The 144,179-nt window shown below is 41.9% G+C and overlaps 1 protein-coding gene and 1 pseudogene across 1 annotated transcript; one reads left to right on the forward strand and one right to left on the reverse strand.

Moving 5' to 3' along the window:
• Window positions 1-10,506: 10,506 nt before the first annotated feature.
• LOC138088624 (small nuclear ribonucleoprotein Sm D2 pseudogene) lies at window positions 10,507-10,812 on the forward strand (annotated as a pseudogene).
• A 14,367-nt stretch (window positions 10,813-25,179) lies between these two features.
• On the reverse strand, window positions 25,180-65,261 carry ATP6V1C1 (ATPase H+ transporting V1 subunit C1). Its single transcript, XM_068983497.1, has 13 exons — window positions 65,139-65,261; window positions 51,513-51,679; window positions 50,227-50,294; window positions 42,995-43,080; window positions 40,183-40,277; window positions 38,562-38,653; window positions 37,216-37,314; window positions 35,054-35,122; window positions 31,199-31,291; window positions 31,014-31,107; window positions 29,019-29,116; window positions 27,466-27,592; window positions 25,180-26,050 (listed from the first exon to the last, which is right to left on the reverse strand). The coding sequence occupies exons 2-13, from the start codon at window positions 51,642-51,644 to the stop codon at window positions 25,955-25,957; spliced, it is 1,149 nt and encodes a 382-aa protein (XP_068839598.1). The 5' UTR covers window positions 51,645-51,679; window positions 65,139-65,261; the 3' UTR covers window positions 25,180-25,954.
• Between the last annotated feature and the right edge of the window lie 78,918 nt (window positions 65,262-144,179).

A 144,179-nucleotide genomic window follows, 5' to 3' on the forward strand; every position in this document is an offset into this window, starting at 1 on the left:
GTTTCAGATTTCAAAGCAAATGAGACCATTTCCTATTTTTCTTTCTACCCCAGACTATGAATATTCTCTCCCTGTCCCTCCAAGTCCAGAACAAGAGACTTCCTATAAAGACTTGGCTGGTTTCCAGGATACTTGTGACTATTCACAAGGAAAAGAAGGATTTCCCAGCAGTAAGTTCTAGTGGTTCTCAGAGAGCAAACCTGGGGAGCAACCCTGTGTGACTTCGGGCTGCTGACTGTGACTCCGTCTATAGTAACTCACAGTTATGATTATCCCCTTCCCTGGTGACTCAGATGGTAAAGAATCTACCTGCAATGGAGGGGACTCAGCTTTGGTCCCTGGGTTGGGAAGATCCCCTGGGTAAGGGAATGACTATCCACTCCAGTATTCTTTATTTTTTTTGACTAACACTTTTTTACTAATTAATTTTTTAATTGAAGGATAATTGCTTTACAGAATTTTGTTGTTTTCTGTCAAACCTCAACATGAATCAGCCATAGGTATATATATATCCCCTCCGTGTATAATAGGTTCTAGATTCATCCACCTCATTAGTACTGACTCAAATCTGTTCCATTTTATAGCTGAGTAATATGCCATTGTGTATATGTACCACAACTTCTTTATCCAGTCATCCGTTGATGGGCATCTAGGTGGCTTCCATATTCTAGCTATTGTAAATAGTACTGCAGTGAACAATGGGATACATGTGTCTTTTTCAATTTTGGTTTCTAGGGTATATGCCTAGGAGTAGGATTGCTGGGTCAAATGGTGGTTTTATTCCTAGTTTTTAAAGGAATCTCCATACTGTCTTCCATAGCGGCTGTATCAATTTACATTCCCACCAACAGTGCAAGAACTTTCCCTTTTCTCCACACCTTCTCCAGCATTTATTTTTTGTAGACATTTTGATGATGGCCATTCTGACTGGTGTGAGGTGATATCTCATTGTAGTTTTGATTTGCACTTCTCTAATAATGAGCAACGTTGAGCATCTTTTTATGTTTGTTAGCCATCTGTATGTCTTCTTTGGAGAAATGTCTGTTTAGGTCTTTTCCCACTTTTTGATTGGGTTGTTTGTTTTTCTGGTATTGAGTTGTATGAGCTGCTTGTATATTTGGAAATTAATCCTTTGTCAGTTGTTTAATTTGCTATTATTTTCTCCTATTCTGAAGGTTGTCTTTTCACCTTGCTTATGATATTTGCTGTGTAAAAGTTTTTAAGTTAAAAGCTTTTAAGTTTAATCAGGTCCCACTTGTTCACTTTTGTTTTTATTTCCGTTACTCTAGGAGATGGGTCATGTATCTTGCTTTGATTTATGTCATCGAGTGTTTTGCCTATGTTTTCCTCTAAGAGATTTATAGTTTCTGGTCTTACATTTAGGTCTTTAATCCATTTTGAGTTTATCTTTGTGTATGGTGTTAGGAAGTGTTCTAATTTCATTCTTCTACATGTAGCTGTCCAGTTTTCCCAGCACCATTTATTGAAGAGGCTTTCTTTGCCCCATTATATATTCTTGCCTCCTTTGTCAAAAATCAGGTACCCATAGGTACATGGGTTTATTTATGGGCTTTCTATCTTGTTCCATTGGTCTATATTTCTGTTTTTGTGCCAGTGCCATACTGTTTTGATGACTGCAGCTTTGTAGTATAATCTGAAGTCTGGAAGCTTGATTCCTCCAGCTCCATTCTTCTTTCTCAAGACTGCTTTGGCTATTCAGAGTCTTTTGTGTTTGCATATGAATTATGAATTTTTTTGTTCTAGTTCTGTGAAAAATGCTATTGGTAATTTGATAGGGATCACATTGAATCTGTAGATTGCATTTGGTAGTACAGTCATTTTCACAATATTGATTCTTCCTGCCCAGGAACATGGAATATCTCTCCATCTGTTTATATTGTCTTTGATTTCTTTCATCAGTGTCTTATAATTTTCTGTGTACAGTTCTTTTGTCTCCTTAGGTAAGTTTATTCCTGGATATTTTATTCTTTTTGCTGCAATGGTGAATGGGATTGATTCCTTAATTCCTCTTTCTGATTTTTCATTGTTTACATATAGAAATGCAAGTGTATTGTATATTGATTTTGAATCCTGCAACTTTGATAAATTCACTGATTAGCTCTAGTAATTTCCTGATACTATCTTTAGGGTTTTCTGTGTACAGTATCATGTCATCTGCAAACAGTGAGAGCTTTACTTCTTCTTTTCTGATTTGGATTCCTTTTATTTCTTTTTCTTCTCTGATTGCTGTAGCTAGGACTTTCAGAACTATGTTGAATAATAGTGGTGAAAGTGGACACCCTTGTCTTGTTCCTGATCTTAGGGGGAATGCTTTCAGTTTTTCATCATTGAGAATGTTTGCCATAAGTTTACCATATATGGCCTTCACTAGGTTAAGGTAAGTTCCTTCTATGCCCATTATTTGAAGAGCTTTCATCATAAATTGGTGTTGAATTTTGTCAAACCCTTTTTCTGCATCTATTGAGATTATTATATGGTTTTTATCTTTCAATTTGTTAATATGGTGTATCACATTGATTGATTTGCATATATTGAAGAATCCTTGCATTCCTGGAATAAACCCAACTTGATCATGGTGTATGAACTTTTTGATATGTTGCTGAATTCTGTTTGCTAAAATTTTGTTCAGGATTTTTGCATCTATGTTCATCAGTGATATTGGCCTATAGTTTTCTTTTTTTCTGTGGTCTTTGTCTGGTTTTGGTATCAGGGTGATGGTGGCCTTGTAGAATGAGTTTGGAAGTATTCCTTCCCCTGCAATTTTTTGAAAGAGTTTTAGAAGGATAGGCATTAGCTATTCTCTAAATGTTTGATAGAATTCTCCTGTGAAGCCATCTGATCCTGGGTTTTTGTTTTTTGGGGAGATTTTTGATCACAGCTTCAATTTCAGTGCTTGTAACTGGGTTGTTCATAATTTCTATTGCTTGCTGGTTCAGTCTTGGAAGATTGAACTTTTCTAGGAATCTATCCATTTCTTCCAGGTTATCCATTTCATTGACATATAGTGTTCATAATAGTCTCTTATAATCCTTTGTGTTTCTGCATTGTCTGTTGTATTCTCTCCTTTTTCATTTCTAATTTTGTTGATTTGATTCTTCTGTCTTTTTTTCTCGATGAGTCTGGCTAAAAGTTTGTCAATTTTGTTTATCTTCTCAAAGAACCAGCTATTAGTTTTGTTAATCTTTACTATTGTTTCTTTCATTTCTTTTTCATTTATTTCTGCTCAGATCTTTATGATTTTTTCCTTCTACTAATTTTTTTTGTCGTTGTTCTTCTTTTTCCAGTTGTTTTAGGTGTAAAGTTAGGTTGTCTATTTGATGTTTGTCTTGTTTCTTGAGGTAGGAGTGTATTGCTATAAACTTCCCTCTTAGAACTGCTTTTGCCGCATCCCATAGGTTTTGAGTTGTTGTATTTTCATTTTTTTCTACAAATTTTTTATTTCCTTTTTGGTTTCTTAGTAACCTGTTGGTTATTTAGAAACGTGTTGTTTAATCTCCATGTGTTTGTGTTTCTTACCGTTTTTTTCTTGTAATTGATATCTAGTCTCATAGCATTGTGGTCAGAAAAGATGCTTGATATGATTTCAATTTTCTTAAAGTTACTGAGGTTTGATTTGTGACCCAAGATGTGCTCTATCCTGTAGAATGTTCCATGTGCACTTGAGAAGATGGTGTATTCTTCTGCATTTGGATGGAATGTCTTGAAGCTATCAATGAGATCTATCTCATCTTATGTATCATTTAAGACTTGTGTTTCCTTATTAATTTTCTGTTTTGATGATCTGTCCATTGGTGTGAGTGGGGTGTTAAAGTCTCCTACTATGATTGTATTACTGTCAGTTTCTCCTTTTATGTCTATTACTGTTTGTCTTATGTATTGAGGTGCTCCTATATTGGGTGTATAGATATTTACAATTGTTATATCTTCCTCTTGGATTGACCCCTTGATCATTACGTAGTGTCCTTCCTTATCCCTTGTAATCTTCTTTATTTTAAGGTCTATTCCCTGGTGGCTCAGAGGATAAAGTGTCTGCCTGCAATGCAAGAGACCCGGGTTTGATCCCTGGGCTGGGAAGATCCCCTGGAGAAGGAAATGGCAACCCACTCCAGTATTCTTGCCTGGAGAATTCCATGGACAGAAGAGCCTGGTGGGCTACAGTCCACGGGGTCGCAAAGAGTCGGACACAGCTGAGCTACTTTACTCACTCACTTTGTCTGATATGAGGATTGCTACTCCAGCTTTCTTTTGATTCCCATTTGCATGGAATATATTTTTCCATCCTCTCACTTCCAGTCTATATGTGTCTTTAAGTCTGAAGTGGGTTTTGTAGACAGCATATATATGGGTCTTATTTTTGTATCCATTCAGCCAGACTATATCTTTTGGTTGGAGCATTTAATCCATTTACATTTAAAGTAATTATTGAGATATATATATATATATGTTGCCATTTTCTTAATTGTTTGGGGTTGATTTTGTAGATTTTTTATCTTCTCTTTTATTTCTTGACTATATAAATCCCTTTAACATTTGTTGTAAAGCTGGTTTGGTGGTACTGAATTCTCTTAACTTTTGCTTGTCTGAAAAACTTTTTATTTCTCCATCAAATTTGAATGAGATCCCTGCTGGATACAGTAATCTTGGTTGGAGATTTTTCTCTTTCAGTACTTTAAATATATCCTGCCATTCCCTTCTGGCCTGCAGAGTTTCTGCTGAAAGATCAGCTATTAAGCATATGGGATTGCCCTTGTATGTTACTTGTTTCTTTTCCCTTGCTGCTTTTAACATTCTTTCTTTGCGTTTAGTCTTTGTTAGTTTGATTAGTATGTGTCTTGGTGTGTTTCTCCTTGGGTTTATCCTGTATGGGACTCTTTGTGCCTTTTGGACTTGACTGAATATTCCTTTTCCACATTGGGGAAATTTTCAACTATACACTTTCATTTTCTCTTCTTCTTCTGGGACCCTTATAATTCAAATGTTGGTATGTTTGATGTTGTTCCAGAGGTCTCTGAGACTATCCTCAGTTCTTTTCATTCTTTTCACTTTATTCTGCTCTTCAGAAGTTATTTCCACCATTTTATCTTTCAGCTCACTGATTCATTCTTCTGCTTCAGATATTCTGCTATTGATTCCTTCTAGAGTATTTTTAATTTCAGTAATTGTGCTGTTTGTCTCTGTATGTTTATTCTTTAATTCTTCTATGTCTTTGTTAATCGATTCTTGCATTTTCTCCACTCTGTTTTCAAGGTTTTTGATCATCTTTACTATCATTATTCTGAATTCTTTTTCAGGTAGTTTGGCTGATTCCTCTTCATTCATTTGGACTTCAGTGTTTCTAGTTTGTTCCTTCCTTGGTGTATTATTTCTCTGCCTTTTCATTACTGTTTTAAAAAATTTATTGTGTTTGAGGTCTCCTTTTCCCAGGCTTCAAGGTTGAATTCTTTCTTCCTTTTGGTTTCTGTCCTCCTAAGTTTGGTCCAGTTGTTTGTGTAAGCTTCGTATAAGATGAGAGTTGTACTGAGTTTTTTTGTTGTTTTTTGTTTGTTTTTCCTCTGATGGGCAAGGTTGAGTGAGGTGGTAATCCTGTCTGCTGATGATTGGGTTTGTATTTTGTTTGTTTGTTTGTTGTTTAGATGAGGCATCCTGCACAGGTGATACTGGTGTTGGGTGATGCCAGGTCTTGTTTCAAGTGATTTCCTTTGTGTGAGTTCTCACTATTTGATACTTCCTAGGGTTAGTTCTCTGGTAGTCTAGGGTCTTGGAGTCAGTGCTCCCACTCCAAAGGCTCAGGGCTTGACTTCTGGTCAGGAACAAAGATTCCACAAATGGTTTGCTATGCATTCAGCTCAGTCATGTCTGACTCGTTGCAACCCCATGAATTGCAGCACGCCAGGCCTCCCTGTCCATCACCCACTCCCGGAGTTCACTCAGACTCATGTCCATCGAGTCGGTGATGCCATCTAGCCATCTCATCCTCTGTCGTCCCCTTCTCCTGCCCCCAGTCCCTCCCAGCATCAGAGTCTTTTCCAATGAGTCAACTCTTCGCATGAGGTGGCCAAAGGATTGGAGTTTCATCTTTAGCATCAGTCCTTCCAATGAACACCAAGGACCTATCTCCTTTAGGATGGACTGGTTTGATCTCCTTGTAGTCCAAGGGACTCTCAAGAGTCTTCTCCAACACCACAGTTCAAAGCATCAATTCTTTGGCACTCAGCCTTCTTCACAGTCCAACTCCCACATCCATACATGACCACAGGAAAAACCATAGCCTTGACTAGACGGACCTTAGTAGGCAAAGTAATCTCTCTGCTTTTGAATATGCTGTCTAGGTTGCTTATAACTTTCCTTCCAAGGAGTGTCTTTTAATTTCATGGCTGCAATCACCATCTGCAGTGATTTTAGAGCCCAAAAAAATAAAGTCTGACACTGTTTCTACTATTTCCCCATCTATTTCCCATGAAGTGATGGGACCGGATGCCATGATCTTCGTTTTCTGAATGTTGAGCTTTAAGCCAACTTTTTCACTCTCCTCTTTTACTTTCATCAAGAGGCTTTTTTGTTCCTCTTCACTTTCTGCCATAAGGGTGGTGTCATCTGCATATCTGAGGTTATTGACATTTGTCCCAGCAATCTTGAATCCAGCTTGTGCTTCCTCCAGCCCAGCATTTCTCATGATGTACTCTGCATAGAAGTTAAACAAGCAGGGTGATAATATACAGCCTTAATGTACTCCTTTTCCTATTTGGAACCAGTCTGTTGTTCCATGTCCAGTGCTAACTGTTGCTTCCTGACCTGCATATAGGTTTCTCAAGAGGCAGGTCAGGTGGTCTGGTATTCCCATCTCTTTCAGAATTTTCCACAGTTTATTGTGATCCACACAGTCAAAGGCTTTGGCATTAAGTGAGATTAAAACAAATACTCCAAAACGAGAAACCAAAGAGGAACCCCAGACAAATGGCAGTTACAAAATCAGAAAAATGATAATTAAAATAATGGAATATACACATATACATATACACCTATAAGCAAAGTCAGAACAGTCCAACAAAAATAAAGTACAATAGTTTGACCCAGCAAACAAAGGAAATCAAAAATTATATTTACCAGTTAAGAACAAAACTAACTAAAGCACAAGCTGGAAAACAAAACCAAAGCAGAGTGCCAAGTGGGGAATAAAGCAATGAAAACAAAACTAACAAATATGTTGAGAGGAAAGGAAAGAAAAAATAGATATGCAAAGTTAAACAGAGATAGATAAAGAAGATTTATATACATTAAAGATTAACTGCAAGGGGAAGAGAACAGTAGGAAAAGCAAAAACAAAGGAATAAATGTAGAAAAAAATAATAATAGGTTTTAAAAAAATTTTTTAGGAAAAGAAAAAAAAAAAGAAAGAAAACTCCACAGAACTGCAAAAGTCCAACAGAGAGGCAGAGGTTTATAACAATGATAAAAAATGTGACTGAGAAAAAAAAAAAGCTCAGAAGCTGAATCAGACTTCATAGTGCCAATAAAATCGACAACTACAACAGAGGCAGGGAAAGAAAAAAGAAAGTCCAGAAGAATCTACAGAACAAGTCAAAACATAATAATAAGCGGTTTTCTTGAGTCACTGCTGTCCAAGTCCTTTCCCTCACTGGGAGTCTCAGTCCACCTCACCTCCCTAGGATGCCCTCCAACACTGTGCTGATCTCTGGACCTGCTGTGGGGGCCACTCAGATTCTAGTCTGGGCCTGCTCCTGTGTGTTCTTGCCTCCAATGTCCACAGCTATCAGAACTAGTGCATTTTCTTTTGTGGGAGCTCTCAGTGTCCTTTTATATATTCCATAGACACAGAGTCTGCCTAGTTGATCATGTGAATTTAATCTGCAGCTTGTACAGCTGGTGGGAAGGTTTTGGGTCCTCCTCCTTAGCCATGCTGCCCCTGGGTTTCAATTGTGATTTTATTTCCACCTCTGTAGGTGGTTTGTCCACTAGGGTTTGCTCCTGAGGCTGCCCTGGAGGGCTTGGGTTTGCCCCTGTGAGGGCCAGGTGTTGAGGTGGTACAGCTGCTTGGATCGCAGGGGTTCTGGCAGCACCAGGTACTCAGGGGGGTTGGCGGCTAGGGCAGCAGGAAATATAGTGCTCTAGAAGGGAATGGCAACCAGTATTGGCCAATACACTCCAGTATTCTTGCCTGAAGAACCCCCCCAATAGAAGAGCCTGGCAGGCTACAGTCTACAGGGTTGCAAAAGTCGGACACGACCGAAGTGACCCTGTGTACATAGACACAAGACTTTTCTTGCCTGTGTCAGCTCTGCCCCAGTGAGAATTGAGTGTGAAGGTGGTGCAGCTGCTTGGCTCATGGGGACCCTGGCGGTGCCAATTGTGTAGGGACACGGACTGCCTCCGCTGCAGGAGTTATGGCCCTATCAGAGTCTTTTTTGAGCCTCTTGTAGCTGGTAATCAGAAGGCCTCTTTGGCCAGTCTTTCTCTATCTCCGCCTGTTTAGGCACTTAAGAGGGCTCCCTTGCCTGGGGTCCTTTTCTGTTTGGCACATCAGGCACATAGAGGGGCCCCCTGGCTGGGGTCCTACTCTGTATATTGGTGCGTCAGGCACTTAAAGGGGCGCCATGGGTGGGGCCCTACTCTGGTTCAGTGCATCACGTGTTTGATGGGCCAGCCTCTCTATTGTTCAGCTGCCAATGTAGGCTCGTGGGGAGAGAGCGGCTATGGTGATGGCTCCACCCACTATGCATGACTCAGCAGTATCACCTTGCTTCCATGGCTGCCTGGCTTTCCTCCACAGGCATTTCCCACCACAATCTCCTCCCTCACATCCCCTGGATCTGACTCTCCGCAGTCAACAGCAGCCTCGCACTGGGATTCCACAGTCCCTAAACTCCAGCTCCCAGCTGCTGCACCTTTCAGGGGACCTACGTCCCTGTTCGGGGTGTCTATGGCAAGGACTGTCTGATTCCCATTCCATTTAGGCTGCCACAGGTCAGTTGTTTCACTCTCAACCTTAAATGTTTCTCCTCTGACTCACACAATGGCACCCATGTGGGGATCAGACCCCTGCTTCAGTCCCCGGCGCCCCCTCCACCCCCATCCCCCACCCCTCACCCCTTGGAGGGCCCGTCCAGTGCTACTAACACTCCTGTTTTTCCCCCTAGTTCCTTCATCCTGCTGAGATTTGTGTGGCTGTATATATTCTTTTCTGCTGATCAGGTACTCCTGTCCCTCCCAGGTGGTGTCCTGCATGCACTTCTGAGTCTGACGGTATATTCCTAATGTATCCACGGAGAGAGATGTACCCCACGTCCGCCTGCTCCTCTGCCATCTTGTTCTGCATGCCAATATTCTTGCCTGGAGAATCCCATGGACAGGGGAGCCTGGAGGGTTATAGAACATGGGGTCACAAAGAGTTGGACAGGACTGAGCAACTAACACACACATGATTATCCCAGCATTGTTATGAGGATTAAATGAGATAATGAGTGGAAACCACTTAGTGCAAACACTTATTAGGCCTTCCATAAATGTTGATAACGATACAGGAAATTTTCAATAATTATCTCATGCTACATATCTGCGAGTAACGACTCTTGTCTTACCTTTTCTAAGCACCTCTTATAATGACAGTCCTTAAAGATATCCTTTGTAAAAGATATTTAAGCATGTATCTTAAACTCTAATCCAATAAAGCTACCAAAACAAATCTCCTACAATGAAAACATTGATTTTATTTTTGACATATGGATAGCTGGAGCCCCCCACTGTCAGGGGAGCCCTAACTATCTGATTTTTTTTTCCATCCAATTCTCAAAACTCCTAGGAGCCTTCTAGGAGTCCTGAGAAGACTCAGGACAATTGGTTAACCCAAGACAACAGAGAGCTTCCCCTGTGGCTCAGACAATAAAGAATCAGCCTGCAATGCAGGAAACCCAGATTCCATTCCTGGGTTGGGAGGATGCCCTGGAGAAGGGAATGGCTACCCATCCCAGTACTCTTGCCTGGAAAATCCCATGTACAGAGGAGCCTGGTAGGCTACAGTCCATGGGGTCACAAATAGTCATGACTGAGGGACAAACACATGACAACAGGTCCCACCCATGTGGCAAAGAACCTGAGCAGACCAGCCCTCTCCATAATAACAGGAGATGCTCCCCAAGAGTGGGATAAGTTGAGATTTCTTGATGTTTCCAGAGTATTCTCCAGTCTCTTCCCCAGATAGAAGCCTCCATCCTCCTCACCACCTCCCAAAGAGCTGAGCCCCCTCTCACTGTCCTTCTGCACCCTGGGAACTCTGGTGCATGGAGACTAGCCAGACCCCCATGGCAGACACCTCATTGTCCCCACTCTGCTCTGCTCTGAGGAAAGGATGGAGCCTGGGAGCCACCCAGCCTCCTCCTCTTTAGAAATCAAAGTCTGAAACAGGCAGTGAAGAGGCTGAGGAAACGGAGGAGGCAGAAGTGACCCGAGAGCGTAGCCGCCACCACCACCATGGGCCTTCTCAAGAAACGCAGGGGCGAGACGATCCCAGAGCAGCTGCAGACGCGGGAGGAGGAGAAGGTTAACCCGAGACCACTCTCCGTGCTTGCGCAGCCAGTCAAGAACAACACCCAGGTGCCCATCAGCTGCCACAACAACAGGAAGCTCCTGGACGCTGTGAAGGCCTCCGATGGGCACTGCAACATGGTGCTGGAGAACGCGAAGGAGAGGTGGGCCGAGGTTTCCAAGGGTGGCAAGGGCAAGAAGTCCAAGCCAGTCAACAAGGACCGCTGCATCGCAAAGATGTTCCTGTGTTGAGTCATCGTGGTCCTGTGAGACCCGCTCATCCCTGACAAGGAGAGGCCTCCTCCCCACCGTCAGATCCTGCCCCTCATTCTTGTTTATTAAACAAAAACAAAAATACTAAGGAGCACTGATATTCCGTTTAAAACTGCAACCTCTCCCCCACATCTCCAGCTTTATTCCTCTCCATTGTGTTTATCATCTTCTTACATTCTGTTTTTCTTGATTTCTTGGTTGTCTGTTTTCCCCTTCTAGAAAATAAAATCCTCAAGGGCAGGGATTTCTTTCTTCTTTGCACACTGCTATATCCTAGCACCTAGACCCTGAAACACAGTAGGCTCTGAAAATATTTCTTAAATGGCTGAAGCAAATGAAGAGTATTTATTGGATTTGAAAGTGGCTCTGTCTTGGAGAAGGAAATGGCAACCCACTCCAGTACTCTTGCCTGGAAAATTCCATGGACTGAGGAGCCTGGTGGGCTACAGTCCATGGGATCGCAAAGAGTCAGACACAACTGAGCAAATTCACCTTCACTTTACCTTCTTTTTGACAGATCATAACAGGTCAAAGCTTAAAATTTTCAAATATTGTGAGCTTTACCCATGTCCTCCTTGAAATATTATGAAAGTTTATCACAAGGATCTCTAAAAAGGCTGAAGTTTTTAAATGGATGCAAGGCTTAAAATAGTAAATGATACTGTTTTCTTTTTTTTCTTCTATCTGCTTCGTCCCCTCCACCAACACCGCCGCCTTCCCCCACCCACCCCTGCCCTCCATTGCAACATACACATATACATCCTCTTGGATTTTGCCCCACTTAGGCATCTAGACTGTTTTATAAATTAAAAAATACCATGATGGAAGGAGGGAGGAAAAAGAGTCTGTTTTTAGTTTTAAAAGCCTAGGCCCTTGAGAAAATTCAGAGCATAGGAAAATCATGAGTATGGGTCAGATATTTATACCCTCAGACCAGGAAAAGATTTCCCAGGCTGTTGGTGGCAACCACTTGTTTTCTGTATCTATGACTCTGTTTCTATTTTGTTAATGGTTTTCTTTCTTTTTTTTTCTATTTTTAAAAAATTTGTTTTATTTTTGGTTGCTGTGTGCAGGGCTCTCTCTAGTTGTGGTGAGCAGGGGCTACTCTTTGTTGCAATGCAAGCACTTCTCCTCGCGGTGGCTTCTCTGGGTGTGGAACACAAGCCCTAGGACACCTGGGCTCCAGTAGCTGAGGCACGTGGGCTCCGTAGTTGTGGCACAGGAGCTTAGTTGCTCTGTGACACATGGAATCTTCCCAGATCAGGGGTCAAACCTGTGTTCCCTGCACTGGCAGGTGGATTCTTGTCCACTGTACCACGAGGGAAGTCCCTTTTTATTTTTACTATTTTAAAAATGTGTATTTATTTATTTGGCTGTGTTGGTTGCAGCATCAGGATCTTGGTTGCAGCTCGTGGGGTTTCCATTGCCGCTCTCAGGCTTCGCTCCAGTTGCAGTGAGCAGGCTGTGGAGTGCGCAAGCTCAGTAATTGCAGCATATAGGCCTAGTTGCTCTGGGGCATGTGGGATCTTAGTTCCCCAGCAGGGGATCTAACCCATGTGCCCTGCATTGGAAGGCAGATTCTTAACCACTGGACCACCAGGGAAGTCCCTGTTTTGTTTTTTAGATTCCACATGTTAGTGAGACCATACAGTATCTGTCTTTCTCTAACTTACTTCTGTCAGCATAATACCTTCTAGGTCCATCCACTTTATCACAAATGGCAAGATTTCATTCTTTTTATGGCTGGATAATATTCCATTGTGTGCATATGTGTATGTATATACACAGTGTGATATTCTTCATCCATTTGTCTGTTGATGGCCACTGAGGTGGTAATGTGATGTTTTACAAAAACAACACAGATATGTGGGATTATGGATTATTTTGTGTGTTCTGTTTTGTGAAAAAAAAAAAAAAGAGAGAGAGATGACAAATTTAAATTAATTTGGCTCCAGGCATACTGGAACAAGATTTTGTTAGTGCCTCATTCTCCCCCTTACACTGAGGCTCTTCCCGGACCCAGTTACAAGTCTTACACGGCAGTAGATGTAGCCACAACTAACATAGCTTCCAAAGAGGACAAGTAAAGTGAGCCGCCTGGGATCAGGAAAAGCAGCAGGAGGAGCGGCAGTGAAGTCTCCTTGTTTAAATGTATGTCATGTGTATTCAGCTCAGATATTTCTATTAAGCTCATATTCTATGTGATTAATACAATTTATAAGGTTTCATAGATACATATAACTATAGTGTTAAACAACAAATTGTGCGGCTACCTTAGACACAACTTCAGAAAATTCACCTTCTGAATTATTCCTTCTATATGACTTCCTGATCCTTTATTGACAGATCTAAAATCCTCATGATTTTAAGTGTCTCTTGCTGATATTTTGCAATAGGAAATCTAGGCTTAAAGAAATTTCTGCCAGGCCATTTACTATTAGTGGTGACTATTTCCCTCATTAAGTTACAAAGGAATGAGGTACTTTAGAACCCAGAAGAAGCCTCCTGAACCTCACTTGGCGAGATTCTGTTATATGTAGGCTATTCATAGGCTAAGGACTTGAGGTTTACTGTATGTGTGATGGAGACACATGAAGATGCCCAAGGAGAAAGTGATCTCTGTGTTTTAAACCCTGCCTCTTAGAAGCTACTTTTATAGCAGTATGAGCAAGGGTTGGAGCACCAAGACTGTGTGAGCAGGAAGTGGGCAGCTGCAGTGATATGAGGTAGAGATTATCAGCCCATAGAGAGAGCTATTAATTGCTGAGTGCCCCACCTGTGTCAGAGAAAAGAGCTCAGTGTTTCTCACTGCTAATCTTCACAATAACTTTGTGAAGGAGTTCTTTTCACAGTTGAGACAGATGGAGACTCAGAGAGGTTCGTTAACGTTGCCTAAGTTCACACAGCTACAAAATGTTTGCTGTGGTTGTTCCAGTGGCTAGGTGCTACTAAGCATTCTTCAAGGAAGAGGACAGCCCCACTCAACAGAGAACCACTACATCCCAAATGCCAAAAGTGCCTCTTTCAAGAAATACTGGAGACAATCTTAAAGTACATCTCCCTGCCAGACTGGAGAGAAGTGGGAACGAGAGATGGAATTTCAGAAATAGATGATCCAGAATCTATGAGATGTATTTTGTTATTCAGTTGCCAAGTTGTGTCCAGCTCTTTGCGACCCTGTGGATTGCAGCACACCAGGCTTCCCTATTCCTCACCATCTCCCAGAGTTTGCCAAAGTTCATGTCCATTGAATCAGTGATGCCATCCAACCATCTCAAATGAATGACACTAAGAAGAGCTCACAAAGAGAGAACATTCTGAAAAACCAGCAAACTCAGCATCTAAGTGTGGTTCCTGGAGCACCTGGAATCCATCAGCATCACCTGGAATTCATTAGATGCCAAACCTTTGACCCCATCCTAGACCTGAGGAGTCAGAAGCTCTGGGTTGGGGCCAACAACCTGTGACTTAACAAGCTCTCCGGGTGATTCTGATGCACAACCAATTGAGAGAACCATCGAGGGAAGGGTTGGGCAGAAAATGAGGAAAACAGTGCAAGAAAAGAGAAGAAATGAGAGTTTCTGGAAGAAGTGGTCAATGGGGACAAAGGCCGTGGACTCAAGCAGAGCGGCCACTATGTCTGATGAAACAGGATGTTCTCGATGACTTTGCCAGGAATAGTTTTCCACGGATGGGCAGACTGAGGGCTTATCTGGAATAATAATAATAATAATAAAATGGAGAGTAAAAGAAAAGGGAGAGATTGCTAAGTAGCTTTAGAAGGACATAGGGTTAAAGGAGAGTTTTTTGTAAAGAGGACAGAATTATGCTTATATAAGACAAAGGTGAAAAATAAAAAAGAAAGAAAAAAAAATTAGAAGCTCAAAGTGACTTACTGTCACAAGATTGAGCCAAGTGTTGCAGGTAGCAGGAGCAGAGAAATACTGGTTGAAACAGGACATACCTTTCCAGAAATGGGAATGACAAAGGCAGGGAGAAGTCCAGCGGTGTTGAAAAAGCAAGGACATTTAACACTTAGCATGATGCCTCCCACCCAGCAGGCTCTTGGGACTAAGGAGCCCACTAGTTCCAAACTAAACTTCAGTTTGACTGTTCAGTGGCCATGTGGCCTTAGGCAGAGCAATGGACCTGAGTCTCGGTTTTGCCCATCTGTGAGAGGCCAGATCTTAAGCAGAGCTCAAAGGGGCAGGAGCTGGGAAGGAACCTTGGAGAATGGGAAGTTCTGGAACAATTCCTGTGAGGATTGGGAGACAGAGACCCATAAAAAGAGCATGTTCACAACCTGGTAAAGGGTACATAAGGAGCTTGTGAAACCAGAATGGTATAAAACTTAAAAATAACGTTCCAGCTCTGGACTGACATTCCAGTCCTTCTTATTTTGGTTCAACTTCTGTATACATCCAACAAAAAATAACTCTAAACCCAGGATTGTGTGGTTACTGAGAAAGGAAGAGCTGCTTATATGGGATTAATTTTATATATCATTCTTGACTGGATCACTGGGTACCCAGACAATAGTCAAACTTTACTCTGAGAGTTTCTGTGTGGGTGTATTTGGATGAGATTAATATTTAAATGGGTGGACCCAAGTAAAGCAGACTGCCCTCCCTAACGTGAGTGGGCCTCATCCAATCAGTTGAAGACCTGAATAAAACGAAAGGCTGACCTCCCACTAGTCAGAGAGAGTTCTCCTGCCTGATGGCCTTCGAGCTTGGACATTAGTTCTTCCTCATTCTACTGCAGAGTCTGGCCTTCGGACTCAAACTACGACATCAGCTCTGGAGGTCTGGGACTTTCCAGCCTCCATAACTGTGTGAGCCAATTCATTATAATAAATCTCTTCTCAGAGTTTCCTATTGGTTCTGTTTCTCTGGAGAATCCCCCCAACTACTCGACTGGCTCCCTGCATGATTTCACCATTCATCCCCCTCAGTTTCAGAGAGGATTTGAAAGGGCCGCTTAGCATCATGAAATTTCAGGCAAGCCTTTCAACATGCAAACTGTTCCTTACAGGAGCAAAAGCAGGTTCATTGGAAAGTGGTTCTGAAATGAAGCAAGAATAAGGGAAAACAGAATAAACAGAATTACCAAGGGAAAACAATTAAAAGAGAACCAGAATGGTAAAAGATTGTGACCAAACAAAATAAGGCATGAAAGATATGCAAAGTTATCAAAGAGGGAGTAAAAAGAAGGAAAAATGGAGAAGTCTTGATAAATGTTATTGGGGCCTCACAATTTCAATGTGGGATTTGATGAGTTTGGGGAGACTAAACTGGAGAGTTAACTTTTCCAGGGAGGAGGAACTGAAGCTGTGTGTCTGAGTTTGAAGATAAGAGCCTTCCAAATCATTTATTTTAGAAAAGGAATTCTGAAGCAAGGGCAAACAGCCAATTAAAATCTGTAGCACTTTGGGAAAAGCTCACACTTCCCTTCAACTGAAGTACCTAATTAGACGGCCCCATTCCAGAACTAACACTAGCAATTCTCAAGCAATCAATTCCTTTTCCCCAATGGTCACACCTCTCTGAAGTTGCAGTACTTCCTGAAAGAGTTAGCCATGCGATAATAGCTGAGCCAGATGAATACCTTGAATGACTTAAGAGGCAGAGGCAAGAGAGAGGTTAGAGTAGCAACCATTTATATGACAGACGCATTTTTAAAAATATTTATTCTCTTGGCTGTGCTGGCTCTTAGTTGCAGCATGTGGGATTTTAGGTCTTCGACTAGGGATTGAACCCCGGGCCCCCTGCATTGGGAGAGTGGAGTCTTAGCCACTGGACCACCAGAGAAGTCGCTCTGATAGATTTCTATGTTAAGTTAAAGAATAGAGAGCATAGCTTCTTGTTTCCCAGCAGAAGAGCAGAATGGATTGAAGCAAAAAGACAACTTGCCCCTGTTATGAATGTGGAAGTGAGACACAGACATATTGGGAAAATGAGATGGAAACCACAGAGTCCTTCACCCCCACGACCCCTGTTGTCATATGTTGGCTATTGCCAAAGAGCTGCGGAGTTAGCTGGGTATGTATCCAATAGGATCTAAACGGCCAAGTAATTTTATAAACACATGATGACTAGGAGTTTGAAGAAACTGGTGCAGAAATTCATAGTAAAGTTCACAAATTACTAAACTCTGCCTGGATCTCCATGGACATTTGCAGGATAGCAGTGAGTCTGTTCGCAAAGCACTCTTAAAAAGTGACGGGGTGGACAGCTTTGGGGTGCAAAGTCCAACATACTTCCTGGCATAGAAAGCTCTCAATAAATCCATGTGCTGGATGAACCCAGCACTGGCCATAAAGGTGACAAACACGATGTAAGAAACAGAGTGACAAACACATGAGTAAGAGCCCTGCTGGGGATTCTTGAAACACGTCAATCAGACCCTACGGTGGGTTCCCTTTGCTATGAGAACTCAACCTAGGTTCTCTGCCGTGGTCTGTAAAACCCTACCTGGCTTAAAACTGTTGACACCCCCTCTCTGCTTAAGCTCTTGGTCAGAAGCTGTGCTGGCCTTGCTATTCAAACCCTCTGGGAGCCTTCCCTGCAGGGACCTTTGCATCTGCTGTCCCTCCAGCCAGGGATGGCCTTCCCCTAGTTCTATGCAGGCCCAGTGTCTTCTAGGGCAAGTCACCACCCTATTTAAAGCAGCTCTCCTCACCCCTTCTCAGCCCAGGTCACTCTCTCATCACCTCACAAGGTCAGAGGTGAAAGGCTGCACTTGATGTGTTTGTTGCCGCTCCACCACCAACAGGTCAGCTTCAGGTGGGCAGGGTCCTTCTCCAGACTGCTTTGTCACAGCCGGGTTTTCACAACTAGTCAACATTTGCTGAAGGAAATGGATTCTGCCCTCAGGGAACTCGTAATGTGTACCTTCAGGGAAGGGTTGTCTTGTCCAATGAAAGAATGTGAAGTTGCTCAGTCGTGTCCTGACTTTGTGACCCCATGGACTGTAGCCTGCCAGGCTCCTCTGTCCAAGGGATTTTTCAGGCAAGAACACTGGGGGGCGGGGGTGGGGGGGTTGCCATTTATTTCTCCGGGATATCTTCCCAACCCAGGGATCAAACCCAGGTCTCTGTTACTGTAGGCAGACTCTTCACTGTCTGAGCCACCAGGGAATCCCCTGGTGAATGAATGAACTAGAGATATTCTCTGTAGAGTGTATTTATATTCTCTATAGAGAGTGTAGAGGAGTGTGTGACACATACTAAAGCAGCAGAGAGACCATCAGACCAGTTAATCCTCACATAGCTTACTTTCTCAGACACTGCTGGGAAGGAGTGCTGACTGTTGTCATGACAACTGGCAATAGTAGAGTTCCCTGAAACAGACGTGTGATGACCCGGTAGTGGGGGAGGGGTCCGCAGCCTGCTGCAGCCAAGTCCAACTGCAAGGATGAGTGGAACAAAGGAAAACACGAAAATAAAGACACTGACAGGAAAGGCCATTAAACCTTAGAATAAATAGCAAGAGTACTGAAAGGAGTAAAACCTTCAAGTGTAAAACTCCACATCTTTCATAAAGGGGAATTCAAATTAATTTTTTAGCTACATTGATATATGAGAAACGAATTGAGGGAATTTGTATGTAATGTGAAAATTTAAAAACCTGGCAGCCTTTTAAAATTTAGAAATAATATATAGATCATAAAATTTGTCCTTTCAAAATGTCCAGTTCAGAGTGCTGTGCTGTGCTTAGTCCCTCAGTCATGTCTGACTCTTTGCAACTTCATGGACTGCCTGCCAGGCTCCTTTACCCATGGAATTCTCCAGGTCAGAATACTGGAGTGGGTTGCCATTCCCTTCTCCAGGGGATCTTCCCAACCCAGGGATTGAACCCAGGTCTCCCACATTGCAGGCAGGTCCTTTACTGTCTGAGCCACCACTTCAGTGGGTTTTGACATATTCACAAAGCTATGCAATTATCACCATTATCTAATCTCAGACTATTTTTCAGTTCAGTTCAGTCGCTCAGTCGTGTCCAACCTTGCGACCCCATGAATCGCAGCACGCCAGGCCTCTCTGTCCATCACCGTCTCCTGGAGTGAAAGAATTGGGTACAATTAGCAGTCACTCCCCAGAGAAGGCAATGGCATCCCACTCCAGTACTCTTGCCTGGAAAATCCCATGGGCGGAGGAGCCTGGTAGGCTGCAGTCCATGGGGTCGCGAAGAGTCGGACACGACTGAGCGACTTCATTTTCACTTTTCACTTTCATGCACTGGAGAAGGAAATGGCAACCCACTCCAGTGTTCTTGCCTGGAGAATATCAGGGACGGGGGAGACTGGTGGGCTGCTGTCTAAGGGGTTGCAGAGAGTCGGACACGACTGAAGCGACTTAGCAGCAGCAGCAGCAGTCACTCCCAAATCCCTCCCTTTTCCCGGTCTCTACCAACCATCAGTCTTTCTGGATCTTGGGCTTTGCCTATTCCTGACACTTCATATAAATGGGATCATACAAATATATGACCTTTTATGTCTGGCTTCCTTCACTTGGCATAATGTTTTCAAGAGTCATCCATGTTGTAGATTGGAACTCCATTCCTTTTTCTGGCTGATATTCCATTGTGTGGCTGTACCACAGTTTATTCACTCATCCATCATAAGTTGATGGGCACATGTGTTGTGTCCACTTCTTGACTATTATAAATAATGCTGCTATGAACTTTCATGTACAGGTTTTGTAAGGATATATGTTTACAGTTCTCTGGGGATTATGCCTTGGAATAGAATTTCCAGTCACAAGATCCTGGTGAGTTTTTAATGGGGGAATTTCCCTTCAAACTATATGTAGCTAGAGAAAAACTGATTTTAATTCACATGAGATGCAGAAGAGACAAGAAAGAAACAATCATCAGGTAACATAAAAAAGAATAATACTAACAATAAAAAGCAGCTAACAAGTTAAACCCCTCCTCTGTGCCACGTGTCTTACTAGGAAGTTGGTACACACCATGAGGTTTAATTCTCACAACAGTCCTAGAGTGTTGTTATGATTATCCCTCTTCTGCAGGTAAATAAATGGGTTCAGACCCCAGGATGTCAGGCTGCCCAAGACCACACAAGAAGAGAGCACAGAGATCTGAACGTGGCAGGTACGTCCAGCTCCAAGGGGCCAGCAGAGACCGCAGACCGCTGGGGCATTCCTCGCCAGCACCCATGGCCTAAATTCTCCATCAGAGAGAGTCTGGTCAAGTTGAAAACAAAAATAAAACCATAATAAAATAATATTCTGCTTTCAGAACCCACACAGAGAAGCTAAATTAAAAAGAAGGAAAGCATCCATTTTGCACAAAGGGACATTGTTCCGTGGGAAAGTGAGCCCTTCAGATCTGTGAGCAGACATTCCTCTAGCAGCAGTGCTCGGGTGCACTGAGGCTGAGCAAGGTTGGGGACAAGGCTGGTTAGGAGGCTGTCAAGAGAGCAGGACCGGGGGTGGAGAGGGGGAGGAGGAACCCCGAACGCTGGAGTGCCTGGATGCAAAGGGCGAGACAAGGAGCAGAGAACAGAGGTGGGTGTGAGAGGCTGGAGTGAGGTGTGGAGGTTTGAGTTTGGATGTCACTCTTTCCTTCCTTGGCCAGTTATCCTGCCACTGGGTTCAAGGAGGCAAAACCTGTGACAACACATCACTGGTGAAAACCACCCGCACACAAGGGAGATGTCTGTGTACACAACTTGCCTCTTTCCAAGGCCACCCTGTAAACTGCTAGACTTCTTGCTGAAAACCTGAGCTGTTCGCTATTTTATGAACCTCTTAAATCCCTCCAAGAGTCAACAGAGACCAATAATGTCCTTCAAGAACATGTACTGAACGTCCCCTCAAAGTCTCCCTCCAGAGCCTGGCATGGCAGCCGCTCTGCCCACAATGAGTGCCAAGTGAGCGCTGACTGACAGGAGAAATTACACTCCCTTTAGAGCCACCCAGCTGTGTTTTCAATCCCGCTGGTTCAGTATTTCCCATCAGAAACAGCTTTTGGTCTTTCAATACTGCAACGGGTTTACCCTCGTGCGCAGAAAGGCACAAAGTACGCGTAGCTGTCTTTTGTGATCAAAGAGAAAGCTGTCTCATGTAGCAGTCTGAGGCCCATCAACAATGACCCAGAAAACAAGCCTTTGCTCTCCTGGGAAATCAAGTCTTGCAATCAAAGTGAAAAGAAGCTGGGCTGGCTCTGCCAGTTAAGAGACAAAGAGAGCCACCAGATATGCAGCATGTTAGAACATCAAGAGCAGAACAGCTCCTTGCTCCAGTGTGTCCAACCTGACACAGTGTGCTAGCCACTAGTCACCTGTAGCTGTCCACGTTAACTAAATTCAAATAAGATCACAAGGGCAGTCCCTTAGTCACCCCAGCCACACTTTAAGTGACCTGTGGCCACCTGTGATAAAGGCCACCACACTGGGGAGCAGAAACACAGAATGTCCATCACGATAGGAAAATCTCTTGGACAGTGCTGAACCAGACTAACCATGTGGTCAGATCTGAAAAAAAAAGAAAAAAGAAAAAAATTAGACACAGATGTATAGAACAGTCTTTTGGATTCTGTGGGATAGGGCGAGGGTGGGATGGTTTGGGAGAATGGCATTGAAACATGTATATTATCATATGTGAGATGAATCACCAGTCCAGGTTCGATGTATGACGCAGGATGCTTGGGGCTGGTGCACTGGGATGACCCAGAAGGATGTACGGGGAGGGAGGAGGGAGGGGGGTTCAGGATGGGGAACATGGTTATACCTGTGGTGGATTCATGTCAATGTGTGGCAAAACCAATATAATATTGTAATTAGCCTCCAATTAAAATAAATAAATTTATATTAAAAAAAATAACCCCCCCCAAAAGACTATTCTGTACCCACTGACAGAAATGACAGGTTGACTTTTTTGGACCGATATCCTTAACTGTTTTCAGACTTTGGATTTCACAGATCAGTAAAATACCTTTTTCTTATTTGGGGTTGCCAAGTTTATACTTTGTCAAGTAAAGCTGCCACCAAATGACTTTGTTTTAAGGCCCACCAAGGCAGGCACTCTGCCTTTTTACTGCCCAGCATCATTTAGGCATATGGCCTGAACCTAAAACAATGCCTGGTGCCTAGTTTGTGCTTAATAACTGTCTGCTAAGTAAGTGATTATACAGGCACACACAGACATCCTTATTTTTTTCATTTTATTGTTCGTGAAAACTCTGTCACTAGCGGGCACCTGAAAGGTGTCTGGGTTCCACACACACACACACACACACACACACACACACACAGCTGGATTAAATCACAAAATGAATGAGTCATCTAACATTTTCTGAGAACTCTACATGAATAAATACTTGTAACAAAATATTAACAAATCAGAATGGGCTTCTCTAAACTGTATTTCACAACTACCCTGAGGGGCAGTGAAAGGGGACGGGGAGAGACTGTTAGCTTTTCAGCGGCACCAGAGTGCCCTCTTGTGGGAAAATAAAGTGCTTGTGTGGTCTCAACTTTTAAAAAACAAATGATGTTTCTAGTAACACATTAAAACCTGTACTGACAAGTAATTATTCTGAGAATCAGCCCATATATGTATACCGGTCACTATAAAATCTGGCCAGTTGTGTTGGTGAAAAAGATAATTAAGAATGGTTTGTCACAGAATTATTCAACGAGGTCATCTACATACCTAGGAAATAGTGAGACCCATGAGAACTGCTTTTTAGGTCTGACATTCTGGTTTATCCTCTAGTTAAAAAAAGACTACTACTACTGTCAGGTTTAAGGCAGTGTTGCACATACTGTTTACTCCACTTTTGGGCAAACATCAACAAAAACTTTTGCTGTATCCAACTGATTTTTCACTTTTGATATCTTTTTTTGTTGTTTATAGAAACCATTCTTTGAAACTCTGTTATGGCTGTACTTTTACACTTTATAAGTAGTGATAAATCATACCCACAGTGGATCTTCCATTAAAAGACTAAAGATGGGACTTTGATCATTTTAGATGGTTTTTGCAAATTTCAACCTGATACTCTGTGGCCTTGCAAGGGCAATGGACACCGACACTGGTCAGTTTTGGCCAAGGCAGAGCTTTCTGCTTCTCCTGATCCATGCAGATGTAGAATGCTGGTCTGGCTGACAGGTAGGAAAAGCTGACTTATCCATGATGATCCTATTAAGTGTGGTCTGTGTGAAATAGAGAAGAATCACTATCTGAATGAGACCTCAAGAAGCTCACAAATTTTTAAGTCAACAACCCCATGTGGGTGGAGGGGTTCAGAAGATGAATCTTTAAAAACCAGTCTCAGATTGCAATTGGCTGACACTAGCATCTGAGCCTCGTGTGTGTTTGTAGGTAATTCCTCAGATGTACTCCTTAAGACTGTTAACCACAACTCTAGAGAATTTAGCAATGATTTTGCATTTTTATTAAATTCTGCAGGTAAAGAACCACTGTAGACGTAAGCTCAATTCTGAACAACTGTTAGGAAATGTGTGAGCTGCCTGCCTTTTGCTTCGTTGTAAACTTTTTTCTTCTTGCGTTATTTTGACCGTTCTTACATGAAGGGTGTTGTCCTGTTTCCCCTCAGTTTCATTTTTTTAATCTAGCTAAACAATCCCAGGGGTATTCTCTACTGCTAATCACTTCCACGGTTTTATTCTGTTTCCTTTTTCCTCTCTCAAGTCACTGGACTTGGATCTAAGAATATTCTATGGGTTAATCTTCCAGTAAATAAAATAGTTCTGATGTGTCTTGTTATTCTTTTTTAAAAAGACCAGAATTACATTCATATATTAAAATAAAGCTATCCATGCTAGCAAAATAAAGACCATAAGAAAACTTTACAGTACTGAAATGGGTAAACTTCCATTTAGAGACAAGAACTAAATTAGGGAAGTTTTCAACACATTTCCTCTACAATACTGTTACAGACTTTCTAGAACAAACCATCCTTTACTAAAGTAAAGGAAACAATAACCATATTTCTTCTAAAGGCCAGCAAGGTTTTCATTATAAGCTGTTCCATAATATTTGTGTATACCATTTTTAACCTCATGTGTGCGTGCTGAGTCATTTCAGTTGTGTCCAACCCTTTGCGATGCTATGGACTGTAGCCCGCCAGGCTCCTCTGTCCATGGGATTCTCCACGCATGAATACTGGAGTGGGCTGCCATGCCCTCCTCCAGATCTTCCTGACCCAGAGAGAATCTGAGTCAGTTTCTCCTGCATTGGCAGAGGGGCTCCTTACCACTTGCGCCACCCGGGAAGCCATTTTAACCCTGTGTACATAATTTCCAACATTTGGGGCTATTTAAAGTGAGAGCAGAGAACAGTTCACATCTGCTGAGTATCTGTTCCATACACGATATTACTTTAAACATACTGCTTGATATATGCTCACTCAGAAAGCTCCACCCAGAACAAACAGCGTCTGCTTAACGGCGACTCCATCAAGTAGGAAAATCTTCCAGGCTGAATAACGTAGGCTATAAAACCCAGCACGGAACACCTGGCCACATCGTCCAAATGTTCTGGGCCAAAGAGTGACATGGTTCATTATCTGATGACCCACACTCCATGCCTTTTCCACATCACTGTCTATCTTGAAAAGAGATTATGGAATGTGCTTGCCTCAGTCATTCAGCGCCTACTAGAGACTGGGGGCATGGGAGGAAGACAAAGAGCCAGGCGGTCAGAAATCTTAGGCTCTGAAGAGTCGGACACGGCTGAGTGACCAGACAACGACGAACACTAGGTAAGCAAAACAGTGAGGGACAGAGCGTGTGAGGGATGATCCTATTTTTATTTAAAAATAAGCTGTGTGTGGTTATGTATGTTACAGAGATATAGGAGAAAACCTGAAAAACTATGTAAAAACTTCCTTGTAAAGAAGGAATTGAGAGGGCTGGAGGGGTGGCCTCAGGTTTTACTTTATAGAAGTCTGGATTTGCTTGAAGTTAAGCATTACTTCTGACTTAACAATATACAACTTTGAAACCAAACAGATTTAGGAGGCTAATTTTCTAGGTGGAATATGATAGTTTAGAAATGCCCTTAACAAGTAAAAACCTCTTTCATTTACAAGCCTGTGAGGGCACAATAAAGGGAGCACTGCCACAAAATCTGATTCCAAAAGCTCACTCAGGACATTAACCTAAGTCTTATTCCAGAGATCTATCAGGCTAGCCATGCCTCTTTTCAAACCGTATCAAACATAACACAGATGTCAAGATGAGGGCAAAATTAACAATCTTAAAAAACAAACATAAAATAAGGACTTAAGACAAAACAAACGACTAAAGCAGCAGAGTTCTACTAAACTTTATTCAAAACTGGCCCTACTTCCTAATTGAGATACCCCAAAGTCTAGTGTGCAAATATAAATACCCATCACATGTTCAAAAATAATCTTCCAATTGGTGCTCTGACCCAGATTTGGCACACCTGAATCATCACGCAAGTCAGCCACGGTGGTCACCTCTTGGTATATACAGCACAATCCTGAAAGCGACACAGGGCATCAGCCACGACACCATTCATTAAGCTCTCAAACTGAACTGTACTCTTGGAAGTTACGCACACCACAACCCACCTTTGCACAGGTAATTTTATTCTCTCCTGTGGGTGTCAACAGTGCTCAGAGATTATAATTTAAAACATTCAGAAAGCACATACCTGAATATTGTCACATTTTCTTTACATCACGATTCAGTAACTATTAAACAATTATGTCTACTAAATACAGTGAACAAGATGGCATAACTGTTTACACCATTCCCTTGTAAACAAGGCTTTTGTCACAATAGTAACAAATGGAATTAATGCATACCACAATATGGATAAGGAAAGACCTTCTTTTTAAATAAACTATTCAATTCATAAATAAACTCTGATTTTTTTTCAGTACACATTTACAGACCTGATCAATAAAAAGAAACAAGACATATAGTTTCCTTTTAAAAAGAAAATGTTGCGAAATGGACCTGCACCAGAGAAGGCGCCTAGGAGAGAAGGTGAGAAGCAAGCAAGGGGTAAAAGAGAGTTAAAAGTGCAGCCCTACTGCAGCCTATGTCTGTTAGCAAACACCGACACGACACGAGGACAGGGCTGTGTGGAGGGCTCATTTTACTTGAATTCCAGCAAGTTGCAATCGATCTTATAGTACACATAGGGGTAGTATTCCTGTTGACTCAGGTTTAAGCCTGGAATATCCATAGGAGCCTACGGAAAAGTCAGATGATTATTCAACTAAGTACTTAGAGAAATGAAAAAAGGAAAAGAAAAAAAATACTACCATTCACAGGCATACCTTGGAGATAGCAGATTCTGATCCAGACCACCGCAATTAAGCAAGTGTTACCATAAGCCAAGTCACATGAATTTTTTGGTTTCCCACTGCATATTAATGATATGCACTTATTATACACTTACTATAGTCTACTAAGTGTACAATGGCCTTTGTCTTAATAAACAATGTACCTATGTTAATTTAAAAATACTTGATTGCTAAAAAATGAGAACCATCATCTGACAATGCACAGTTGCCACAAACCTTCAATTTGTAAAAAAATGCAGTATCTGCAAAGTTCAATAAAATGAAGCACAATGAAATGAGGTATGCTTGCACCTTCTTAATGAACTGGGCTAAGTTTACACATTTTTCCTAATTTAATCTGAGTTCGACATTGTTAACTCCAGTTTGCAAATAAGGAAACAATCTCAGGCTGACCTGCCCTGGGAAACAGAGTGAGTGAGTAGTAATGCCAGATTCAAGTACTCTGCCCTCAAAGCCTGTGTGGGTTTAACCATGACTCCACCATCCTTTTCTATGCATACTGTATAAAATTACTTTTTTAGTCTCAGGCTTGTGGTATTGAGTTTATGAGACACAAGGCTTATAAAATGATGATAAAAATAAACCAACTGTGATTTTTACTGATACTGCTTAGTATGCATGCATGTTATAAGAATTTACTGGTATGAAATTATGCATGGGAGTTAGACTTTACATATTATCAACAATTCCATGAAAATTTAGAGTCATTTCCTGCATTTTGTTCCATTAAGAAACCTTGATTTTTCTCCCATGGGTTCTAACTAATGCACATGTGAAATACTGCTATTCTAAACTAGAGAGAAAATATCAGCAAGCTATTTGAAACAAAAAATATAAAAGCCTGCTACAATTTTAAACAACAGCAGCAACAAAAAGCACACATTTTTGTATGCTTTTGTATGCATAAATGATCATACATTTGTTTTAAAAAAGATATAAACATACACCATTTTAGAGAAATGATAATTCTCTTTAAAAATGCTCATCTATTGACTGCTACTTCTACCAAATAAAGTTACAGTAATGACTTATTTTCTTCCTGTCTGCAATTTGTAATTCTTGTAAACAACTAGTATCACTGCTTGTGTGGGTATTTCTGCAGCTATAAACATCAGATCTACAGCAAGATAATGACTGGCTTTTAGAAATACCAAGAAGCAACTACTATAAAATGGAGTAAGCAAGGTAAATTATTTACTAACAAACTGAGAATCTTAAAGCAATTAAATAACATCTTCTTCCAATAATTTTTTTCTGAAATTCATCCAGTTCCTATTCTACCAGGCTAATAAATACTTACATCAATAATAGCTGCTGCGCTGCTGTCTAGATGTTTATACAATTCATGTAACACTTCTCTTAGTTTCTTCATTGTTTTCTTATTGGGTTGAAGGAGCATTGCTTGGAAGTTCACTGGCAAGCCATACCTTATAAGGAAGCAGAAATACAGGATGTAACACAAGCAAACATATGCAGAGATTTTCTGCTTAAAAGCAAGTATTCTCATACTCTTCTTTAATCACAGTTAATGGGGAGAGGGTGCCTCATTTTAATAACCACCTTTACAAGTTCAGAAACTCAACACCTTCTCTGGTCCTCACCATCCATTAGAAATCTTTAAAATGAGAGCCAACTGTCTACTAGGAATTACTTTTAATTAGTCTTTAATTTTTAAGGTAATTTAGTACTTGCCTGGAAAATCCCATGGACGGAGGAGCCTGGTAGGCTGCAGTCCATGGGGTCGCGAAGAGTCAGACATGACTGAGCGACTTCACTTTCACTTTTCACCTTCATGCATTGGAGAAGGAAATGGGAACCCACTCCAGTGTTCTTGCCTGGAGAATCCCAGGGACGGGGGAGCCTGGTGGGCTGCTGTCTATGGGGTCTCACAGAGTCGGACATGACTGAAGTGACTTAGCAGCAGCAGCATGCCCACCCTCAGCAGACAGTGATAATATGTAAACAGTACAGTGTCTCTAGGTATACGCAGGGAATTGGCTCCAGGAGCTCTGTGAACACCAAATCCAAGGATGTTCACCAATCCAAGGATGGTGTTAAGATTTGCATATAATCTACATATATCCTCCCATATACTTTAAATAATTTCTAGGTTACTTATAATACAATGTAAATACTATGTAATTAGTTGTAAGTAAAATGCAAATGCTATGTAAATCATAGCTAGTGCCCAGTAAATTGAAGTTTTGTTTTTTGGAACTTTCTGGAATTTCTTGTTCAAATATTTTCAATCCACAGTTGGTTGAGTCCATGGATTTGGAACCCAAGAATATGGAGAGTCAACTATTGATTCCTTTATAATAATAAAGAATATAGGGGGAAAAAAAGCATGAGATTACCCATCTACTATGGAAATTCAAAGAAATTTACAAATAGCATGATGGCAGATAAGTATTTTGAACTATTTCTAATATGAGCAACATGTACAAAGCATCACAAGATGGTTGAGATTTTAAGTATCTCAAAGTAATAAAATATTTTAGGCTACTATGAAACGAGGACTTCAAATAAGGCATACTGTGGATCAAACTACATGTAAAATATATGATAGGTCTTTTAAACAAACACTGACTTATATAACCTACGTTTAACTTAAGCACAGAATATGGAAAGAACCAGAGCACAGCAGCATGATCTTTTTCTAAACTCGGTATTAAGGGCAAGACCAACATACACGTCATAAGCAGTATGATACTGACAATCTCTCCCTCACAAGTAGCCCTTCAGTTTCCCCAAATCAATTTCCTATTAGCAGACTGTGTTTCAATGAAGAGGTGCAATGCCAAGGGATCTACACATTCTTTAGTTCCAAGTTTCTCAATGAGCTTTCTTTACCTCAAAACAGACTCAACAAAAACCCTCAGAGCTTTCACATGTATCCACGCAATAAACGCCTCACTGAAATTCACTTTCAGCCACCGTACTAGTGGTCCCTATAGAAAGAAAGAAAGAAAAGAATCACCACAAAACAGAAAAGAATCACCACAAATTTGGTCTTGAAAATGGCAGTTAGAAATCAGATAAACCAAGTATTTTTAAAGGAGTGACTATCCAGTGAGAATCTTAAGTAGAATTCAATCATTTTATGTGTCTGTGTGCTTAGTCACTCAGTCATGTCCAGCTCTTTGGGACCCCATAGACTGTAGCCCGCCAGGGTCCTTTGTCCATGGGGATTCTCTAGGCAAGAATACTGAAGTGGGTAGCTATTCCCTTCTCCAGGGAATCTTCCCAACCCTGGGATCAAACCCAGGTCTCCTGCAGTGCAGGCAGATTCTCTACCATCTGTGCTACGAGGGAAGCCCCAATCACATTGTAATTCACTTTAAAAATGTTTCATTATTTTCATATCTTGCATACTTTACCTTACATTAGATGAAAAGTTTAGCTACTACTGTGTAACCTCAGTAGATACAAATATCCATTGACTCCATTCACTACACAGAAAAGGGCATGTATGTGTGTGTATTTTTCTTTTTGGGGGCCATGTTGTGCAGCTTGCAAATCTTAGTTCCCTGATCAGGGATCAAACTTATGATCCCTGTAGTAAAAGTACTAACCACCAGGACTGCCAAGGAATTCTCAAAAAGGCATATACTATAGTGAAAGTCACTTAAAATGATACAGAATATAGAAGTGTCCTATAGATTTGAAAACCAAAGTATAAAAATCTAAATTTACTATCCAATACTGTTAAGCATTTAATACATTCAAAATAGAATTTAATTACAAACAACTTCTCAGAACAGGAAAAATAGTTATGTAGTAAGTCATTTAATATTTCTAAGTATTACTTTTCTCATCTATAAAATCAGGGGGTTGACTCAGATCCCTAAAACCTGCTTATTATGTTCTAATTTCTTAATGATTCTATTATGTATTGACAGCATAAACTCTTTACGAACTTATTAAACTATTCAGTATGATTCCTAGTACTAAATAAAAACACTTCTTTAAAGAAACAAACTTCAAACAACTTGTTACCATTTCTCCATACTCAAAAGACACACACGATCAGTTCAGCTAACAGTTATTTGGGTAATATTACTAGGCTCATTTGGATATAGCAATCCATTTACGCAAAAAGGATAACAACACAACAAAGTGAAAGTCTCTGGTTAAAATATCTGTTCTTTTAGGGTATTGGATCTCCCCCACAACCAGCTGGTTTTATTTGACATTACTTCATTAGGGTTAGTTTTCCCCAACTGAGATGTTACGGTTTATACAGTACTTGGAAATAGCTGTAAATGGAATCTGCTTTTGTTTCCTCTTGCATTGTAAGAGAAACACATTTTCACTCATCACGTTTCCCCTTCCATACACTCTTTAATCTTCACAAAAATCCTTTACTTGAGGATGGCAAGAAAGTCAACACTATCTTTCACTCACAATTCCATCCCTGTTCTCCACTGTGCCTAGAACATACTAACTCACCAATGGTTTAAATACAAATTCCTTCAGTAAAGACTACAGCATTAAAAAAAAAAAATCTGCCTCAAGAAAATGAAATTTCCTACTGAAAAGAGAGAACAATTACCCTACTGAAAAGAGAGAACAATTACTTAACTAAAATGACCCCTCACTACAGGGGCATTAATCAAAACACTGTATTTAAAATTAACTTTTGATACAGACTTGCATTAATTTTAAAATATACATTTTAAGATAACAATTCACAGATCTCAGCTTGCTTAGAGAAAACTCATTTTGACTATTTAATAGAAAAAAATAACTGAAATCAAAATCAGAAAAGTTTTTTCTTTTAAAGAAAAGCAGTACCAGTTTTTCTTCTGCTTAACACTGATAATATTAAATACTAAAAACACATACAAATTGCTTTTTCTTGTCAGTAGAAAGCCTGTTCATTTCTTCTTTGTCTGCTTTCATCTCCTCTTCATTATACTGGAAGTCACGGACGATGAATCTAAATTAGGAAAAAAAAAGAAAGCCAAAATTGTCCACAGGAAGTATAGGTAATCTAACAAATTAAACATTTTTTTTAATAATCCTCTTACTTGTTTTCCCTGGCTTTGTGTCTGAAGTCATCAACTGCCTTCCTAAACAAGGTGACATTACATAGGTAACTGTCTTGGTCCTCTGAGAGAACACTGGAGAGAGAAAGACAAAGTCCATTTAAAGCTTTATATTTATTGCTCACATTCATATTGAGGGCAGAATTCAGAAACAGGGGGAGGAGAACAAACGGAAAGGAATGGCAGCCCTTCCTGAACCCCTCAGTGCCTTTCAGCTGTACTGCCTCAAACACTGAGGACACGCAGTCTTTATGTTTTTACTTACAGTGTCTTAATAGGCCCCTTGTACATTTCTTCCTAACCAACAAAATTAAGCATTAACTCGAGAAGAGCTTCCAAACTCTAAGAACCATGATTTTCAATCTGTATCAGCAGCAGGCCAGCCAAGGACAAACTGTCCAGCAGCTGGTTGGTTTCCAGACTCTTCCCTGCTTCCTGGCTAAACACCCTCTTCTCTTTTGGAATCTGAATTCTCTCCTCTTCTCTCCCGCCCTGCCCCCAGAGACCTGGCCCACCCCTTTTAATCTGTGCCCTCTCAAGACTATTACACTTAGTTCTTGCACCCAGTGCCCATCAAATCCAAAGCAAGGCAGCTACCAAGTGGGCAGAACTTCATTTAAAAACCAAGGCAGAAATCAAGCGGGGATAACAGTCTGTGAGCTGCAGGTCTGAGTCTCCAAACTCGCTGCATTCAATTCTGCTGTTGTGTACAAGCAGTAACAGTATATTCTCACCTGTGTAACCAAGCCAAGACGAAACTAAGAGTCAGTGCTTTCAGCTGTCTCATGGCATTTTCAGTCACCCACGTGTGTGGCAGTGCTTCTGGAGCTTACAAGCTCTTCCTGTTCCCTTCTTACCTCTCTCCCAAGGCTCAGTTCTGCCATCTGCTCTGCTCCAATCAACTGACCCATTTCACTGCCGAAGCATCTTTTCTGCTTTTCTTCATAAATTATCTGTGCAAACCTGGCTCCAAAGCACAGGTGAAACTTTTCTCTGCACAATGGCTAGTGTCATCTTTTTCTAGGTCCTCCCTGCTAGCATCCTCTGCTTCATCTAGAACTCTAGCTCCCTGAACAAAAAAGCTTCTGTGAAGCACCACCAAGTCTGTGGTGCTGTTTCCCACAACAGAGAAAAGGCCAGAATCAACCAATGATCTGACCCAACTAGTTTATCTGAACAGGCAAAAGTAGAGACAAACAGCTAAGCGGTAATTGTGAAAGTATAAGTGAAAAGCACCTCTTTTTGAACAGTTTTTCCAACAAAAAGCAGAACAATAGTCTAGCTCCCACTTCTTTGGCTGTGTGAACTCTGATGTGGCACTTAGCCACCCAATGACGGCAGTATTTCACATGGTCCAGTCTTTCAAGATTTATGGAGAACATTTTGCAAATAGCTAGATTTTCTGTGTTTAATTTAAATTATGTCTTTAGGTTTGAAGATGGTCTTTTTCAATCTATTCTTCTTCCCCAAAGTCCACTTTCATCTTCACTGCTTCCAAGAGTAATCACTCAAGTATTGTGCCAAAAGGCAACAAGTGACAATGTTGCTACTTACAATTCCCTTTAAAATAAGGCACTTAGAACAATAACTAGCACATAGTAATTACTCAAAAATGTTAGTTATTAGAAGCAAAAAATCCAGCATTAGCTCATAGAGCTCTTTCCTAAACAGTGTATAGGATTTCAGATTGACTCACTAAAACTTGTTTGCCTCACATAAACTAACCATCCTCTTCAGGGCTGGCTGAGCTACTGCCCTGTTCTTAATGACTCAAATACATTTTCAAGGAGGTGATCTGAAATCAGTCTTTAGAACTGCTAAACAGATGAACAGATGTTTTCACTGAGTGAGGAAGAGTTGGAGGTGCTCAGGCGGTCAGTGGACACTTGGGGGTCATTCAGAAGATAGGTATCGCCTATACTCAACTGGCAGCATCTGAAATTTTTTCCTTTAAACTACTAAAGTGATTTTCAAAAGATGTAAATGTCTGAATATTTCTAAAGTCCTTCTTCCTGAGTAAACCTGGGCTCACATGCCACTCCCCTGGGCTCGGGCTCAGCTCACCACAGCGCCGGAGGGCATGCCATGTGCACTGTGAGCTCACTCTCCTCCTCCCCCACCCCCAAATGTCAAGCCAATCTCTGTGCTTTAATGCACTCCAAAGAACAAGGTTTAAGAATGTGTCATCAGTCCGGATAAACAGCTTCAGAGGAAAACCAGTATCAAGACACAATCTCAATCTTCAGTTTACTATGTGAAGGGCCACTGCGAATGGAAAGCACTCCCCGAAAATGGGAAAAAAATTCACAATGAGCACAAGTTTGTGGTTTTGTTCTCAAAAAAAAAAGTTAGCATTTATGAAACTGCAAGATTCATATTACCTTCTACTTTACATATCTTTTCAAAATTATTTATCTGGTTTTTTTGGCTGTGCTAGGTCTTTGCTGCTGTGAGGCTTTTCTCTAGTTGCGGCAAGCAGGGGCTACTCCTCACTGCGGTGCACGGGCTTCTCACTAAGATGGCTTCTCTTGTTGCAGAGCACCAGCTCTAGGAATGTAGGCTTCACTAGTTGCAAAGTGTGAGCTTGTAGTTGTGGCGACAGGCTCAGCTGCTCCAAGGCATGTGGGATCTTCCCAGACCAGGGACTCAACCCATGTCTCCCACACTGGCAGGCGGATTCTTTATCACTGCGCCAACAGGGAACTCCTACTTCATATATCACATCGAGTCTTAAAAGGATCTCATAATGTGTACAGCAAAGGCGTGATGCTCATTTTACAAAGAAAATGAGGCCCAGAGAAGTTAAAAGACTTACCCTAGGTCACACAGCAAGTTGGTAGCAGAACCAGCAAAAGAACTCAAGATTCCTGGGTCCAGGACTCTTTCCATTATACTAAGCTACCTCCCATATGACACAATGAAACTGGAAAAGAAAATATTTCATGGGCCTGGCCTTACTAACACCACTTCTCTACTGCCTCCCAGACTTTCATCATGCTGACACCTCTTGAGGGATACACACACACAAGAATTCTTTGGGGGAGCATACACACTGTACTTACATTTTCTTAGCAAGCATCTCATGTGGAAAGGCAGAATACAGGAAAAGATGATATGCTACAGTGTCATGAGTGCACAACTTGCAGTGGAAAGACCTGAATTTTTAGTCCTGACTTTGCCGTTTGACACTTTTATGGCCATACGCTTTACTTCATCTATGACAAAAAGTATAAAAACTGCCCAAACTACTTCACAGAACTGTTGTAAATATCAAATTAGACAATGAATATTAATCCGTAAGTTCAAAAATGCTTAGCAATTTTTTTTTCCAAAGGAAAGTATAGATTAGGTAGAATCTATGCTCACTGGAAAGTGATAGTAAATATCTGCAGACCAACACAGTACCCTAGTAGCCATTTTAGTATACTTCCTTAACAAGATGAATGGGGAATTATAGACACACAGTAGGTATGAGATGAGTACTGAAAGAAGGATCTTGAGAAGGTGGTACAGCAGAAAAAGTACCACACAGGAGACCTGAGTTCTGGTTACATCTATGCCACGTATGAGATATGCGACTCTGGGCAAAGCACTTCAGCTCTGTGGCCTCAAACTTCCACATCTATCAACATGAGTGGGTTGGTGAGACTGTGCAAAGGCCCTTCCAAGTCTAAAATTATAATAACTAGAGCTAATATAATTCATTTATTAGGTGAAAAAGATGGTTCCAAAACTATAAAATTTACCACAAAGAAAAGATAAAGATATTTTCTAATCCAACACCCAAACTATCAAAGGAATTCTAGGCAAGAGCAGGCTTTTAAGTCTACTACTTACTTGCTAGACCTTGGAACTACCATTTCAGCTAGTGTTTCATACTGCTTAATCCAGTCATTGTGGTTTAACCTGCAGAAAAGGTACAATTAAGTTACTAGAAGAGAAAAACAAGTCCTACTTCCTGCCAAACCCAGAAAGAGGAAAAAATTATGAGACAAATAGGAAATTCAACTATAGTAAGTATATCTCAAATCTATCTAACAAAAGAAAAATCAAGTTTCCTACAGAGAATGAATTCAAATACACTCAGTGGTGAAGGAGGAAACATAACTCACCATCTCTTACATCCAATAACTACTACAAAAGAGGCACACCCTACAACTCAGTTTGGGAGAGAAGCAAAGCAAATTGGAGATTTGAAATCATTCTTAAACTTCAGGGTTAATTTATATTACCTCACTAAAAAAAAAAACAAACGAAGAAAGCAAAGCAGGGAGACAGAGAGAGAGAGAGAGAGACAGACAGACAGAGAGAGACAGAGAGAGAGAGAGAGACAGAGAGAGAGACAGAGAGAGAGAGAGAGACAGAGAGAGAGACAGAGAGAGAGAGAGACAGAGAGAGAGAGAGACAGAGAGAGAGAGAGACAGAGAGAGAGAGAGACAAAGAGAGACAGAGAGACAGAGAGAGAGAGAGAGACAGAGAGAGAGAGAGACAGAGAGAGAGACAGAGAGAGAGAGAGACAGAGAGAGACAGAGAGAGAGAGAGACAGAGACAGAGACAGAGAGAGGGGCCATGCTGAAATCACTAACATTTTTATTCAGTAGCCATTCTGAAGCGCCAGGTGAAAGCACATGTACTGAAAGCACAGGGCACCAGGAAGCACTGAGTCAACAGAGCGACAGTGAGCCAAGCGGCCATGGGTCACTGTGCAGCAGCCTTCTCTAGAGACCGCTGGCTTTTGTGGGTGTGGCAACACAAAATAAAGAACTGGATTGATAGCACTGTAGCCAGGATAATAAATAAGCCATTATACAAGGTACCCTAGGTCTGACCCTAGGTTTCAAGTACAGTGTACAGAAAACTATGAAAATTTCTTGTCTTAAACACAAATTTTAAACAAAGGTTGCATAAGACAAATCTTTTATCTGGGCAAAGGTTATTTCCATGCATAGTATAAAAACACAAATACACAGAAATTTTTCAGAAATAATCAGTGTTTTCTTATTCTGCAGTAAGCGGGGAAAGGCAAAAATCAGATGATACTGTCGCCACTGTAAATTAAACAGAGGTGCTTTCCCATCCCTTTCCAGGAGGCATCATTTTCCTATATTCCCAGTTTCCTAGCCAGATAAAAATGGAGAGCACATCAAAAGACGACTTTATGAATAATGCTGAGAAGAGTCCCCAAATCTCCCACGCCAGTTTGGATCCCTCAATGATTTCCTGATGCTAAGATTTCAGTGCAGGTCAGAAATGAAACCATTAACAGTGTTTTCTGCCACCCACCCACACATACAGAATTCTAACCTTCAAAAGATTTCATTTTATCAAGATTAACTAGGCCCAAATGTTAATTAATACAGAAGGCCTAATCTAGAGGAGAGTTCAAAGAATTATCCAACCCAAGCTATGCCCATAACCTGTACCTGTTTTTGTAAATAAAGTTTTACTGACACCAGCCACATCACTTCACGCACACACTGGGGATGGCTGCTTTCAGCTACAACCACAAAACTGACGTGGCAGAGTTGACTAGCTGTATCACAAACCATATGGCTTGCAAAGGGTAAAATATTATTTGGCCTTTTATATAAAAGATATGCTAACCTTTGATCTAATCCAATCCTTTACTTCTTAGAGGGTTTAATTCATCCTAATCAATCATAAAGATTTTTCAGAAAAAGAACTTATTTTGAAATATCTGAAAACAGTATTTTTTAAAAAATCCAATAGTTTAGCATTAGTTAATTTTTTAATGGGTCAACTCTACTAAGTTGAACTTGATTTAGAATCTCAATTTATAACCGACATCTCTATTACCAGGTTACGAACTAAATTCCACTGTATGTGCCATATGAGTATATGTTGGTTGACAGAACAAATGACAAGGTGATATTCCATTTACACTCGGGTTTTGTGGAAAACTTCAAATTACAGTGTCAGACACTAACATTTTTCTTGTATTTTAATAAGTAAAAACCTTCTGTAATGAAAAGACATACTTGGGAACTACGACCAGTAACGTGACAAGATACTCTGAGTCAAGAACAAAGTCATCCTTCTTCACAATTTCTGCTAGACTTCGAGTTAGCAAACTCCCTCTGAGGAATAAGAAAAAGATCATCAGACTGATAATTATGTGGGTCCATAACACAAGTAAAGATACAGCAGGCTAAGTATAGTTACATATACTACACATACATCTCGAGAGGGATTAGCCCGAGTTAACATTTTTATTTGATATAGCAAGAAGCCAAAATTTAGCTGAATATTTCCCATATCTAAACCCAAAGAAATGTCAAAATTTTATGAGAATTTGCCTCTAGTGTTTCTCTTTACATTTGTTTTAATTATTATAACTCAGCTCTTCTCTTGATTATATATATATAATGTCTTGACTGGGAAAGTGTTACTCATTCAGCATCAATTAAAGTCTACCTCACCATAATTATGAAATCGTATCATCTAAGCACAACCTTTGATTTTCCTCCCTCTCCTTGGGTATCAATTTTGGTTAGTTAACCTAACAATCAACTCTTTGAATACAAGTCTTCATTTGGTCTCCCAGTAGATTTCACACTGAAAATGACTTGCCCTGTATGTACCCCTGACAGGACAAGTCAATTCTGCCTCTGGGATACAAATGTATACCTTGAAGAGTTAAGTGCTTAAAGCTACACTTGTAGTAGTCATACTATAGTGAGATCAACCAAAAGAAGAGTGTTCTATTTTAAGAAAACCTAGCATAAAAAATTGAAACATAAAAACAAGATAAATTAAAGAATGATAATTACATAAAAAAGCATTTTTCTATAGAATCCTCTTAAGCAGCAGATAATTGCTATGTAATTAAATTATGATTTAATTTAAAACAATTAACTTTAGATAATTTTTACAGTGAAAAATCAGATGGATAAAGGATAAACCAGGACCCAGCTCAGAAGTATTATGTATGAAACGAGCATAATAAATCAGCCTCACATCTGTTTTGACTAGCCTGAATTAATGAGCAAGTGAAAAAACACCATCTGAGTATAGAAATGGCACAAACTGGAACTTACTAAAACTCCAAACAACCGTTTATCTGCAACGTACAATACACAGTGGTCCCTGACATTTTCGGCACTGGGGACCAGTTTCATGGAAGACAATTTTCCCATGACCAGGGAGGCGGGGCCAGGTGGTTCAGGATGATTCAAGCCCATTACATTTATTGTGCACTTTATTTCTAGTATTATTACATCAGCTCCAGCTCATATTATCAGGCACTAGATTTCAGAGGTTGGGGACCCCTGTGCCACAGTGCTTCTCCAATTCTAAATTATTCACATTTAGTTGACATGCTTACGCGTTCTTTCGTTCCAAATTCTGAAGATTCCCTTTCAGGTTGTTGTATGCGGATGCTCGAGATTTCAAGTCATTGTCAATCTGAGTGACACCCTTTATAGAAGAAAGAAGAGAAATAGGGAGAATCTTCCTAAATCTGCCTCTACTAATACAATTAAAGTAGTTGTGCTTAAACTTTAAAAAACAAACCCACCACTAGATCCTGATGTAAGAATATTCTATTATTTTAAAGGCATTATTTTTAAAGGTCATTAAAAAAATAACCTACTTCATTTTAATAACTATGGGAATATTCATATAATCTTTTCTACTAAAGATAATATTTTAGTCGACATGTATTTTCATTATTGTTACTATATTCTTAAACCATGTAAATGAAATCTAGGACACTATTTAAAGACATGACTAATGTAAGGTTTTAATACACAAGTCTGAAGAGTTAATTTCCAAAGGAATGAAATCATACAGAGTTTTGTTGTTTATAACACCACCATTCTTACACAAAACATTTTTGCGATGAAATTAAAATTTTGCTTCAACTTATTTATAAATGTTACATGAGCTGATTTTTCAAAAATATGATTAAAACTACTAACAATTTAAGGAGAAAACACAAAGCAGTAGATTTAACATTTGAAGAACTAATTTCAACTGAGCTCTACCATTATCAGCCATGTGGCACTCTGGGGTAAATCACTTCACTTCTCTGAGCCTGTTTCCTCATCTATAATAGTATCAGGAAGAAGATGACTAAATCCTTGATAAGGATTAAAAGAAAATAATGCTTAGTCACAGGAAGAACACCATTTTATATTATCTGACTACTCATTTTCATTAAATTATTTGACCCTGAGTTAAGTCCTTGATAGACCATTTATTTACATTTAACCCTAGAGCACAATGTACAAATAAAGTCCGTGGACGCTAAGGAAGTCTGTCCAAATGATTTAAACTGTACTGTTCATCCAGCCAGGTCACAGATATGTTGTCAAACAGTGAATAGGTCTTTGTCTATTGCCTCATTACAGTTTCAGTTTTACATTTTTCTCTCAAGCTCAAGGACTTTGCAACAGAAAAGGAACTCTTAGTTTAGTGAGTTCATGGATGGACTTTCAACACCTGTGGACTCCCTGAAACTGTTCACAGAATCACGCAGTATGAGAATACGGGCAATTTTTCTGGGTAGGGAATCAATACTGAACCTCAGAAGGCGTCATAAAACCCAAAAAGTTTAATCTGAATCAGTACTGTACATACACACACTCAAGTGACCATTATCATATATCTGAATGATTTGTAAATCTCTAATCAATTCCAATTTCTCATTTTATGTTATCTCAGTTATGCTTAAAATTTATAACTTTAAAGTGACTTTTCTTAGTCAAACATTGTTGATGCAACCTTTAACCACTTAAAAAAACAAACTACACACATGGATAATGTGCATGTGAGTGTTATCCTTTTCTGACAACTTTCTTTTTTAAGTAAAGTTGCAAAATGTCACATATAATTAAGTTGCCTTGTCAAAACCTAAATTAGAGAACTTAACAGCTAAATACTTAGAAAATAAATAGAATCACTATAAATCAATGTATCCTACCTGTGTCATTTTTTTATCTTACCTTGGCAATTATTTCAGAAATATTTTTCAGGGACTGCTTGATTGGATATTTAGCCATGTCCCACTGAAACCTTGTTATATAAGTAACCAAGTCAACTGAAATAAGGGAAGAAATTAATTACTGAGGAGAAGCAATAGAATTTTTTATAGTTTGCTATACAGTAATGCCAAAATGGGCATTAAGAAAATCAGTAAAGATATCATCATTTGTGAAGGTTAAATAAATGTGGGACTGTATTAGGTAACATGGATTAATCAAAATTTTTACCTGTAATCTGACTGAATTCTCTTCTCCTTAGTCAAAATTTAATATATATATTAAAATGCTCCTTCTAACTTGATGACTTAATAAATGGAATATGCACATACCCATGATACATGGGAAGGTGAGAGACACACAGAGATTGAGAAACTACTGCAAAGTGTCTCCTCAATAAGAAGAATTTGACAAAAGTATGTTATTTCTTTGCAACTTACCCAAACAAATTGAAAATGAACTTGTCTGTTAAAAATGAACTTGTCTGATGACTGTTTCTAGGAGTCTGTATTTCAGTAATATTCAAAACACGGACCTTTTCACTTTCAAATGAAAAGAATAAAAAATGCAAAGCCAAAGAGAAACTCAGCAACTAATTCCCTGGAAGTCTAGTAGTCAAGATGACTTTTTATCCCTCAAGCCTGATGGGATCAAGGTCAGGGAAATCAAATGTCAATTATAGTTAATTGGCGAAAGTAATTCATATCAAAATATCTTCTCTCCTCAACTTCTCCTGACAGAATACCAGCAAGTCAGCAACATATCTGGTATTTTCAAAAGCAGTTTTGGATGCAATATCCCCTAGATTGATTGTCACCTCCCCATTCTGCCAAGTAGACTGACTGCCCTACTTCATCAAGTACCTAGAGATCAGCGAAGGCACCTAAGTTAACACATCTAACTCCTGTCCTTTTGCCCCAACCACACATTAACAGAAACAGTAAGCAAGTCAGGGTTGCTATTTTAACAGAGAGCAAAAATAAATTACTAATTTTTTTAAACTGATTAAGTACTTACTGAACATCTATGATTTGCAAAGGAAACAAATGAAATTAGAGAAACACTGAATTTAAAATACAGTGACCACTGAGAGTTTAGCCAAACCTCCATACTGCTGCTTCCACATCCATTTTACATGGCCAAGTAGCCAGCAGGTGCCTAGAAATCACACCAGGTAACAGCCTTCCTGGCTAACAGCCCTAGATAACAAGTCTGCGATCACAAGTAAATGTAAGCTCAGTTCCTGGTTCGATTTCCGATACCAACCTGTGATAAGCACTCTCCCCTGCTGCCCAGGGCTTCCCCTGTTAGTGGACCCTTTAGATAAGACCCCCTGGGGCAGGAAATGGCAGCTCACTCCAGTATTCTTGCCTGGAGAATCTCATGGACAGAGGAGCCTAGCAGGCTGTAGTCCATGGGGTTGCAAAGAGTCGGACACAACTGAGCATGCACACGTCTCTTCAAGTTAATCAAAATTCCCCTTTTCAGTTTGAATTAACCAATCAGGACTTGGCTTGGGAATCCCGAATCACTCCACCCATGGACTCTTAATAAAGGTATGTGCCCCAGGTCCTACTGTTCCTCCTGTCTGCACCCCGCCCTAACTTCCCTGTATTGCTCCCCTCCCTCCAGGACCTGTGAGTAATAAACAACTCTACTTCTCTTTCCCCTGTGGTCATTCGTTGCTGTGGCTCAACATCCTATGATAACCGAGGGCTCTACCTAACAAATGTTAATTTATCATAGTGACCTACCACAGTAGGCTATACAGGACAGAGAGGAAATGATTTTTTCTTATTTTAATGACATATCACTAAAGATCCAACCAGTCAATCTTAAAGGAAATCAATACTGAATATTCACTGAAAGGACTGATGCTGAAGCTGAAACTCCAATACTTTGGCCATCTGATGCAAAGAACTGACTCACTGAAAAAGACCCTGATGCTGGGAAAGACTGAAGGCAGGAGAAGGAGATGACAGAGGATGAGATGGCTGGACGGCATCACTGCCTTAATGGACATGAGTCTGAGTAAACTCTGGAAGTTGGTGATGGACAGGGAGTCCTGGCGTGCTCCAAGTCCACGGGGTCACAAAGAGTTGGATACAACTGAGCGACTGAACTGAACTGAACTGAAAATGAAACACATCCTAAACTGATATTTCAGGAGGAAACAACAAATGCAAGGACAAACGACAATGATGCAGTTGAAACCATCTTTATGCAGCTATTATTACACAGAAAAAACTTTATGTAAATATTAGCTTCTAGCTACAGACAGGTCAGTAGTAGACTATTCTATGGGTACTAAAGAAATGCCATATGAAATTTGAGGGGAAGAGGCATTACTTTGCAATAAGATTAATAATTTTTATTCCAAAGCTTCTGTAGTTGGACGCAATTACATACAAAAAGCTAGAGAAAACTGCAAGTATTCACCTGCAACAATGCTGAAACACGTAACTCAGAAACACACTTTTAAGTGGAACTGACAGGTAGATCCTGGAAAGAACTAAGGTAAATCTTTATGATACTGCTTTTGGAAGGATCCATATTAAAAAAAAAAACAAAAAAAAAACTATACTATATATTATGTTGGACTGTCTTATCAGAGGTTGTGTTTCAGAGGACAGAATGTAACTGGCAATATAACCAAACTGTTAATAATCATCCTACTTTAATGGCTTTCTACTGGATTTGATACCCTTATCTATAGATCTTTTTTATGTTGTCCACTTTATTGAAGTCAATATCAAATCATGAAACATTAGCTTACCTCCATTGGCCAACAGGTTCTCCTGAACTTTATCTTTACTGTCCTCCAATACGTCAGCCATATATTGAGCCACTTTCTTAACCACCCTTAGGAGAAAAAAAAATCAGTGGTCACTTTCAGGAAAACAACCTAAATTCCATGCTACACAATGAACACGTAACATGAACACATGAATTTGACTCTGTTTCCATTACACTACCTATATAATAGTATTAAACAACGGGTCCTAACTTCTAAAATAATGTTAAGGACAAATGAACCAATATTTTATTATATGTAAAACTCAACTCAATAACTGTAGTTTTAAGGAGACCACCTGCAATATGTTTATCAAGTCTAGAAAGAAAGTAGTGGAAAGTTGGCAAGGGTAAGCTGAGTGTGCAACAGACCTCGCCGCCCTGCAAGAACAAAGTGGGAAGCAGGAGCCTGCATTCATCAGAAGCATACTTCCCCTCAGGACAAAAGGGATCCCGCAGGCAACAGAATACAACCAACAGTGCAGTCCTACATTCTTCATTCATTACCTATTTACTGAGGATCCACTATTTGAGATTTGTTTTGCTGTTGTTTAGTTGCTAAACCATGTCCAACTCTTTTGTGACCCCCAAGGACTATAGGCTGCTAAGGCTCCTCTGTCCACAGGATCTCCTGCTCAGCTAAAGAGGAAACAAATGGTGCCAAACTACTGAAAGCAACTGGGCATCACCTTGCCAACCCCTTTACTTCACGAACACACCCAAGTATAAGGACACTGCATGATTTAGTTCCAAAAGTCACGAAACCAGTTCCTGGCAGACAGGTGGGAGAAACCTGTCATCCTGATTCTTGCGTTCTGTGTTCTTCCCCCCTCACCCCATTCCTTGTCCACCTATGGGCCATTGAGTGGGATATATAAGTTCAGTTCAGTCGCTCAGTCGTGTCCAACTCTTTGCAACCCCATGAACCGCAGCATGCCAGGCCTCCCTGTCCATCACCGACTCCCAGAGTCCACCCAAACCCACGTCCATCAAGTCAGTGATGCCATCCAGCCATCTCATCCTCTGTCATCCTCCTGCCCCTAGTCCCTCCCAGCATCAGGGTCTTTTCCATTGAGTCAACTCTTTGCATGAGGTGGTCCAAGTACTGGAGTTTCAGCTTCAACATCAGTCCTTCCAATGAACACCCAGGACTGATCTCCTTTGGGATGGACTGGTTGGATCTCCTTGCAGTCCAAGGGACTCTCCAACATCACAGTTCAAAAGCATCAATTCTTCGGTGCTCAGCTTTCTTTACAGTCCAACTCTCACATCAATACATGACCACTGGAAAAACCACAGCCTTGACTAGATGGACGTTTGTTGACAAAGTAATGTCTCTGCTTTTGAATATGCTGTCTAGGTTGGTCGTAACTTTCCTTCCAAGGAGTAAGCGTCTTTTAATTTTATGGCTGCAATCACCAGCCATGAAATTAAGAGACACCTAAATATATGACAAAACCGTCTAGCTTCCCAATGCTTAAAACGGAAATGAAGAAACATTAATACCAAAAAAGACAAGATGACTAAATTCAAAGCAAATCTGTGGTGAGTGTCAACTGAGATGATCAGGTTACAGACAGAGATGCATAAAGGAAAAAGATTTCACTTCCAGCGACTGTAATCAAAAAAGCATAATGGATCAAGAGCAGGGCAGTGAAGGACAGGAATGGTTTTGAAAGGCTGATTCGGCATGAAGAATGTATATTCTTGCCACAGGGCATCGTATGAGTCAAGATCTGGAGAGAGAGAAAAGCAATGAATGAGGAGGGGTCCAGACAGTCTGGAGTGTCATGCTGGTGAGAAAGGGAGGTTGGGCTAGGAAGGCAGGCTGGGGTCAGACTGCATGTGGATTGCCTCTGATGGCAGTCAGCAGGAAGAAGGGTAACGTGGTCAGGACTTGGGACAATTTCTCTTAGGACTTTTGTGTTTAATGGCAGGGAGTGTAAACTGGAAGACAAATTAAGAAACTCCTGCAAGAGGAACCAAGAAGGGCCAGGAAAAGGTGACAGAAGGACAAAATGTGAATGACAAACCTAGGATCAGTTCAGTTCAGTTCAGTTGCTCAGTCGTGTCCGACTCTTTGCGACCCCATGAACTGCAGCACGCCAGGCCTCCCTGTCCATCACCATCTCTGGAGTTCACTCAGACTCACGTCCATCGAGTCTGTGATGCCATCCAGCCATCTCATCCTCGGTCGTCCCCTTCTCCTCCTGCCCCCAATCCGTCCCAGCATCAGAGTCTTTTCCAATGAGTCAACTCTTCGCATGAGGTGGCCAAAGTACTGGAGTTTCAGCTTTAGCATCATTCCTTCCAAAGAAATCCCAGGGTTGATCTCCTTCAGAATCGACTGATTGGATCTCCTTGCAGTCCAAGGGACTCTCAAGAGTCTTCTCCAACACCACAATTCAAAAGCATCAATTCTTCGGCGCTCAGCCTTCCTCACAGTCCAACTCTCACATCCATACATGACCACAGGAAAAACCATAGCCTTGACTAGACGGACCTTAGTCGGCAAAGTAATGTCTCTGCTTTTGAATATACTATCTAGGTTGGTCACAACTGACCTCAATTCTAAGAAAGTCCAACAAATTCAGAAAAAAATGACATAAACTGTAAGTCTTCAATATGCTTAAACCTGGGATCTGTACATATACTTGGCTGTATCTCCAAAATTCACCCATTCCTTCAAAGATGAACCATTATTCCCATATAACTTGAGGAGCATCTTGTAAACAGAACCATGTGCTATGAACATTCAAAAATGGGCACGATCACAACACTGCAAATCAACTATACTTCAATTTAAAAAAAAAGTGCAGGTTTACCACAGAAAATTGTTCAGAGTGTAAAACTGCCTGATATCAAATTTATCAACTTAATATTACATAACTCAGAAATTCAAAATCTCCCTCTGCATCTCTACAGGAGTATCTGTGGCATATAGTCACCTTAAAAAAAAAAAAAAAAAAAAAAACACAGTTCTAACGGTTAGGCCACTGAAAAAGTACAAACTATAATTTACTCCACCACAATGTTCAAACTTAAAAAACTGTAACACTGTAAGCTGCTGCTGCTAAATCGATTCAGTCGTGTTCAACTCTTTGCGACCCCACAGACGGCAGCCCAACAGGCTCCCCATCCCTGGGATTCTCCAGGCAAGAACACTGGAATGGGTTGCCATTTCATTCTCCAATGCATGAAAGTGAAAAGTGAAAGTGAAGTCACTCAGCCGTATCTGACTCTTAGTGACCCCACGGACTGCAGCCTACCAGGCTCCTCCGTCCATGGGATTTTCCAGGCAAGAGTACTGGAGTCGGGTGCCACTGCCTTCTCCGAACACTATAAGCTAGTATCTATCAATTCTACCAAAGTCTAAGAACCATATGGTTTTTTAAATTCCTCACATCTTTCAGGGAGACTGACAAGGACATGATTGCATAACAGTGCATAAGAACTGCATCTGTGTGACACTTACTTTCCTAAAAAATGTGCACCAACCTTATACTATATTCAGGACATCCTGCTGATTTAAAGAAAAATCTAGAAAGCTATCGAGCTGATGAATAAGGCTCCAAATAAGTGTTGATAATTATATTTTCAGGAGCCTCCCTTCCCAATGTCTCTTTCCTTGTCATGACTTAACATTGTAATGAGGTAGGTGGGACAACAGGAAAGACAATCACCTCAAGGTGGCAGCCACAGAAAGTTTCCTCAAACTCTTTTCTTAATTAAAAACTTACATTAAGAAACCAAGAGACAGTTCTTACCATCAGTCAGTTTTTTCAGAGTATCATCAATAATTACTTTCACATTTGCTCTATACGGATGCAAGGAATTATTAACCCTTTAAAAGCAAATCTGTTACTCTTGCTTTCATCCTCTTTTTTCCATTTTTATTGCCTAATGCCTCCTCTTACTTGAAGTTTCCATTATTTCTTGCCTAATTCGACTGTAAAACTGGTTCTTAACTGGCCTTTCACTCAGGAATACGACTTCGCGTGTATACGTGCTGTTACCGCAGTCGTGTCCAACTCTGTGCGACTCTATTGACCAGAGCCTGCCAGGTTCCTCTGTCCATAGAGATTCTCCAGGTAAGAATACTGGAGTGGGTTGCCACACCCTCCTCCAGGGGATCTTTCCCACCCAGGGATCAAATTCACATCTCTTACATCTCTTGCACTCACAGGTGTGTTCTTTACCACTAGCCCTACTTAGGAAGCCTAGTACATCGTTAGGTCTATTTATTTCCTTAGCACATGCTGTTATGTGGAAAGATTTCTCTGAAACACCTCAGCCTCTATTACCAGAGCCAGTGCATTTGAGGTTCTATCAATTCAGAAAAGTCTAACAACACAGAAGGGAAGACCCTTCTGCATAGATTTGGAGAAGAAGTTCCCCTCTATTCAACCCTGTTCCTTAAGAGTGTCAATCAGATATACACTTCTTAAGATTCCCCCAAATTCTTTTTTTTTTTAACTAATTATACCTATTTACCTAAGCCCTAAGTATTAAAAGCTCTGTATCTCAAGACTCAAATGATTTGACTGTAGACTGATTCTGTCCATTAATCAAGATACAGAAAGTTATTAAGGATCCCATACCCACCTTCAGCCAAAATACACAGAAACTGAATTTCCTAAGTAACTAAACCTGTAATCTAGAAAAATCTTTTAATGTAACTGAATTTTGGACATAAGAGCATCACTAAATAGATCTTCCAATAAATGGCAGAACATCCCCTGTTCACCAACCAAAGACTTAATATGCTAGGGTGGCAACACTCCTGAAATTATCTACGGAGTCTACACAATCCCCACTGAAATTCCAGCTGACTTTTTGCAGAAATTTGAGTGTTCCTATAATTCAAATGGAAATGAAAGGAACCAGAATAACCAAAACAATCTTGAAAAGACTAAGTAAACTTGGAGAACTCCCAGTTTCTGATTTTAAAACTAACTACAAAGCTACAGTAAAGAGGGCAATGTGGTACTGGCATAAGGACAGGAATATGGAACACAAAAGAGAGTTCAGAAATGTTAATAACTCTTACATTTATGTTCAACTGATTTTTGCAAGGGTGTCAGGACAATTCACTGCAGAGAGAGAATAGTCTTTTTAACAAATGGCATTAGGACAACTGGATATTCACAGTCAAAAGAATGAAGATGGACTTCTACCTCACACCATATACAATAAGTAACAAAATGAATTCAGTTCAGTTCAGTTCAGTTGCTCAGTCGTGTCCGACTCTTTGCAACCCCATGAACTGCAGCACACCAGGACACCCTGTCCATCACCAACTCCCGGAGTTCACTCAAACTCACGTCCATCGAGTCGGTGATGCTATCCAGCCATCTCATCCTCGGTCGTCCTCTTCTCCTCCTGGCCCCAATCCCTCCCAGCATCAGAGTCTTTTCCAATGAGTCAACTCTTCACATGAGGTGGCCAAAGTACTGGAGTTTCAGCTTTAACATCAGTCCTTCCAAAGAAATCCCAGGGCTGATCTCCTTCAGAATGGACTGGTTGGATCTCCTTGCAGTCCAAGGGACTCTCAAGAGTCTTCTCCAACACCACAGTTCAAAAGCATCAATTCTTTGGCACTCAGCCTTCTTCACAGTCCAACTCTCACATCCATACATGACCACTGGAAAAACCATAACCTTGACTAGACAGACCTTTGTTGACAAAATAATGTCTCTGCTTTTTAATATGCTATCTAGGTTGGTCATAACTTTTCTTCCAAGGAGTAAGCGTCTTTTAATTTCATGGCTGCAATCACCATCCGCGGTGATTTTGGAGCCCAAAAAAATAAAGTCTGACACTGTTTTCACTGTTTCTCCATCTATTTCCCATTAAAAAGACCTAAATATAACAGCTAAAATTAGAAAACTCTTAGAAGAAAATATAGACACAAAACTGTGACCTTGGATTAGGCAATGGTTTCTTAGATACAAGGACAAGAACATAAGCCACAAAAAACGATAAACTGGACAGCAAAACCATCTAGGAAGTGAAGAAAAAACAGAGAATGGGAGAAAATATCTGCAAGTCCTACCTGATAAGAGAGTTGTATCCAGACTATATAAAAAACTCTTACAAGTCAATAATCAAAAGAATAATAAGTCAATCAAAAAACAGGCAAAGGATCCAAACAGACATTTCTCCAAAGAGAAACACAACTGGCCAACAAACAAATGGAAAAATGCTTAACACATTATTAGCCATTAGGGAAATGCAAATCAAAAACACAGTGAAATACTCTTTAATATCCATTAGGACTGCTATAATCAAAAAGATGGATCGTAATGAGTGTCTCATCAAGAATGTGGGGAAATCACAACCTTCATACACCGCTGGTGAGACTGTAAAATAGTGCAGCCAACTCTGAAAAACAACTAGACAAGCTCCTCAAAATGTTGAAAATACAGTTACCGTATGCCCCAGCAATTCCACTCCTAGGTACATACGCAAAAGAAATGAAAACATATGAACATATAAATACACACAAATATTCATAGCAGCATTTATTCATATTAGCCAAAATGTGGAAACAACCTTAATGTCCATCAACTGATGAATGGATTAATAAAATACAGTGTATCTGCACAATGTAATATTATTTGGTAATAAAAAGAAATTAAATGTTGATACATGCTACAACATGGATGAACTTTTGAAAACATTACGCTAAGGCAAAGAAGGGCTTCCCTGGAAGGTCAGATGCTAAAGAATACACCTGCAATGCAGGAGACCAGGGTTTGATCCCTGGGTTCGGAAGATCCCCTGGAGAAGGGAATGGCAACCTGCTCCAGTATTCTTGTCTGGGAAATCCCATGGACAGTGAAGCCTGGCAGGCTATAGTCCATGGGGTTGCAGAAAATAAGACACAACTGAGCAACTAACACTATAAGGCAAAGAAGCCAGTCACAAGAGACCACGTGTTTTCCGATTCCATTTATATGAAATGTCCACAAAAAGCAAATCTACAGTGTCAGAACACAGATTAGTGGGTAGTGGGGGGAGGGGATAACTGCTAATGGGAATAGGATGTAATGATAACAGAAGGGGGATGAAAAGGCACTAAAGTTGACTGATCTCGAAATTCATTTCAATAAGCAGAGTATGTATATATATAATAATAAACCCAATCCCAGGGAGCCTGATAATAGCCACTCTCATTCTGCTCTAGCCTGTGCATATAGATAAATACATTACCCTTCTACAAATGCATCGAGTTTAGCCAGTTCATCTGACAAACCAACCAAGACATCAAGTGTGCCGACCTAGAAGGGAAATACAACATTTTATTTCTTAGATTTCATCCTTTTTTAAAAAAACAAGGTAATACAGCACCTTGATTTGAAAGGCCTGCAGATCTTAAGTTCTCCATATTTTATTTCACAATATGCAAATATGGTTAAAAAATGCAAGACATTTCAAAGCTATTGTACAAGAAAATCTTCTAATTTATGAGGACCACCGTTTAGATGTGAAGATTCCACAAGAGCAGGCAAGTGCCTCTACTTGTCCTGCCCAATGGGAGGGTTCACTTGAAGTTGTGGTTTACATTAGCAGCTTTTAAAAGTGGATCCAGGGCTGTGCATCAGAGGGTCTTTAGTTCCATTTAGGTTTTTTGGTCTTTTTTTTAAAGGAATCTTTATTATTACTAGCCATGCCACAGGGCATGTGGGAATTTATTTCCCAGACCCCAGATCGATCTGCGTCCCCTGCAGTGGAAGCGCGGAGTTCTAACCACTGGACCACCAGAGAATTCCCTGTAATTTAATTTGTACACAAAACCAAGTATGTATAAATGAACACATTTTAGAAGAAATGCCCACAGTCTATAGGAGTGTATCAAAGGGCTTTAAGTATTTCTTAAATGAGTGCTGTGTATAACTGTCTCATTTGGTTAACCAGCAAAATATGAATCTCATGATCTTTTCCATCCATTACAAAAGTTCAGTCAGCTGATTACTGGGAGTCTGCTTCACTTAGAGGTTGCTAGGTTACTGATGTTTAATAAACATTAAATAGATAAACTACATTAAATAACTAGATTTGCCAAGAATAATTTAAAGAGATGCAATGGTAGAACAGTTACAATATCAGTGAGTATTACATGAGTAACAGAAAAACGTACTCACTGTGATATTTAAGAATACATATTCCTAAGATTTCTCACTTCTAAAATTCTCCCTTGTGAAAGTAACACATCAAGTATTTTCATAAGATTTCTCATTAAAATTTAAATTATAATTTAGAAAAGCACAAAAGTTTAGGGGAAAATGTTACTTTGTTTTAGTAGTTTTCTTCAAAGAAACCTCAATTTCCTTGTTATCTAAAATCTGAAAATTAGAAAGAACAAGGTAAGTTGTAAATTATGCCAATCCATAGAATTTTCTCTCGAAAGAACCTGGGTATCTCATTTCGACCAAAAGGTAAGCAGAGACAGCTGTCCTTTCCTACACAATGAACTACTCTGCACAGCACAGGTTTACCTTTAAGTCAGGAATGTTGAACTTTGAAGAAACTGCAAGGTTGTTGTTCTTTGTAGTTGCTGCATGCAATTTCTCCCATGTTTGCTGACATGTTTTCTCCCCAGGAGCTGATATAAGCCAGAACTCAGTCATGTTGTTTACCAGATGTATCTTCCAAAATTAAGACTCTGAAATGTAAAACAAAACAAACTAAAAATACACTCACTACCACTTGTTTCTAAATTATTTCAGAGTGATAAGCACAGCGTTGCAAAACTCATTCAACATTGGCATACAATCCTAAATAAAGTCAAATTTACTTACCTGGATATAAGTCCATATAAATGGGAAACAGTGATTTATTTACAATACTAGTGCACTGGAGAAGGAAATGGCAACCCACTCCAGTATTCTTGCCTGGAGAATCCCAGGGACAGAGGAGCCTGGTGGGCTGCCGTCTATGGGGTCACACAGAGTCAGACACGACTGAAGTGACTTAGCAGCAGCAGGAAAAAGTGCTGATAAAGACCTAATACATGAAGTAAACAATTTTTAAAAAATTACCCAACATCCTAAAATGGGAGCTAGTCAAGAAGGGAGACTACCAAAAATGTCAGTCCCCAACAGTTTCAATCCCCCAAAGAAGTTGGAGAGTCATCAATTAATGGGTTTATCTCAAATTTTTAAAATAAAAAACCTAAACAGGAAGAGAAAAACCATATATAACTCTGACCTTTGAAAAAGAACTGAATCAATGCACTTCAACAGTAGCCACCAAATAAATTTGCCACATCTGGTTTAGCAAATCCTACAAGGTCAGCCAAATTCTAATCCCCAGTCAAACTAATCTCAATCCCTAGCATATACTTAATGGCCATCAACTGCTTACAAAGTTGCACACACGAAAAAATACTGCCAATCAGCCTTGTAAATCAGTCTTTTATTTAAAACATGCCTGGGAGGGGTGCAAAACATACAACACTATTGGATCTCAGTAAGAGGCTGTGGCTCTCACTTTCCAGAGTTCCATTAAGCACACAACCCTCTTCCCCAACCTCTCTCCTTCTCCCCTTTCCCCTCCCTCCCCTCTCTCTCTCTCACACACAAAAACAAAGCCCAAAGCCAAACCTCTTGGGAATGTAAGCAGGTAAGCACGAAAACACAAATATAAAAGAACTCAATATAACAGTATCATTGTTTCTACTTTAATATGCTTTCACAATAACCAACATAAACTTTCTACTACCACAGCTTGTTTTTAAACCTTTCCTGAAATTTGGAGTCTTAGATAGAAGATTAACTGTCTTACAAAGTTGTTCTGATGACAAATCAAATAATGAATGTGAAAGAACTCTGCAAATTTACATTTCCTTTAAAATGTAAGGCATGACAGTTAATTACAATGGACTTCCCTGGTGGCTCAGATGGTAAAGCGTCTGTCTACAATGCAGGAGACCTGGGTTCGATCCCTGGGTCGGGAAGATCTGCTGGTAGAAGGAAATGGCAATCCACTCCAGTGCTATTGCCTGGAAAATCCCATGGACAGAAAAGCCTGATAGGTTACAGTCCATGGTGTCACAAAGAGTCGGACACAACTGAGCGACTTCACTTCACTTCCTAATTTTAGAAGCCCATTACACGGAGAAGGCAGTGGCACCCCACTCCAGTACTCTTGCCTGGAGAATCCCATGGACGGCGGAGCCTGGTGGGCTGCAGTTCATGGGGTCACTACGAGTCGGACACGACTGAGCGACTTCACTTTCATGCATTGGAGAAGGAAATGGCAACCCACTCCAGTGTTCTTGCCTCGAGAATCCCAGAGACGGAGGAGCCTGGTAGGCTGCCATCTATGGGGTCGTACAGAGTCGGACATGACTGAAGTGAATTAGCAACAGTCATTACACAATTGAAGGTGATCATAGATGTCATTCTATATACTTGTTTTTTTTCCTAACTTCCATTTCAAGAGCATCTACCATAAACTAGGTACTGCTCTAAATGTCTTATACACTGTCATCTCAATTAATCTTCCTAACACCTCTGTAAGATACATATGATCCTTTCCATTTACCGATTAAAAAACATACTCAGAGAGATGAGACTGATAAAAATACAGATGCCGGTACTAAATCAATCTCTCAAGAATCCTACTCTAAGATGATTTTTCCAACATTACTGGAAAAAAAACAAAGCTGCACTAAGAACTATACTCTCTTAAATGGCCAACAAACTAAACAGAGCTTTTATAGTGATGGCAGGCCCAGACAAAGCACTCAGCCTGGCCAGAAAACCAGTCTTTGATGACACATTTTTACACCTCCTATCCTCGAAAAATGGCAGGTGATGGAATCAATTTTTAACGTCCTCCTTATGACACTGTTAAATTATCTAAACTGCAGTTTCTTCAAAGACTGTAACAATATGAGCTATTACAGTAGATGTCACTATCATACCACTTAGAGTTCTAGAAAATCTTTTTCAGCCAACAGGTTTTCAAAAGATTTCAAGAAATAAGAAAGAGGACCACATTTTCTCATTTATAAATAAATATTTGCCCGACTTAGTGAGTTTTCATTAGGGTTGAATGAAATAATGTCATGTTATTTCTAAATAGAACTAGAGTCCCCTCTGGCCTTCAAAGGTTGTTCCCAGTATCCCAAGTAGGAATTATCTTGTTTACTTACTATCTTATCAATGCCACTATAATGCAGTTATCACACTATTCTGCTTCATTTTTTCATAACATTTTTTCCTCTCCACCTGACTGGGAAATCCTGAAGGACCAAAATCATACCTTCTTATCTAATGCCCTGAAAGCCCAACACATGCAATTCCTGTCAATATCAGGGAGTTTATAAATGCTTGTTTTATGATAAAGTGAAATATACCAATGACTCCAATCAAAAAATCTGATTAGAGGAAAAAAAATAAGAGCCAAGAAAAATATTTAAAATTTAAACTTTTTTTTTAACTTAAGAGTCTTTCAGAAAACCTGAGAGTAACATAGACATTAAAAATTGATAAAGCTGCAAGTAACTAAGCCTTTGTCTTTCGTTATTTTAAGTGTGAATACAGAAATATAAAAAAGAGGGATTGAGAAAGAACCTCCAAGTACTTTAGGCAAAGCAATGGCCTCATTTCTTCTGTCCTCTGGTCAAAGGAAACTAACTATACAAGAGGAACCTGATGGGAAAGACAAGCTACTGAAGTATCTAAGGATAAATGTAAGAACTGCTCATGAGAAAGGCATCTGTAAGTCTTCTGCAAAATCTGTTTTTAAACAAATTCTTTATTTTTTAAACAATGCCCACTGTTATCTGGTCACTTAGACAAGTCACATAAAAATTTTTCTCTTTGAAATTTAAGTACAATTTAAGCTCAGTTCCAACAAACTAATCTCTGCAGATGAACATATGTATGTGTGTGAGGGGGAAAGGGATGGTAAAAAAATGAAATCCATGTTACAAAACATTTCTCTTTCTCTCTGAGCTGCACAGAAACAGAGTCAAACCTGTCCAAAAAGTCTGGACACTTCTACCTCTGCTGACTGCTTCAACTCACTGGTTTTTATGCCTAATTATTTCCCTTTGTTCCATCTTCTATACTGGAAGTCAGGCATTAACATAGGCAAATCACATGTTAAACAAAAGAGAAAATGATTTAAAAGGCATTCCTCAAAACTCAGATCAAGGTTTAGGTCCCTCTGTTATACGTGTATTCGGTTGCCCTCTGGGTGGTCTTTTTTATACTCAAGGTGATTCCAGTTTAGATGCTGAACACTCCCAAACTGTTAGCTCCAGCCTAGGCTCCTCTGTGCATCCAGAGCTGTACCCAACATGTCTCGACTACAAGACATTTTCACCTGAATATCTCAAAAAACAAAAACAAAAAAATATTTCTAGTCAAACTCCTAATCTCTTCCCCCAAACCCGGTCCTACCTGAGTGTTCCCTTAGCACACCTAGTACCCTGCAACACTGGACAACCATAACTGTCAAATGTCATCAAGATAGCAGCCAATACTTCTTGCGCACTTCCTATCTACCAGCACCAGTTAAAACAGTTTATATGGATTAACTCATTTAGCATGCTGGATGGACAGTAGTTATAAAAGAAGAAACCAAGGCACAGCAAATGCCTCATAAATTATGAATATATAGTAAAGTGCATTATCATGTCATATATCACGAGTGCCACATATCACATGCTTATATGCTAAGCATGAATGGGTTATATGCCCTCATAGCACCTTTTCAATATTTCCTTGACACTTTTTATTGATATCTTTCTGCCAAATAAACTGCACATTAGAGGAGGTGGAAAGCATGATAGTTTTTGCTCACAAGTGTATTCTCAGCAGCTGGCACAGAAGCTGGTATGCAAAACCTCAAAAACTATGTGTTGAATATTTCTGAATGAATACATAAGTGAAGATGAAACAAGGTAATAAAGTACCTTGCTTATAAATTGGTTAGGTCCCCTTTACTTCCTTTACATTAAAAGAAAAATCAATTTCACTGAAATATCATTTATATACAGTAAAATGTACCCATAAGAGCACAGTTAGATGAGTTTTTGACAAACACATACACCTGTGTAACCACCACCAAAACCAAGCTTAAGAACATTTCTTTCTGTCTTCCCAAACCCTTCCCTCACATGTAGGGTCAGTCAGTCCCAACCCCACTGCGGACCTTGGGCAGACGCTAACCTGTTTTGTCACACTCTAGGCTCATTGGGCCTGATCTAGAATTCCTTGGAGAAGGAAATGGCAACCCACTCCAGTATTCTTGCCTGGAGAATCCCATGGATGGAGGAGCTTGGTGGGCTACAGTCCACGGGTCGCAAAGAGTTGGACCCGACTGAGCGACTTCACTTTCACTTTCAGGCTCACTGGGCCTGATCTAGAATTCCTGTGTAAATGGAAGTCCACACTGCATTCCCTTTTGTATCTGGCTTCCTTTGCTCAGCATGGCTTTGACTGTCCATGTCCTGTGTAGCGACTCATTCTGTTTTACCTCTTAGTGTTCCGTTACATGAATGTACTATGGTTTGCAGTTCCATTCACCTGTTGATAAGACATTTGGATTGTAACCGGTTTGGGGCCACTAACAACAAAGAACATTCCTTTTTCAAGCTTTTGTGAAAATACATGTTCATTTATCTTGGATAAACATCTAGAAGTAGAATTTCTGAGTCAAATGATTAACCTATATTTAACTTTCATCAAACTTTTCCAAAGTAGATGAAGCATTTTGCATTTCACTAGCAAGATACACGGTTCCAGTTGTCTCACACGTCCACTAACACTTAGCGCTATCAGCCTTCTTAGTTTGAGCTATTCCAGTGGGTTGCAGCTCTCATTTCCATGATGGCTACGGTTCAGGATCTTTTCACCGTATCAGCCAGTTGTATATCTTCTTTGTGAAGTTTCTATTCAAATATTGTGTCCTTTTTTTTTTAATTGCATTGACCTTTCTGAGTTAGTTTTTTGTATGATCTTGGTGCAATTTCTTTGACATGTTGTGTGTGTATAAAACATGTATTCTGTGCCTTTCCTTTCCTTAATGGTGCTCTTGAGTAGAAGTTTTCAATTCTGATGCCCAGTTTATCAACTTTTTCTATGATTCACTTACCCCAGGGTCACAAGGATTTATCCTGCTTGTAGTTCAGAGAGACTCCTGAAACTGTGTTTAGAGTTTTCAACATTTCAGGACAAAATTCATTTTCTTCAAAATTTTTTCCTGCTTCTCTTTCCCTTTTCTGAGACAGATATGGCATCTATATTAAACCACCTGACACTGTCCCATAGGTCACTGAGCTTCCATTCTTTTTTTTCAACTGTTTTTCTCTCTACACTTCAGTTTAGAAACTTTCTTGCTACATCTTCTGGTTGGTTGACCTCTTCTTTACAGTTATCTGCTATTTGTCTCAAGGAGTGAATTTTTCACTCTAGATGTACTTTTCAGCCTTGTAAGTTCCGTCTTTTAAAACTTTCTTCATTATTTCCATGTTTTCTATCAAATCCCTGAGCATATCTGTAATTCACAACATTGAACTGTTGATCACTGGATTTTGTGTTAAGAATGCTGTGTTTTAATGTATGTGAACATACAGCAGACTCACTTTGCTATACAAAAGCTAACACAACTGTAAAGCAACTCTACTCCAATAAAACCTAATTTTAAAAAATTTTAAACAATGTTACGTTTTTAAAAAATTTTTTTTTTTTTTAAAAAAAGGGGGGATTCCCAGGTGGTCCAATGGTTGGGACTCCACTTTCACTCCTGAGGGGCCAGGTTCAATCCCTAATCAGGGAACTAAGATCTGCAAGACACTTGGTGCAACCAAAAAAATAAATATTAATAAAAGTATGTTGCGCTTTGTTCTGACAGTCTTAAGTTACTTAAGCTTTTAGCATGTTTCATTCAAGGCTGGTTGTTACAATGGGTTGGCCAAAAAATTATTTTGGGTTTTCTTGTAAAATCTTAAGGAAAAACCCCAAAAGAAAATTCTGGCCAGCCCAATACTTTGTTAGGTTAGGTCTAAATCTTTACTCTGGGGCTAACATAGCCCTACCAATTAAGATCTGATCTTCCTGGGATTCCTCGGGATGCCCCAGGGATTCATAAGGTATTCATAAACCCTTCAGCACCAAGAGCTCTGCCAACTGCCTAGTTTAAAGCTCTCTAGTCATTCTTTTGCTGGAATGTACCTGTGCCTGAAGCATGAGAGCAAGGTCTTTTTATCTCACTGGGAACTGCAGCCATAAAGAATCCAAAGGCCAGTTTCCAAAGGAAACGCAATGTAACCACCAGGGCACTGCACTGAGAATATGAAGACTTGGAATCTAATCCCAGTTCTGCATGTCATCGTCTGTATAAATGTCATTTGCAAAATGAGAGGATTGGATTCCCATATCCAGGATGCTTTTTTGCTCCTATATTCCATGAATCTATACTGGGTAAGACCCAGGACCCTTTTTTAAAATTTTCTTGTTAAGTCCTTCAAGTAAATCAAGATGATCAGTCAGGTTTTAGAACCAGTGTTGTAAAATAAGCATTTCCATGATTATTTAGTGAATTATACAATAATGTTACATGAAATGGCAACTGTTCCTTAATAAGATAGCTACATGTCATATCATCACTATCAAGAATCACACAGTATTGTCAGTTCTATAATGCAGGAATGATTTTTGTTCTATGGAATGTAGAAACTTTAAATATATCAACCCACTTTTCGCATGCTTTCTATTGGTGGCTTATGAACTTAAAAAATAAGTGAAAAGCAAAATGATATATGAAATCAGGTACAAAACACAACAAAATCTGGGTAAACTATTGCTTTGCTCAAGAAACACACAATTTTATTTCATTTGTGAAGGACAGAATATAGAGGATTTTAAATGCCATATATATAAATAGGTGGTTTTGTGACCACACTGTAGAGTCCTGATTCACTCCCAAAACGTCTTGAAAATTTTTTCCAGGGCTAAAAAAACTGCTCTAGGGACTTCCCCTGGAGGTCCAGTGGTTAAGACTCCACCTTCCAATGCAGGGACAGGGGTTCGAGCCCTGATTGGGGAGCTAGGGTGCCACAAGTTTTGTTTTGTTTTTAATTTAAAAAAATTGCTCTAGGTAATGGGAGGCTGTGCATGTTAAGTTGATTCAGTTGTGTCCAACTCTTTGTGACGCTGTGGACTGTGGCCTGCCAGGCTCCTCTGTCCATGGATTCTCCAGGCATGAATACTAGAGTGGGTTGCCATGCCCTCCTCCAAGGAGTAGAAAGAAAACAAGGCACATGACGAGATAAAAAAAGTCAAGCAGACTATACTGGAGGCACAAGAGAAACACTAGTCAAATTTCTTAAACACTTCTATCTTGTCTGACTGCAATCAGTATGCTTTTTTAATTATTTTTTTAAACAGTAACAAGTCTTTTTCAAAATGGAGGGAAGGAAAGAAGAAAGGAAATCCTGGGTTCAAAGCTCAGAGCCTGTTTATTTCATTACTGTATCACCCACTTCTAAGAATTTAAAGGCAGTGTATTATTTTCCAACCACAAGTGATTAGGACGTGAAATAAAAAGAGTAAAGCAGGGACTTGCCTGACAGTCCAGTGGTTAAGCCTGTGCTTCCACTGCAGGGGTCATGGATTCAGGAGCACTAAAATCCCACAGAATCCCCAAAATCCCCTACCCTAAAAGAAGAGTAAATAACAACTATCATGATAACACAAGAGGTGAGGATAATAAACTCAAAACAGCTACTAGCACTTCTTTTGTGGATGAAAGTAAGAGCCTGACCCAAGACAGGGGCAACCACAGAAAATAGAGCATCCCAATAAGTGCTCCAATATTTAACTGCTTTCAAGAAATCAACACTCAGTCTCTGAAATGCAATCACCTTTCACAGTAAATTTAAATTTCACAATGAAGACTGATGGGGGTCTACATGCAAAAAAACATCATTTTACAGTCCTTGAAAATACCAAGCTGTTCACTAAAGTGGCTTATTTCAACCTGCACAAGGAGGAATACTTCATTGTGAAATATCACACAGCCTTCCAACTGTGACACATCAACTTCAAACAGAGCTGATCACGGTGCAAAACAGCCACAATCCATCAATCCTAAAAGGTTGCTAATCCTTCCCCTGAAATTTTAATACCACACAAATAAAAGGTAAGAATAATTACCTGAATGATAACTTCTGAATGAATGAATAATTCCGAATGCTAAATTCTATCCTTCAACAAGGAAACATCTTAACTGGGATTGCTGGAGAGGCTTGCTCACAATAAAGCTTGTTTAAATAAAAGCTTCCAATAACAACAAGGAATTTTACCTCCCAAGGGAGACTTTAGTGATTTATATGTAAGTTTAAAATTGTTAGGATACACACCTTCTTTCTTAACTTTTGTGTTCTTTTGTCTTCAACTGAAACAGCACTTATAGATGGCCTGTAACCACATCAAGGAGTACCTGAACTTCATGCCATAAACATACTGAAATGTGAAAGACCTTCAGTAGATGTATTTTATTAATGGCCATCTTTTTTTTTACATCTTTGTATCTGGCTAGAAATACATTTGCAAAAGCCAAGCCTTACTTAGGCATAGATGCCATCATAAAAACAGAAACAAGCCAGAAAGATAACAACACATAACACAATGTTTAAAAAAAAAAATCTCTTGCAACTTCTGCTAAAGCAAGTTGAATCCACAGACAGGCAAGAAAGGCACTGTACCATTACTGAAAGGAATCACCAGAACCTTCGGATCACCCAGACACTTCCTCTCTGCCACAGGCAACTCAACACTGACCCAGGGACCAAACAATTCCTTCCATGCCAGGGAACTCCCTGACTCTACACTAATTGTCTCCTAAAACGTTACTTCCCTTCTCTTTCAGGTTGGTATCTGATAATAGTGACTGAATCACACCACCACATTTTTCACCAGAAGGTGTTAATATCTCTAAGAGGATGTATTCTAGCCTGAAATCCAACAAGCCAAAGACTTGAAACAAGTTCAGTTCAGTTCAGTCGCTCAGTCATGTCTGACTCTCTGCGACCCCATGAATCGCAGCACGCCAGACCTCCCTGTCCATCACCATCTCCCGGAGTTCACTCAGACTCATGTCCATCGAGTCAGTGACGCCATCCAGCCATCTCATCCTCGGTCTTCCCCTTCTCCTCCTGCCCCCAATCCCTCCCAGCATCAGAGTCTTTTCCCATGAGTCAACTCTTCACATGAGGTGGCCAAAGTACTGGAGTTTCAGCTTTAGCATCATTCCTTCCAAAGAAATCCCAGGGTTGATCTCCTTCAGAATGGAATGGTTGGATCTCCTTGCAGTCCAAGGGACTCTCAAGAGTCTTCTCCAACACCACAGTTCAAAAGCATCAATTCTTCGGCGCTCAGCCTTCTTCACAGTCCAACTCTCACATCCATACATGACCACAGGAAAAACCATAGCCTTGACTAGATGGACCTTAGTCGGCAAAGTAATGTCTCTGCTTTTGAATATACTATCTAGGTTGGTCATAACTTTTCTTCCAAGGAGTAAGCGTCTTTTAATTTCATGTTTGCTCTCCCCAATTCATCACTCAAGTAAGCTTGAGATCCTGTTTCCTGGTAATGACAACCACTTATTGAATATGCACTATGTGATCAGCACTCAACATGCTAAGCAATTCTGTACTTGATTCCTTCGAGGAAGATGGTATCACCACCCTTAGTTGCAGATGAGAGGGCAGTTAATGAAGTCTTGCCCAAGGTTACAGAGCTAGTGACTACATACATTTTACATGCAAGTTTACTAAAACACGACTCTTAACCTCTATGCCCCCAACATATAGTAGAGGGCCTGTCACTAAGAAGCACTCAGGTGTATGTTCAACAGATAAAGGATGCCATCGCAAAGGGTGTTTTACAACCAAATTGTACCTCTCTCCTCAAGGAGAAGTATGGAAATGTCTGAGATCATTTTAGGTTGTCCCAACATGGGGGGTCACTACCACCATTTAGCAGCTGGTGGCCAAACAAGAGGCAGTTCTGTCCAAAATGCCAACAACACCCATGGAGAAACACTAAACTACAGGCTTAGCTCGTTAACAACAACAAAACACTGTCATGGTTAAGTCAATCCACCTGTTAACCACCTTTATTTACAAATAATTTCCTATTCATGGATAGTTTGCATAAAGTATCTTAAAAGATACATCAACCTCTTTCTATAAAATACCATTTTTACATTTGTCTAGCATTTTATTTTCAAATACAGAGCTAAGGTTGCATCTTCTGGTCTATAATGGGACCAAGGCACCTCTCCTCCACTGCCCTAAGGACTCCTCTTGGAACTCAATAAATATACAGATTTGCTACACCTGTGGAACAGAATTTTGCTTCATTATTAAGAATAGAGTTTGAATTTTCTAGTTCCAAGTATCACTCATGTCGAAAAGAAAATTTAGATTGCCTGGTTTCACTGCTTGAGCTGTCTTTCCAAGAGCACCATGCTAATGGTTTCTACTATGTCTTTAAAATATCAGTGAAATGTGACCTGAACATGAATTAGATTGTAAATAAAAAGGTATAAAGTTGCACAGCCAAAGAGTGAAAAGGTTTACTCTGGCAGACAGATTAGAACACGTACAAAAACAAAATTCAACTAAGAGGTATGTATTTCCATTGGGTCACAAAGAGTCAGACATGACTGAGGGACTGAACACATACACACATTTGGTGCAAACTGTAGTTACCCCTAAGCAGTACAGTTCAGTTCAGTCACTCCAGTCGTGTCCGACTCTCTGCAACCCCATGAATCACAGCACGCCAGGCCTCCCTGTCCATCACCAACTCCCGGAGTTCACTCAGATTCAAGTTCATCGCGTCAGTGATGCCATCCAGCTATCTCATCCTCTGTTGTCCCCTTCTCCTCCTGGCCCCAATCCCTCCCAGCATCAGTCTTTTCCAATGAGTCAACTCCTCGCATCAGGTGGCCAACGTACTGGAGTTTCAGCTTTAGCATCATTCCTTCCAAAGAAATCCCAGGGTTGATCTCCTTGCAGTCCAAGGGACTCTCAAGAGTCTTCTCCAACACCACAGTTCAAGAGCATCAATTCTTCGGCGCTCAGCTTTCTTCACAATCCAACTCTCACATCCATACATGACCAAGCAGACTCAAGCTCAAAAGGAATACTGATCACTTAGGGACTGGTGGACCGCAAGGAGACCCTTTGGCAAAGGTTTATTTTGGCATTCCAGCTTTGCTCTTTGGCCAATGCAATTATTTACAAAGTTGTGGAAATAATCAGAGAATCCGACTTTTGAAGCCCAAATGTTTCTTTTTAGGTAGAGAGAACTAATGTAAATAAGGCTCCGAAGACTGACAACAAATAATAAAAGCGATCATTTACTGCCCAGTTCTATACACGGACCATCTAGCTCACAGCATTTACTTTAGTCAGATCCCGAGTACTGTTTCCTTAGATTTTATCTAGTCCCTGCAAGATACACCGGGGAGAGAAAAAGATCCGGGGGTTCTGAGACATAAACCCGAGGCTCCCTCTTGAGCACAATTTGAGACGTGCTGGTTGCCAGAGAACCGTGATTGACAAGCTGAGCACCTTGTGCCCACCCTGCTGCTTATTATCTCCTCCAGCTGAACTGTAAACTGAACAGCTTCACCCAAACTAACTAAAAAGCGGTTTTTAAAGCACTGACCACTGCTGCAGAATCCCTTTGAAGCTGTCCTACTCAAGTTTCACCGAAAGTGCTGAATCAAAAGAAAGAATGCACTAGGAGAAACTCACCCTTCTCTCTAGAGAGGCTGTGGTTAAGTACTGGGCAGGTAATTGGCAGTCAGAAGACAGTAAAAGTTACGCTAGACTTAAAACACATCATTTGATCTGTTTCTAGATCCAAGAGTCTATCTAGATAGGTCCCAGTCTACACGATGAATGGCACTTTTATCTACTTCCTCTCAAAGACCTGTGAGAACAAAACAAACAAGAAAGGGGCTTCCTGGACGGCCCAGCGGTGAAGGATCTGACTCGCAATGCAGGCGACATGGGTTCGATCCCCGGCCAGGAAGATCCCACATGCCTCAGGACAACTAAACCAAGACTACTGAGCCAGCGCGCTAGAGTCTGTGCTTCACAAAAAAGCACACAGCTTGAGAAACCTGCACACCACAGCTAGGGAGTATCCCCCCCCGCGGCAACTGGAGAAAGCCGGCTCACAACAAGGAAGACCCAGGGCAGTAAAAAACACAATAATTAAAAAAAAACAAAAAACGTAATTCCTGTGACTGTTGTTCAATAAAAGGTATTCGGGAGTAGAGTACCAAAGGATAAGTTCGGAAGGCCGAAACAGATCTTCACAAAGGAGTCTCCCCAACCCCCAAATGATCCAACATCTCCTGTGTAGTTCAGGGCTGTTTGCGGTGGGCGGGGGGGAGGTAGTTACAATGACCCTCAGTGAGGGGTGCAAACACAATCTAATCTTTTCTCCCTTTGCTCTTCTGTTTCTAGGGGATTCAATTTGCCTGTGTGACTCTCTCCTTCAGTTCCTTTTCACGGTTTCTTGCCTACTCTTCCCCCATTCTAATTTAAAAAAAAACAAAAACCACGGTCTGAGTTCTCTGGAATCCTGGTTTTTCCCCGTCACAGGGACCCTGCGTCCTCGGTGAGGGTCTCCTAGACCCTCTAAACTGCCATCACCTTATTCGCAAGCACATACGCCCAGGGGAGACTGTCCCGCTCGCTGTGACCTCACACACACCACCCCGGATCCTCATCTGGGCCACTGTTACCTTTCGTCTCCCTGAGCGAGGATTCGCTGTGACCCTTACCCCAACCCAAGGAGAAACGCCTCAGACCCGCAGTGTTTATGCCTGCCTCTGCCACAGAACAGTCCCTAGGGCCCTTTCTCTTTTCCCCTCCTTCCCTTCCCCTTAAGAGACAGAACCCAGGCCCACGGCGGCGACAAACTCGCGCTAAGAAACCAGACACGGCCGCCCAGCCGGCGGCTCCAACGCCACAGTCTCGGCCCCCGCGCCCGCCCCCATCCCTCCCAAGAGGCGACCGCAGCGCGAGCTTCGGCCCGGCCGGGGTTTCCGAGGCGGGGTAGCCATCGCTCACTGACCCACGGAAGTGTCAAACGAGGACGTGGCTGCAGTAACAGGCAGAGAGGTGGACAGCCTGGCAGGCGTTAACGGCTCAGCGCTCCATCCCTCCCCGACCTAAGCTCCGGCCTCACAGCTTCCTCGACCCCGGCGCCTATGGAGCAAGTCACGTGCCAGCCGGGACAGTCAGCTGACCGCGGCGCGCGCCGCCCCGCCTACGTGCGCCGCTCCGCCTATGCGCGCGCCACTGCGCAGCCGCCGGGGCCGAGCCCACGGAAGAGGGGCGGGGCTGGGAGGCTCCCGGAGAGTCTGAGCAGGGGGAGCTCTTCCGGGGTGGGTGGGGTTTCTGCTTCTGGAGGTCCGCCCGAGTCCCGTCCGCAACCTGGGAATTTCATCACTGCCATCATTAGGGTTACCCCACTTCTTTTCACGTTTCTGCGGCTTGGAATTTGCCTCCAGACCTCTCCACTCAGGATTTTGTTTGGACAGCTCGGTTTTCTGAGTAATACCCTTAGGAGTTCCCTTCAGCCTCTGATTCACCTTTTCTTTCTAGTCCACTTCGAGTTAATTCCATACGTGTCCTTGGAGCATTTACTATGCGCTCGTCATTGTGCTCATTTTCTTAGGATTGTCTACCGGCGTGAATCACTCCTTGCAGAAGAGAGCTTGTAATCTAGTTCGGGCGTCTGTTGTGGGGCATGTGATAAACATCCGATGGTTGGAACCACAGTAGATAAAAATGAAAACCAAACAAGATTACAGGGCAGAGGCACGGACAGGAGAAATCATATCCTTTGGGAGAAAAAGATAGCAACCCGCTCTCCTGAGCCGTGCATATTTCATTAGCTTAGGAAGGTAGGTGGTATTATTCTGGTTCAGAACATAGTTTAGAAACGTTCAGTTCAGCTCAGTCGTGTCCGACTCTTTGCTACCCCATAAATTGCAGCACGCCAGGCCTCACTGTCCATCACCAACTCCCGGAGTTCACTCAAACTCATGTCCATCGAGTCGCTGATGCTATCCAGCCATCTCATACTCTGTGGTCCCCTTCTCTTCCTGCCCCTAATCCCTCCCAGCATTAGAGTCTTTTCCAATGAGTCAGCTCTTTGCATGAGGTGGCCAAAGTACTGGAGTTTCAGCTTCAGCGTCATTCCTTCCAAAGAACACCCAGGACTGATCTCCTTTAGAATGGACTAGTTGGATCTCCTTGCAGTCCATGGGACTCTCAAGAGTCGTCTCCAACACCATAGTTCAAAAGCATCAATTCTTTGGCGCTCAGCTTTCTTTACAGTCCAACTCTCACATCCATACATGACCACAGGAAAAACCATAGCCTTGACTAGATGGACTTTTGTTGGCAAAATAATGTCTCTGCTTTTGAATATGCTATCTAGGTTGATCATAACTTTCCTTCCAGGGAGCAAGCCTCTTTTAATTTCATGGCTGCAATCACCATCTGCAGTGATTTTGGAGCCCAAAAAAATAAAGTCTGACACTGTTTCCACTGTTTCCCCATCTATTTCCCATGAAGTGATGGGACCAGATGCCATGATCTTAGTTTTCTGAATGTTGAGCTTTAAGACAACTGTTTCACTCTCCTCTTTCACTTTCATCAAGAGGCTTTTTAGTTTCTCTTCACTTCTTGCCATAAGGGTGGTGTCATCTGCATATCTGAGGTTACTGATATTTCTCCCGGCAATCTTGATTCCAGCTTGTGCTTCTTCCAGCCCAGCGTTTCTCATGATGTACTCTGCATAGAAGTTAAATAAGCAGGGTGACAATATACAGCCTTGACGTACTCCTTTTCCTATTTGGAACCAGTCTGTTGTTCCATGTCCAGTTCTAACTGTTGCTTCCTGACCTGCATATATTCCCATTTCCTTCAGAATTTTCCACAGTTTATTGTGATCCACACAGTGAAAGGCTTTGGCATAGTCGATAAAGCAGAAATAGATGTTTTTCTGGAACTCTCTTCCTTTTTCCATGATCCAGCGGATGTTGGCAGTTTTATCTCTGGTTCTTCTGCCTTTTCTAAAACCAGCTTGAACATCTGGAAGTTCACAGTTCACATATTGCTGAAGCCTGGCTTGGGGAATCTTGAGCATTACTTTACTAGCATGTGAGATGAGTGCAATTGTGTGGTAGTTTGAACCTTCTTTGGCATTGCCTTTCTTTGGGATTGGAATGAAAACTGACCTTTTCCAGTCCTGTGGCCCCCGCTGAGTTTTCCAAATTTGCTGGCATATTGAGTGCAACACTCACAGCATCATCTTTCAGGATAGCTCCACTGGAATTCCATCACCTCCACTAGCTTTGTTCATAGTGATGCTTTCTAAGGCCCACTTGACTTCGAGTTCCAGGATGTCTGGCTCTAGGTGAATGATCACACCTAATTGTGATTATCTGGGTCATGAAGATCTTTTTTGTACAGTTCTTCCATGTATTCTTGCCACCTCTTCTTAACATCTGCTTCTGTTAGGTCCATACCATTTCTGTCCTTTATCAAGCCCATCTTTGCATGAAATGTTAGAGAACTTTTTAATTCAGTTTTTGATTTTGATTCCTATTGTGCGATTCACTTCAAATACTTTCCCCACTTAGTTTCATTGAAACATTATATCTTTTTCCCTTGAAGAAATTATCAGGAAAAAACAAATCCTCTCTATGCATAAAAAATAAAAAACTTTTTTATTTTTTAATTCAGTATTTTTATATTAGGGAAGGTGAAGAGCTAGAGATCACAGAGCTGTTTAGCACAAGGGAATAGACATATCTGGTTTTCAGTCCTGGCTCTGCTGCTGATTAGCTGTGTGACCCCAGGCCTGTGAATTTCAGCTTCTTCACCTATAAACTGGTGGCAATAATATATATGTGATAGGGGTGTTGTAAGGCTTAAATGAAGTGTAGTGTCTGGCACATTGAAAATGCCTAGTGAAGGTTTGCTGTTATTACTATGTATTACATAGGACCCAGGTTTTCTGACCTATTTTATGCCAGATAAAATTACAGGCTGTTGTGTCCATGCAGAAATTCACCACAGAATTTCTTAGAGCCTTAGTAATACATCTGAATAAAAAGTAACAACCAACCAATGAAGCTATCATCAACCTAATGTTTTTCACTAATTTTGGATGCTGTTCAGGCAATTCCAACAACTGGTTCTGTAACACAGCTTTGGAAACTCGTCAGAAATTCCAAGGGCTTTATCTGGCATCATAACGTGCGCCCAGAGGCCATGTTCTGGTAGCTCTGTCTGTCTAATACAACTTTCTTTGGTGGTGAAAATGCTAATCTGTGCTTCCCATATTGTGTCCACTAGACTGAAGTGGCTCTTGAGCACTTGCGATGTGGCTATTGTGACTGAAGAACTGAGTTTTACAATTTATTTCACTTTCATTAATTAAAACTTAAATACCCACCAATGAGACTAGTGACAGCTGCTTTGGGCAATGAAAATTAGGGTCTGCATTTGAAACCTTTTGGTTTCTTTATGCTTATGTGTGGCCCTGAAACAGAATTCTCATGCCTGTTTCTTAATTTTTAAAATCAAGTGCATCTATTTCTGATGTCTGGACACTTTGCAGTGTTTTAAGCGTCATGTTATACTTGAGAGGTAGTATAAAGCATTGTTCAATAAATGTGAGCTCCAGTTATCATCAGACCTAGCATGTCTCATTTAAAAATCTAGCAAACATGTTTAAAATAATCAGGACATGCTTGCTTTCTAATGGCTTCTGATAGGAAGTGAATGTGTTTTGCAAAGAGTGGGGATGCTTGCTTTTCCTTACTGTGCATAGGAACATCATAAGTATCTAAGTATGTATAGCAGGCATGACACGCATTTTCCTGCATTTCCACATACCTAAAGCAACTTCTAAGCTTAAAGCACTGAAAAAAATGCATAGAGAAGATTTCTTTTTTTCCTCATAGTTTTTTCAAGGGAAAAAGATAAATGTTTCAATGAAACTAAGTGGGGAAAGCATTTGAAATTAATTGCAAAATAGGAATCAAAATAATTTTTCACAGGAGAGTGAAAAAGCTGGCTTAAAACTCAGCATTCAGAAAACTAAGATCATGGTATCTGGTCCCATCACTTCATGGCAAATAGATGGGGAAACAATGGAAACAGTGACAGACTCTATTTTCTTGGACTCCAAAATCACTGCAGGTGTGACTGCAGCCATGCAATTAAAAGACACTTGCTCCTAGGAAGAAAAGCTATGACCAACCTAGACAGCATATTAAAAAGCAGAGGCATTACTTTGCCGACAAAGATTTGTATAGTCAAAGCTATAGTTTTTCTGGTAGTAATGTAGGAATGTGAGAGTTGGACCATAAAGAAGGCTGAGCATCAAGGAACTAATGTTTTTGAACTATGTTGTTGGAGAAGACTCTTGAGAGTTCCTTGGACTGCAGGGAGATCAAACCATTCAATCCTAAAGAAAATCAATCCTGAATATTTATTGGAAGGACTGATGCTGAAGTTGAAGCTCCAATACTTTGGCCACCTGATGTGAAGAACTAACTCATTATAAAAGACCCTGATCCTGGGAAAGACTGATGGCAGGAGGAGAAGGGGACAACAAAGGATGAGGTAGTTGGATAGCATTGAACACCGACTCAATGGACATGAGTTTGAGTGAACTCCTGGAGTTGGTGATGGACAGGGAGGCCTGGCATTCTGCAGTCCATGGGGTCGCAAAGAGTCCGACATGACCAAGCGACTGAACTGAATTGAACTGAAGTCAGGAGGAGAAGGGGATGACAGAGGATGAGATGGTTGTATGGAATCACCAACTCAATGAACATGGGTTCAAGCAAGCTCTGGGAGATGATGAAGGACAGGGAAGCCTGGCAGGCTGCAGTCTATGGGGTTGCAAAGAGTCGGATATGACTAAGCGACTGAACAACAACTGTGATATATTGAAAGGTGGCACTGATATTCCTCTTAGAAAAGGAAGTGTCCTTGTTTAGGAAAATACTTAGATAAACTAGCAGAGTTGAAGATAAGCTGAGCTTGGCTACATGGAGACAAACAAAAGCCATGTCTAAACTAGTTTCCAATTGAGATTGGAAAGGAAGGGAAACAGGAGGAGCAGGTGAAGGCATGCAAGGAATGCATACAACACAGGGAACAGAGAAGAAAGAAAGCAACATGATAAAGAACTTGTGAAATTAGGTCTGCTTGGAATGCCATTTGAGATCACTTTAATTGCTATAATGTAAATTCATTGCCATCTGCTCATACCTTTAATGAACTCAAATGCTTTCATGAACTGTTTTTTTTTTTTTTGGTGAAAATTTATGGTATCCAGTTTATATTATGTAAAGTGCACAGACAAATTAATAAGAACAATAATAAGATCCTAACTGGGAAATGAGCAAAAAGCACAAAAAATTGAGATAAAAGGAAATACCACTGGCTGAAGTAAAACATATGGAGAAATGCACACTCTTACTAGTGCTCAAAGATATAGGTAAGATAACATACATACAAATATTTATCAAAATAAATAATATATAAAAGTAAATGGGAATAATAACTTACATTAGCAAAAATAGGAATATATACATAATAGCCAATGCTGGTGAGAATATGATAAGACAGAATCTCTTATACTGCTAGTGGTTCTGTAAACTGGTACAGTTTTTATGGTCAGCAATTTGACAGTATAGATGAGAAGCCTTAAAAATGCTCATTCTATTTTCATCCATATAAGGATGGAAATAATGGGAAAAGATAGGAAAATATTTATGTAAAATATGTTCATTACATCATCATATCTGTTTTCATCATCAACATTAAAGATTTAGTTGAATTAAGCCTACTCTGAAGGTAAAGCATTGAAAATTATTTGATACGTCTGGAATTTTTAGAGTTTAATGCTCAGGTGAATGAATAGGATAGGCTAAGGCATTCCCTGATGGTCCAATGATTAGGACTCTGTGCTCTCACTGACGAGGGCCTGGGTTCAATCCCTGAGCAGGGAACTAAGATCCCCCACAAGCTGCAGAGCATAGCCAATAATAATAATAAGATACACTAGACCAGTGGTTCTCAACTAGGGGATGTTTGGCAATGTCTGGAGATGTTTTTGTTTGTCATAGCCTGTGGGGAATGAGATGCTACTGGTATCTAGTAAAATCAGGGCAAAAGTCATAGATTCTGCTAAACATCCTACAATGTTTAGGACAGCCCCACAACAAAGAATCATCTGATCCAAAATGTCAGTAGTCCTGAGGCAGAGAACCCTAGTACTAGACCCGGGAGATTCTCAGAGTCCCAATTTCTTGACAAACAATGTATGTTCCTGCAGTTCTTCATGACGTGGAAGCAACTTAATGTCCATTGACAGGTGAATGGATAAAGATCATGTCGTATTCAGTGGAATATTGCTGCTGCTAAATCACTTCAGACATGTCTGACTCTGTGCAACCCCATAGATGGCAGCCCGCCAGGCTCCCCCGTCCCTGGGGTTCTCCAGGCAAGAACACTGGAGTGGGTTGCCATTTCCTTCTCCAGTGCATGAAAGTGAAAGGTGAAAGTGAAGTCGCTCAGTCATGTCCGACTCTTAGCGACCCCATGGACTGCAGCCTACCAGGCTCCTCCGTCCATAGGATTTTCCAGGCAAGAATACTGGAGTGGGGTGCCATTGCCTTCTCCTCAGTGGAATATTACTTAGGCATAAAAAAGAATGAAATGATGCCATTTGCAGCCACAAGGATGGACCTAGAGATAATCATACTAAATGAAGTAAGTCAGACAAAGACAAATATATTATGTTGCTTATATGTGGAATTCTAAAAAAAAAACAAGTGAACTTACATACAAAACAAATAGATATACAGACATAAAAACAAACATAGTTACCAAAGGAGGAGGGGGTAAGGGATAAATTTTAGAAGATTCAGATTAATATATATACATTACAATACATAAAATAGATAACTGACAAAGAACTATTCTATAGCATAGGGAAATATACTTGATATTTTGTAATAACCTTTAAGAGAAAGAATCTGAAAAAATATATATGTGCATATATATATGTAAGGATATATATATGCATATATATAAGTGAATCAGTTTGTTGTATACCTGAAACCAACACAGCATTTTAAATCAACTATATGTCAATAGATAAATAAGACTTTTTAAAAATCCTCTGTCTCTGACCCAGGGATTTTGTGTCCACTACCAGCATCCCATGAAATCGTGACAGGCCAGGCTAACTTGTGGGGTAAAATCTCAAACCCTTCCCAGTTCTTGATAATGTTGGTGACAAGGATGGGATATATCAAAGATAGAGTTTTTTGGAAAACAAAGGATGAGCATCGCATAGGTCAATTAATGGAATTTGCAAGAAGTCCATGGAAATTGATAGTAAACCCAATTGTACAGTTTCTGGGAATCAGTTGTAGGCTAGATTGTATGGTCTGCTGAGCAATAAATGATCTTCTGCTTAATTGCCTGTGTTAGTCACTCAGTTGCGCCTGACTCTTTGCAACCCCATGGACTGTCACTCACAAGGCTCCCCTGTCCATGGAATTCTCCAGGCAAGAATGCTGGCGTGGTTTGCCATGCTCTCCTCCAGGGGAATCTTCCCGACCCAGGGATCTAACCTAGGTCTCCTGCATTGCAGGAAGATTCTTTACTGTCTGAGCCACCAGGGATCGAATTGTAATTGCCTGTAAATGAGGAAAACTTGAGAAATGGTTGCAGGCTATGTCATCTCAAAGACCCCAAATGTGGTCATAGTTGCTATAGTATTCTCTTCCTACATTTCTGGCACTTAGTCTCAGGTCCGCCCTTTGTAATGACTGGTACTAATATTTGTCCAGGATAGGCAGAAGTTTCCCCAGCCTGTCAAACAACAATGATAGAGAGCATATGGATAGTGACCATTTGGTTCAATACACTGCTCATCAACTCTCTCTACAGTGGCTCATGGGCCAAAGTGGGAACATCATCAAGTCACTGTAAGTTTATAAAATGCCTTCTCTCTCGTGCCTGACCCAGAGATGAAAGGTCTGGGTAAGAGGAGGGAACAACTGGGAAGAGGCAAAGGTACAGTTACTGGAATAGGACACACAGTACATGTGATGACGAAAGGAGAACAGCAACCCACCACCTTTGCAAATAACACCTTATACCTCAGCAGGTCATCCAGGGTGGGTGGGCAAGAACCCTTAGGACCTTTGTCCTTTGGAATTGTCCCTGGAGCCTTCTTTCGGAATGAAAACATCTTAGCATGGTTCTGCTAAACTCTTGGAAGCACGGTGATTTAAATCACTGCTGGCTGGGTCTGCCATCCCCTGCCAGATGGCTCTGAACACAGTTTGAAGTTTGACCCCCATTTGGCTTAACTTATCCAAAACATCCATCTGAAATAGCAAGGGGTGTCCCAACTCCTACACCTCCCACACAAAACCCCTGTCCACACCTCTAGATGTCTTCCCCAACCCCATTCCACAGCCATTGCTCAGTCATTCCTTGGGGTGGAAAAAATGCCACCCGCCTGGTGACATGGACAAACAGCAGAGTTTAGTCTGACTGCAATCAGGCAATTCCTCCATAAACAAAGGCCAGACCTGATTATTCAAAGCAACCTGAGAAGGCCAAGATTTAACAGCTGATGGAGAGGCCGTGTTGCTGATACTGCCAACCGGTGTCCTTGGAACAGTGGAGGTCTGACTGGAGGGGAGCCGCCAATAGTAAGCCAGTGCCAACCTGTGCATTCCCGGGACTATCGCTTGCATGGAAACCAAGCGTTATCTTGACTTCCTCCCCCAAACACGGGGACTTGCACCTTACAGGCGATAATAAGACACCTTCAAGTATTTAAGGAAATACCACTAGCAGACCACATAGCCCTCAAATAACTGAGAGCCCTCAGTGAAGCTTCCTTGGACTTCCCTGGAAGAGCTTCCCAAAGGGATAACTGACTCATGATTTATGCACAATCTGTGGCCAATTATTCCTCCAGTGGAAGTCATCCAATTAGAAAAAAACAGTACAAAACTTGTCTCTGACTCAGATTACTGGTCAGGGATATTATAGACGGTAGAATTGCTTTAAACTTCTTCCTCTTGTGCCATGGCAGAGTCTATAAGATCGCTTCTAGGCTTGCTAATAAATCCTGCCATGCTTATATTAATGCCTTGGGCCAAGGGGAGAGATAAATAGAGAAACTTATGGAGAGAGCCCCATGACTTTTCTTAACTAAGACCCTGGTAGTTTGGGGGATTTGTTCAATGGTTTGATTCTAAGACCCTGGGGGTTATAACTGAGGACAGTACTACAGGAAGGCCTCCTCGTGATGCTAGATTCCTGATCACAGTAACCTTACTAAGATGCTGTATGAGACAAATTGAACAGATTTGTTGCCCAATCTCTGTCAGTTAATCAGAGCAGCTAATGGAGTGGCTATTTATGGGAAAAATTCACCAGAAACCAAGATGGTGTAGAAACAATGGGTGGGTATTGCTGAGAGACAATGCTTCATGGATTCCTCACATTTCTGCTGTTTGTCTGGATTCTCTTTTCAAGAGTGTTTGTATAACAAACAGTGTCAGAAAGTAGAGATATTAATAGTAGCCCCACCCTCCAGAGCAAAGGCAAAGTAAGCAATTTATTTTAGAATAGTTTTAGATTGACAGAAAGGTGGTAACGATAGCAGAGAATTCCTATAAGCCCCACATTCAGTTTTCACTATGGTCATCATCGTTTACTGTTATTGGTGGTTTAGTTACTCGGTCGTGTCCGACTCTTGCAACCCCATATGTATCCTGGCAGGCTCCTCTGTCCATGGGTTTTCCCAGCCAAGAATACTGGAGTGGGTTGCCATTTCCTTCTCCAGAGGATCTTCCCTGGTACATTTGTCTAGGTAAGCTTTCATACTGTCTAGTCTGAGAGATATGGGTTCTCTAAGTTCAGGATCCTCTCTGTGATGGAACCCTCTGTGTGTTCGGGCATCCAGCTCTGTCTGTCCACATCCATCCTGTAGGAATTGAGGCAGGGGAACTGACATGCATATGAGTATGCTCGTGCCACTTACTGTGTGGGGAGTAATAAGGTCCTTTTTCACTAACCTAAGAGATTTGTGTCTTATGTCAGCATCCATGAAAATATGGCAGGCTACCTTGTTAGCTTGCAAACCAGGGTGAAATCCCAAACCCCTCACGTTTTTGACCACCCCCTCTGCCCTCCACCAACTCAACTCCTCGAATATGTGGCACAGCTTCCTGTTTGATAAATATATGTTGAACTGAACTAAAATGGGCTAATGATTTATTCAAACAATTGTGTAAGATACATTTGCAGTCAGAGGTCAGGCTGGTATCTGCAGAGAACGTGGTCAGATCAGTCAGTCTTTGTCTATTAATTGAAGGAAAATGGAAGATACTCTACAGGCGCAGGGAAGTAAGTCAATTCTAAGGGTAAATGGGAGAGAAAGCGGACTGTCGGGAGAATTGAACGGGTAGGAGCTGAGGTGTGGGGGGAGGGTAGGCCAACTGATAGAACCTGGTGTCCGGAGGAGGCAGGAAGAGCCCTCAGGTAGTGCTGTGGTCAAGAGGGCACATCAGGAGGGCTTAACGCACTGCAAGCCGTCTCAGAGCACAGGGACAGGCAATCCAGGAGCCACCCAGTGAGGCCCGTGAGCCCAAAAGTACCCTTGCTCTTTTTTTTTTGTAATTTTTAGTATTTATTTTTACTGAAATATAGTTGATTTACAGTGTTGTGTTAGTTTCAGGTGTAGAGCAAAGTGATTCAGTTATACATACATACATATGTATATATTTTTTTCAGATTCTTTTCTGTTATACATTATTACAAAATTGGAGAATTGTCCCCTTCCTAAATAGTAGGTTAGGTCCTTGTTGGTTATCTATTTTATGTATAGTAGTGTGTATATGTTAATCCCATAATTCTAATTTATCTCCCCTCTCCCTTTTCTGTTTGGCGACCATAAGCTTTTTTCCTGTGTATGTGGGTCTACTGATGCATTGTATGTAACTTCATTTGCGTCTTTTTTTTTTTTTTGGATTCCACATATAAGTGAGGTCATATGATATTTGTCATTCCCTGTCTGGCTTACTTCACACTTGACTTAGTATGATAATCTCTAGGTCCATCCATGCTACTCCAAGTGGCATGATTTCATCCTTTTTTATGGCTGAGTAATATTCCATTGTATAAATAGAATCACATCTTCTTTATACAGTCCTCTATCAATGGATATTTAGATTGCTTAGATATCTTGACTCTTGGTCTTAAGTTCAGCAGTAGGTTTTCAGTTTCTGAGCTGTACAGCTCCCAAAGGCATGTGTGATATGGGACTTGAATCCCAAAGTAGAAAACTTCAAGCAGGCTGGGGATGGCTTTGAAAAGTACAATTAATATCATATTATCACTCTGTTGGGGTGGGGAGGCACAAGGTTTTTAATATGAATTAACATCTGACAAAATATTCTTGGTGTAACTGCTCCTCTTGGGGGCCGTGAAAGTTTTGTGACTGTGAGGGATAAGCCTGAGTTGGATAAAAAGAAGGAGGATTGTGAAGTACAGTCTTAGAGGGACTGGATATCAGGCAGGGACTCCATGTAATGAGTATGTTGGACCTGGGTCTACCACTCACTATTGGGTATGATTCTGGGTGTTCTCATCTATATACCCCTCAATGGGCTTATTAGGAGAATTAAATGAGATAATGCATTTAAGCAAGTCCCTGGCATCCAGTGACTTTCCACAAACTGCTAGCTACAATGATCATTATTATTTATGAATAGAATTGAAACATAAACAAGGGGACTGAATCTCAAAAGAGGCTGCAGCCAAGTTACTGGAATAGTTACCAGTCAGGCACAGGATGGTGGTCATGAATCTCAGCATGGGGAGCTGAAGGGCGTCACATCCGCTCCCTGCTTATTGGTCTCGTAGATGAGAACAGAGCCCTGAAACTCCAGAAAACACCTGCCTCGGAAGCTGCGCATGTGACTTCACTGATGGTCCAGTGGTTAAGATTGCCCCTTCCAATGCAGAGGTTGAGAGTTCGGTCCCTGGTCAGGGATCTAAGAGCTAAGATCCCATATGCAACCGTAGCCAAAAAACCAGAACATAAACAACAGAAGCAATATTGTAACAAATTCAGTAAAGACTTTTAAAATGGTCCACATTAAAAACCATCCTTAAGAAGAAGCGAAACACAAGCTGGGTCTTAAGAAGCAAGTGAATGATCATAACCTATTTTCTACTCACACAAACATTTAAAACTTGTAAAACTTTTCACCTTCAAAAGTTAAAATATCAAAAGAAAAAAAAAGTTAAAATATCACTAAATACCAGATTGCATCAAAAAAAATCCCTGACATTAGTAATGCACCCAATGCATCGATTTACTTACAGAGCACATAGATATAGCTAATTCTGTATGAAGGGATATGAGGCGATCTTACCGGTTAAAAAACAATACTAAAAAAATCAAATCCAGTCTATATGATACCACCAAATCCAACATGGCATACCAAATCTTTGTTTTTCTTTCCTGATTCCACTACCTTCATGACCCCAGAAAAAAATCAAGTTCCTAACCTGATTTTGAAATTAGACTTGCTACATATAAATTTTGTAATGATTATGATCATTATATACATTTTCCAACTAGGCTTTACAAATATCCAATCCAAAATGGTGTGTGCGTTCTTTGAGAAAATAAAATATGTAACACGTACACATGTACAGCCCAAGCAAAGGGAGTGACTACAACTTAGAAGTAAGAGGGTGAATTAACAGAGGGGGATAAATATTAATGGGATATAAATGAAAATGGCATTGACAACATGAAAGCAAGAGTGAGTGAAGCTGTTGGTTGAAATTTAGACTCCATTTCTTCACTTTAGACAGGTAAATAAGAACTGCAGCAAACGAATATTTTATTTCCATAAACATAAATTTTTCAATCAAGGAGGAAAGAATAATGTCTCCTAGGACCTATAAATTTGCTGGATATGATAAATTATAAAGAAATTTAGGGTGGAAAAATTGAGGTTGGGGAGGGATAAACATGAGCCAATGTTTTCCATTCTTTATTAATATGAACTCTGATAATTCTTTGTGATTATACTCTAAAATAAACAGGTATCTTCAAACTTGGAAACACTGTTTAATTGCTAAGACATAATTCACCTTTTCCTCATCAGTCAATTTTAGGCCGAGCAAGGAAATGTTGTGTAAGTTCCCTTTGTACGTATGACTGTTTGATAAGAACTGTGGATCCTAGCAACCACCTTACAATATCAGAAAGTAAACTGCTAGTTTAATTTGATGATTCATTACATTGTTTTGTTTTTTTTTTACTTTACCTACCTACCTCAACCACACCCTTAGAGCTACTCTGCCTAACACAAACGGAGCTTGTCCTGGAAATTCCTAAGATTCTTGTGGAAAATTCCAATGACCCATTCAAAGACCCCTGAAAAACATTGAATATAAAGTCTGGGAGCTGTGGCCTGAGTATCTGCATTTTAATAGAACCTCTGCCTCAGTTGGTAAAGAATCTGCCTGCAGTGCAGGAGACCCTAGTTTGATCCCTGGGTCGGGAAGATCCCCCGGAGAAGGAAATGGCAAGCCACTCCAATATCCTTAACTGGAAAATCCTGACAGGCTACAGTCCATGTGGTGGCAAAGAGTCGGGCAGACTAACACTTTCAATACTGTATTTACTAAATCACTGAACTAGAACCCATTAGCAGTCCTTCTTCTGAAACTCTAGGGCCTGGCTCTATTACTCATTTAGGACTTAGGGTGTACTACTATATAATTTTTATGTAACCATCGGAGAAGGCAATGGCACCCCACTCCAGTACTCTTGCCTGGAAAATCCCATGGATGGAGGAGCCTGGTGGGCTGCAATCCATGGGGTCGCTAAGAGTTGGACACGACTGAGCAACTTCACTTTCACTTTTCACTTTCCTGCATTGGAGAAGGAAATGGCAACCCACTCCAGTATTCTTGCCTGGAGAATCCCAGGGACGGGAGCCTGGCGGGCTGCCGTCTATGGGGTCGCACAGAGTCGGACACTACTGAAGCGACTTAGCAGCAGCAGCAGCAATACACTTAGGTTCCTACTATGAGACCAACACTGTAATGTGTAAACATTTCTTTGTAATCCTAGAGTCTGATAACATTCCCCTCATTCAACTCCTTTCGCCTTTCTAACAGAACCCAGTTTTGTTTGGAGAAGGCAGTGGCATCCCACTCCAGTACTCTTGCCTGGAAAATCCCATGGATAGAGGAGCCTGGTGAGCTGCAGTCAATGGGGTTGCTAAGAGTCGGACACAACTGGGCAACTTCACTTACACTTTTCACTTTCATGCATTGGAGAAGGAAATGGCAACCCACTCCGGTGTTCTTGCCTGGAGGATCCCAGGGACAGGGGAGCCTGGTGGGCTGCCGTCTATGGGGTTGCACAGAGTCAGACACTACTGAAGGAACTTAGCAGCAGCAGCAGCAGTTTTGTTTAGGGACCCAACCATACAGCCAACGGTTTCAGTGGAAATGGTGAGAAATGAGTCTCCTGCCTCTGAATGCAATGCCATTTCCCTCACCAATGACCATGTTGTGAATTTATATGTGATCTAATTCTGGCCAGTGAGGCATGAGGGGAAGTTGGCTGGAAGCTTCTGTGAGGTTTCCTCACTGTTAGAAGAAAGCGACAAGAAAAGGGGGTCTCTCTTTTCCTCCAAATAGTTACATGGACTTCTGCTGTGATACCTGGAATGGCTACATTTATCTTGTTACTTCCCTGAGGAAAAAGCTTCCACTGAGTATAGCAGGGAAAAGAAATGGAAAAAACTTGGGTCCTTGTTTTGTTGAGCCACCGATCAACCAGGCATTCATTGTTGGTTGTCTACCTCAGTGTTCCAATTTATTGTTAACACTGGTTTGAGTACGTGTTTCTGAACTTGCAGCCAAAGCAACCTCACTGTTGCTCAGAAAATGTCAGTTCACGATGATGTTGACAATGTGTGAAAAATCAAAATGGTGGACTTTGATATATTCCAGGATGGTGCCACCGGCCACGATCAGATTTATTTATGAATAAAAATACAGGTGTAGGACCTATAGCCTTCACTCCACAGAGCCACCCTCTTTCTCCTAAGCCCACATGACCTCCTTATGAGCCATCTGGAAGCAGGAAGGTAAGGAGAATGAGAGTGGACCCCACAAACATCTGGTGGCCAACACTGTCCTCTTTTTTTCCTCCTGCCGCACCCTGCCGCATGTGGGCTCTTCCCTGACCAGGGATTGAACCTGCACCTCCTGCAGTGGAAGCGCAGAGGAACCACTGGACCGCCAGAGAGGTCCCGTCCTCTCCCTTTTTGGCCATCCCTTGTTCCATGGCTTCAGTCTGTCTCCTGTTTAGGCTCACCTGACACTTGGTTATTACATCACTTTTCTTCTCGCTCATCCAACTTGTCCTCCCTCTCCTTCAATGGCTCCTTCCCTCCTCTACCCACAAAAGACAAGTCTTTCTGAAGAATGAGCATGCCATTCTCCATTTCTTCCATTCAGCTAGAGTTTACGCCATTTACTCCTCCCATGTTGCAACTGCTTAGAAGACACTTCCACCTAGATATTTCACTCTAATCAAAAGCAATGTGTTCCAAGTCAGAAGCACCAATTCACATCTGTAAACAGTCTTCTTTTTCTGGAAATGATACCATAATTTTATCAAGATGAAGACCTTGAGATCCTCTCTATTTTCTTCATGATTTTCACCTAGCTCCAAGTCCTAACAAGTCCTCTTGCATAATTTCTCTCACGCACGCCCCTTCCTTCTGTTCTTATAGCCACTATCCTGGTTCAGGCTCTGACTTTATCACTCACTGAGCCACGAGGGAAGCCCACTTGTTCTTTATATATCTATTATGTGTGTGTCTTGTATATCCCACACTTCCTTGTTCTGGGCACCAAAATGCAGAACTCAGACAGCATTAGGAAAAAAAAGAACTTTCCGATGTGACCAGAGGTACAAAATCATGTGGGAGACTAACGAGAGAAACCTCTTTACTGGTGAGCAGAAGCTCTTCATTCATTTTCATCCCCGTTAAAATAAACAACATAATTCCCCCTTCATGCTGTATTTGTTCTTGCTGCTTCTCAAACCAAAATGAAATTTAAGAGACAGTTACTGCAGAGGAATGTTAAACACATGGCTTTCAAGCTGAATCCATCACAGTCCTTACATTCCACCTCTGGGAAATCAACAATGGAAATCTCTCTTTGAAACCTGCTGCGGATTTACTTGTCAGCACTTCCCCCCAAGTCTCCAAACTGCATTCAGTTACTCTAAAGTTAGGACATAAGTATGATTTTACATAAGTGTCTGTTACAATTTACATAAGTATCTGTTAATAAGTAAATATTTCACTGAGATGAGAAGAGTAGTTAGAACTCAGACCTACTTAAAACAGCTCATTTCGTCCAAGTAAAGTGTGACCTGCTGCTTTGAAAAATAAGGCATCACACATTTATGAATGACACAGGATTTAAAATTCCTAGAGAAGGAGCCCTGGCCCCCAGTCACTGCCTGCCACAGCAAGGGGCTGGATTATAAGCCACAGGGATTGCAATCTCCATTTCTCAGGGAATTCAGTATAAGTTAGTATGACAAGGACAGATGAGCTACTCTTGGAAAGTCACAGCATTTTCTTCTGTCCCAACATTTTTATGTAGACAAGACCCCTAACTTACATTTTATCCCCAGATCACCTGGGATGATTATTAAACAGTACAGATCTGGGCTTCCTTGCTGGTTCAGTGGTAAAGAATCCACCTGCTAACGCAGGAAACATGGGTTCGATCCCCAGTCCAGGAAGATCCCACATGCTACGGGGCAAGTAAGCCTGTGCACCATAGCTACTGAAGCCCGAACGCTGTAGAGCCTGTGCTCTGAAACAAGAGAAGCCGCCGCAATGAGAGGCCCATGCACTGCAGTTAGAGTGTCGCCCCTGCTCTCTGCAACTAGGGAAAAGTCCACACAGCAACAAACACCCAGGTGAGTCAAGTAAATAAGTGAATAAAACATTGTATGGATCCCCATGCTCACCTCAAGGTCTGAGAATCTGTATTTTGAATGAACACCTGCCTTTTGACTGACACATCCCTCGATTCAGAATGACTTGGCAGCAAGAAAGCTGGTTGTCATTTGTCTGTTTGTTGTGGTAACAGAGCCTCTGGCTTTCTCTTAAAACTTCCTTCCAGGGTGCTGAAGACGGCCCGGATGTGGGGCCAACATCCGTCCTCTGCTGCACCTCTGTCTCAACTCTTTTGCTCATCATTATCCACCTTTTCTCTTGTACCATTTCTTCACTGGAAAATAAGGCTCATCTGATGAATGTGGAAATGATAACCATCACTCATGAGAGCTTTTATCTATGACTTGCAGTACCTTAATTTTTTTTTTTCTCCTTCCATGGACCCTTCTTCAGAAGAGTGTGGTAAGTCACTTTAGTCATGTCTGACTGTTTGCAACCCCATGGACTGTATGTAGCCCTCCAGGCTTCTCTACCCATGGGATTTTCCAGTCAAGAATGCTGGAGTGGGTTGCCATTTCCTCTTCCAGGAGATCCTCCCCATCCAGGGTTTGAACTGGCATCTCTTAGTTCTCCCGCCCTGGCAGGTGGGTTCTTTACCACTAGTGCTGCCTGGGAAGCCCCTTTCAGAACAGAGTAATGGTTTCAAATGCATAAAATAAAAAGGAAACCAATCATATTGAAATACTGTTCTCAAACTGTGCTTTAAAATGTGAAATATAAAACATACATGTTCTTCTTTATTAATACATTAGAAAATAAGACCTAGAGGCAGGTTTAGTCGTGTTCTTTTTTATTTTCATTTTTCCCTTTAATTTCTGGCTGTCCTGGGTTGTGGCTGCTTTGCGCGGGCTTTCTCTAGTTGTGGCGAGTGGAGGGTGCACTTCTTTGTTGCCTGGGTTTCTCATCTCAGCGGCTTCTCTTGCGGTGGAGCACGGGCTCTAGGCAAGTGGCCTTCAGTAGCTGCAGCTCACGGGCTCTCCAGCACAGGCTTAATAGTTCGGTGCACGGGCTTAGCTGCTCCACAGCATGTGGAATCTTCTCAGACCGGAGGCTGAACCCTGTTCCCTTCATTGGCAGGTGAATGCTTATCCACTGTGCCATCAAGGAAGTCCTGATAGTATTCTTAATTTCAAAGTAGGATGAGTATACACAGTGTTTTGAAATAGTCACAGCAACTGTAATATTATATGAAAATACCTATGATTTTTATGGGTGACCAAGTCTTAGGCAGTGCTAAATTTTGTTCTCTATATTCAAAATTAAAATTTCAGTGAGACAAGAGTGAAAATAAAAATTCAATTTTCCCTTCCTCCAAGTTCATGCACTCCCTGAATTCAAGGTCCTTGGAATGTGGGTTCAGGTTAAGAAATCTTGCCTTAATCAAATGACTTGGTTAATCATAGCAATTCTAGTCATTGCAGCTGGCCAGGGAAGGCTCTTCCTACACAGACAGGCTGTGTGGTGAATTTTTTAGCCATAAGTCTCTGACCATATTGCCTGGCAGTTAGGAAGCGATTGGAAATTCGGAGGAAGCTTCTCTACCTTGGGTGTGTTTCTGTGTTGCGTCCCCATCCAGCTCCATCTATCTCAGCTATGCCCCAGGCCTTCCGGCTCCCATCCCGTCCTCCTCTGGCATCTTCAGCCTCGGGTCCAGGCCGCCTTTCCTCCTCGCTGTCAGGCTTAAATGCTCCATTTTGTGCCTGTTCCACTCCCTCCCCTTCGCCTTCTTCTGCTCTTCATTCATTGTGTCCTTCACAAAACCCCCACCCGCTCTGGGAGCTGACCTAGCTGTGTTCTCCAGGGTGTCAACAGGTGCTTACAAACTCTCAAGGCTCTAGTTCCATGAGAGATACAAAAAAATGCCATTGCTCTGGTCCCACCGATCAGCCAGGTTTGGAAATAATTTTTTTCACTCTGTGGCTTCTGGCATCAGTGATAAACACGTGGGCAGGTCGTTTGACCGCAGCCTCACTAGATACCAAAGCACTGACCTGGCCCGCTTCTCTTAGTGTCAGGCCCCCAACCCACACCCATATAAAAAGAGGCACTTCATAGCCTGGAGAGAGAGAGAAAGAGAGAGAGAGGTTATTTTGCATGTTTTACAAAGGAGGAAATTTAGATAAGAGAGGCTCAATAACATGTCTGAAATCAAATGAGTCGGTAGTGGAACCGAGATTTTAACTGTGGTTCCCTGATGCCCATCTCTACACAGAAGGTGGTCAAAAAAGTGTGATTATAATAACAATAATAAATAAATGATAATTATTCTTATTATTACAGAATTGGTGGTTTTGCATTTATGCTTTCCCTGGAAGCAGATTCTGAGACAAGGAATACCCATTGGAAAAGGACACATTAGGGAGTGTTCTCAGGAAAAAATCACTAGGAGAGTTAGGAAGTGGGAAAGGAAAGAAAACAGGACCAAGTATGGAAGTAACACAAAGCAGAGGTGATTTGAAGAGGGGCTGGGTCACATTTCAGCATTGTTCATCAGAGGAAAATGGTGGGAACATTTGTATCGCCAGGCCTGCCAGCTGTTGATTAAGGGCTGCTCTTGGGGGTTGTGCAGGGGGCAGAATCACCAGGGAAAGTTGGTTCCCTTAGGAGCAACAGGCAGAGCAATGGCAGAGAAGGTCTGGCTGCTGGTGGAAAGCACCCCCAGAACCACACTGACAGCATCTGCCAGGGTGATCTTGAACATGAAGAAGCCTTTTAAAGGAAACACCGTAGAGTTCTGATTTTCCTGTTTTGTTTCCATATGGATACCTCAGCTTCCCCTCGGAACTGCGTGCAACCTTAGAGACAACACTGAAGATGCTAAGTAAACATTGTGGGCTGACTGAAATCACTTTATTATTTCGGCACCATAGGAATCTAGGTCGTGGCTAGCCTCCAAGCTCCCTTCCTGCTGGGTCTCTAGCAGCAAGACTTCCTCTTGTTCTCCATGTTTCTGTTATTCTTCTGGGCGGGGGGAGGTAGATTGCTCTTGTACATATGATTCAGCTTTTCAGAGGAACTCAAGACAGTCATGTGGGATGTGTTTCATTTTGTACAGCTTAACTATCTATTAGTAACAGGGCTTACTGGATGATTCTGCTTTTCCAACAAAACTGGAAAGGAAAAAATCATTCAAGATTTTTTTTTTTACTAGGAGACTGCAAAAGAAGGAAACATAAATGTCTATTCTCTGTGTAAGTATTCATCTTAAGTAATAGAGAAGAATGGCTTTTTTCCAAAAATGTATGAATAAGTGACTTTTTTCATTCTCAGATGAGATGGATACTGTTAGGCCCATTCTCTAGGTTTTTGGGGTTCTTCAATTAGTTTGCAGATGGAATATTAAAACAGATTTACTATAGGGAAGTGAAAAACAATGGGGCAATTAATATTTGTTTTGTACACTACAACTTACAATATTAGAAACAGTGAAAATTCTTGTTAAGTAAACTTAACAGAAAATAGTTTGGACAGTTCTCATGTTCTTGTTATGTTATTTTTAATATGGAGAGAGTGTCTTGTCTATGCCTCTATGGAGAATTGCATATCTTACTAAGTCTGGATCAGTTTCCAACATATGATCCTTTATGCTTTCAAAACTGTGAAAATTTTCCAAGAGTTGCTTCAACATGAGATATTTGGAGGTCCAGCTCTTCTGTATCATCTTCGTCTTTATCTACAACCACTTTCTCAGTTACGTCATTAGCTCTGTCCTCAGAGTTCCTCTGCTGCCCATCTAAGGTCTTCCAAAGGGCAGTGTGTCCAAGTTCCCACAGCCAACTGCTTTCTCTACACCTTCATTCCATTCAAATTTCACTTGCAGTTTGTTACCCCCTTTGGGATTTTTTTTTGCTGCAATTTCATCTTTGTTGGCCAGTTCCTCTTTCTAGTGTTCATTCTTATAAACTGTCACATGGATTTATTGACAAAGAAACAGGAAACACAACTAGATGCTTGGCTATGTTGTGTGAGCTGAACAAAGATGTGCTGTGACCAGTCACCGACCAACTTTGAAAGAAGTGATGTGATTGATTACCGATCATGATACCCATCATCAATTTACATAGTGACTTGTAAACCAAAGAGCTAACAGGGAGATTTGTACCCTATGCAGTTATGTAGGATTAATATACTGTTATGGGTTCCCCTGGTGGCTCAGACAGAAAAGAATCTGCCTGCAATGCAGGAGACCTGGGTTTGATCCCTGAGTCAGGAAGATCCCCTTGGAGGACGGAATGGCAATCCACTCGAGTATTCTGGCCTGGAGAATCTCATGGACAGAGGAGCCTGGCAGGCTACAGTCCATGAGGCCACAAAGAGTCGGACACGTCTGAATTGACTTAGCACCACTCACACAATACACTGTAATAACTGAAATTTGAACTACATTGTTAGGGGACTGATGTGATATAACTAAGTCATGATAAGGAAGTTTGTGCATATTGGAACTGTGCAAAGCCAGAACTAACTGTTCTTCCAACACTTATCATGACTGACCTAGCTGCTACTATCCAATGTCCAATTTGCCTGTAACAGAGACTGATACCAGCCCCTGATGTGACATTGTCCCTCATTGAGACCAACTGGCCCTGAATGGCAGGTTTGCCACATTAGGCCCCTTCCATTTTGGAAAGGTAGGCAGTTTGCTCCCATACGTTTTGAGTACGAGCTCTCCTTTCCTTCCTGCAGAGTCTCACCCAGCACCACTGTCTGAGGACTTACAGAGTATGACTCACCAGCACCAGATCCCATATAGTATGGTGTCAGACCAGGAGACTGACTCAGCAGGAAAGCAGGTGTGGAAAGGGGCCATGAATGGATTCCATGGATCATACCACCCAGAAACTGCCAGGCTGATGGTCCTGGAACAGCCTGCTGAAGACAGGGCTGAAGGGTCAACTCTGAGAGTTTTCTTTGTGAGGATGTGGCCTCCAGAGAAAAATATGTGTACCTTGAACTGAAGTCTTCAGATGGCTATGTGACCCCAATATGAAGAATAAATAAGTCCAGATGACCTCACTTACTATCATTCTCAATGACTGCTTCTGGGGGACTTTGTGTTTCCTGTCCCCACACCCCTAAACTTTGCAGGGTTAGAAGTCCTTGGCCCCAAAGACCACTTGCTTGTTTCAGGGGACCCAGCAGGAGTGCACTGAATCATAAGCTTCAGATGCTGCCCAGGCACTTTGGGTTTCATGTGTCCAGGTACTATCAGGCAAGAAGACACCATTTTGGCAGAGGTAATTGACCCTGGTCTTCAGGAGGGGGTAAGACTATTATTAGGCTTCCCTCAAAGCTCAGTTGGTAAAGAATCTGCCTGCAATGCAGGAGACCCAGGTTGTATTCCTGGGTTGGGAAGATCCCCTGGAGAAGGAAACAGTAACCCACTCCAGTATTCTTGCCTGGAGAATCCCATGGACAAAGGAGCCTAGCGGGCTACTATTACACAATGGACAGGAGAAATAGCTGTAGAACTCAGATGATCTCCTTGAATATATCTTAGCATTCCATTGCCCAATCATGACTGTAAATGGACAGGTACAAGAGCCTGGCCTGAGAAGGGATTGATGAGCAGGGCTCAGGCCCCTCAATGACAAGAGTCTAGGTCAAGCTACTGGGTAAGACTCCAAGGGCAGAAGAGGTGGTGGCCAAGGGAAAGGAAGATAGAGAATAGATAGTGAAGGAAGGAAGGCATGTGAGTCAGTTGTAGCTGGAGACCAACGCCAGAGATGGGGGGCAGAATTTATCCCTCAAAAATACGCCTTACCAAGAGAGGCCACGATTGAGAAAATGCCCCTGAAGAATGAATCCCATAGCACAGGGGTGGACTACAGCAGACATGACGATGCATAGCCCAGGACCTCCCTTCGAGAAAGGTTGGACACGCTACCCCACTGCAGGGAGAGGTGTCAGTGAACAGCTTCCAGTTGTCAGGGTTGCCACAGCTGCAGAGAGACACCTCGCCTGAGTTCACACCTTTCTCTAGTGACCTAGTAAGGCAGGCAAATAAAAACCCAGCCCTGTCACTCTGTCGCGGGTCACTAATGAGCAATATGCACATCCAGGCTCTTGACCAAGTTGAAGGCTTTGTGGCGCTACATCACAGTTCAACTCCTTTTGCCCGGTCCTGCTTCTCTGCTTATATTTCAAGCCCTGGTAAACATCTTATACCCCATATTCCATTTCAGGGTCAATTTCCGGAGAACTTGACCTCCAACAATGTGTTCATATCTGGAGACCTTGTTGACTTAAAAGTATTGTGTGATCTTCATGTTTCAATTTTGTTTTCTTTATTTTTGGCCACACATTAAGATTTGAAGGATTTTAATTCCCCAGTAAGGGATCGAACTCAGCCTCCAGCAATGAGAGTACAGAGTTGTAACCACCAGGGAATTTCCTCAATTTTATTTTAGAAGTAATTGAAAATTTTTCGTTCTCTGATGGTAAAGATATTATCATTGGAAAAAAGCTGATAGTCCTTTAAATATAAGATCTCCAGTAACCCACATTGCAAAGACCACTGTATTAAGTTGTGAATGCTGTATATTTGTGCAATGTGAGCAATTTAAAAAACACTTTTATATTTATGAGGTTGCGTGTATGCATTGCAACACCCTTAGTCACTCGGTGTGTCCGACTCTCTGCGACCCCATGGGCTGTAGCCTGCCAGGCTCCTCTCTCCATGAAATTTTTCAGGCAAGAATACTGGAGTGGGTTGACATGCCCTTCTGCAGGCGATCTTCCCAATCCAGGGATCAAACCCGTGTCTCCTGCATCTCCTGCATTGGCAGGCAGTTTCTTTACCACGTGCCACCTGGGAAATCCCATTCATGAAGTTATCTGTTCCAAACAGCTGTTCCATGCACTCGGCAGATATTTGAATTCCCTCTTTAGGGAGAAAAAGTTAAGATGTACTGCAAAATATCTAGGCATAAATCTCAGAGGAAATTTCCCACTTGTGCTCAAGGAGAAAATACAAAGATGTAAATAAAAGAATTTTAATAGTGAAAAATTGAAATAGCAAAAGTTGGAACTAAATGTCCCTCAGAAGAGGATAAATAACTGTGGTATAATAATAGTTACAATACCATACAGTTAATTAAAACAGGTGAAATATAATATATAATTTATAAAATTACCAGATCTCAATACAAATCTCCAAACATAATATCAAATCATTGAATAAAAGTTTCAAAATATATATACTATGATATCACTTAGGTAAATTTTAAAATATTGAAATATAATTGATATACAATGTTGTGCTAATTTCAGGTATATAACATAATGATCTGATATTTGCATATGTTATGAACTGATCACCATGATAAGTCTAGTAATTATCTGTTCCCATGCAAAGTTATTACAATATTATTGACCATATTCCTTATACTGTATATTACATCCCTGTGACTTAATTTATTACATAGCTGAAGGTTTATTTTTTTTTTTAGCTGAAGGTTTATACTTTAATCTCTTTCACCAATTTCACTCACCCTCTGAACCCCTTCCTTTCTAGCAATCACTCTTTTGTCCTCTGTATCTATGAGTCTATTCTAGCTTTGGGGATTTTTTGTTTGTTTTGCTTTTTTAGATTCCACATATAAGTGAGCTCATGTAGTATTTGTGTTTCTCTGTCTGATTTATTTCACTAAGCATAATATTCTCTAGATCCATCCATTTTGTTGCAAATGGCAAGACTAATTTTTTAATGACTGAGTAACATTCCATATACGTATGATATGGTGGTGGTTTAGTTGCTAAGTTCTGTCCAACTCTTGTGACCCCATGGACTGTAGCCCGCAAGGCTCCTCTGCCCCTAGAATTTTCCAGGCAAGAATACTGGAGTGGGTTGCCATTTCCTTCTCCAGGGGATTTTCCCCACCCAGGGATTGAACCCAGGACTCCTGCACTGCAGGCAGATTCTTTACCAACTGAGCTACCAGGGAAGCCACCATGTATTATACATATCTCACATCTTATTTATCCATTCATATATCATATATCTGTAGACTCTCAGGTTGCTTCTGTATCTTGGCTATAGTAAATAATGCTGCAACAAAAACGAGTGCATATCACTTTCTGAATTAGTGTTTGTGTTTTCTTCAGGTAAGTACCCAGAAGTGAAACTGCTGGATTGTATGGTAATTCTAGTTTATATTTTTGAGGGACTGCCATCCTGTTTTCCATAGTAACTGCACCAATTTACCTTCCCTCCAACAGCACACAAGAACTCCCTTTTCTCTATGCACTCGACAGCATTTGTTATTTGTTGTCTTTTTTTGTTTTCTTGGCTGCCCTGGGTCTTCCTTGCTGCACATGGGCTTTCTCTAGTGTCAGCGAGTGGGGGCTACTCTTCCTTGTGGGGCTGGGGCTTCTCATTGCGGTGGCTTCTCTTGTTGTGGAGCGTGGGCTCTAGGTACCTAGGCTTCAGTCGTTTCAGTCGTTGGGGCACATAGGCTCAATAGTTGTGGCTCGCGGACTCCAGAGCACAGGCTCACTAGTTGTGGGGCATGGGCTTTGTTGCTCCAAGGCATGTGGGATCTTCTCAGACGAGGGATAGAAACCACGTCCCCTGCATTGGCAGGTGGATTTTGATCCACTGCACCACCAGGGAAGTCTTTATATGTTATGTTTTTGATGATAGCCATTCAGACAGGTGTAAGGTAATACCTCTTCACAATTCTGATTTGCGTTTCTCCAATGATTAGTGAGGCTGAACATATTTTCATGTGTCTGTGGCTATCTACATGTCTTCATGGGGAAAATGTCTATTCAGGCCCTCTGCTCATTTTTTAAACAGTTTTTGTTTTGTTGATGTTGACTTTTATGAGATTTTTTGTATATTTTGGATATTAGTATCTTATCATTTGCAAATATCTTCTTCCATTCAGTAGGCTGCCTTTTCACTTTTTTGATAGCTCCCTCCACCGTGCAAGAGCTTTTTAGTTTGATGTAGTCCCATTTGTTTAGTTTTGCTTTTGTTTCCTTTGCCTGAGGAAACAGATCCAAATACATATATATAGTACCAATATAAATGTCAAAGATTGTGCCACCTATGTTTACTTTTAGGAATTTTATTGTTTCATGTGTTACATTTAAAGTTTTAGTTCATCTTGACTTTATTTTTGTATGTGTTGTGAGAAAGTAGTCCAGTTTGACTCTTTTGCATGGAGCTATCCAGTTTTCCCAACACCATTTATTGAAAAGACTATCTTTTCCCCATTGTTTATTCTTGCCTCCTTTGTCATAGATTTATTGACCATACAAGTGTGGGTTTATTTCTGGGCTTTCTATGCTGTTCATTGATCTGTGCCTCTGTTTTTGTGACAATATCATATTGTTTTGATTACTGTAGCTTAGTAATATAACTTTAAATCAGGGAGTATTATGCCTCCAGCTTTATTCTTTCTCAAACTTGTTTTTGACTATTTGAGGTGGTTTGTGTTCCCATAAAAATGTTAAAACTATTTGTCCTAGTTCTATAAAAATTGCCAATGGTGTTTTGATAGGAATTGCACTGAATCTATAGATTGCCTTGGATAGTATAGTCATCTTAACAATATTAATTCTCTCAGTCCATGAGCGTGTGTATATTTCCATCCATTTGTGTCATCTTCAATTTCTTTCATCAGTGTCTTGTAGTTTTCCTAGTACAGGTCATTTAACTCATTGATTAAATTTATTCCTAGGTGTTTCATTCTTCTTGATGCAGTTATAAATAGAATTGTTTTCTTTCTTAATTTCTCTTTCTGATAGTTTGCTTTTAGTGAATAGAAGTGCAACAGATTTCTGTATATTAATTTTATGTCTCATAAATTTTTTAATAATATAAAAACAATACTATATATTAATCCTTATATAGAACTTTCAAAGTATTTTTAAATAGGCTGATTAGATACACACTATATTCCCCAAAGGGATTCAGGTGATAGTGAGTAAAGGCAGGGAAGATCCCCTGATTTGTAGGAAATTTTCTTGGATTTAAGACATTTTCAGCCTTTATTGGTAGCTGGCAAAGAAAGATCCCATTGACTCATGGTCAGTAGGTATGTGCAGCCTGATTTTTCTTAGCTTCCAGCTCTTTGCAGAGACACAGGATCCTCATTTCCCTTTCTCCAAGGCTCACCCGCTTCTTCCATGCTCAGATTTCTGATTCTGGAATACAACGGGCACTCTGAGAAAGTCTGTGGGAATGGACCGCCCCTCACATCCCTCCCCTCCTGGCCCCCCTGCACCTCCCCAGCCTCATCACAGTGAGGTTAGCCCTGGGGTTAAGCCCAGGGGCAGTGAGCACTGGGACTCAGCCTGCCTCTCAGCCCCTGGGGCAGCTTTAGGGTTGCTCTGTCAGCCACCCCTGGATTGTAGGAAGAGAACAGCTTGGTGCAGACCCACTGAATCTTTTCTTACAGAATGGAGTTTAATCAGAAAGGGACGTCCACTGGAAACCAACCCAATGAGCGAAGTTGACACGTGTCTGTGACTCTCCAGGGCATCTAACGCCTGGGTTACTGCTGATAGTCCCTCTACCCTGTTCAGTGTGGGCAGAGCACTGACCTCAGGGAGGAGCAAGAAGGTGCAAGAACTGCATCTTCTCCAGTCTGGGAAGGAAAGGAAAGATGGTCTCAGTGCTTCCTTGGGCGTAAACTGCTGAGGCAGGCAGCATTGTGGGGGTACCCAGAATCCACCCCCAACTCCCCAAGATTTGTCTCGATCTGATTTATCATTCCCAAATTTCACTTAACTATGTATTTCTTGCTAATTTTATTTATTTCTTCACCTCTATCCTAACCAGAGTAATTTTGAGTTGCTTCTCTTTTCTCACTTGGTTGAAATTATCAAGGCATCTGAGATTATCCCAGTTTGTTAGAGTCTGCAGCCCAGGGAATAAAGAGAACAAATAAATATTATGTCAAAATATTTTACACATTGAAATCTTTAAGGCATAATTTGAAGATTTTGAGACACATGTATTCTTTACACCAACTGCAGTTGAAAGGATCACAGAGAGCAGAGAAGATTGTTTCATTATGAGAATAAAGATCAACTCTTTAGAAGACTAGGACATTTGAGAATTAAGCGAGATAGGGCTTGCAAAGCCCTTGGTACATGACCTGGCTCACGGCAGTTGCTTAAAAAGCCAGTTGCCATTCTCTTTTTGTGTGGCTCATATTAACTCTTCAGTGCAGTTTAGAAAGATTCCTGCTCTCTTTAAAATAGTCCTTCTCACAGGTTGCTGTTATTCAGTTACTAAGCTGTGTCCCACTATTTGCAACCCCATGGACTGCAGTATGCCAGGCTTCTCTTCCTTCACTGTCTCCCAGAGTTTGCTCAAACTCTTGTCCATTGAGTTAGTGATGCCATCTAACCATCTCATCCTCTGTCACTCTCTTTCCCTCCTGCCCTCAGTCTTTCTCAGCATCAGTGTCTTTTCCAGTGAGTCAGCTTTTTGCATCAGGTGGCCAAAGTATTGGAGCCTGTGCAAATAAATTACCTGGGGATTTTGTTAAATTGAAGATTCAGACCCAGTGGATCTGGGGACAGGCCTGATAGTCCAACCAGCTCCCAGGTGTTGCTGACACCACTGGAATGAGATCCAGGCTCAGGGTAACAAGGTTCTATTTCATGGCTTGAAATTACCATTCTTACTCATTTTCACCCCTGCAGTTGTATGTTGCTTTATCCCATGAGCCTTCACCTGTTCATCCCCAATCAGCTATTCAAATCCTGTATAACTTTCAAAGTGTTAAGTCCCATTTTTAAATTAAAACTTCTTCCCAAATCTTTGTAGCTCTAAGTGATTAATGTCATCTCTGATACTCTGAATCACATTTAGTCAAATTCTTTTTATTAACACTGGTGAGAGCTTAGTTAGATAACCTAAAAAGTTGGTTAAAGTGGGGATATCATAATTTAAATATACCTACTTTAAATGTTTAATAAAAACCTTCAAAGACACATTTGTTGACCAATTTTTTTATGTGAACCCTAGTCCTTCTGTTCAAGTAGGTCTCCTTTGAGACATGTTCTGCTTCTTTCTTACATAAACCATCCCTATTCATGTTGCTTAATATATTTTTTCTCAAACTCGCAGATTTCCTGGCCACACCTAAGTTGACCACATTTTTAGAATGACTCACTTTAATGTGTCTTCCACAGACACTATAACTGTTTTTTTCATGCTCAGATTTCACTGGCTTCATAATTTTTTCACTGAATTAGGCAGTTAGAAGAAAAAGCAAAAAAACTGGTCTGGAAACAAATACAACCAACTATTGCTAAGTGTACAGTTCACCTGTGGGGACTGCCCTGGTGGCCCCGGGGATAAGAATCCACCTGCAAATGCAGGGAATGTGGGTTTGATTCCTGATCCGACAAGATCCCACATGCTGCAGAGCAACTAAGCCTGAGGGCGCCACAGCTACTAAGTCCGGCTCCAGAGCCCATGCTCTGCAACAAGAGAAGCCACCAAAATGAGAAACCTGAGCACTGAAACAAAGAGTAGCCCCGGTTTGCTACAACTAGAGAAAGCAACAAAGCAACAAAGACCCAGCGCAGCCAAAAACCTTCAAAAAAAAAAATTCACTTGTGGGAGGAGAAGTTGGAGGATGGAGCCTGTGGGGCAGAATAATGGCTCCCCCAAAATGTTTATGTCCTAGTCCAGGAACTTGTGAGTGTTCACTTATATGGCTAAAGGAATTTTGCAGGTGTGATTAAGTTAAGGATTTTTAGATGAGGGATTATCCTGGATTATCTGGATGGGCTCAACATAATCACGAAGGTCCTTATGAGAGAGTCAGAGTCAGTAGTACATGTGACTACAGAAGTAAGAGTTCAGAGTGACATGTGTGGAAAGGGCCATGAACTAAGGAATACAGACGGTTTCTAGAAGCTGAAAAAGGCAGAGGACAGATGCTCCCTCCAGAACCTCCAGAAGGAACCAGCCTGGCCAATACCTTGACTTTATCCCGGTAAGACTGATTTTAGATTTCTGACATCCAGAGCTGTAAGGTAATAAACATGTGTTGTTTTAAGCCTTTCTATTTGAGGTAATCTATGGCATGGGCTTCCCTGGTGGCTCAGTGGTAAAGAATCTGCCTGTCAGTGCAGGAGATGCAGATTCAATCCCTGGGTGGAGAAGATCCCCTAGAGAAGGAAATGGCAATCCATTCCAGTATTCTTGTCTGGGGAATCCCACGGACAGAGGAGCCTGGCAGGCTACAGTCCATGGGGTTGCAAAGAGTCAGACACAACTTTGCGACTAAAAAACAATTTATTGCATAGGCTGTAGGGGACTAATGCAGGACTCCAGTGTACAGCCAGGAGAGGCACTCAGGGTGCTATGGGCAGAGCAGTACTGGGATGTGTTGGTCTCTGGCAAGTGCAGTAAGTAAAGAGTAATCAAAAGCACTTCTACTGATATGAAAAGATACTCAAGAACAATAATTATTAGAAAAATGCAAATCAAAGCTGCAGGGAGATATCATCTTACACTGGCCAGAATGGCATCACTGAAACGTCTACAAATAAAAAATGCTAGAGATATGTGGAGACAAGGGAACCCTTCCATACTGTTGGTGGGAAAGTATGTTGGTACAGTTACTATGGAAAACAGTTACTATGCAAGTTCCTCAAAAAAACTAAAAATAGAGTTGCCACGTGATCTAGCGATCCCTCTTCTGGACAAAACTATAATTAAAAAAGAAACGTGCACCTTAAGTTCATAGCAGCACTATTTACAAAGTCAAAGACATGGAAACAGCCTAAATATCCATCAACAAATGAGCAGATAAAGAAGAGGCTGGTGCCCACAATGGAATATTACTCAGTCACAAAAAAAAGAATAAAATGATGCCATTTTCAGGAACGTGGATGAACCTAGAGATTATCATACTAAGAGAAGTAAGTCAGAAAGAGAAAGATAAATACCATATGATGTCATTTATGTGCGGAGTCTAAAATATGACAGAAATGAATTTCTCTGTGAAAGAGGAACAGACTCACAGACATGTGCAACAGACTTGTGGTTGCCAAGGGGGAGGGGGTTGGGGGAGGGATGGATTGGGACTTTGGAGTTAGCAGATGCAAACTAGTATATATAGAATGGATTAACAGCAGGGTCCTGGCACAGGGAACTAGGTTCAATATCCTGCAATTCAATAATGGCAAAGAATATTTAAAAGCGTGTGTGTGTGTGTGTATATATATATATATATATATATATATATATCTGAATCACTTTGCTGTACCATAGAAATTAACACAGCTTTTTAAATCAACTAAAATTTTTTAGAAGAGTACTTCTACTGTAATTAATTTAGAATTGTATTTGTTCACTAAATCTTTCATATGCCTTACCAGATGGACGGTGAGTTTTTCGAGGGCATCAACATGTTGTCTTGCTAGCTTTGCATCTTGAGAGATAGCATTTTAAATCTGCAAATAATGATTTTAGTTATTTATAATTTCAAAATTGTCAGGGTGGAGTTTCTGTGGCTTAATCTTTAGACTAGTGTAATTAAGTTTGTTTTTTTTTCTATCAAAAAAAATGTATTCTCTCCCCCTACCAATGCAGGAGACAGAAGCTCAATCCCTGATGCTGGAAGATCCCCATGCAGTGGACAACTAAGCCCAGGCACCACAGCTATTGAGCCTGTGCCGCAACTACTGAAGCCTGCAGGCCTAGAGCCTGTGCTCCAAAACAAGAGAAGCCACTGCAATGAGAAGCCTTTGCAGCACAACTAGAGAGGAGCCCCCACTCATCACAGCTAGAGAAAAACCCTTGTAGCAACAAAAACCCAGCACAGCCAGAAATAAATACATAATTTTTTTTAAAAAAGTTATATTCTCTACTGTACTAAAAACCTGCAATCTAGGAGACAGGAGATGAATGAAACGTAGCAAAGGCTTTAGAGTCTTAGCCTGTTTCCTTCTACTGCCAACACTGTGGCCTTGGACCTGTTGCGAAACCTCCCTTACCTTGAGTTCAGTTCAGTCACTCAGTCATGTCCAACTCTTTGTGACCCCATGAACTGCAGCACACCAGGCCTCCCTGTCCATCACCAACTCCTGGAGTTCACTCAAACTCACGTCCATCGAGTCAGTGATGCCATCCAGCCATCTCATCCTCTGTCATCCCTTTCTCCTCCTGCCCCCAATCCCTCCCAGCATCAGAGTCTTTTCCAATGAGTCAACTCTTTGCATGAGGTGGCCAAAGTATTGGAGTTTCAGCTTTAGCATCGGTCCTTCCAATGAACACCCAGGACTGATCTCCTTTAGAATGAACTGGTTGGATCTCCTTGCAGTCCAAGGGACTCTCAAGAATCTTCTCCAACACCACAGTTCAAAAGCATCAGTTCTTCAGCGTTCAACTTTCTTCACAGTCCAACTCTCACATCCATACATGACCACAGGAAAAACCATAGCCTTGACTAGATGGACCTTTGTTGGCAAAGTAATGTCTCTGCTTTTCAACAGGCTATCTAGGTTGGTCATAACTTTTCTTCCAAGGAGTAAGCGTCTTTTAATTTCATGGCTGCAATCACCATCTGCAGTGATTTTGGAGCCCCCCAAAATAAAGTCTGACACTGTTTCCACTGTTTCCCCATCTATTTGCCATGAAGTGATGGGACCGGATGCCATGATCTTCATTTTCTGAATGTTGAGCTTTAAGCCAACATTCACTCTCCTCTTTCACTTTCATCAAGAGGCTTTTTAGTTCCTCTTCCCTTTCTGCCATAAATGTGGTATCATCTGCATATCTGAGGTTACTGATATTTCTCCCGGCGATCTTGATTCCAGCTTGTGCTTCTTCCAGCCCAGCGTTTCTCATGATGTACTCTGCATAGAAGTTAAACAAGCAGGGTGACAATATACAGCCTTGACGTACTCCTTTTCCTATTTGGAACCAGTCTGTTGTTCCATGTCCAGTTCTAACTGTTGCTTTCTGACCTGCATATAGGTTTCTCAAGAGGCAGGTCAGGTGGTCTGGTATTCCCATCTCTTGGAGAATTTCCCACAGTTTATTGTGATCCACACAGTGAAAGGCTTTGGCATAGTCAATAAAGTAGAAATAGATGTTTTTCTGGAACTCTCTTCCTTTTTCCATGATCCAGCAAATTTGATCTCTGGTTCCTCTGCCTTTTCTAAAACCAGCTTGAACATCTGGAAGTTCACAGTTCACATATTGCTGAAACCTGGCTTGGTGAATTTTGAGCATTACTTTTCTAGCATGTGAGATGAGTGCAATTGTGTGGTAGTTTGAGCATTCTTTGGCATTGCCTTTCTTTGGGATTGGAGTGAAAACTGACCTTTTCCAGTCCTGTGGCTACTGCAGAGTTTTCCAAATTTGCTGGCATATTGAGTGCAACACTTTCACAGCATCATCTTTCAGGATTTGAAATAGCTCCACTGGAATTCCATCACCTCCACTAGCTTTGTTCATAGTGATGCTTTCTAAGGCCCACTTGACTTCACATTCCAAGATGTCTGGCTCTAGATGAGTGATCACACCATCATGATTATCTTGGTCATGAAGATGGTTTTTGTACAGTTCTTCTGTGTATTCTTGCCACCTCTTCTTAATATCTTCTGCTTCTGTTAGGTCCATACCATTTCTGTCCTTTATTGAGCCCATCTTTGCATGAAATGTTCCCTTGGTATCTCTAATTTTCTTGAAGAGATCTCTAGTCTTTCCCATTCTGTTCTTTTCCTCTATTTCTTTGCATTGATTGCTGAGGAAGGCTTTCTTATCTCATCTTGCTATTCTTTGGAACTCTGTGTTCAGATGCTTATATCTTTCCTTTTCTCCTTTGCTTTTCGCTTCTCTTCTTTTCACAGCTATTTGTAAGGCCTCCTCAGACAGCCATTTTGCTTTTTTGCATTTCTTTTCCATGGGGATGGTCTTGATCCCTGTCTCCTGTACAATGTCACGAACCTCAGCTCATAGTTCATCAGACACTCTGTCTATCAGATCTAGTCCCTTAAATCTATTTCTCACTTCCACTGTATAATCATAAAGGATTTGATGTAGGTCATACCTGAATGGTCTAGTGGTTTTCCCTACTTTCTTCAATTTAAGTCTGAATTTGGCAATAAGGAGTTCATGATCTGAGCCACAGTCAGCTCCCGGTCTTGTTTTTACTGACTGTATAGAGCTTCTCCATCTTTGGCTGCAAAGAATATAATCAATATGATTTCGGTGTTGACCATCTGGTGATGTCCATGTGTAGACTTACCTTAGTTTCTTCTTATCTAAAATACTGATTATAATACTTCCCACCTAACAGTCTTGTTGGAAGGAATGAATACCAACAAATGCTTGGTCCATAGATACACAATGATGGTAGTGAGTCTTATCACTGTACTTTTGGTACAGATAGCACTCTAAGAACGTGGAAAGGAGTGAAAGGGCATTGAAAATACCAGTGCGGATCATCAGAACTTTTATATTTTAAAGCCGGAAGGACTGTCCAAGACCATCTATTGACAGAATAGTGTTTGACAAACTACCAGGACAAAGGTCAAAATAGCCTACTTCCTGTTTTCACAAAAAGAGTTTTATTGGAATATAACCACATCCATTCATTTATCTATCATCCATAGCTGCTTTTGCACTACAATGTCAGAGTTGAATCATTATGACAGAGTTTAAAATACTTACTTTTGGGGGACTTCCCTGGTGGTCCAGTGGCTAAGACTCCACACTCCCAATGCAGGGGGTCCGGGGTTCGATCCCTGGTCGGGGAACTAGATCCCACATGCTACAACAAAAGATCCTGCATGCCTCAATGAAGATTGAAGATCTGGCGTGCTGCAACTAAGACCCGAGGCAGACAAATAAATAAATAAAAATAAATATTTAAAACACTTTCCAGCGTTTTACAGAAAAAGTTTAACAACCTTGATCTAGAACACCTCACTTACAGATAAGGGAAAAAGGCCAAATAAGGTGACTTTATCCACAGTCACATGGCTGGTTAGGGACAGAAATAGGACTCAAACGTACAGGCCTTGGCCCCTAGTTCAAAGCCTGAATGAGGGAAAGAAAAATGGCAGTTCTCTGCATCCAGCCTGAATGTGGTCCTGGGGTGGACTTTGACTGTGATCTTGGCTTCTAGGGCAAAGACTGCCAAGTGCCTCCCCAGACACGCCCAGGCTGGTTCACACCTCCAAGTCCTGCCTTGTGCAACTTGTAGACCTGGCCTGTGAGAAACGCCAACTTTGGAGTCCTTCAGATAGAAAGGAAAGGATGCTGAACAGTAACCTGAAGTCATATTAGGAAATAAAAAGCACCAATAAATGTAACTACATAAGTAAATACAGAGCCAATATTATTATACTTTTTGTTTGTAAGTCATTTTCCCCTTATGTGATTTAAGATACAAAATCAAACACAGTAAGCATAGATCTCAGTTCAGTTCAGTCGCTCAGTCGTGTCTGACTCTTTGCTACCCCATGAACTGCAGCATGCCAGGCCTCCCTAACCCTAACCCTGTCCATTACCAACTCCTGGAGTCCACCTAAACCCATGTCCATTGAGTTGGTAATGCCATCCAACCATCTCATCTTCTGTCTTCCCCTTCTCCTCCTCCCCTCAATCTTTCCTAGCATCAGGGTCTTTCCCAATGAGTCAGCTCTTCGCATCAGGTGGCCAAAATATTGGAGTTTCAGCTTCAGCATTAGTCCTTCCAAAGAACACCCAAGACTGATCTCCTTTAGAATGGACTGGTTGGATCTCCTTGCAGTCCAAGGGACTCTCAAGAGTCTTCTCCAACACCACAATTCAAAAGCATCAATTCTTCAGCGCTAATATGTTAATGGGCATGTAACGTATAAAGCTAATTTGTGATAGAGCTAACAACATCAAAAGGGGTCGGAATTGTATAGAAGTAGAGTTTTTGTATAACACTGAAGCCAAAGTGGAATTCATTCAAAACAGTCTGTTATATATACACACTACTATATATAAAATAACCAGGAAGGACCTACTATATAGTATAAAGAACTGTATTCAATATTTTGTAATAATTTATAATGGAAAAGAATCTGAAAAAGAAACATGAAGTCTCGTCCTGAGAAAGAGGAAGTCCTGGGATTCATTCCAATTAGCCTGATAATGTGTCCTGGGGGATCTGGGGCCCTGATGCCCAGTTCTGTCCTAGAGTCCTGGTCAGAGCCCCACTCAGAACACACAGACAGAGAGTGGGGGCAGGAGCGCCCATCCTAAAGGAAGGAGAGTGCTAATACCAGATGCCAGAGGCCAAGAACACCGCCAAGGTCCACACGTTCTTCACTCAGATACTGCTGTGGGGGAGACTGGTCGAGAGTCCGAGTCCAGGGCTTAGATGGAGCTGCATCTTCAAGGAGTCTCTAGTCCAAGCCCTTCATTGTGCAACGAAAGAAACAGAATCCTCAGGACTTCCCTAGGGGTCCAGGGGTTAAGAATCCACTTGGTAATGAAGGGGACGTAGGTTCAATCCCTGGCTGGGGAACTAAAATCCCACAAGCCTCCGAGCAACTAAGCTCTGAGCCACAGCTACTGAGCCTGTGGGGCCACAACTGGAGAGTTTATGCGCTGCAGTGAGAGATCCCGTGCACCACAGCCAAATAAATTAATAAAGAGAAACTGAGTCCACGGAAATGGATGACTCCCACAGGGTTACAACTTCTCTGTTGCACTGTGCCAAGGCAAGTCCAGGCGTTCTGACTCCCTATGCAGACTGCTCCCCTAAGTAACCCTAGCAGAAAGGGTTTATTAGCGGAACTTTCTGAGTGCCTCAGGGCAAAATCTTTCTCAGAAATTGTCGAAGATCATAACTTACATTTTCTCTACCTCCCTATATACCCAATAAGATATTGAAATAGATGTATGCATGTACATATATGTATAGATTATATGTATAATACATGTATTCATATAGATACAGGTGTGTGTGTAATAGTATGTGTGTGTATGTGTGTATGCATGCATGTATATGATAAGAGAAAGACTGACCACATTTTAGACTCATGCCTAAGTGGAAACATTTTTAAAAAGCTGGGGGTTTTTTTCCCTTTAAAATGGGTAGCGTTATGGGATAATTATTGTTCCATACCAAAGACAAGGACTTGATTAATCTCAACCTTCTCTCAGAGTTTAAATTGTTTTTATTAATTTTTCTAAAGCTCATTTCCAAACATCCGAGTAAATATACAAGATAAATATTCCTCATCAGTCATTACTATTGTTGCTGGGGCTGGAAGCCAGGCCCTTGCGTCTGTCCCTCTTCCCACATGCATCAGCAACGCGTCAAAGGAGCAGAAGGCTGCTGCGTTGTTCTGCTGGAACCTCTGGCAAGCCTGGCTGTTTGGCTGCAGAAACACACATGTGGCGGAGGGCGGTGTTACCCTGGAGGCTAGACTCAGAGCAGCCCATTTGACTCTGCAGACTGGGACAGAATAAAAGGTCCTGTACCGAGGACATGAACTTGGAAACCTCACTCTTGAGACAGAGGAGTGTTTGTTCCTATGATTTAAGACACACCATATGAATCTAATCCTATAATCAAACATTGGTACTAGGCCCAATGTATGGCTTTTTCCCCCCTAGGATAATCCAACATGCAAAAGATCTCACCAAAAATAAGTCTAGTTAAGACTCCTTCCTGTAAGCTAGCTACTCACTGTGGTCACTAGTCTTGACTACAGGTGTTTTTGTTGTTGTTGTTGTTGTTATGGTTTGGCGGGGGCGCAGGGGGGCGGGGGGTGGGGGGTGCGGAGCTGCCCTGCATGGCATGTGGGATCTTAGTTCCCTGATCAGGGATGGAACAGGCGCCTCCTGCATTGGAAATGCAAAGTCTTAACCACAGGACTGCCAGGGAAGTCCCTCAACTACAGTTGTTAGGTGTGGTTCACATGATCAGCATCTAAAGGGGTTCTTTGCATTACAGCTTTATAAATGTATATAATAAAATGAACTTGGTACAGCCACTTCGGAAGATGGTTTGGCAGTTTCTAACAAACTAAACATACTCTTACCACACAACCCAGCGATTGCACTGTTTGGTATTTACCAGAGAGTTGAAAAGTTATGTCCACACAAAAACCTGCACACGGATGTCTACAGCAGCTCTATTCATAACTGCCAAAACTTGGAAGCAATCAGGATGGCTTTCAGTAGTTAACTGGATAATCAACTGTGGTACAGCCAGACTACAGGATATTATTCAGCACTAAAGAAATGAGCTATCAAGCCATGAAAAGATATGGAGGAATCTTTAATACATGCTACCAAGCGGAAGAAACCAACCTGAAAAGGCTATATATTGCATGATTCCAACTATATGACATTATGAAAAAGGCAAAATTATGGATACAAGAAAAAGATCAGTTGTTGTCTGGGGTTTGGGAGGGAGCTGGGTGGGTATAGGAAGGAAAGGAAGGGAAGGGTGAAGCACAGAGGATTTTTAGAGTGGAAAAAATATTCTGTATGATACTAAAACGATGGATACATACCTTTATACATTTGTTCCACACCAAGAATGAACCCTAAGATAAACTATGGACTTTGGGTGATGTCCATAAGGGCTGATCAGTTCCAAGAGATGTACCACTCTGGTAGGGGATGTTGGAAACGGAGAAGGTTTTGTATGTGTGGGGTAGGTGGTAGTATATGGGAAATCTCTGCACCTTTTTCTCAACTTCCCTGTGAACCTACATCTGTGGTTAAAAAAAAAGTCTTAGTAATGCCACCAGGAAAGCCCAATGTACACAAACAAACACACACATAAATAACATTAACTCTATCCAATAACCACTAGTTAATTTAAATTACTTAAATTTATTCATTCTAAAAATGTTTGGTGAGTGTTTCCTGTATTTTAGACACTGAACGACCGAGTTAAGGACAGAAAGCAACTCTACAAATAATATCAACATTTTTTGATATCAACTCCCCCTTCCTTTGTAGTGAATCGGTAAAAACCCCTCCGACATGCTCATCCAGAAGTCTCTCTGTGTGGTTCATTTCAGTTCCTTTTCTCCTGTTGTTCAGTAAACATTTTCTGCCTCATCCCCTTCAAGAGTTTGCACTGTTGGTGGTTGTTAATTCCAATTATAATGTCTCTCCATTTTTACATACACAAGACTCATTCTCTAAGTTCAACTGTCTCTTTATCAATAATACTCATGAATCTTGGCTATGGCAGGAATCAAAAGAATGCTGAAGTTTAAGAAATTCCTACATTTTCATTATATGTTTTTTACAGCAGCAGTTCCCAACCTTTTTGGCACCAGGGACTGGTTTCAAGGGAGACAACTTTTCCAAGGACAGGGGAGGGGGAGATGGTTTCAGGATGTTTCAAGCATGCTGCATTTATTGTGCATTTTGCTTCTATTATTATTACATCAGGTCCACTTTAGATCATCAGGCATTAGATCCTAGAGGCTGGGGACTCCTGTTTTACAGTTTAGGCTGAAACCATGTGTCCTGTCATCCCTCATGGATGACAACTCTCATGGATCTTCAGCACTTTGGGAGAGTATTGAGAGGGGTTTCACAATCACTGTGAAGGAAGTGAACCTTGAGGTTGAGAACAAATTCCAGGTGCTTTAACTACCTGGAAGAGTTGTCCCTATTGTTCAGAAGTTCTTGAACTCTATGATACTTCCTGGTCAACACTAGCTTCCTGTGAAGTTGGCATTCTCTCAACTTACCCAGTTGCCATGATCTTTTTCCACAGTAACCACCTGAAGTTGTGGCTCATATTTAATACTTTGTTTAGTGCCCTAAACAGGAATCAGGTAATCCCAGGAGTGGGTAATCACCAGAAAGTCAGTGTGTCTCATTGTGAGCTTTCCATGAGGCTCTTCCAGACTTTGTTCTGACCCCCCTGTACCCCTGACCTGCTCATCTGGGCAGACCACTCACAGTCAGCCTAGCCCACTTGCCATAGACCTATAAAGGACCTTTTCTTTTCCTTTCTACAGTTTAAAGAAGACGTTCTATTTTCAGAAGTCGCATTAAGGGCAAAGGCATTTTCTTGAAAATTGCATGAAGTTGACAGTTTGGATGACAGAACTGGGCAGTCTGACCTAGGTGATTTTCAGTCCCTGCTCTAGTAAATTATCTGAAGGCTGCTCCTTCTGAAATTCACCCTTCATCATTACTAGGACTTGGTCAGGTCACCGTGCCAAAACTGCCAGGTTTTTTATTTAAAGAAAACTCTTCAAACAATTTATCCAACAGAAACCTCTCTTCTCTGTTCTGGGGCCCCAATATCAAGGTCACTCAAGATGCCACCAAACTTGGGTCCATGAGTGGAGTAAAATGGGTGGACTGTGTACTTTGGAATCTCATGCAGTAGATAAAAACAACAAATGTGAGGAATGGACAACAACAAGCTTAGCTCTTGAAAACATAACACTGGATTAGAAAAACAAGTCAGCAAGAAAAAATAATGCCATCCAGCCATCTCATCCTCTGTCGTCCCCTTCTCCTCCTGCCCCCAATCCCTCCCAGCATCAGTCTTTTCCAATGAGTTGACTCTTTGCACGAGATGGCCAAAGTATTGGAGTTTCAGCTTTAGCATCATTCTTTCCAAAGAAATCCCAGGGCTGATCTCCTTCAAAATGGACTGGTTGGATCTCCTCGCAGTCCAAGGGACTCTCAAGAGTCTTCTCCAACACCACAGTTCAAAAGCAGGAGTGAGCCTCTTTTAATTTCATGGCTGCAGTCACCATCTGTGGTGATTTTGGAGCCCAGAAAAATAAAGCGTGACACTGCTCCCACTGCTTCCCCATCTATTTCCCATGAAGTGATGGGACCAGATGCCATGATCTTAGTTTTCTGAATGTTGAGCTTTAAGCCACCTTTTTCACTCTCCTCTTTCACTTTCATCAAGAGGCTTTTTAGTTCCTCTTCACTTTCTGCCATAAGGGTGGTGTCATCTGCATATCTGAGGTTACTGATATTTCTCCCGGCAATCTTGATTCCAGCTTGTGCTTCTTCCAGTCCAGCGTTTCTCATGATGTACTCTCCATATGAGTTAAACAAGCAGGGTGACAATATACAGCCTTGACGTACTCCTTTTCCTATTTGGAACCAGTCTGTTGTTCCCTGTCCAGTTCTAACTGTTGCTTCCTGACCTGCATGCAGATTTCTCAAGAGGCAGGTCAGGTGGTCTGGTATTCCCATCTCCTTCAGAATTTCCCACAGTTTATTGTGATCCACACAGTCAAAGGCTTTGGCATAGTCAATAAAGTAGAAATAGATGTTTTTCTGGAACTCTCTTCCTTTTTCCATGATCCAACAGATGTTGGCAATTTGATCTCTGGTTCCTCTGCCTTTTCTAAAAGCAACTTGAACATCTGAAAGTTCATGGTTCACGTATTGCTGAAGCCTGGCTTGCAGAATTTTGAGCATTACTTTAGTAGCCTGTGAGATGAGTGCAATTATGTGGTAGTTTGAGCATTCTTTGGCATTGCCTTTCTTTGGAATTGGAGTGAAAACTGACCTTTTCCAGTCCTGTGGCTACTGTAGAGTTTTCCAAATTTGCTGGCATATTGTGTGCAGCACTTTCACAGCATCATCTTTCAGGATTTGAAATAGCTCCACTGGAATTCCATCACCTCCACTAGCCTTGTTCGTAGTGATGCTTTCTAAGGCCCACTTGACTTCACATTCCAGGATGTCTGGCTCTAGGTGAGTGATCACATTGTCATGATTATCTGGGTCGTGAAGATCTTTTTTGTATAGTTCTTCTATGTATTCTTGCCACCTCTTCTTAATATCTTCTGCTTCTGTTAGGTCCATACCATTTCTGTCCTTTATCGAGCCCATCTTTGCATGAAGTGTTCCCTTGGTATCTCTAATTTTCTTGAAGAGATCTCTAGTCTTTCCCATTTTGTTCTTTTCCTCTGTTTCTTTGCACTGATCGCTGAGGAAGGCTTTCTTATCTCTTCTTGCTATTCTTTGGAACTCTGCATTCAGATGCTTATATCTTTCCTTTTCTCCTTGGCTTTTCACTTCTCTTCTCTTCACAGCTATTTGTAAGGTCCCTTCAGACAGCCATTTTGCTTTTTTGCATTTCTTTTCCATGGGGATGGTCTTGATCCCTGTCTCCTGTACAGTGTCATGAACATCCATCCATAGTTCATCAGGCACTCTATCTATCAGATCTAGGCCCTTAAATCTATTTTTCACTTCCACTGTATAATCATAAGGGATTTGATTTAGGTCATACCTGAATGGTCTAAGGGAAGGCATATTTAAGGAAATACATGAAACATGAAAGTGAGTGCTTAGGGTGCAAAGTGGGAGTTGGAAATGAAGGGGAAAAATAAAACAGAAGCTTTGCTGAAAATGTGATCATGAGGTAGCATGAACTGAGGAGTAAGATGATTCTTTTGAGGCCACAAAAGAGGCATAAATACTAGTTTCAGAAACATAATTCTGTAAATCAACGCTTCCCAATAAGCTTCTGTGGGACTTGTCTATTCTGAAAGATGCTAATAGTTATTTCCCCAAAGCAGATTCTACAATCAAACACTTTTGAGAAACTTAGGTTAAATGAAGCTAATCAGGTCTCTTCACTTCAGATGTTCTCAGAGCATATAATCGTCACATGCAAGATGGTATATGCAGCATTGCCCAAACCTCTGTGGTCTTGGAATGCTTTTTGCCAAATGCCATTCTGCAAAACATATAGGTGGAGATGCTGCTTCGAACGCTGACGCCAGTTCCTTCCTTCCTTCAAGGCCTCCTTCATAACCCACCCCCACCTGGACTCGAGGCCTCATCTCTTCCCTGGAGTCCCCTTTGAATGTGACCGTGTTAGTCGTTCAGTTAAATCCGACTCTTTTCGACCCCATGGACTATAGCCCACCAGGCTCCACCTGTCCATGGGATTTTCCAGACAAAAATACTGGAGTGGGTTGCCATGCCCTTCTCCAAGGGATCAAACCCAGGAACTGAACCCAGGTTTCCTGCATTGTAGGCAGATTCTTGACCATGTGAGCTACCAGGGAAACCCCCTCCAAGGCCCACAGTAATCTTTGTTCTGATCTTTACTGCTGCAACTGTCTGACCTTCAGACAAAAGCCAAAGAATACTTTACTATTGCAGCAGATACTTATTACTGCAGCAGTAAGATCAGAATACACAGGCAAACTACTGCAGCTTCTGCTTTCTTAAGGATGGGTGTGACATGAGTTACCTACATCCTCATTTTCAGTTAAGTTGATTTGAATAAATTACATGAAAGTGACTTTCAGCCAATCATCTCACAGCATCTATTCAAACCAGGTTAATCTTTACTGTCTGCTCATTTACTGTGAGATGAGGGTAGATGAGTCATATTTACAATGCATCCCAATAGTCATAGAAAAAAAAAAAAGCTTTCTTCATAGTGTTTTGATGCTTTAATAAATTTAAAGAAAAGTAAGAGAGGAAAGTGTTGTGGTTCTAGTCATGGGTTGGAAAAGAATTCCCAAACATGAGGCAGAATGAGAGGAGAATACAGTTTATTACAGTGCGAGATGCTTTTAGAACAGTGGGCCAGCTCAAGGGAGAGCTGAAAAGGTTCACAGGATTGCAGCCAAATTCCTACTGGCATGGTGGCATTAGATGACTGGTTAGGATGCTACCCTAGGGTGGGTGTTTTACCTCATATGGGGTCAGGGAACTGGTTGGTTTAGATCCAGAGGCTCATGGTGACAGTTGCTATGAAGCTTGGTCAGTTCCAGAGATTTTTATTCTGTGACCTTGGTATAGGGCTCCATAGAAACAAAGAGAATTACAAGCTTCTAAACACAGCTTCACGTCAGTTGAATATTTTTTTTAGCTTCGTGTTGCCCTGTTGATCACTGCTGAATTCTATGATCATGAGGCCAATGATGATGAAGGAGGAAAAGAGGATGAGGATGGAGGATGTGGTGGTAGCTACCATTTAAGCCCATATTTCAGGCCAGGCTTTGTTACCAAAACAGTGGGATGGAGGAGGGTGGCTGCTTGCCACTCAAAAGCCAATAAAAAAGCCAGGTTGGTGGAAAGGAAAGTTTGCTTTATTTCAGATGCCAGCAACTGTGGGTCAGGGGTGGGAGGCGGGGAGGGGGGCGTCCAAAGGCCTACTCCCCGCCGTCCCCTGCCACCAACAAGCAAGAGGGTGAGAGCTTTTATAGACAGTGTTGGGAGGACAGGGTTACTTGTAGAGACAGCACAATCATCTCTAACAGTCATCTTCAAACTGGTCATCAGTGGTCTGACCAGCATCATCTTGGCTGTTTTCCATTTGTTCCCATTCATTTGCAGCCAGTTCTCCACATTGTGGCAGCTCATGTCCAGGGTACAGTCTGGTTGTCAAGTAGTTAACTTCTCCCCTTGGTGTTTTGGTATCTGTAAGACAGCTCACAGGATATGGCTCAGGATATTATCTATAGCTCTTGAGAAAGAGCTGATAGTCCTTGACTATGCTTAATGACTGCTGCTGCTACTGACTACATTATTATTATTTAGTCTCCTCTGACTGTTTTCCTTTGTTTCAGCATTTCACAGTTCTCTGATTAAACTTATTCTCTGACTAAAGCTTTCTTCAGACAAAAGCAGGCAGAGGACATGGGAGGCGGGGGTGGGCAAGAGCCATAGGGCCCCGCTCTGTTTCAGTATTAAGCTAAGCACCTCCACTGCCCTCACAGGATTAACAAGACTGGTTTATCCAAAAATGCCTTCCCCACCTGCCTCCCATAGACCTAAAACTTCCACCTTTATATATCAATTCCTGGGCTTCTCAGGTGGCTCAGAGATAAAGAATCTACCTGCCAATGCAGGAGATGAGGGTTCGATCTCTGGGTCAGGAAGATCCCCTGGAGAAGGAAACGGCTACCCATGCCAGTATTCTTGCCTGGGAAATCCCATGGACAGAGGAGCCTGGTGGGCTACAGTCCATGGGGTGACAAAGAGTCAGACCACGACTGAGTGACTGATATCATTTCCTACAGCACCACCTACATCAGCAAACAGGCCACAAGTATTACACTGATGATAGCTTTGCATAAATTGTTTTTTTTTGTAGATTTTTTAAAAATCACTCAACAGGAGATCTTGGTAAAATACTTAGTTTTGCTTGCAGTATAAGGGGATTCTCTCTAGGAGAACAGAGAGAGATAAAGCAAAGCTATGCAGTTCCTCCTAGTTCTTACTTAATTAAATACTTGACATTCACTAAGAATCCATCACTTATAAAAGACACTTTTAAAGTCCCCGGGGTTTGAAACATCAATATAGACTGCAATCTTTGCCCTCAGCACTTATCAGAGAGGCAATCACAAACAAATAATTATAATGGGACACAATTGTTTTAATAGAGGCATGAGAATTATGTATGTAAAGCACTCAGCCCAGATGCTTGGCACAGAGAAGTTGCTTTCTTCTCCCCATTCCTCTGTGGGAGTCAAAGAAAGCTTCACAAAGAAACACACTGTCTCGAAGGATAAATGGGAATTTTCCAGGGAAAAAGTAGGAGACGACAATGACATGGTGGTTAATGTGTAACAGTCGGCCCTGCAGGAAGGGGGAGAAAGCCCTGATGTGCAGCATTTGCTAATCTCCATGGTGTAAATCCTCCTGCTACAGCAGATTTCAAGGTACCAACATGATGTCACTAAAGAGAGTTGGGACTAGGTTGCATGAGCTAGTGAGAGCCAGCTCCAGCCTGAACATCCCTGAAGGGACCAGAAAAAAAGGAACAACGTTTGTAAAGGCATGGAGGGCTGGTGATTAGCTGGCTATTGTTGTGCAGAGGGTGAGATAGTGAAACACAGGATCCTGTGGGGTCTTCCTGGGGATAGAGCCCCCCACACACAGCCACCCCACTTCTCCCCCCATCTCTTTCACTTCCCCCCATCTCTTTCACTTCCCCCCATCTCCTCCACTCCCCCTCCCCAACCCCTTGCTTATAGAAAAGCTTTAGATTCCCAGGCCTTCCCTGAATTCCAAAAAGAAAAATTTAATCAGAGAAGTAAAAAAAATAATAATACAGAAACAAAACAGTCAAGCAAGACAAAATAATAACGGTTTAACCATAAAATAGTCAAGGACCTTCAGCTCCTCTTCAAGGGCTATAGATAATACCCTGAGCCATATCCTTGAGTTGTTCTGCAAATTCTAAAACCCCCACCAGGTGGAAGAAGTTAACTGCATGCTGACCAGGAGTTCAAGACCCCAGACTAGTTGGAACCAGAAGACTGATGACTCAGATTCCTGAAATATCACCCTGTTACTTCACTGTCAACCAGTCTCAGAACTGTGCTCCTGAGCTGATCATACATCCTGTGACCCCATCCCTCATACTGTCTTCAAAAATTCTCCTAAAAGAGTTCAGGTCTTTTGAGCATGAGTTGCCAGTTTTCCTTGCTTGGCCTTGCAGTAAACCCCATACTTTCCTTGTTCACAACCCTGGTGTCAGTAAATTGGTTCTGCTGGGTATCAGTGAGAGGACCCAAGTTTGGTTCAATGAAAATAAGGGCCAAACCTAAACAAACAGTGGATATATGTATACATATAACTGACTCACTTTGCTGTACACCAAAACTAACACAATATCAATAACACAATATCACAATCAAGTATACTCAAATAAATGTTTTTTTTAATATTAGAGATTAAAAAATAAGGACTAGAATATTGATGGAAATGGAGGCGCTTGCAAAGTTTAAACAGGTAATTTACAAAGAGAAAATGGGTTTAGCCTGTGATGGGAAAGACAGATCATGAAAGAAGAATTTGGAACATAGTTTAAGAAGAGATTGCAATAGCATTGAAACCTTTTGCAATTTTCTCTTTTATATAATTGATCGTGATCTAAATCATCCAGATTTCAGAAGAATGACTCTAGAGCCGTCGGTATGGAGAAATTACTGGAGGACGGGGAGGCTGGGAGTAAGGCAACTGGCTAACAAATTTTCAAAATCCTCTTGAAACGAGATTGAAACTGCCAGTGCTCGGCATCTTTGGGCCACAACGCAGCCATTTCAGTACTGCTCGTGTATATTCTAACTTGACGGGACTCTTTAACTCAGATCTCTGGAAGACAACAAAAGGAAATAAAATAATTTAAAAGCACTACTAAATGTAAACTATACAATATAGTGCCTCACATTATCAAACACAACTGTGTATAGAGGTTTTTATATACGATGAATTCTTTTATGAATCCCTGTTCCCCCACAGTAGGAAATTGTTGGTCTGCTTCTGCTTATATCTTCTTATGGCTAATCCTTATTGCCTCTTCCTGAGTATCACACTGGTCCCATTAAGCTCTCAGACTTGTTCTATATTTCCTTGATGTTCAATTAGGCAAGCGCTCACCCCCTTGAACCATAGCAAAGTTTGTTTTCTGCAGCTGCAGCCCCCCTGTTGCTTATTGTGCTGAGCCAGGTTTCCTTGGCACTAAATGCTGGGGCTGAACTCAATACTTACCTGGGAGATGTCACACATCCTCAGGCCTCCTGGCCCAAGCAACACTCCTGGCCACGTGGCCAGGGAGCTGACTGGTTGGAAGGCTCCCTGGTGAGTTCTATTCCCTGGTCAACCACAGTCCACGAGACAGTCATGTAACTGCAAGCCTCTGTGCTTTTGCCACCAGTTATTATGATTGTTTTGGGGGCACAAGTATTTACTCCTGTGGGCAGTCCCGTGATATACAGAGAGGTGTGGGAGCCTCAGGTGGTCTGTACTCCCAGTTCAGGGAACCTAGTTTTGATCCTTAGTTGGAGGACTAGATCCCACATGCCACAACGCAAATGGAAGATCCCAAGAGCTGCAACTGAGACCCAGCGCAGCCACATAAATAAGAATTATTTTAAGAAGGAAGGTGTGGGTGTGACCGTGTCTGCAGAATCTCATACCAACTCTGTCTCTTGTTTTTCGCAAGCTCTTATTTTCTCCTGTTCCTTCTGTAATTGGCGTCAGAACCAGGCATCTGTTCCTCGGGCAGGGGTGGCATCGCCCAGCTCCTTTCAGTCTTGTCCACCAGCAGGTGGGGACAGTAGCAGCGGCAGGATGAGAGGGTGGATGGAAAAGTCCACTGCTGCTTCCCACTCCTGCTCGACCGAATCCTCGCAGCCAAGGAGGCAACCTGCTCACTTCCTCCCAAACACACTGGTATTCATGGAGACCCGCGGCTCTGGCCACACTGGTTAAGTGTGTGGGCCCTAGAGTCATACCACCTGATTCAAACTTTGCTTTATCACCTGCCAGCAGGGTGACCTCAGTAGGATTGCCAGATTTAGCACAAACAAACAAATGTGGACTTTCCTGGTAGTCCAGTGGTTAGGAATCCCACCTGCCAATGCAGAGAGCACAGGTTTGATCCCTGGTCTGGGAAGATTCCACGTGTCATGGAGCAGCTAAGCCTCTGTGCCACAACTACTGAGCCCGCATACTGCAACTACTGAAGCCCAGGCTCCCTATAGCCTGTGCTCCGCAGCCAGAGAAGCCACCGCAATGGGAAATCCAAGCCCCCCAGCTAGAGAGAGCCCGTGTGGGGCAATAAAGACCCGGCACAGCCAAAACCAAATGAGTAAGGAAATAAAAATTTTAAAAAAAAATGCAAATGGGACACTTATTTCAATTGGTCAGATAAACAATGAGTAACTTTCAGTATGCGTGCCTGCATGTGTGTGCTCAGTCGTGTCCGACTCTTTGCGACCCCAAGGATCGTAGCCTCCCAGGCTCCTCTGTCCATGGAATGTTCCAAGCAAGAATACTGGAGCAGGTTGCCATTTTCTACTCCATTCAGTATGAGTAAGTCCCATTCAGTATATATGCTAGCCTATTATTTATTGTTAAATTTAAGTGTATTTTAGCTGACCATCCTAGACCTCAGGCAAGTAACTTAACTCCTCAGTGCTCAAATTCTCTTACTCAGAGCTTGAGAATAATGGAATTGTCCACCAGAAAGCATTGTCTTGAGAGTTAAATGAGATAATGTATGTAAAATGTTAGGAACCTGCTTGTTGGCACATACTAATAAATGCTACGTGGCTATCGTTCAATATATTATGATAGAGTACATGGACTTGGGAGCCATATATACCAAGTTCAAGGTAATCTTGGGCATGTTATTTAGCTTTTCTGTGTCTTAGCCTCATCCTCTATACAGTGTAGATTGTTATGATTTTTACCTTACGCTATTGAGTAAATAAGACAATACATAGCAATCATTTAGCACAATACCTGGCTCATAGCAAATGTAAACAATAGTATTCTCTGTAATAAGTAGCCATAAGAACATGCTCCCCCCACCAATCCATGGGCCCTCTCTGCTGAGCACTGTTTCCATGCTATTCCAGTGGGCACCGATTTCTCTTCCTCTGAATTTCTGCAGTCCTTGCTGGTTTTACCACCAACAGAACCCTCACCTATATCCTGCCTTGCACTGTTCGTGAACTGTTCTGTTGTGGATGCCTTATTTCATCAGTCAGATCCTGGAGACCTCTTCCGTCAGCCCCTCTTTGGTTGTTGTTCAGCCTCTCAATCGTGTCCAACTCTTTGCCACCCCATGGACTGCAGGACATCAGGCTCCTCTGTCCTCCACTACCTCCTGGAGTTTGCTCAAATGCATGTCCATTGAGTCGGTGATGCTAACCATGTCATCCTCTGCCAACCCCTTCTCCTTTTGTCTAAAGTCTTTTCCAGTATCAAGGTCTTTTCCAATGAGTCAGCTGTTCGAGTCAGGTGGCCAAAGTATTGGAACTTCTCAGTACATATTTGTTTTGGGGTTTGGTTTGGTTTTTGGCTGCACCATGCAGCATGTGGGATCTTAGTTCACCAACCAGGGATGGAACCTGTGCTTCCTGAAGTGGAAGCTTGGAGTCTTAACCACTGCAGTGAAGGCCAGAGAAGTCCTCAGGACATATCTGTTGCCTGGTTAAATTCTTAGTGCCCTCATCACGGACCTGAGGACCGAGAGGAAGAGTCAGACCTGCGTAACCAATGATCTACCTCCTTAAATCAACAGGCAGAGACGGGAAGCCCTGTTTAAAATGTCAGTGCACTTTCCCCTGCCTGTGGAACCCTGGAGAAAGAGACAGGGCCGAGGGCTGTCCTTGTCCTGAGCACGCTCAAGCAAGGGGCTGAGGCGCTTGCCTTCTCTGAGTGTCTGTCTAGGTGCCTGGCTCCATCTCTCAAGTCCTGCAGGTGGGGCTTGAGACACGAAGAGGTTCAGCACATGCTTACTGAATAGATCACCACTAGGCGTTGGAAACACAGCCCTATACCTTAGCGAAGTACAAAACCAGGAGTGTTTGGTACATCCCAAACAACACAACAACCTCTATATCAGTGATTCTCAACTTTGAATACTGTCATCACCTTGGGGAACTTTAAAAACTACCAAGGTTCTGACTTAGCTGGTTTGGAAGAGGGAGGACTGGATGTCTGTAGTTTTAAAAGCTCCCCAAGTGATTCTAACTTGCAGCTGTGGCCAAGAAACTCTGCTTAGACTGCTTTACATGGAAACTAATGACCTGACCTGCCTGATACCGTGATCTTTGCAAAGTACAGAGTACTTCTAAATTGCCTAGAGGTTGACAGCTAAATACATACTTTTTTTCCCTTTCTGGACAGCAGATAAAGCAACTCTAAAATGACTTGATGTTCTTCCAAATTACTGTGTAATTAGTTATCACTGAGCAAACTTCTTGTAAAACCTTACCAGTATCCTATTCCTATGTCCCGTTCAGTGAGCAAACTGGGAGCTAGTTTTTTCAGTGTGGAGTAAACTCTGGTTTGTGAAAACTGATTACTAAAATCACCTGGTGGCCCATAAAGGCAAGAACGGGGATCACAGAGCTACAGGCTGTTAGAGCTGAAGGGAGGACGAGAGATCAGAGCTTCCCAAACTTCAACGTGCACACAAACCCCCTGGGGTCTTATTAAAGCCCAGATGCTGACTCAGTGGGTCTGGGAGGGACCTTGGGGTCTGCACTGCTAACAAGCCACCAGCTGGTCCCAGGACCACATTGATAGCAAGAACTTGTAGTAAATCTCCCTTACAGGGCATTAAAAAAATCTCCAGTGCCTAAGCCTCACCCCAGAGCTAGTGACTTAGAGTCCTAGGGTTGGGGGGTGAGGCTGAACGTCAGCACTTTTTCAAAGTTCCCCAACTGATTCTTTTTATTTCCCTGAATTTTTTTTAATTTCTTTTTTAAAAATTTGATTTATTTATTACAATTGGAGGCTTATTAGTTTACAATATTGTGGTGGTTTTTGCCATACATTGACATGAATCAGCCACGGGTATACATGTGCCCCCCGTCCCGAACCCCCCGACCTATCTCCCTTATTTCTCTGAATTTTTAAAAGTATTTTTAAACATTGAAGTATAATTGATTTATAGTGTTGTGATAGTTTCAGGTGTACAGCAAAGTGGTGCATTTTTATACAAATATATGTGTGTGTGTATATATATACACACACATATATATTTTTCCAGATTCTTTTACCTTATAGATTATTACAAAATAATGAGTATTGTTCCCTCCCCAACTGATCCTGGAGTTAAGTGGAGCAGAATGACAGACTCCAAAATGTGCCACTTTGGCATGTGGGTTATTTTGAGCTGACAGCATTCAAGACTCTGCTGACTCAGGAAAATCTTTTACCTCTCCATTAACAGTGGCTCAGAGGTTAAAGCATCTGCCTCCAATGCAGGAGACCTGGGTTTAATCCCTGGGTCGGGAAGATCCCCTGGAGAAGGAAATGGCAACCCACTCCAGTATTCTTGCCTGGAGAATCCCATGGACGGAGGAGCCTGGTAGGTTACAGTCCACGGGGTCGCAAGGAGTCGGACACGACTGAGCGACTTCACCTCACCTCACCTCAACTACCTGAAAGATTCAGACCAGAGTACTGACTCAGAGAGAGCTATTCCCAGAGATAACTTTTATCTGGAATGACTGACCTTGCTGCGTGGCAGGCAAACATCTGATTACCAAATATCTGCTCTTATCGTTCTGTGAATCTACCTTCCTCCCCTTGAAGTCACAGGCCCCTTTCCCACTCCTTAGCCCAGGATGGCATCCAAGACTCAACTGTCTAGCATGTTTTGGCTGTCATACTGGTGGGTTTTTTGGCTGTCTAGTCTTAGTTGAGGCTCGCAGGATCTTTCATTGTAGCACTGAAAGTTTCTCAATAATTGTGGTACTTGGGCTCAGTAGTTACACTGGGCAGGCTTAACTGCCCTTCCGCTTGTGGGATCTTAGTTCCCCAACCAGGAATCAAACTGGTTCCCCTGCATTGGAAGGTGGTTTCTTAACCACTAGACCACCAGGGAAGTCCCTAGATCTCATTACTTACAAGGGCTCCCCTACATATGCAGTTAAATTTGTTTTTCTCCTATTAATCAATTTTATGTCAATTTAATTAATAGACCAGCGAAGAGAACCTAGATGGGTAGAAGGAATCTATTCCTCCTGAAAGCAGCCAAGACTGAGAGCCACCCATCTGGCAGCTGAGAAAACTGAGGCCCAGAGAGATGGAGTGAAAGAGGCACCTGAGGGTCCCACCTTTTAAAACCAGCACCCAGGATTCTGACTACAAAAGCCTTCTTCCTCAATTCTGCAGAGACACGAAGTAGATTAGGGGTTTCTAGGGAGCAGAGAGAGGAGAGAAATGAGGGGTAGCTGCTAAGAGACACAGAGTTTCTTTTCAGAGTGATAAAAGTGTTCTAAAGTTATCTAAGTCTACGAGTCTTCTTCTGTTTTGTAAGTTCATTTGTATCATTTCTTTTTAGATTCCACATATAAGGGATGCCATTCAATATTTCTCCTTCTCTGACTTACTTCACTCAGTATGACACTCGAGGTCCATCCACGTTGCCCCCAAATGGCACTGTTTCATTCCCTTTAATGGCTGAGTAATGTTTCATTGTACACACGTACCACATGTTCTTTATCCAGGTAGTAGTGATGGTAGCACAACTCTGTAAATATACTAAATTCCACAGGGCGGTACACTGTAAACAGGTGAATTTTGTGGTATGTGAATTATATCTCAATAAAACTATATGAATTTCTTTAACTTCTGCTTCTCAACACTCTATCATTTTCCTTCATCTGATTAAAGAGATTCCAAGAAGAGCAGTAGTTGGGGGTGGAGAAGGGGAGGGTGCACGGGTGTGTATGAACTTGAATCAACTCCTGATTGGATGCTGGCTAATGCAGGGGTGTTTCCAGATGAGCTTCCTTGTCCCTTAAAAGCTACCTTTCTTCCCGCATTCCATTAACCGCCATAGTCTCAGGGCTTCCTGGGGTCTCCTTTCTGTATGGGCTTTAGCAGTTGCAGGGTGAAATTTAGGGCTGAGTCATTGTTTCAATCACTGCTACTTGTGTGTGCTTAGCCGCTCAACTCTTCTCGACCCTACAGACTGTAACCTGCCAGGCTTCTCTGTCCATAGAATTTTCCAGGCGAGAATACTGGAGCAGTTTGCTATTTCCTACTCCAGGGAATCTTTCCGATGCAGGAAGTGAACCCATGTCTCCTGCATTAGACTTCCCTGCTGGCTCAGATGGTAAAGCGTCTGCCTACAACGCGGGAGACCCGGATTCAATCCCTGGGTTGGGAAGATCTCCTGGAGAAGGAAATGGCAACGCACTCCAGTATTCTTGCCTGGAAAATCCCATGGACGGAGGAGCCTGTAAGGCTACAGTCCATGGGGTCGCAAAGAGTTGGACATGACTGAGCGACTTCACTTCTCCTGCCTCTCCTCCATTGGCAGGCAGGTTCTTTACCACTGAGCCACCAGGAGCCCTTTCCATCACTGTTAGGTCACCTGCATCTCAAAGGCAGATCTCCTACACTTAGGGAGAAAAGATTTTTCTCCTAATATTGGACCTGTAACAAAATAATTTCTCTAAAGTGGCTTTTCATTTCAAAGACAAGGAAAGAGGAATTGACACTTTTTTCCGTAGAAAACATCATTATCATTTTAACACATTTAAGATTCTGTGCATACTTGTATTTCAGAAGATTAAGTAGATCTCAATATTAAATAGATTTAAGGTGATAAATGCTCAGTAATCCTTAGGTAATTAAGCAGGCAAAAGTATTTAAAAAGATAAATCCACCAATTTAACAATAAAATAAGGGAAAGAAATTCAGAAATTCCACATTCCTAATCCTCTTCATAGCAAAAGGTGGAGAAGTTAGAAAAGTCTTCATGGAATCTGATAGTGTCTTCTTTCTTAGTATTACCCCTCAAGGGCTTTCAAATGACTCAGGCTCACTGAGACTCCAGAGCATTTCATGCCCTGAAGGACATTCTAGTCCTCCTAGTTAATTCCTAATGTTTCACCCTAGCCAATCAGGGAAGCCCTTTTCCCAGTCACAGACTTGGTTCCATTGTTAATCCATGCACAATTTCAAAGCCATTGAGCAACAGAGGACTTCATTACACATACTCCTCAAAAACTTTCTCCAAGGAGTGGGAGGGTGAAAGAGGAAAGCTGTAATTATCCTTTCATTGCTTCAGCGAAAATGAGAAGTCTTAATGGATTGATGTGAAGGCAGGTATTCAAAAACATTTGCTTCCTGGGAAAGGGTCAAAATTCCTTTCTGCATTCAGGGTGGAGTTCTAGTCTGCGGAGGTTGCTGAAATCTAAGGTAGATTACGGGCTTCCCTGTCCATTGGTTAAGGCTCTGCACTTCAAATGGAAGGTTTCGATCCCCGGTCGGAGAACTAAGACCCACACCTGTGGTGCAGCCAGGAAAAAATTTTTATGGTTGCTGGGGGGAAGGGACAGTTAGGAAGTTTGGAATGGTCATATATACACTGCTAATTTAAAATGGATAACCAACAAGAACCTATTGTGTAGCACATGAGCTCTGTTCAATGTTGTGCAGCATTCTGGATGGGTGCAGGGTTTGGGGGAGGATGGATATATGTATATGTATGGCTGAGTCCCTTCACTGTTCACTTGAAACTCACAACATTGTTAACTGGCTATACTCCAATACAAAATAAAAAGTTTTAAAAAAAAAAAAGTAGATTAAAAGATACCTAAAAGACACATTGGGCTTCCCAGGTGGCTCAGCGGTAAAGAATCCACTTGCCTATGCAAGAGATGCGGGTTGGATTCCTGGATCAGGAAGATCCCCTGGAGAAGGAAATGGCAATCCACTCCACTATTATTTTTGCCTGGGAAATTCCATGGACAGAGGAGCCTTGTGGGCTTCGGTCATATGGGGTCATAAAGAGTCGGGCATGATTTAGCCACTGAACAACAGAAAGACACAGAAAAAAAGGATCCCCCCCATTTTAAATGTTTTAATTTTATATGGGGGTGTAACTGATGGGGGGCTTCCCAGGTGGTGCTAGTTGTAAGGAGCGTGCTTGCCAGTGCAGCTTTAGAGACGCAGGTTCGATCCCTGGGTTGGAAAGATCCCTTGGAGGAGGGCACGGCAACCCACCCCAGTATTCTGGCCAGGAGAATGTCATGGACAGAGGAGTCTGGTGGGCTACGGTCCATAGGATCACAAGGAGACATGACTAAAGCAACTTAGCACAGCACATCACAGCATGGCTGATTAACAGGTGAACAGTGAAGAGACACAGCCATACATGATGTATCCATTCTCCCCAAAGCTCCCCTCCCATCGAGGCTGCCACACAGCACTAAGCAGTTTCATGTGCTATACATTAGGTCCTCACTGGTTATCCATTTTAAACATAGAAGTGTGTACATAAGGAGTTTGGGGGGTTTTTCCCCTTTCTTCCTGGGAGTTTATCAAAAACACAAAATCTCAGGCCAGTCCATAGAACTACTAAATCAGAATTTCCATTTTAACAAGATCTCAAGAAAATTTATGTCATGTCACAGTTTGACAAGCACCAGTTTTGGTCTACTGTTGTTGAATTTGACTGCACATTTTAAGCACATAGAAAGTTTTTTAAAGTCCCAGTCTTTAGAATATTTAATCAGAATCTATCAGAGAAGGCATTAGTAATTTCAGTAATTTTTGTCTCCCAAATGATTCCAATGTGCAGCCAAAGTAGAAACTAATGATCTAGATAAGGTGTCAGCAAACTTTTTCTGTGAAGAACCAGATAAGCAAATATTTAGGCTTCGTGGACCATACCATCTCAATCACACCTACTCAACTTTTCCATTGTGACAGGAGAGCATCCAAAGACAATAGAGGAACGAATGAGTGTGTCTGTACGCCAATAAAACTGACTCTGGATGCTGAAATTTGAATTTCACCTAATTTCATGTGTCATGAAAAAAATCTTTTTGAATTATGTCAGCACAGAAAAACCATCCTGAACTTGAAGGCCTTCCCAAACATGGTGAGCCAGTGGGCTTTGATCTTCCTGCCTTGGCTTGCTAAATCACTTCAGTCGTGTCTGACTCTGTGCAACCCCATAGACGGCAGCTCACCAGGCTCCCCCTTCCCTGGGATTCTCTAGGCAAGAATACTGGAGTGGGTTGCCATTTCCTTCTCCAATGCATGAAAGTGAAAAGTGAAAGTGAAGTCACTCAGTGTCTGACTCTTTGTGACCCCCATGGACTACAGCCAACCAGGCTCCTCCGTCCATGGGATTTTCCAGGCAAGAGTATTGGAGTGGGGTGCCATTGCCTGCCTTGGCTTACCTGTCCCTTAACTAGGTCACTTTCTTACCAAAGAGGGTTGGAAAAGCCCTGAAGATTCCCACTTTAATTTAAGCTGATGCATATGATTTACTCAAGTGCCAGCCACCAAACATCAGTTAGCTTTTCTAATGCAGGAGTTTGATTAGAGTGCTCCCAAAATGACTCTGGGCGAATAAAGAGAAGCTAAAGAGAGTCCTCCCATTCAACCCCTCCCACTCCCACTCAAACCCCACTTTCCGTGTAACTTTGAAGATTTTGGTCAACACATCTCTATCAATCTAGACTCCTTGCCTGCAGGGCACATCATTGGTTGCTTCAAGGAGTTTCAAAGGAGATAGAGAAAGCGATGATTTTGAAAGGTAATGAGTGACAAAACGAAGGCAACTGTAGGGAGCTGGAGTAATCACTTGGGCCTGCTAACTTTTTCTTGGTGGTATTTTCATTCTGAGTAGGGAACCGGTTACGTGAGCACCTGGTTCTTGATGCTCCACCAGATTAGCAATGCGCTTTAATTGGATGTTTTCATGCCTGTTTTCTAAAGAAGTGACTCAGAGTTGCATGGCACTCAAGGGGGAAAAGGGTCATTTAATTTTTCTCCTTTCCTCCAGCCTTGGTGCTGTATTTGTGTGTGCGGTACTATGCTGCTGCTGCTGCTAAGTCGCTTCAGTCTTGTCCTACTCCCTGCGACCCCATAGACGGCAGCCCACCAGGCTCCGCCGTCCCTGGGATTCTCCAGGCAAGAACACTGGAGTGGGCTGCCATTTCCTTCTCCAATACATGAAAGTGAAAAGTGAAAGTGAAGTCATGCCCGACTCTTCGTGATCCCATGGACTACAGCCTTCCAGGCTCCTCCGTCCATGGGATTTCCCAGGCAAGAGTATTGGAGTGGGGTGCCATCGCCTTCTCCAGTGCGGTACTATATGAATGATTTAAAGCCGATGTCTGTGAATTCCCTTTCCTCTTAAGATTTAGGTGTGTCAGTCCCCGGTTCTAGTCCCAGTAAAGGCCATCCATCCGCTGCCCCCACCACTGAGGGGCGCTACAATCACTTGGCTCCATTCTGTGGGCTGCCTTAGCAGTCTCTCTCAAAATTTCCTTTTAACTCTTTTCTGATGACTTTAAGAAGGAAGTCTCACTTAGGTCCTAGTTGCCTTTAAGACTTTTCTAATGCTTATTACTCTTCTTTTTAACATAAAAGAGCCTTGGGGCTCAGGGTCTTCGCCCGGTATCCAGTTGAAATGTAATGACATCACTTTGTGTTTATTGTGCTAATCTTTATAGTTAGCTGTAACTCTGTTCTCCATTTAGAGCAGTGACATATAGTTTTCAAAGCAAATGTATTTTATGTGCATAAAATACAGGCCACACGGATTAATGGCACCCACTCCATCATGCTTGCCTGGAGAATCCCATGGACAGAGAAACCTGGTGGGCTACAGTCCATGGGGTCACAAGGAGTCAGACACGACTGAAGTGACTCAACACACATAGTGGATTATGGCACAGATATATTTAAGTTTATAAAATAAGCTAAATTAACTGTTTACAATAGCCAAGACATGGACGCAATCTAAATGTGCATCAATAGAGGGATGGATAAAGAAGATGTAATACATACATATGGTGGAATATTACTCAGCCACTAAAAAGAACGAAATAATGCGGCAACGTGGATGGACCTAGAGAGTGCTATACTGAGTGAAGTCAGCTAGACAGAGGAGAAATACTGTATGACCTCCCCTTTACGTGGAATCTGAAAAGAAATGATACAAATGAATGCACTTACGAAATAGAAACAGACTCAAGACTTCTAGAACCAGCTTATGGTTGTCAGGGCTTTGGAAGGATGGTGGGGGAGGGATAGTTAGAGAGTTTGTGATGAACATGTACACACTGCTATATTTAACATGGATAACCGACAAGGACCTACTGTATAGCACCTAGAACTCTGCTCAACGTTTCATGGCAGCCTGGATGGGAGGGGAGTTTGGGGGAAAATGGATACATGCATATGTATGGCTGAGTCCCTTCCCTGTTCACCTGAAACTATCACAACTTGTTAATTGGTTATACCCCAATACAAAATTAATATTTAAAAAAATAAAACAGAATTAAATAAAAACAGTATGCTCCACTTAAGAAAGAAATAATAATTATATGATGAGATAGAGGGGTGTTTTGTGTGTGTGAGCTAACTCAAAAGTGGTAATCATATTGCAATATGTAAATGTATCACCATGTACACCCTAAACTTACAAAGTGTAACTTTATGTCTCAGTTATATCTCAATTAAAAAATTAAAATGTTATGTAAATCTCCTGTATCTGTGCACAGAAGGTACATATCACAAATTGTGACCTGGTATGAGAATAACTGAAATATGGGGGAATGATCTTTGGGAGGAAGGAGCAGGCAGCTACTACAGCCCAAGGTCAAATAGCTGAATGAACCTGGGGGCAAAGATAGCTGTTCTAGGGAGGTAATGGGAAGATGGGGCTTCCCAGGTGGCCCTAGTGGTAAAGAACCCACCAGAAGAAGACATAAGAGATGCAAGTTCAATCCCTAGGTCAGGGAGATTCCCCTGGAGGAGGGCATGGCAATCCACTCCAATATGCTTGCCTGGAGAACTCCCATGGACAGAGGAGCCTGGCAGGCTACAGGCCATAGGCTCACAAAGAGCTGGACAGGACTGAATCGACTTAGCATGCATGCACACAATGGGAAGAAGAAGATGCAGAAGGCAGATGTGAGGGGTGACTGGGCAGGCATAAGAGGTCAGCCCTCAGAAGGTCAGATCCAATCAGAAGGCCACTGAAATTTAACTCTTTAAAAATCCACAAAAAGTGTTAAGCTTTGGGAAATTCCCAGCAGTCCAGTTGTTAGGACTCTGAGCTCTCACTGCTGAGGGCCTGGGTTTGATCCCTGACTGGGGAACTAAGATCCCACAAGTCATGGTGGTGTGGCTAAAAAAAAACTGTTAAGTTTTAGGAGCCTGTTCTGGTAACAGCTATTTTTAAAGTGAGAAAAAAATAAAGTAGCAAAGAAAACTGTTTTTCGGTTCCTTTTCTAATCAACAAGAGGAAGGCTATATATGTTCAAGGAATACAGTATTTGTTTGAATGTGGAATTACAAACAAAACTTGTGAAGTACTTTAATAATGAATAGTTACGTGCATATTGGGGCTTCCCTGGTGGCTCAGAAGTTAAAGCGTCTGCCTGGAATGAGGGAGACCCAGGTTCGATCCCTGGGTCGGGAAGATCCCCTGGAGAAGGAAATGGCACCCCACTCTAGTACTCTTGCCTGGGGAATCCCAGAGACGGAGGAGCCTGGTGGGCTACAGTCCATGGGGGTCGCAGAGAGTCAGACATGCCTGAGCGACTTCAGTTCACTTTCACGTGCATATTAAGGCCTTCCCAGGTGGTGCTAGTAGTAAAAACCTGCCTGTCAATGCAGGAGACCTAAGAGATGCGGGTTTGATCCCTAGGTCAGGAAGATCCCCTGGTGGAGGGTATGGCAAGCCACTCCAGTATTCTTGCCTGGAGAATCCCATGGACAGAGGAGCCCAGTGGGCTACAGTCCATGGGATTGCAAATAGTCAGACACGACTGAAGCAACTTAGCAAATATTAAGAGATTAATAGATGTTGTATTAATTAATAGTTAAATAACATTTGTCAGTTTACAAACAGCTTTTTACATACATTCTCTAAATTTATAATATGTAGGTAGGAATAATTGTTAATCTTCTTTTTTCTCTTTATTACATGTTAAACAATATGTGACCCAGAGACATCATGTTTATTTCCCAATATCACACAGGTAAAGCTTGAGTTCAAGTCTTCTGGTTCCAAATGCCACCCCTCTTTTTTTTTTTTGTCTGGCTCTGCATGCAAGAAAACATCGACTTTCAAACCCCAGAAAAGTTTAGAAGTGTTTTTAGAAGAAGAAGGTACATGTTTTTATCATTTTGACAATCAATCAACAAATGTTTCTTGAGGGCTTATTATGCTCCAATTGCTAGGAAGAATATACACAAAGGAGTATGATGCACTTTCATAAAAGCAAGAAAAATTAAGCAATAAAGAGTGCACTTCTGGGCTGCTGTGAATGGTCTTTGGATTCTGCGTCCCAGGTCAGACAAGTGCAGTTTGACACCATCTGTGGCAGCCGCAGGGCTTGGCGGGAAAAGGACTTTTCCAAACAGGAATTATGAAGGCTTTTAGAAAGCAACAGAGTGATTCTATCAGAATTTAAAATACATAGGTCTTTTAAGATTGAAGGGAGCTTTTAGGGTATTGATAATATCCTATTTCTTGATCGAGGTATTGGTGACAGAAGGGAATCAGACAGCAAAATTTCACCAAGCTATGCAACTTATGTATGTAATATTTTACTGTATATTTTTTCTGTATGTAAATTTTAGTGAAAGATCAAACAATAAAAATAGACTGCCTGATACAGTAATTCTTTTCCAAGGAAGTTATTGCAAAGAAACAGGATGTTCACTGAATCATTTGTTGGGGCAAAATATTGGAAACAACATGAATGTCCATTGATACAGCAATTATAGTACATCTCACGTGAGGAACGGCATTCATTTATTGAAAAGAACGAATTATATTGACATTGACTTGGAAAGATTTTCATGTTGGTTGTTGTGGGCTTCCCTGGTGGCTCAGAGGTTAAAGCGTCTGCCTGGAATGTGGGAGACCTGGGTTCGATCCCTGGGTCAGGAAGATCCCCTGGAGAAGGAAATGGCAAGCCATTCCAGTTCTTGCCTGGAGAATCCCATGGGTGGAGGAGCCGGATGTGCTACAGTCCATGGGGTTACAAAGAATCGGACATGACTGAGCAACTCCCTACTGTTGTTGAGTGAGATCTAGAGAGGTGAATATAATTTCATTTAAAAAATAACACAGGACTTTCTTGGTGGTCCAGAAGTTAAGGATCTGCCTGCCAGTGCAGGGGATATAGGTTTGATCCCTGGTCTGGGAAAATCCCACATGCCTTGTGGAGACTAAGCTTCTGTACCACAACTGCTGAGTCCACACTTCCCAGAGCCCATGCTCCACAACACGAGAAGCCACCACAGAAAGAACCCCACGCACTGCAACTAGAGAGAGCCTTCCAGTAACAACAAAGCCCCAGTGCAGCGAAAAAAACCCACACACACATAAAGGGCCTTCCCTGGGGATCCAATGGCTAAGACTCTGAGTTCCCAATGCAGGAGGCCAGAGTTCGATCCCTGGTCCAGGAACTAGAATCCCACGTCCAGCAGCTATAAATCCCCAATCCCACATGTGGCAACAAGTCTTCCATGTGCCACAACTAAGACCTGCATAGCCAAAATAAATAAGTAAAAATAAATATGTAATTTTTAAAAAGTGAACATTTGCCAGTACAAATATATAACTATGTATTATATATATATATACCATATTTTATGAGCACCAAGAAAAAAGTGATAACACAAAGAAGTTAACGTTGATTTGTGGGGGAAGAGGAAGGGGATAAACTTGTTTCTTATGTCCAAAATGAAGCAAGAAAATAATTTTTTAAAAAAATGAATCGAGTCATAATGGAATTTTTCGAAAATAAATGTTATTTTTTAATGGTTTTAGATTACAGGGGATTTTCCATATATCTCAGTTCTATTAGTAACATGTTGTACTAATATGCTACATATGTTACAATTAATCAACCAATATTAAAATATTATTAACTCAAGTCTCTAGCTTACTCAGATTTTCTTAGATTTTACTCACTGTCCTGTTTCCTGCTCCAGGTTCCCAACCAGAATAACTGCCAAGTCTCCTTAGGTTCCTCTGTGACAGTTTCTTATATTAGATGCTCAATAAACTTTTGTTGAATGAATGTTGGATGGATGCATGGATGATGGAGGGATGACTGGATACATGGATGGAGATAGACAAAAATAGCTCCAGAATTGGCAGAACTGACTTGTAAAGCCCAGTAACCCTACCAAGTCACATCTACTCATTAAGATCTGTCCTGAAAAAGCTCCTATACACCTTTGCTATGATGTGCTTCCAAACTCAGTTATTTGTAAAATGTCCCTTGTATTAAAAACTTATATTCCTTGTTTCTCCACTAGAAAGTCATGTTTGTGTTTGGGTAAATTATTAGATTCATTGCTGCTTCTGGAGGTTTTAGAGTTACCCCCCTGCTATTTTCATTTATATGTGAGAAAATTGGGCTTTCCTGGTGGCTCAGACAGTAAAGAATCTGCCTGCAATTCAGAAGAACCAGGTTTGATCCCTGGGTCGGGAAGACTGCCCCTCCCGGAGAAGGGAATAGCTACTCACGCCAGTATTCTTGTCTGGAGAATTCCACGGACAGAGGAACAGAGGAGCCTGGTGGGCTATAGCCCACATGGTTGTAAAGAATCGGACATGACTGAGCAACTAACACTTACTTGAAAAAACTTACTTGAAAAAAACATGGTTTTTTCCATGTCTTGTGATCACATTCCTTGGGGCCAATGGAAGAGGATTAATCCAAACCAAGAGGCACTGTTAGAGACATTGCCATCTTCTAATGTGCCAAGCACCAGGCCCTGATATACTGTTAATTTTTTTAGGAGAATCCTCATTTGTGAAATACTGGATGGGAAGTAGGACATTTCCTGCCCCTACAGAAGCTGGAAGGTGGACCATGTGACTCAAATCAGATCTGCATAGCAGGACTTGTCATCTCAAAGGACTGACATTATTCAGTATGGCAGCAGCAGGGTCCAGGGTCCATTGAATGGTGAAAATAGGTTTTGGGTTTTTTTTTTAAAAATAACTTTATTTATTTTAATTGGAGGCTAATTACTTTAAAATATTGTATTGGTTTTGCCATACACTGACATGAATTCGCCACGGGTGTACAAGTGTTCCCCATCCTGAACTCCCCTCCCACCTTCCTCCCCATTCCATTCCTCTGGGTCATCCCAGTGCACCAGCCTCGAGCACCCTGTATCATGCATCGAACGAAAATAGGTTTTGCAGCAGCAACCGAGTATCTCAGATTGTTCTGTGGTGTGTCCTTGGCATGTTTTTACCCGCTGCTCAGCTCTCACGGCTGTTTCCTGAAACTGATTCTCTAGCTCTCTGGTTGATTTTGTGAACACAATATTCTTCCAGTAAATAAGTTATCAAGAGACTGTTTCTGTAGTCAATACCGTGACAGTCTCTCCAAATTCCCTTTCAAGTCTGAAGGATTTCTTTTCTCAGCTGTTGAGCAGTCTGCAGGCAGGCAGCGCTCGGCTGACAGCCCACCTCAAAATTGCTGCAGCTGAAGAGCCTCATTACCCAAGGTCATACCCTTTTCATTGGGGCATCTGAATACAGAGATGAGTCAACACAGGGCAGAAAGATCTGGCCCTTCACTCCAACTCAAGTGGGATTGCCAGATAAAATAGACAAAGCTCAGATAATTTCAGATAAACAATGAACAATTTTTTTTCCAGTATAAGTATGTTGCAAGTATTGTATGAGCCACACTTATATTAAAAAGTATTCATTGTTTATCTGAAATTCAAGTTTAACTAGCCATCCTCTATTAATTTTTAAAATTTTTCATTTATTTATTTGACTAGTCTCAGTGGTGGCACACAGGATCTTCTTTGCATCATGAGGGATCTTTTGCTGTGGTCCACGGACTCTCTAGTTGTGGCTCCCAGTTCCCAGTGCACAGGGTTAGCTGCTCCATGACATGTGGGATCTAGATTCTGGGACCGCAGATGAACCCATAACCCCTGCATAGCAAGGTGGATCTTTTTATTTTTTATTTTTTACAAGATGGATTCTTAATCACTGGGCCACCAAGGAAGTCCCCATCCTCTATTATTATTATACACTAACCATCGGGGCTTCCCAGGTAACTCCTGGGAAGTGGTAAAGAATCCTCCTGCCGATGCAGGAGTTGCAGAAGACGTGGGTTCCATCCCTGGGCTGGGAAGTTCCCCTGTAGGAATCTTGCCTGGAGAATCCCATGCACAGAGGAGCCTGCTGGGTTACAGTCCAAGGAGTAGTATAAAGTTGGACACGACTAAGCACACACGCATGGCAACACTAAACTCAAAGCAACTCTGAAGGACCATTCCAGTCTCAGAGCACTCTGTGGGGCTGGCTGAGGATGACACTGAGTCTGCCTTTCAGACCATCTCCTTCCTCTGCCCCCTCCTGTTTCCATCTCTTCTCTTCCTTAGATGGAGATCCCAACACCATTCCCCAGTATAGCCACTGCAAGCTGAGCTCTGTCTCAGAGTCTGCTCCCCAGACAATCCAAGCTGTCAGGGTTTTCTTCCTGGCAACAGGGTGACCAGCTGTCCTGGTCTGCCCAGGACTGCGAAAGGACCTGAGATGCAATGATCACCCAACCTGTGGAATTCTAGCAGATAGAACCCTCAATAGCTCGGGTAACCAGAAAATGTCACTGGTCCTTCTCTTTTGAGGTGCCTGATAGTCTATGGGCCTATGCTTTTATTTTATTGTCTTTGCAAGTGCTCCCATGCCCTGCCAAGAATAAACCTTTGTTCTGAATCCAAGCCTTTCCAGCAGGGCCCTGAGGTCCTGCCTTCTCCCAAGTGAGATCAAATGCTGTGCTGTTAAAACCCTGAAGCTGTTACTTCCTGAGTTGAGCAATTGTCTGGAAGCCAGACTTACCTTGTTCTAACTGCTGGATCATCGAAAAAGCAAGAGAGTTCCAGAAAAACGTCTTTTTCTGCTTTATTGACTATGCCAAAGCCTTTGACTGTGTGGATCACAATAAACTGTGGAAAATTCTGAAAGAGATGGGAATACCAGACCACCTGACCTGCCTCTTGAGAAACCTATATGCAGGTCAGGAAGCAACAGTTAGAACTGGACATGGAACAACAGACTGGTTCCAAATAGGAAAAGGAGTACGTTAAGGCTGTATATTGTCACCCTGCTTATTTAACTTCTATGCAGAGTACATCATGAGAAACCCTGGGCTGGAAGAAGCAACAAGCTGGAATCAAGATTGCCGGGAGAAATATCAAGAACCTCAGATATGCGGATGATGTCACCCTTATGGCAGAAAGTGAAGAGGAGCTAAAAAGCCTCTTGATGAAAGTGAAAGAGGAGAGTGAAAAAGTTGGCTTAAAGCTCAACATTCAGAAAACGAAGATCATGGCATCTGGTCCCATCACTTCATGGGAAATAGATGGGGAAACAGTGGAAACAGTGTCAGACTTTATTTTTTTGGGCTCCAAAATCACTGCAGATGGTGATTGCAGCCATGAAATTAAAAGACGCTCACTCCTTGGAAGGAAAGTTATGACTAACCTAGATAGCATATTCAAAAGCAGAGACATTACTTTGCAAACAAAGGTCTGTCTAGTCAAGGCTATGGTTTTTCCTGTGGTCATGTATGGATGTGAGTTGGACTGTGAAGAAAGCTGAGCGCCAAAGAATTGATGCTTTTGAACTGTGGTGTTGGAGAAGACTCTTGAGAGTCCCTTGGACTGCAAGCAGATCCAACCAGTTCATTCTGAAGGAGATCAATCCTGGGATTTCTTTGGAAGGAATGATGCTAAAGCTGAAACTCCAGTACTTTGGCCACCTCATGAGAAGAGTTGACTCATTGGAAAAGACTCTGATGCTGGGAGGGATTGGGGGCAGGAGGAGAAGGGGACAACAGAGGATGAGATGGCTGGATGGCATCACCAACTCGATGGACGTGAGTCTGAGTGAACTCTGGGAGATGGTGATGGACAAGGAGGCCTGGTGTGCTGTGGTTCATGGGGTCGCAAAGAGTCGGACATGACTGAGCGACTGAACTGAACTGGACTGAACAGTAAGATTGGTCTATCCATCTCCCCGTGCTGCGCTTAGTCTCTCAGTTGTGTCTGACTCTTTAGGATCCCATGTACTGCAGCCTACCAGGCTCCTCTGTCCATGGGGATTCTCCATGCAAGAATACTGGATTGGATTGTCATCCTCTCCTCCAAGGGATCTTCCCGACCCAAGGATCAAGTCCAGGTTTCCCACATTGCAGGCAGATTCTTTACCAACTGAGCCACTAGGGAAGCCCAGCCATCTCCCATCCCACCACTATTACTTGCCTCCAACTACACTTGAGTTTCTATTTATTAATAGCTCAGATGTTTTCTCCAGGGCCAGTCTCTTTCTTCCCAGAGCTGATTTTTTCCTCTTTTGATAACCCATGTTTCTGAAGCCATATGCCTAAACATCTCACCCTATTGATTGGAAACCTAAGAGCAAGCTGAAAAAGCATACAGACTCATGTTGTTTCCCAATAATATTAATTGAACATTCTCTATATGCCACATTCACTCACTCAAAAAATGCAACAATTATCAGCTATGTGGCAGGTACTATGCAAATGGCATTGGAGATATAACAGTAAACAGGAAGACCAGGTTTCCTTTCTAGCTTGGGATGCAGTCAATAAGTCAATAAGTGAGTGTAGCCAGTATACCCCAGTCTTGCTCCCTGGGATCCCTTAACACTATTTCTGGGTGCCTCTGCCCTGGTTCCTGTGTGAATTTGTTATGATGGTCACGGCTGCAACTCTCCAGCAGCCTTCTTTTGGGCATCTGGAAGGAGTTAAAAGTGGTTCAGAGTTGACCCCAACCCCAGTTGCCCTTAGCCAATGACTGATTGGAATGGATATATGAACATACTTGCTCATTTGCTTCAAGTTGGGGCAACCTTAGAGGCAAGACCTGCACTGGAGGGCTCTCCTATGGGACCAGGTTGAGGCTGGGACTTTTCCTTATTTGAAATCTTTGGGACTTTACCTTATGGAAATCCCATCTTTATTTCCCTTCTTCCTCACCCCTGTTCTGCTTCCCCCACACCCTTACTTGTTTCCCTGGGAGCATTTCTTTAACAAATCATTGCACTTGAACCCTCTTCTCAGGATCTATTCCAAGGGAGCCTGGTCTGAGACAGCAAGTAAGTAAATCAGTAATGATAAGCTGTGATTAACCTATGAAGAAAGGAGTCCCATGATGAAGAAAGATGCAGGGATCTATCCTAGATAAGAGGACAAGATAGACCACCCAAAGAAGGCACATTTCAGTCAGAAGGAACCGGATACATGAAAGTCCAGGGGAAATGTATTTCAGGCGGAGGGAATGGGAAGAATCAAGTTCTCAAGGCTTGAAAGACATTGGCACTGGGCATGTTCTAGGAATGATCCAAAGACTAGTAGGGGTGGATAGTCATGCTGAGAATGGGGCACAGGAAGGCAAAGGCCAACTCACATAGAGCCTTGAGGCCAAGATAAGGAATTTGGAATTTACTAAAAATGAGATGGAGACCGCTGGAGAGTCTTCAGCTGCAGTGTGATATATCTGCTTAACTTCTTTTTCTACAACTTGTGGGATCTTAGTTCCCCAACCAGGAATCAAACCTGTGCTCCCTGCAGTGGAAGGATGGAGTGCTACCCACTGGACTGCCGGGGAACTCCCCTGAGAGACATTTTGAAACAATTGCCCTAGCTATCTGGTATAGGTTATACATGGAAGGATGAGGCAGGGGGTAGATGCCCCCACCCACCCCAGGGTAAAGCAATTGGAGATTCACTCTTTATTGACTGAAATTCCAAGACAAGAATAGCCGGGCAATTAATGCAAAGTGGCTGGCCCCTGCCCAGACCATATATTTCTCATTCTCGAAGTTGAGAGACCTCCCCAGCCATACGTGTGCAGAAAGGCTCCTTGGAGGCCAAAGGGGAGTTATGGCAAGTGATGTTCTACCCAGACGCCTTTTCAGTAAAACCCATCTTGGCTAAGAGATGCCTGCGCACACACGGGAAGATCCTGAGATAGACCAAATAGGGATTGTGAACCAGGCAAACCAAAATGACTGGCCAAAGGAAATCTGGAGAAAACAACCCATAAAAGCAATGCAAACTGCCATGAGGGCGTGACTCAGAGACCCTCCTTCTGAGTCTGCCTGTGTGTCTAGTCCCAAGTACTGTACTCTCTTCCTCCCAATAAATGCATTACTCACTTCACTGCTTTCCGTCTTTGTGGGAACTCTTTTCTGCAAAGCTGAAGGGCCAGGGCCCTTGTCACTGATCACTGGTCTAGTGGCTAGAATCTGGTGGTTTCACCACCTTGACCCACCCTTAATTTCTGGCTGGGAACTCAAACCCTGCTCTAAGCCATTGCAAGCCCAGGCCACCCGAGATCAAGAAAAGCAATTGGGAGACTACAGCAAAAGTCTAATAGTCAAATGAGGGGTGATATCTACTGGGACTAAGGAGGTAGAACTGGAGGCAAAACTGACAGGGCCTGTTGGTGGGTATTAGCAAGAAGGAAGAAGGAAGAACAACCCCTGGTTTCTGGTCTTAGTCATTGAGTGAATAGTGATGTCTTTCATTAAGATAAGATCACTGAGAAAGACAGAGAAGTCCACACATGCTCTATTTCTCACAGAAGCCCTTTAACCAATGTGAAAACCGAGGCAGGGAGAAATAGCTGGCTCCTTTCCAGCCAGTACATGGTAGTAGAGGACCAAAACCCTGATCTGAATACTGACCTTGGCAACTCGGGCTGTCACAGCAAGCCACCAGAGTCTCATCTGCACAAGAGGATCTCTTTCCCCAGAGAGGTAGACTACAGGAGGGCTCATGCTAGATGCTGAGGTTAAAAGAGATGGAGGAGATGAAGCTACTACAATGCTTCAAAAGACTGATCAGGAAACTCACCTCAAAAGGTGTTTTTTAACTCCTATCAAAGGTTGTCTGAAACAGCTTAAGACAAAATCAGCTATTCTTTGGGATGGAAGAGTGATGCCTCTTATCAGCTTCAGGAGAAGTTATGGGGGTAGAAGGGTTGCAGGTGGGCCCAACTGGGATTCCAGTGGACCATTCCTCAGCCATCAGCTTACCACTGCCAGGCCCGCCCAAGCAGCCCTTACTCCAGCCATGATCAGCTACCCGCTGCTTTCTGAAGGGAGCAAGCTTCTTCATGCCTTTGTCAAAGACACTGCTGTTTCTTCTATGCGGGGGCTGGAAATGGGGTTCCTTCTTAATCTTATACCTGGGGGCCACACCTCCTTCGCTTCTAGGATTTAGCTCTAAAATTAGCTCCCCTGTAAAGTTGTCTCCACTTCTCCAGGCAGTGTGAGTCACCTCTCTGTGTTCCCACAGTGTCCTGTCGAGGCCTGTGCTATGGATTTAACTATCCCCACTTTGCAGGCGGGGAAAATCTGAGCCTATACAGCAACTGAACAGAGGGGAAAGGTGTGGGGCTGGAGGCGAGCACTAGAAAACTCTGTCTCACTTGAGCCACACGGGGAATGAGAGTTTCCAGATGACCCCACCAGGCCTGGCTAGGCAAGGACGGGAGTCCGGGAATGACGATACTAAAGGTGGGATCAGGGAAGGCCCACTGAAGAGGGTATAAACTGGGTTATTCTACACTCCTTCTAAACCCTCTTTTACAACCGTTCACAATCTGAGGTGATTCCTCGATGTGTCTTTTCTCTGGAACTTCCAAAAGGACTGGGGATGCAGGCACCTGACTTTGTCCGTCTTCCTCAGGAAGACCCTCAGTGTGGCTCTTCACCACAGCACTGTGCAAAGAAAATGAAAGAGAACCAATCCATGCTTCATATCTGTGATGGATTCTTACCAACATTTGCATTAATAGAATCTCCTATTTATGTAGCACCTTGGAATTCACAAGCTGCCAAACTCTTTCAATTGTCACACAAAGTTAAGGTAATTCTGCTGTAAACTCATGTTACACATGAGGAAGTCGAGGCTCCTAGAGGTTGGCTACCCTGGCAGGAGGTCACAGAGCCAGGATGGAGACCCCAGGTGCCACCAACTCTAAGTCCAGGACTCACCTAAAGAATGACTGACAGATGCTCTCCGAGGAAAAGGCTTGCTTCTACTCTTCTAAAAGCCTGAGAAAATCCTAATTGCTTGACCTTCAGAACTCAGGAAGACCATTTTGACTGTGGTTTGTGTCCTGGCCAAAAAAAGCATTTATTACAGGGCCTTGTGATGACAGCAGCAGTTTGCAGCATGCCCTAACCAAACCAGGAAGAGCTCCATCGGAGGTCGATAAGTAATCCTGCTTCTATAAAAGAGAGGCGATTCCAAAGAAAATAAACATACAGCAAATTGCTCCTTGTAGTAGGAATGTTCCAGTGTGTGGGTATAATAAGAAGCATTTTATATGGACAGAGCAGAATGCTGTTGGGGGGTAGCAATAAGAGATATCGTTAAAAACAACAACCAAAAAAAAAAACTGAGAACAAAAAAATATCAAAGAACAAAAGTCAGCATTGAATCATTGGCAAAAAGAAAAAGATGTAGCGTGTGGTCCAACAGAAAGGCTTTGAAATGTCAACGATAAACTTTTTTTTAACAATCTGAAAGTAAAAATGAAAGAAATATGAAGTTATGAATTGAATCAGTATGTACTGAATCCCACAGGGTGATTGTGCTATGGGAGACATTAACGACAAGAGAGAGAAGAAAGGCCATAATAGCTATATTTTTTCAGTTTTTGTTATTAATATCCTCCAGGCTGTCCTAGGGCTTTCAAGATAATAATCCTATTTTAAAAGATGTAATCCCATTTAGGGATTCCCTGGTGGCTCAGATGGTAAAACGTCTGCCTGCAATGTGGGAGACCCGGGCTTCGATCCCCTAGTCGGGAAGATCCCCTGGAGAAGGAAATGGCACCTCACTCCAGAACTCTTGCCTAGAAAATTCCATGGATGGTGTAGCCTGGCAGGCTACAGTCCATGGAGTCGCAAAGAGTCGGATACGACTGAGCGACTTCACTCACTCACTCAATCCCATTTAAGGTGCACAATGACCCTTTAATTGTTTTGCTGATCGTACAGATGAGAAGCTAAGGCACAGACAATTTAGATGCCCTACCCAAAGTCACTTAACTGGTTGATGATGAAGGTAGGATATGAACCTGAGGCTCTTGAGCTGATGCTCTTATCTCTACCACCTGTCATCCGGTATAGGTGACCTTCCTTGACAACTCAAGGTTTACAAGGTTAGTATTCAGATTAACCTATAAAACAATGAATCTGTCTGCAATGCAGGAGACCTGGATTCAATCCCTGGGTCGGAAAGATCCCTTGGAGGAAGACATGGCAACCCACGCCAGTATTCTTGCCTAGAGAATCCCCATGGACAGAGGAGCCTGGCAGGCTACAGTCCATGGGGTCACAAAGAGTTGGACATGACTGAGTGAGTAAGCACAGCACATAAAAACAATGAATTCTACAAAGTGATCCTAGCACACGTGTGTGGGAAGAGGAGGTGTAGAGGATGGAGAGAACTCTCTGGAGTCGGAAATGATAAAAAACAACTTAAACTAGCTTAAGCTAAAAGGGAGATTTTTGGCAGCTGGCTGAGATGTCTCTCAGAATGATGAGCTAAGCTGTGGAGCTTAGGAAACAGAGAGTCTCTGAAATTTCAGTTCCTGGAACCAAGGATTTGAAAGGTCTTAGGACTCTCCACCTTTCACCCTGTTTATATCCTTGGGTTGATGTCATTTCTCCTATTGAAGGAAGGTTCCTTCATCACATTTGCGTTGGCCTCTGGTAGCCCTGTGATCCCAGTTTATCAACCAACTTCACAAGCAAAGAGGGACAACCTCTCTTCTTTCCCAGATTCTTTCCCTTTCCCCATCCCCACAGTAAAAAATATTCCCAGGGAAGAACTATGATTGGTTCAGCTTGAGTCGTGTGCTCAACCCTGAGCCAATTACTGTGGCCTAGGGGCAGGGTTCTATGATTGTCGGCTCCCATTCACTAGAGTCAGATGGGTATTTGGTGGAGTTTATCCCAGAAGCAAGGAGCTGCTATTCTGGAGAGTTAAAACAACAAATGTCCATGAGAAACTGGACTACTGGCAAGAAAATTACAAACATTAGAAGAGATGCAAAAACAGCCAAGATCAAAAAATTTCATAGCAAGGATAAAATACTCAATAAACTTTGGAAACTTTATATCATGAAAACAGGTTTTAGGCATGGTGAGTGGATATTTATCTAACAAACTAGAAGGTTTAAAAAGTAACTTAAGAAATGAATTAAGATGCCAGCTCTGAAACCTTTAAATAGGTCTATTATGAAGGCAGATGCATTCTAGGAAGGTTGACTAATGCAGGGTCATGCTCCTAGTTTGTGCCCACTACATTATTAATTCATTTTGATGACAGATTTTGTTAAAAATTATTGCTTGCAGCACTTACATATTTATAACATATATTTTTAGGAGAATATCTTGCATATATGCAAAGTTATACATAAATGCAACCAATAATTTATTACAGAGTCATTGGGCTTATATTTACTCTTTCATGTATGCATTTATTGATTTATCTGATGGTTACCAGTGGAATGTACTCGTTATTTCACAGACTCTTGGGAAGGTCTGGTTTCTGCCCCCAAGGTGCATAGAGTAGAGGGGAGGAGCAGAGCGATACGTTGATTGTGCCCAGACAGGTGTAGAGAAGACCCTGCCAGTGCACTGGCAGATCCCCCCTCTGAGACTGAGACACTTGCCCCCATGTATAGGGAGTGTGTTCATTTTAAAGGCTCACAGATGAGTCTACCCTCAGGAACTGCCCTTGGCTGATGGGAGCTGCTTCTTCCAGGGTTATGTCCGCCAGAGTTGGGTAGTCTACACGCCATGACTGGTTAATGACTGAGCATTGAGAGGGTACAATGGTCAGCTTCTTCGCCTCCACTGGAGATGGGCACTGAAGGGTCACCCCAGCTCTCAGGTCCTGGTGGGATCAGCTGAGGCCTCTGGTGCAATTGCATCACAATTCAACTCCTTCTTTTGCCCAGTCTTGTTTTGCTCACTCCCCTATAGACCTTGTTCCTGAGAACCCTCTCCAAAGAAACTCTACCTGCAAGTCTCCATTTCTGAGTCTATTTTACAGGGAAGGTGCAACTTAGAAAATTCTACTCAGAAAAAGCAATCATGGTCACAAAGTTTCCAGAGCCTGCTTTCCAGTCACCTTGGAGCAAGTCTTTATTTGGAGAAGAATCATCTGGATGGTTTCTCCACACTGTTAAATGTAAGAAAGAAGGTACTCTTTGCTCTGCAGAAAGAAATTTATAGAATATTCTTTAAAAAATTTTTTTAAATTTGTATTTATGTATTTATTTTGACTGCACTGAATCTTTGCTGCTGAGCTTGGGTTTTCTCTAGCTGTGGCAAGTGGGTTCTACTCTTTGCTGTAGTGCGTGGGTTTCTCAGTGTGGTGGTTTCTCTTGTTGAGGAGCACAGGTTCTAGGTTGGGCACACAAGCTCAGTAGTTGCAACACATGGGCTCTAAAGCATAGGTTCAGTAGTTGTGACACACAATTTTAGTCACTCCACTGCTTATGGAATCATCCCAGACCAGGGATTGAATCTGTGTCTCCTACATTAGCAGGCAGATTCTTACCCACTGTACCATTAGGGAAGTCCTGTATAGAATATTCTTTGTAGCATGAGGAAGCCTGGCCCTCTCAAGTATCACAGTGTATAGAGCTGGTCTGCTGTGGAGAAAGAGGATATTTTTGCATAGGAGATAAGCAGCCTCCTGGGAGGAGAAGCATAGAGACTAGGCCCTCTCCTCTGTGAAGTTCAATGCTATTATAACCTCTCTGATAAATGGGATGATCTTTACTGAGGTCTGCTGGTGAAAGAGGAGGAAAAGGTCTCAGAGAGGAACTTACCAGGAGCAAATGGGGAGTCCCGGGCAGACCCTGATGTCCCAGCCAGCCTGGTAGGGAAGGTGGGCTTTGAGAGAAAGAGTGAGCACAAGATTGTAAGTTAAAGAGCTACACTTCTATCTGAAACACCACTGAAGGAATGAAGTCATCTTGTCCCAGAGGACTATGTGGCCAGTGACGAATACTAACCTGCAAGACTGTCATCTCTGTAGTAGACAAACACACACTATTTTACAAAATCAGCTTTCACTATCCACCCTGTAGAGTAACAGAATCGGTCACAGTGGAAAACAGGGGTGTACCAGGGCACTGATGAGGTTTTCCAGTTGTATTTCTTGAATGTGGGTGACAGGGGTTCCCAGCAATTGGGAAAGGGAGGCTGTGAGCTATTTATTTAATGCTCAGGAGAGATGTGATTATATTGGCACTTTAATCTGGTGGAAGGGGTCATTCAGGTTACAAATTCCAAAATGAAGTGAGTTGTACTTTAAGGAGGAATGACTACTGTCAGGGAGAAAGCCTTCCCAGAGGAGGTGAGCCAAGTGGGGTCTTGTAGGCTGAATAAGAGTCCAACAGTGGATGAGGAGGTGTGGACATTGGTCCGAAGGGCCTTAGAGATTTCCCAGGACAAAATCACAGAGAAACGAAGGCACATCATCTCCTGTAAATAGTCTGCATGAATCTGGAGCCCAGGAGGCACTGAAGGAGGAGCTGCAGGCAGGGTGAGACCGTTGGAAAGCCCTAGAAATCAGCATAAGACACTGAAACTTACCCTGGCTGCCAAATCTTGTTGGGAAGAGCTAGAATTTCTGATTTTTATCAGATTTTATCAGATCTTTTTTAAGTTGGCAATTATGTAAAAAAAAAAAAAAGACATTGCGGGAGCTAAAACAAAACATCCTTAGATGAGGTCACAGGCCTCTAGTTCGTAACTGTAACTCCTGCTAAACCAAAGGGAGCTTTCAGACAGAAAAGTGAAAAGATCAGATTTGCATATTATTTCACTCTTGGCAGTATGATTAGAGAGAGTAAGAGATTTGACAGGAAGACCAGTTAACCCAACAGCAAATATTTTGAGACTTCTGTGTGTGGCGAGAGCTGGAACCACAACAGTCGGTTGTGGACCTGAACTCAGTGTAGGAGACAAATCTCATGAACAATCACACAGTGTGTAATTTAGCAGAATTACAAATACATAATTACTCCAAGGAAGAAAAGGGGATGGCATAAATTGTGGGGAAATGTGAAGAGAGTAGATTAAAGAGATATTTGGAAAGTTTGGCCATAATTTTGGACATGGAAATGAGAGTAAGGGAGTTTCAAGGTTTTACTTGGGTGATTGAGTAGATGTGGTCTTAGAAAGAAGTATAAAAACTTTGCCTCTATTGAGAGTTTGATAAACAGAGTAAGCACAGTTTAAATAGGCATAGCAAAAGAAGGGGAGCTAAGCCCTATTGGGGTGGCCAAAAAATTCGCTTGCATTTTTCCAGAACATATTACAGAAAAACCCAAATGAACTTTTAGGCCAACCTAATGTATTTTAATTTGTGTCCTGAGGCTTCCAAAATGTTGTATTTGCTTTTTTCTCTTACATCAAAAGGCACTTGAATTAGCCAGGATTCTCCAGAGAAACAAAGCCAGTAAGAGTATAAAGAAAGAGAGAGAGATTTAGTTATTACAAAGAATTGGCTTATACAATCATGGAGGCTGATCAGTGTCCAGGTCCATAGTCAGCAAGCTGAGGACCCAGAAACAGCTGATGGTGCATTTCTAGTCCAAAAGCCAGCAGGTTCAAGGCTCAAGAAGAGCTAATATCTCAATTCAAGTCCAACAGCAGGGAAAAAACTCATGTTCATGTCCAAGGCACTCAGGTTCCCTCTTATTTGAGGGAGAGTCAGTCATTTTTGTTCTGTTCAGGCCTTTCTCGGATTAAATGAGGCCCACCCACATTAGGGAGGACAGTCTGCTTTCCTCACTTTATGGATTCAAATGTTGATTTCATTTAGAAACACCCTCACAGCAGCACCCAAAGTTTGACCAAATATCTGGGCACCCTGTGAGGTAGTCAAGTTGACACTTAAAAGTAATCGTCACAGCATTTTTGAGTATAAAAAGAAATAATTGATATGAAACTACCTTAGATAGTTCAAGGCTATACAAATATAATGAAGTAAGTAGAGAAAAATTTCATTGTCTCTAATGTATGTGTTGCATATTCTCTGTTTGCCCCTCTTGCCAGGCAGGCTGTGTGCCTGGCAGGCTGATCTCCAACTGCTGCAGTATCTGGACTCCTTGATACTTTGGTTTCTGGTTGGGAGGTCCGGCAGGAGATTGTGAGTAAGTGGAAAGACTGGGCAGGCCTTTTATCCCCCTCTACCTGTTTCTTCCTTGCAGCTTAGCTCCCGCTTGCGTCCCCTCATCCTTGACTGCAGCTCTCTCCCTACCCTGTCAGGTCTAAGCATTCTAACAGCCTCTCTGGGCTTGAATCTCTGCTTCTCCATCCCTTATTGAGCTCTTACTGCTGCCAAAGATCAGACATCTAGGAGCTGTACAGATAATGTAAATATTAAATTCATATCTAAGCTCTCAGAGGAAATTCTTGTCCATTTTCTTTCTAATCTCAAATCAACTTCTCGCCATTTGTTTTCTCATTTAACATCATAATGACTACTTTAATATGAACATGTGTTTGTCGCTCCAGAAACTGTCCTAATGTAGAGAGAAGACCTGTAGAATGAAATGGCAACCCACTCTGGTATCCTTACCTGGAGAATTCCCTGGGGAAGGGAGCCTGGAGGGCTACAGACCATGAGGTTGCAGAGTCGGACACGACTGAGTGACTAACACACACAGAGGGAAGACCGAATTGCCCACTGAAAGGAGGGTATGCTGCTTAGAGATGGAGTGCGTGCTGTTTATGGATCCGGCTGATATTCACATATATCAAAACAACTGAGAACAGTACTCATTTGAGTAATTCAGTTCAGTTCAGTTCAGTCGCTCAGTCATGTCTGACTCTTTGCAACCCCATGAACCGCAGCCAGTCTCCCTGTCCATCACCAACTCCCAGAATCCACCCAAACCCATGTCCATTGTGTCAGTGATGCCATCCAACCATCTTATCCTCTGTCATCCCCTTCTCCTCCTGCCCTCAATCTTTCCCAGCATCAGGGTCTTTTCAAATGAGTCAGCTCCCTCCATCAGGTGGCCAAAGTATTGGAGTTTCAGCTTCAACATCAGTCCCTGCAATGAACACCCAGGACTGATCTCCTTTAGAATGAGATCCAACTGGTTGGATCTCCTTGCAGTCCAAGAGACTCTCAAGAGTCTTCTCTAGCACCACAGTTCAAAAGCATCAATTCTTTGGTGCCCAGCTTTCTTTATAGTCCAACTCTCACATCTATACGTGACTACTGGAAAAACCATAGCCTTGACTAGATGGACCATTGTTGGCAAAGTAATGTCTCTGCTTTTTAATATGCTGTCTAGGTTGGTCATAACTTTCCTTCCAAGGAGTAAGTGTCTTTTAATTTCATGGCTGCAGTCACCATCTGCAGTGATTTTGGAGCCCAGAAAAATAAAGTCAGCCACTGTTTCCACTGTTTCCCCATCTATTTCCCATGTAGTGATGGGACCGGATGCCATGATCTTAGTTTTCTGAATGTTGACCTTTAAGCCAACATTCACTCTTCTGTTTCACTTTCATCAAGAGACTCTTTAGTTCTTCTTCACTTTCTGCCTTATGGGTGGTGTCATCTGCATATCTGAGGTTATTGATATTCCTCCCGGCAATCTTGATTCCAGCTTCTGCTTCCTCCAGCCCCGCGTTTCTCATGATGTATTCTGCATATAAGTTAAACAAGCAGGGTGACAATATACAGCCTTGACGTACTCCTTTTCCTATTTGGAACCAAATTGAACTTCCTCAAATACCGGGTCACTTCTTCCTTGGGTTAGGGTGAGGGCCCGAGTACAGTGCAGATGGTCATATTCTTGGGCTGCTCCAGCCAGGGCAGGCAGTCAGGATCTCTGCCGGCTTCTTTAGGGCGGTCTCCTCTAGGGCAGCGAAGACAACCTTGCGCATGCGCTCCTGCACGCCGGAGTGGGAGCTGCGGGCGGACAGCGGCGCGAGGTGTTACACGCCCGAGCTGCCCAGACGTCCACTGGCCAGGGGAACTGAGCCTGCGATAGATTGGTAGATCCGTTTGTGACACCAAGTATCACACCGGGAGCTGCAGCTCTGCTCCAGCGGGTGCTGTCTTTTTGCCCTGTTTCTTCCATCTTCACCGCCGGTGCGCTAGTCCATGGCGCCGTCCTCTCTCTCCTGGGTGACTGCAGTGACCTTCTAACTGGGCTTGATGCTCCTGTGCTGGATATTTCTCCTGGTTTCCAGGATACCCTGGTGGCTCAGACAGTGAAGAATCTGCCTGCAACGCAAGAGACCAGGGTTCGATCCCTGGGTTGGGAAGATCCCCTGGAGAAGAGAACGGCAACCCACTCCAGCATTCTTGCTTGGAGAATCCCATGGAAAGAGGAGCCTGGCGGGCTGCAGTCCATGGGGTCACAAAGAGTTGGGACTGGACGACTAACACTTCTTTCACGTTTTCCAGGATAAGCT

This window comes from Capricornis sumatraensis, chromosome 11 (genome assembly GCF_032405125.1).
Source record: "Capricornis sumatraensis isolate serow.1 chromosome 11, serow.2, whole genome shotgun sequence".
Taxonomy (NCBI): Eukaryota; Metazoa; Chordata; class Mammalia; order Artiodactyla; family Bovidae; genus Capricornis; species Capricornis sumatraensis.

What these genes read in the sequence shown, in the direction of transcription:
- ATP6V1C1 (XM_068983497.1), bottom strand. Translation starts at nt 51,644, where the DNA reads ATGACTGAGTTCTGGCTTATATCAGCTCCTGGGGAGAAAACATGTCAG. An exon ending in CACAAAGCCAGGGAAAACAA is followed by an intron (nt 31,108 to 31,198) that starts GTAAGAGGATTA and finishes TTCCTAATTTAG; the next exon opens with ATTCATCGTCCGTGACTTCC. An exon ending in CTGACAAGAAAAAGCAATTT is followed by an intron (nt 29,117 to 31,013) that starts GTATGTGTTTTT and finishes TTCTTTCTATAG; the next exon opens with GGACCACTAGTACGGTGGCT.